The 139,415-nt window shown below is 58.2% G+C and overlaps 3 protein-coding genes and 1 long non-coding RNA gene across 12 annotated transcripts in view; 2 read left to right on the top strand and 2 right to left on the bottom strand.

Annotated features, from left to right (window-relative positions):
• Positions 1–8,039: 8,039 nt before the first annotated feature.
• HTRA3 (HtrA serine peptidase 3) lies at positions 8,040–38,923 on the bottom strand. 2 transcript variants are annotated; one of them, XM_077875443.1, is made up of 9 exons: positions 38,539–38,923; positions 28,301–28,400; positions 25,158–25,380; positions 22,206–22,400; positions 21,541–21,573; positions 20,056–20,170; positions 12,453–12,501; positions 10,563–10,658; positions 8,040–9,173 (listed from the first exon to the last, which is right to left on the bottom strand). In XM_077875443.1, the coding sequence occupies exons 1-9, from the start codon at positions 38,921–38,923 to the stop codon at positions 9,008–9,010; spliced, it is 1,362 nt and encodes a 453-aa protein (XP_077731569.1). In that variant the 3' UTR covers positions 8,040–9,007. The 2 variants fall into 2 exon arrangements, with proteins under 2 accessions (XP_077731569.1, XP_077731579.1); XM_077875453.1 differs by lacking the exons at positions 8,040–9,173; positions 10,563–10,658; positions 12,453–12,501 and adding an exon at positions 18,461–19,249.
• Positions 38,924–48,662: 9,739 nt separating this feature from the next.
• LOC144290780 (uncharacterized) lies at positions 48,663–59,043 on the top strand. Its single transcript, XR_013358316.1, has 4 exons — positions 48,663–49,150; positions 49,652–49,762; positions 50,866–51,072; positions 57,256–59,043. It is a non-coding gene; the product is annotated as an uncharacterized LOC144290780 (long non-coding RNA).
• Positions 59,044–71,581: 12,538 nt separating this feature from the next.
• Positions 71,582–120,500, bottom strand: SH3TC1 (SH3 domain and tetratricopeptide repeats 1). 8 transcript variants are annotated; one of them, XM_077875382.1, is made up of 18 exons: positions 120,369–120,500; positions 100,378–100,595; positions 97,668–97,742; positions 95,708–95,835; positions 94,129–94,234; positions 93,207–93,353; positions 92,415–92,625; positions 91,593–91,669; positions 90,598–90,793; positions 87,401–87,534; positions 85,767–85,805; positions 81,972–83,636; positions 79,851–80,031; positions 78,722–78,872; positions 77,414–77,536; positions 76,633–76,783; positions 75,585–75,781; positions 71,582–72,750 (listed from the first exon to the last, which is right to left on the bottom strand). In XM_077875382.1, exons 2-18 carry the CDS (start codon positions 100,547–100,549, stop codon positions 72,493–72,495), a joined length of 4,011 nt encoding a protein of 1,336 aa, XP_077731508.1. In that variant the 5' UTR covers positions 100,550–100,595; positions 120,369–120,500; the 3' UTR covers positions 71,582–72,492. The 8 variants fall into 8 exon arrangements, with proteins under 8 accessions (XP_077731508.1, XP_077731489.1, XP_077731518.1 ...); XM_077875363.1 differs by having other exon boundaries at positions 120,225–120,467; XM_077875392.1 differs by having other exon boundaries at positions 81,972–83,609; positions 120,225–120,467.
• Positions 120,501–138,703: 18,203 nt separating this feature from the next.
• The window catches only part of ABLIM2 (actin binding LIM protein family member 2), a 142,469-nt gene continuing 141,757 nt past the window's right edge, over positions 138,704–139,415 (top strand). The window contains exon 1 of the transcript XR_013366367.1: positions 138,704–138,843. The gene's annotated coding sequence lies outside the window, so the exon portion shown is untranslated. The remainder of the gene's footprint in view (positions 138,844–139,415) is intronic.

Raw genomic sequence — 139,415 nt, 5'->3', positions numbered from 1 at the left:
AGTCACTTGTTCTGGCAGACAAACAAGGACGAGCTAATATTAGAGGAGAAGCAGCAGCAGCCAGAGGAAGGAATGAGGTGGAGAAGCAGAGCTGACTTCCAAGAAAATGGAGCTCATTCTGTTTTCAGACAGGTTGACTTAAAAATATAGGAATTACTATCCTGGAGAGATTTGGCATCCATAGAACAAGAATTGGTTACTATAGAAAAATAAAAGAGGCAATCTGAGAACAAGAAAGAATTTATGGAAAAGTTACAGAGAATAAATTGAAGGGAAAAGTCAAGGAAATCTTCCTGAATTTAGAAATGGAGAACAGGGGTAATAAGAGAGGTAACAACTAATAATTTATTTTGAGTGCCAGGCACTGTGTAAAGTGTTTTAATTATTTAATCCCCAGGTGGGAATTATGATTATCTCCCCTTTACAATGAGAAAACTGAGGAATGAGAAGTCACCTGGCCATGGCAGCCCAGCTAGAAAGTTGTAAAGTGAAAATTCAGATGCAGGTTGTCTGGTTCCAGAGTCTGCACTCCACAGTGTGCAGTATCACTTAAAAGGAGTTCCAGGAAAAACAACTTGGGTGATCCCGCGAAAGCTGTGTCACAAGGAAGTTATACCTTTTTCAGGAGGAAGAAAAAAAAGGAGGAAGGTCGATTAAACCCAACAAGGAAAGTGGAAGAAATAATAAGGGTAAGAGCAGAAATGAATGAAATAGGAAACAAAACAAGTACACAACGGAAAGGATCAACAAAACCAAATGGTGGTTTGTTTGTTTGTTTGTTTTTTGAGTAATAAAATTTATAACCTCCTGGCAAGACTAAGTAAGTAAGAAAGAAAGAAGACACAAATAGTGATGTCAAGAGTAAAAATGGAGTGAGGGGGCACCTGGGTGGCACAGTGGGTTAAGCATCTGTCTTTGGCTCAGGTCATGATCTCATCATGGTCCTGGGATCAAGTCCTGCATTAGGCTTCCTGCTCAGCAGGGAGTCTGGCTCTCTCTCTCTCTCTCTCTCTCTCTCTCTCTCCCTCTGCCTTCTCCATTGCTCCTTCTCTCTCTCTCTCTCTCAAATAAATAAATAAAATCTTTTTAAAAGTGGGGACATAAGTGTAGAAACTGAAGACATTCAAAAAATAAAAAGAGGAGGAGCGCCTGGCTGGATCAGTTGGTGAAGTGTGCAATTCTTGATCTCAGGGTTGTGAGTTTGAGCCCCATGTTTGGGAGATTACTAAAATAAATAAATAAATAAAACTTAAAAAATAAATAAAAAGAGGAAATTATGAATATTTTAGGCTAATATTCTGAAAATTTGGATGAAATGAACACATTCCCAGGGAAATACAACTTATCTAAGCTGATACATGAAGAAATAGAAAATCAAACTAGTTTTGTAGCTATTAAAGAAATTGAACCCATTTTTTAAGCCTTCCCACAAACAAAACTCCAAGAATAGATGCCTATTCTTAAATTCTATCACCATTTAGGAGAGAAATGCCAATCTTACACCAGTTTTCCCAGAGAGGAGAAAAGGAGTAGAAATTGCCCAAGTCATATTATTATGAGGCTGTTTTAGGAGCAAAATCCTATGTGAACCCTTGGAAAAAGGGAGATTGCAAACCTGGTGCACTTATGAACACAAAAGTCTCAAGCAAAATATTAGCAAGAATATAAAAAAGGGTAAGACATCATAATAAAATTAGATTTTGTCCGGTAATTCAAAATTGGTAAAATATTTCAAAATCAATGCATTTCCCTATATTAACAGAATAGGGGAGGAATCATTTAATCATGTTAGTAGAAGCAGAAAAGACTTTGTTAACATCAGTATTCATGCATAATAAAATCCCTTAGCGGGATCCCTGGGTGGCGCAGTGGTTTGGCGCCTGCCTTTGGCCCAGGGCGCGATCCTGGAGACCCGGGATCGAGTCCCACGTCGGGCTCCCGGTGCATGGAGCCTGCTTCTCCCTCTGCCTGTGTCTCTGCCTCTCTCTCTCTCTCTGTGTGACTATCATAAATAAATAAAAAAAAATTTAAAAAAATCCCTTAGCAAACTAGGAATAAAAGGGAACTTTCTTAAGCTGACAAAGGGTAACTACAACAAAACTACAGCAAACATTATTCTGAGGGTGAAATGTTGAAAGATTTCCCTTTGAGATCAGGAACGAGATTAAGATGCCCATTCTCATTATTTCTGCATGACATTGAATAAGAGGTTTAGCCAGTGCAGTAGAGCAAGAAGAAGTAAAAGGTATTAGGATTGAAAGGAAAGAAATAAAACTCATTATTTATATGTGATGTGACTAAATATATAGAAAATCCAAAGTAATCAATTGTGAGAATTAACAAGTGATTTTGGCAAGATTGTTGTCTACAGGCCAGTATAAAACATGATGAACAATAAGAAGAAATCTTAAAAAACAGGTTGATATATCAGCAAAGGTTCAGAAATTAAAACAAAAATCAAAGGATACCATTTAAAATATCAAATGTGAACTATTTACACAGAAAACTATACATTACTTGGAGAAATTAATGAAAATGCAAATAAGTGAGCGAACACCCAAGTTCATGTATTCGAAGCCTGAATATCATAAATGTCACCTCCCTCAGAGCTGACCTATAGATTCATCGCCTTTCTAACCAAATTCACAAGGGGTGGAACTTGGTGAATTTATTCTAAAACATATGCAGAAAGACAAAGAATCAAGGATACTTAAGCACTTTTGAAGGACAAGTATAGGAGGGTGGCTTTACTGCACTGGATAACAAACTATGTCATAAAGCTGAAATAACTAGGATAGGGTGGTGTTGGGGCAAGGGCACAGAAAGAGCAATAGGGCAAAAGGGGTCCAGAGACAGACTTACATGCATATGGGAGATTGGTTTATGGCAAAGGAGGAAGAGGATGTATCTTTCCAATAAATGGCTTATGGGACAGTCAGCTCTCCATCTGTCCACATGCAGCAAATGAAACCTGACCTCTCCTGTGCTCCACATACAGAAGTCATCTAGTGTAAAACGTATCAAGTGTCAGGAGCCTAACAGGAAGATAGGGACCTACGGGGCGGGAAGACACTTTCTAGGTCAGACATGAAGACATGAGCTATAAAGGAGAAGATTGGTAAATTGGGCTATTAAAACCAACCTTTTTGTTCATCAAGGGACACCATTTGGAGAGTGAAATGTAAGCCACAGAGAGGAAGAAGGTATTTCCAGTGCATAGAAAACAGAAGAGAGCTCATTTCTGTGGTATGCAAGAGAACTACCCAGCGACGAGGAGAAGGCGGATCAGGAGATTAACTGGCCAGACTTGAAAGCTACACACAAGGAAGGATGCCCAGACAGCCGATGAGTGTTTGAAAAGTCGCCCGACCTCCGAGGGGTCATGGATTTGCGAACTGAAATCAAGAGCCACTGCTCTGTGCCCACAGAACGCCTCCAATTCAAGGCTGGCCACACACCTTGCGACAAATTAGTAAAACCACTTAGGAAAGCTTGTGTTTCTACCAAAACGGAATATGCAGACACCCAGTGACCCGGGAGCTTCACTCGCAGGAACACACCCAACGGAAACGCTCACACAAGTCACTGGAGATGCGCTCAGAGATGTGCACGCCCGCACGGCGGCCACAGCCCCACACCAGAGCCCCCCGAGTGTCTGTAACGGGAGACCGGATGGACACGGGTGGGAGGCTACGCGGGGTGAAAATCAACTCACTACTGCTGCACGCAGCAGCATGGGTGACTCACAAGCATACTGTCAGCCCAGAAGCCGGACCCAGGTGAGCGCGGCTATGAGAGTCCATTTACAGCAGTTAGAGAAGCAGGCAAAGCCCAGCTTGTGCGGAGCGATGCGCGCACAGGTGGTAGAGCCACGGAGGAGCGGGAGGGGTGCTGACCACCAGGGGGTTCTCGGGAGCCTCTGGGGGGGCGAGGCAGCGCGGGGGTCGTCAGCGCTCTGGCTCTCGACTTGGCAGGTGGTGATGTGTTCGCTTTCTGAGAATACAGATGACCCTTGAACTACACGGATTTGAACTACAAGGGTCCGCTTAGACGCGGATTTTCTTCCATAGATACTGTAAACGTGCTTTCTCTTCCTTTTGATTTTCTCAGTAACATTTTTTTCTCTAGCTTATTTTATTATCCAGTACATGACACATGCAATATACAAAATACATGATAATCAGTATTTTTTGTTATTAGTAAGGCTTCTGGTCAACAGTGGACTATTAGTAGTTATGTTTCAGGGAGTCAAAAGTTAAATGTGGATTTTGGCTGTGTAGGGAGTCAGTGCCTCTAATGCCTGTGATGTCCAAGGGCCAACTGTACATTCAAGTGTTAGGTCTGGGCACTTTTCTGTATGTGTGTCACACTTCATGATAAAAATGATTTAGGAAAAAGGAAAACGTTTCAAGCATGTCAGCTCTTCACTCACCACCCACCCCTGTACTTCTTTGTGAAAACATTTACTGGAGAAAACATTTTAACCAAAAGGAAAAACAAATTTATAAAAGAGGAAGAAATTGAATCCAGGAAAAGTAGGTGTAACCCTAATGTGCTGAGTGAAATGTCCACAAGCGTGCATCACGCCAAAAATTGGTGCAATCGAGAGTGGAACAGTTTCACGGATGCTTTTGTGTACACACTCACATTTGTGCAGTGCACATTCATGTGTACCATGCGTACATGTATGTCTGTTCCATGTACACACTTGTGTATGACATGAGTGCACACATATCCGTGCTATGTGCATGCTCACCTGTGCTGTGGGTACAAGTGTGCCCATCTCGTCCTTATTACATTGACCTGGCCAGGGTTGGGAGGGGCTGGGTTGTGGGTCTGGGAGGATTGAGGGAGGTGGGCTGGGGCACCCTACAGCTAGCTGGCCACCCCTGACCGAGTCTCCTCTGGAGCTGAGAAGCTAGAGGGCAGCCATCTGGGGCAGGGGTGCCTGAGGTGTGTGACCACTGTGTGAGGACACCAGAGCCAGTGTCAATGCACTAACGTCAAAGTGTGGGCAGGTGTGGTTTCTCCTGGAGGCTCCAGGGGACAGCTGTTCCCTCCAGCTTCTAGAACCTTCCTGTGGCACAGCCCCTTCTTCACATCCCCCCAGCCTCTGCTTCTATCCCTACATCTTCCACTCTGACCCTCCTGCCTCCTTCTGGTCAGGACCCTGTGACCCCAGGGGCTGCCCAGATCATCCAGGATAACCTTCTGTGTCAGGAGCCTTCACTTGACTATGGCCATGAGGTCTCTTTGGCCATGTGTGTGATGTCCTGATTCCAGGGTTGTGATGCAGATGATTGGAGGGAGCAAGGCAGGCACAAGGGAGCCTGGGCAGCGTTCAGGTGGATGGAGCAGCTTGCACAAGGCAAAGGCTGGAAGAAGCAGGTGGAGCAGAGGGAGAGAGTACAGAGATGGACAAAAAACCTGAAGAATGTGGACTAAGAGCAGGGCAGCGGGGGTCAGGTATGTCCACATTGACCCAGGGCTGGGGCAGGTGTCGGCAGGCAGGCCCCCAGCTCCAGTGTCCCCAGGCACCACTCAAGCCTCAACAGGTGCCCCGCTGTTTTTCCTGGCATCTGACCCTTTCCAGAGCTTACATCTTCGGTGACCTGTGTTCTGGATCCGCTAATCCTCTTGGGTGTGGGGAGGGGCCCTGGAAGGAGGAAGACGCTGTGCCCCCCGGGATCTGCCCCTCCTGGAGAACCTGGCCCAGCCCCACGCGCTCAGGCGGCGGATGTTTGTTCTGCTGCAGCTGTAGCCGCAGCTGTCTGCTCCAACCCATCCCTGGTCCCCCGGAGCCCAGCCGTGAGCTCACGTGTGACCCCAAACCCTATTCTCAAGGCCGAAATTCCCGCCTCTGTCCAATGGGGCGCTTGGAGCCAGGGACCTGCAATGCTCCTCCCGGTCCTGTACTTCCTGGATCCCAGGTGTTTACAAGGGCCCCAGGCTGGAACAGGGTGCTCGTCTCCTAGGGTGCTGCCCTTGTCAGTGCCCCGTTTATAGCTCCCAGGTCAGATAGTGGAGGGGTGGGCTGCAAACCCAGACACTGGGGGTTGCCTCAGGGGCCTGGGGGTTGCGTAATAGCTCTCAGCAGCTGGCAGGCTCTGGAAAAGTTGTTTTTCACCGGGTGCAGCTGGAGGAGCACTGGGGAAGTTAGCTCCTCTCAGCTGAGGGCGGGGGTGGGGCGGGGGTGCAGGCTGGGTGGCTGGCAGACAGAGGGCTTGAACACCACAGAGCCCACTCCCACCGCTGCAGCCCCCCGGGGTCAGGCGAGGGCTCCTTCCTCCCCAGGGAGTGGCAAGCACAGGCCAAGCATAGAGCTGAAGTCCCCAACACGGCTCAGCCAGAAAGGGGCAAAGCCAAGACCACAGCCCAGGCTGGGCTGACTCCCAAGCTCAGAGACCCCCACTTCCCAGCAGGACGACCTGAGGTGGGGGCAGATGGCCCTGGTCATCCCGGGGGCTGGTGGCAGAGAGTGAGAGGATGCCAAGTGACATTCTGGAGCACTGTTGGGGCCAAACCCTGAGTCAGGAGCCTCTACATGACATTTAACTCCATGTTGGCTGCAGCAAAGCAGGTGCCTTCTGGTCGAGCCCCGGGTCTCTCTGGGCAGTGGCCACCCCCTTGCTGTGCCTCTGTCCCCTTCCTTTCACCTTCTCCAGACTCAAGCATTTTGGGGTGCAGTGGTGGGGAAGGGGTGTTGCTGTCTGGCTGCCATGGGTGCTCCTGGAGGCCGTGTTCAGGGAGTTTGGTCTATCCAAGGCCCAGACCTTGGGACAAAGTCCCTGAAATGCTCGAGATCCTCCACCACCTTTGAGGTGTCCTGCAGCTGCAAGGGACAGTCCTGGGCTGGCCGTTGGCGGTCGCTTGAGTGTCCGTGGCTGTCTGCCCTTGGCCTGAGTGTTTTCTCCAGCTCAGCCTCATGCAGGGCAGCCTGGGCACCAGGACCTTGTTTCCCACAGAGCAGACCCAGGGCCCCCGTGTGGCCTGGGTGTGGGGAGCGGTGCTCAGTACACGTGGTAATCAGAGCCCAAGGATTGCAAAACCGGGGTGTTGAAGCAGATCACGGCGTCCTCACTCACAGCTGCTTGCGATAGTTTCTGGTCCTTTCCCAGGGTGGGTGCCAGGTGCTCTTTGGTCTGATTCTCTCCATCTAGCTGGCTGGCCACAGTGCACAGCCAGCTGCATCCAGCATCACCAATGCCTGGTGTGCCTGTCTCATGAGTCCCTTTAGGTACCAAGCAGAATTCCCACGGCGGCCTACGGTCACAGCCACCTGGGGCCATCTTCTAAAAGTGCCCCATGGTGGGCTTATTTAAATCTGGACCTGTCGAGCCTCAGGATCTCAGAGCCTGGAAGGGCTTGAAGTCCTGCAGTTGTTCACTCCTCCCTAGGGAGAAGGTGTCCAGCAGTTACACAGCCGCCCAGAGGCCAGCTGGGCAAGCCCTGCCGCCCTGCAAGGCTGGGACCAGGGGGGTCCAGAACCCAGGCCTGGGCCCCTCCCTCTCAGATCAGCTGGGCACCCAGCTTGCTCACCTCACCTTGGGGCCCTCCGCTTATTACTAGGGGGCCTGCCCTGGGCAACTCATGGCTCTATACCCTGCTCGGAGCCCCCCACCCCCTGCCCCTGCTGCATCCCTGGGCAATCTGCTTTGTCTCTTCCTGCCTTCTTTCCCCATCACTGGCGGGTCTGAAGCAAGGGTGATGTGGAGCAGATACAGAGAAGCTTTAGGACTGGCACACTAGCCTGGCTCAGCTGGGCTCACAGTAAGCCAGGTACCCTTCCAAGTGCTCTGCCCCCTGGCCTCGGGGACAGTGGTATCGGTGTTCCTCCCGCACCTGGGTTGAGGACAAGGCAGGGGCAGGGAGACGTCTTGCCGAGACCACAGACTAGGAGCAAGTGGGGAGCCGGCCCTATGCCCCAGGGCCTGGGGTGGTTCCCAGGCCTTTGGCTGACTGGAAAATCAGCTCCAGATCCAAGAGAAGCTGTGGCTGGCGGGGGTGGGCTACCCTGAGTATCCGCGGGCTGAAGACCATGTGCTTGTAAACTTTAATTTCCATACAGTAGAGAAACATACAGTACAAGCATACGGGGGAATCCACTGTACAGCGAAGCTCACAAATACACCTCGACACATAACGCGCGCTCCCCAGCCGCTCTGGTGGGTGATTCCAGGAGTCGACCGCCCCTTGCTGAACAGCACAGGGGAGGCGAAGCTGGCTCAGTCCTCGTCACCCCTCCCCCTGTCAGGGGGCTTCCTCTGCCCCCTGCCCCATGGGCACCTTCAGGAAGACAGGTGGCCTTCCAGAGGGTGTCAGGCACTCTGCTCCTGGCCAGGCTCTCTCCCGCCTGGGAAGCCACAGGGCTTGGGTGAGAAGCCAGGGTACCCTTGGGACCAATCTGGGCCAGGTCCCCACACTTGACTCCCAAAGGGAGTCAGACACGGCCACCCTCCAGGGCCTCCAGGCTGGCGGAGCAACAGCCCGGGTCATTCAATGTGGTGGACACTGTGGTGTCTGGTGCAGGGGATGAGAGGCCTTTCTCGGGGAGGACAGGCTCGGGAACTGACCTGAGCAGGTGAGTGGGAGGGGAGGTGGGGTAGGAGCAGCCTGGGCATTCAGACAGAGTTGGACAGGTGTAAAGGCAGGGGCATAGAAGGGAGGGTGGGAGCTGTGAGGGAATTCCAGAGGAGTGTTCTGGATATCCTGGGCACTTGGAAGGTGGCCTTCAGGAGCATCTGTACAAGGGAGGCATCCAGCTGTCCCCATGGCACGATCACATAGAAGTCAACCTTCCTGAGGCTGAGGTGGGTCCCTGGCCAAGCCCTGCCTGTGGCTCTGGCCCTGGACGGCCAGGAGGAGGCCACTGGCTCTGCTGAGGACCGTCTGTGGTCCTTCGTCCTGACCCCGTGGGAGGCCGTGGCTCTGGATGGGACCTCTCAGCTGGCACCCGTCCCAGGCTGCAGGCTCTGGCACTCGGCAATGTGGGGAGGGGGCCCCACCCTCACAGAACCACCTCCGGAGAGATGCTGAACAGGATGTCATCATTCCCCCGCCGCACCTCCAGCAGCAGAGGGGACTCCGTCAGGACAGCCTCCTGCAGCTCACTTGAGTCCGCCAGAGGGCGCCCGTTGACCTTGACGATGATGTCGCCATCTTGGATGCCCCCTCTGCCAATGGAGAGACACCCAGTTACTGCATGTTCCCCCCACCCCCGGGGCCCAGACCCTGCTTGGGGGACAATCAGGTGAACAGAAGCAGTTTAAGAAAAATCATTTCAACCAGTAAGAACAGTGTCCTGACTCCAAGGTTCCTACACCAGGTGGAAACCAATGTCCTACAATGGCTTGTGTTTTGTGAGCTGGCTTCTTCTCTATATCACGAGGGCCTGGGTTCAAGTTCTGGGTGCAGTTCTTTTAGCTGGGCTGCCACATGTCAGACTCTTGGCCCCTTTGAGCCTCAGTTTGCACATCTGCAGTCCTATGTGGGAACACACCTGCAGATTTCGAGGTCCAGGCTGCAGTGAGGGCTAACAGATTAGGTAGCCTCGGTCAGCAGCAGCCACCCTTGCTACTGATCCCATCACTCTGGCTCTTGAGGCGGCCTGCCTGTGGCCACTCCTGGTAACTGCTGAAACCCTCAGTTTGGTGGTAATTCTTTGGTTTCATGGGTCTATGTTCCAACAACTTCTATTGCAGGCCAACTGTGGACTGAGCCCATGTGCTACAGGGTCCACAACTTCCTGCATAGCCGCTGAAGCAGCACAGCACAGAAAACAGGAAGAGAGGTCCTCTTTGGCTGAAGGGGCCCTGTCGGGCTGGAGGCCTGCCTGTCTGGCTCCCCTCCATTCCATACCTTGCCCTCGTCCCTCACAGACCCCATGTGCATGACCTCCAGCTCCAGGGATTACCATTTAGACCACTGACTGGATGCAGCCCACCCACCATACTGACTGGTGACCTGTGGCAAAGGAGGGAAGAGGCTTGCTCAGATCCCTTCTGGGCCCTACATGGGCCATACAAGCATGTGGTACCTGCACTACACTAGTTGCCTTGGCTCCTGGTGTTGCAGATAGTCAATATTTTTCTGGTACTTAGAGGTTTCAAAGAAAATAATGCTTTGTCTCATTTGGTCTGGACAAGGTCTCCTCAGAGGAGAAAGAGTAGGCCCAATTGTGTCCATTTTGTAGATGAGGAAATAGGCCTAGGAAGACCCAGGTGGGTCCAGCGGGCTGGTGGGAGGTAGGCTGGATTGGGGTTTGAGCTTTGAGGGGTCTCCACTACTCTGTCTCTCCTGACCCAAAGGAAAGGACATGCCCAGCCATGGAAGGGCAGTGCCAATGCTCTACGGGGTACTTAATCTCTCCAGCCCCCCCCTGGCTTAGATGATAGGCTAGAATGCCACCTGCCACTTCCATGCCATGTCATATGCCAGGAGCTCAAGGTTATGCAAGGTCACTGAAGTGGGCCCACCCTAGGCCTCGTGCCCACCCAACTCCACCCTCCAGGATGTCTGCTTCCCTCCAGTCTGGCTTCCCTGCTTCCCGTAGTACAGCCTACCTCTGAGAAGGTGAGTTTGGAACAACCTCTTGCACATAAATTCCACTGCTGACTGATGGGAAGTCTGGATTGCTGGCCTTTAGTTCTTCCACCAAACTGAAAAGGTAGTTCCACCATTAATGCATTTCTTCTGAGCCTCTAAACTGACTCCTTGGCAGAAAGCTACTCCCACCATTCCCCACCACCTGGGCCAGAAGAGGCATCTCCTTTAAATCTCGGCACTGTTCTGTCCCACCACTGACCACTCCGGGTTGTCACTGGTTCTTCTTAGTGTCCCCCACTTGACATGGGCTCCTCAAGAGAAAGTTTACTGAAGATGGATGGTTAGAAGTGTAGACAGGGGAAGGTGATGGATAGTTGGGAGGGTGGGCAGGACGAGGTATGAGAGGAAGGAAGGAAAGGTAGAAGGATGGATGAGAAAATGGATGGATGGAAGGAATGATGAATAAACAGATAGATGAAGGATGAGCAATGAGTGAGTCATGGACTGGATAGACAGAAGACTGGACAGGTGTGATAGATGGATGGAAGGATGGTATGATGGAGGGATGTGTGATGGATAGATGGAGGGATGGTGTGATGGATGGATGGACGGTGTGAAAGATTGATGGAATGATGATGGATGGATGAATTCTGGATGGATAGATGGATGGATGGATGGATGAATGGATGGATGGATGTGTGATGGATGAATAGACAGATGGGTAGTGTGACAGACTGATCAAAGGATGATGTGATGGATGGACAAATGGTGTGATGGATGGGTGGATGAAAGAGAGAAAGAAAGAACACATTTAGATAAATTGGTATATTGGTCTTGAATACAAATGGCTTCCAGATTTAATCCCTAGATTAACAGTTGATGAACTGGGAAGAATGATCATTTTAGAGGCTGCATAGGTTTGAGGGTATAGTCAGTTGAGCATGCTTTAGTTCTCCCCAGAGCCCTCAATGCAGTGACCTCCTTCTTCAAATTCTTGGACTTGACTTTGTATATTTTTCTCTCTCTGCTTCCCTTCTTTCCCTCCCTCTCTCCTTTTCCTTACCCACCGCACCCTTTATTTCACTATCAGTGTTTTAGCCACCTACTCTGCTGCATATGTGGTACTGATGATTGGAACACAGTTCTCACTCCCAAGGAGCTCAGGTTCAAAGTTGAGGGGACAGGGCAACTCCAGCCCATGAGACCAGTGTAATGCTTGGAAGGGAAAAACTTGTGCTTTTGCAGGGAGTAGAGGTGGTACTCCTCCCACTTGAGTGGCATGTGGAATAGAACAGTGCCTCCAAAAAATTCATGCCCACTCAGAACCTTAGAATGTGACTTTGTTTAGAAATAGGGTCTCTAAAGATCTCATTGGTTAAGGATCTCTAGATAGGGTCACCTTGACTTAGGATGGGACCTAAATCCAAGGACTGGTGCTTTTATAAGAGAAAGAAGGGGGATATTTGGACACAGATACACAGAGGAGGCCACATGAGGATAGAGGTAGAGATTGGGGTAATGTGGCTGCAACCTAAGAAACACCTGGAGCCCTGAGAAGCAGGGGAGGACTCTCTCCACAGAACCTTCAGTGGGAGCACAGACTTGCTGACACCCTGATTTTGGACTACTGGCATTCAGAATTGCCAAAGAATGGATTCCTATTGTCTTAAGCCACCAAGTTTGTGGTAATTTGTGAGTCCTCAGGGGGCTGAAGGAACCCATTAGACAAAGGAGGAAAAGGCATTGCAGGCAGAGGGTTGGCCTAAGCAAAGACTTGCGAGTCTGACTCTGTCTGGCCCGGTGGAACACTTGCAGGTGGCTGAGCACACCTGGGCAAGGTCTGGGAGGAGAGCTGAGGTGAGGGATGAAGATGGAGGGACAGCAGGGCTGCATCCTCAGACACTCACCTAGGTGTGATGGTCCGCATCCGTATGCCAATGAAACGCTTCTTCCAGTCTGAGAACAAAACATTATAGGACTCTGTTAGAGCTGTTATGAAAGACTCTGCCCTCCCTGAGGCACCAGGTGGGAGCCAAATTCCTCCCAGGAGCAGAAAGCAACAGGATCCATCCCATTTGCTCACAGGCCTAGAGTTGCCTCTCTCCTCCAGGCTGCCATTGAGGTGTTGGGAGATGTCCTGTCTAGTCTGGTGACTTCATGCCCATCCTTGCCCTCAGGTCCCATGCAACCACATCAGCCCCCACAGCTTCTCTGCTGCTGAGCCCCACACCCAAACCCCAGTGGCCAATGGGGCTCTCCTCTCCAGCCTCCATCTTGCAGGTTCCCCAAACTTTCCTGTTCAGATCTGAACTTGTTACCATCTCCTGTTTTCCCCATAAAATATAACATTAGCCAGTAATGCCTAGTGAGCACTAGCCATGTGCCAGGCCCTCCAGTTGAAGACTTAAACACACAACTTGTTAAGGCAGCAGCTCTATCTATCCCCTTGGCTGTGCCAACCTGTGACTTAGAAGTTCAGGTTAGCCCTAGAAGTAACATTTACTTATTTTGAATCACAAAACAAGTCTCAATACAATCAAAATGTTTTATCATAAAAACATGCTCTCTGACAACAATGAAATTAAAGTAGAAATCGCTAATAGGAGATTATCTAGAAGATTTCCAATAATTTTTTAAAAGATTTTATTTATTAATTCATGAGAGACACACAGAGAGAGGCAGACATAGGCAGAGGCAGAAAGAGGCTCCTTGCAGGGAGCCTAATGCAGGACTCCACCCCGGACCCCAGAATCATGCCCTGAGCTGAAGGCAGACACTCAACCACTGAGTCACCCGGGCATCCCAATTTCCAATAATTTAAAAACTAAACAACACACTTCTGAATAACCCATCTTTAAAGTAGAAATCAAAAGGAAATTAGAAAGTATTTAAAACTATATAAAAAAGGGAAAATGACCTATTGACATTTGTGAGGTACAGGTGAAGTAGTACATGGAGGAAATTAATAATACCAGAGTGCGAATATCACAGAATAAGAAAGGTCTCACATCACTGATCTCAGCTTTTACCTTAAGAACCAGAAAGAGAAGAGCAAATGAAACCCAATGTAAGCAGAAGAAAGGGAATAATAAAGACTAGAAATTAGTGTGATAGAAAACCCAAATTTAATAGAGAATACATGAGCTACAGCTTATTCTTGGAGATCAATAAAATTGATAAGCTTTAAGCTAGACTGATCAGTCAAAAGAAGAAAAAAGAAAAAGACAAGACAATTATCCATATCCGGATCAGGCATGGGAGAGGTGACATCACCACAGATCCTACAGTATTGAAAAGGTAGTAAGATGTAATTAATGAATAACTGGATGTCAACCCATCTGACAACTCAGATACAATGCACACATTTCTTAAAGTTTCTAAACTACTTGATCCCACTCAAGAAGAAGCAGATAACCATAGTAGCCCCCCCTCTATTTTGAAATTAAAAATCTTCCCACAAAGAAAACTTCAGGCCCAGATGGTCCCACAGGAGAATTCTACCTAATGTTTAGGAAAGAAATAGTATCCTCTCTGTACAAACTCTTCTAGAACATTGAAAATGAGTGAATACTTCTGTGATGTTGTGATTTTATAATAAGAAATACATGTTTCCATTTCCGTTTATGGTTCCCAGAACATGGCCCTTAAAACTTCTGTAATTCCCAGTGACAAGGGCTCTTTTGCTGCCAGCCCCTGAAGCCTCACAGTGATAAATGTGAGATTGGTATCTTCTGTAACTCACACCATAAACCCCTTTCAGCCACTCCTGAGTGTATGTTATGGAGGTGATTTTGAGAAGCCCCTAAGGATGGGGCTGGTTGCTAGGAAATCTATGATGTAATCAGGTGGTCAAACTTTCAACCCCAACCTCCACTCCACCTCTGGGGAGAGGTGAAGAGCTGGAAGTGGAAATAATTGGCAGTGGCTGAACCAATCATGGTTCATAGCTTTACTACATAGTAAAGGCTCCCTACAACCCCAAGAGGGCAGGTCAGAGAGCTTTTAGGTTGGTGAATGTGTAGGTGCTCTGCATCCTTTCCCAGACCTGTCTCGTGTATCTCTCCTATTGTTGTTCTTGAATTAATCTTCTTTATTTACACACAAACTGGTCATCTAGTAAGTAAACTGTTTTCCTGAGCTCTGTGAGTTCCTCCAGCAAATGATTAAACCCAACGAGGGAGCCAGCCAGTGGGTCAGAAGCACAGGTGACATCTTGGACTTGTGATTGGCATCTGAAATCGGGGACAGTCTTGTGCGACCTTAACCATGGCTTCTGACACTATCTTCAGGTAGCCAGTGTCAGACTTGGGTGAAATGGTAGGACAGCCAACTGGTACAGGGAGGCCCCTAACATTTGGTCAACAGGTGTCAAAAGTAAAGCAGTCTTGGGATCCCTGGGTGGCTCAGCGGTTTGGCGCCTGCCTTTGGCCCAGGGCGTGATCCTGGAGTCCCGGGATCGAGTCCCACGTTGGGCTCCCGGCATGGAGCCTGCTTCTCCCTCTGCCTGTGTCTCTGCCTCTCTCTCTATGTCTATCACGAATAAATAAATAAATAAATCTTTAAAAAAGTAAAGCAGTCTTGTAGCAGAGAAATAAAGACAAAAAAGTGTTCTTCCTAAACAACTTCCCAACTATCATCCTGATACCAAAATCGGGAGGGAGAAAACTAGACCAACATCCCTCATGAAGACAGCTGCAAAAAACCTTTAGACATTTCCAACAAATGAAATCCAACAATATATACAAAGAATAATAATACATCACAATGGAAGGAGCTTTATGCCAGGAATGTAAGGATGGTATGACATTCAAAAATCAACCAATGCAATTTACCACATTAACAGACTAAGGGAAACCGTCATCTCAAAAGGTGCAGAAAAAGTGTTTGACAAAATCTTCTAACATCTGTTCCTAATAGAAACTACAAATAGAAGGGAACTTTTTCCATCCAATGAAGGACACCTACAAGCACATCCTACTTGCTGGTGAGAGACTAGAGACTTCTCCCCAAGGGCAGAAACAACGAATGCCAGGACATCCATTCTCAACACTTATATTCAATATCGTATGGAGACTCCAGCTAGGCAAGAACAAAAGAAAAAGCATCCAGGCTGGAAAGAAAGAAGCAAAACCATCTCTGTGCACAGACTACAGAATCATCTGTGATGGAGCCCACAAAAATTCCTACCAGCACAAGCTGTCAAGGTCACGGGATCTCTTACGATGAAACAACATACGAAAATCAACTTTATTTGTATATTGTAGTAACAAGCAATCGGAAATTGAAATTTAAAACAATTGCAATAATTGAAATTGGAATCAGGGGTTGGCAAGCTGATTCTAAAATCCATATGGAAATGCAAAGGATATGGAAAAACCAGGATGGCTTTGGAGATGGGACACAGTGGGACGGCTGGTGTCACCTGACCTGAAGACACTGCAGAGTTGCAATAATCAGGACAGAGTGAAGCTGGCATAGATGGACAGACAGACAGATAAGCCAGAGAGGATGGGCTCATTTTATTTTCAACAAAGGAGCAAATGCAGTTCAGTGGGGAAAAAGACAGTGCTAGAAAAACTGACTATCCAAAGCAGAAAGAAAAAAAAGAACTTTGATTCATACTCGGTACTCTTTAAACAAATTAACTCAAAATGCATCATTGTCCTAACTTGAAGGCCTCAGAAAGTAAACTACTGGGAGATGTAGAAGTAAATTTTCCTGACTTTGGTGAGCCCAGATTTTTTGGATACAACTTCACATGCATGGTCCATTTAAAAAAAAACTGGTAAATGAGACTTCATAAAAATTTATAAAACATCCGCTCTTTGAAGGTGAAGTCAGGAAAATGAAAAGTTAAGCAGCAGGAAGAGACATTGGCAGCTCGTTTCCCCAACAAAGACTCCCATCCAGGATGCATCCAGACTCCTCTCAAAACCTAGTAAGAACATAAAATAACCCAACTTTTTAAAGTGGGCAAAATACCTAAACTGACATTTCTGCACAGAGGATGGATGGTTGGGAATGGGTGGCTCTGAGTGATGTGAGGCCAGGACGGTGAGGAGAGGCTCACAGCTCTGCAGGGCCCATGGCTTTGGTCTTTACCTCTAGCAGGTGCAGCCTGGGGACGCTTTCCAACAGAGGGGCCCATGGTCTGCCCTATGTTTTGAAAGGACCTCTGGGTTTGGAAGGGTCTGTGGGGACAAGGGCAGCTGAGCATCCCAGTATGGCACTCTGAGATGGGGCCAAGCTGGCTATGGGAATCTGGGAATCACTCCCTAGATGGCATTACAATCCATAGATGGGGCCAGGTCTTCAGAGGACAGGAGGGAAGCCCTAGCAGAGGCCTTGGCCCTGCGTCCTGCTCCTGCACGGAGCCGGCTCTCTGTCAGCTGCTCAGAACCCCAAGGTCATGCTTCAAAACAGGAAGGGGACTGAGCTTCCCGTGCTTGTGCGTGAGCAGTGCCTTGGCCGGGCAGATGTGCAGCCCTGCCACCCACAAGGCAGGGGCCTGCTCGTTAGAGTCCTTGGTTGGAAGCCCACTGCCCACCCCCCAGAGCCAGCAGGCCCAGCCCAATGTGGGGCTGGTGCAGGGGGGACGCACTGAGTCTCTAGGTCAGCAGACACCCTTGTGTCTCCTCCTTCACAGGGAGGTCACCCAGATGCGGAGGGTCCCATGCGCTGGGAACAAGGAGGTCGGCTGGAGGTCCTGCCCGAGTGCTCCTTCAAAGCCGGGCAGCTCCCCCTAAACTGCATGCACACTAACGCCACTGGACCGGGTTTGCTGTGTGGAACAGGAATTTCACAACAAAACCCCAAACCAAGGCAGAAAGCAGCTCACACTGGCAGTTTCTTGGGCATCAGGGCTGATCCCTGATCTGCCCCTGAACCCCATCCCAGGAAATGCCCCTCTGCCTTGCTCACACTTTGTACCCCGCCTTCCAAGCCTCACTGGCTCCAAGTTCAAAACTGACCAAGACCCAACCACTCCTCATCCTGCAGCTGCCGCCCTCCTTCCCCAGGCTGCCAGGAGCATTTCCTGTGGTGGACTCCCTACTGGCCCCTTCAGCGGCCCACCTGCCCCAGGCCCCCTCTGTATCCCCTCTCCTGCCCCCCACGGGCCTCCCTACTCTGCCCTCATAGGACATACTGGAGCTCCTGTGGCCCAGTGTCCCGGCTGGAATGAAAGCTCAGGGCTGCACGCTTGTTTGGCTCCCGACCCACGGGACCCCAGGCTCCGCGCAGGAATGACGTTCACTGTGGTTCCCTCTGCTCCCAGACCCGCTCTGCAGCCCTGACGCCGCTGAGTCCTGGTCCTAGCCGCTGCACTGGCAGAGAGCCGAGCTCAGGCTTCGGGGACACTACAGCCTCGGGCATCTTGAAGGAGGGACAGTGGGCTCCCCAGCACGGGTCCTGCCCGCCTCTCCTCTGCCTCCCGCTGCCGCCTCCTGCTCTACTGGGGAAGCACTCCAGCACGCAGGTGTCCCCGGTCTGCCTGGGACCTCGTGACCAGGGAACGTGCATTCTAGGGTCTTCTTGCCAGAACCTCTGGCACCTCCCTGCAGCACAGGGCCACAGAGACACCCCCCACCCCCGGGGGCAGGAGAGGAGTGACAAGTCCACGCCCCAGGCTGGATGTGACCACTGGCTCCCATAGTTCAGAGAGGGGCAGATATCCATAACCACCTGGCCCCACTGACCCAAACACTCCTGGGTACACTCTAGTGCTAAGGCTGGCTGAACCCCAAAACTCCTGGGGCCTGACACTGAGGCTCCCTTGGACCAGCATGGTGGCTCCTCTTCCCCTAAGAGACCCCAGAGGCCTCTGTGCCCCACACCCTAGACAGGAACAAGAAACGCACCTTCACATCTCCTTGGTTCAAGGATGGTCTGTTTTAAAGAACTTTGGATTAACTGGTTAAGTATTTTGATAATTTTATTAAGAAAAAAAAAAGCAGGAGTGAACACCAATCAATTTCAGAAGGGCTTTAAATTATAGATTCGGTCATCCAGCTAGGATTGATTGGGCTCTTTGATTCATCCACGTGTCCTGAGGGAGGTGACAGCTCTGGGGACAGGGAATGAGTGTTTCCCAGGGGGTCTGGGGTGAGGTGAGCACTGACAGGGACAGTCTCTGTACAATAAAGGAATGAACCCTGGTGGCCCCTGCTGGTTCTCATCTGAGAGAGGAGAGGAAGAGAGAAGCAAGAAGCAAGAGGACGCTATCATCCGCTTCCCAACAGTCACCTAACAGCTCAACCTGTGCAAAATGCAGATCCATCGACTTCCAGGAAGGTAGCCAAAGTCCAAGGCACCCTTGGAGCAGGAGGGAGGGTAATTATACTAGAAAAGCTCAGTTATTAGAGAAAGCATCAAGACTATGAAGGCGCAACCCTGGCTTGAGTTCTGAGCTTCCTGGCAGGCAAGGAGAAAAGATGTGGTGTTAAATGGTCCCCAACCCATCCAACAGAAGAAGCCTTCAGCTTCTTTAGGGAAGACTGGCTCTGCCCTGGCTCCTGGCCATCTTCACATGAGGGACACCGATGAACCCAATGGAGTCCTTCCTCAACAGTGGTTCTTCGTGTGACCAGTCCTCATGGCACTGGTCTCGGCCACACGGGGCTCCATGTGCTTGTCTGATGGGATCGTGGAGGACAGGGCCAGCATGAAGAAGCCCCATGCTCTCAATGAACTGCTGGTGAGGGGGCTGGGAGGAGACATGGAAGCAATTTGAAGGTGTGAGTGGTGGGGCTGAGGCAGATCTGGGCGTCGGCCAGGTGGGCACAGAAGACAAAATGGCAGGAGGGAGACATTCACTGGTTCACTGGGCTAAATGCAAGGCAGGAAGGTGGAGGCCACCAGGAAGCTCCCGAGATCAGGAGCCATATGACCCTCCCTCAGAAAGCAGCTGTGACCAACTTTAAGAGAGTGATGGGCAGGCCCTCACTGGGGAGAGTCACCCGTGGCTGGCCAAGGCCTCCACCAGGTGGATGCTCATGGCCATCCAGCAGTGGGAGAAGGCCTGGGCACCCCTGTGTGGGGTGCTGAGAGGAAGATGCCTTCCAGGGATCAGGGGCTTGGGCTCTGCTCCCCAGGGTACAGGCTCCCCTCTGGGACAGTCTGCATGACCTCAGGCTAGAAGCAGGAGTGCTCAGGGATGAGCACATGGGAGGGAGGGAGGATGGGGGAGAAAGGGTGGATAGGTAGGCAGAGGGGTAGATAAAAGGGCAGATGGGTAGATGGGGGGTGGGTGGATGAGTGGATGGAAGGGTGGGTGGGTGGATGGAAAGGAGGAGGGAAGGGAAGAGGAAGGATGGGGCGGGGGGAGGAAGGGAGGGAAGGACACACTACCAGTTCTGTCTGCAGCCACCCAGAGAAGTGGAGCCTGGAGGGCAGAAGCTGCTGGAGGTGGGAGGTGAGTGGGGGACCCCCAGCCAGAAGGGGAGCGCGTGCAGGAAAGCAGGGGGCCCCCTGCCCGTCCCCTCCCTCAGCAGCCCCGGGGCAGCGCCGCACCTTTGACGTGCTTGTCCTGGAACTCCGTGAGGAAGCGCGTGATGCGGTCCGAGGGGATGGCGAAGGAGATGCCGGCTGCCACCTTAAGCGTGTTGATGCCGATGACCTCGCCGTCCTGGGCAGGGCAGTCAGAGGGGCATCACTCGGGAGGGGGGCCCCAGCATCCTGTCTGCACCTGCCCCGAACCTGGCTTCCAGGGCCCACCTGGCCGGCACTGCCTCTTGCTGGGAGGCTCCTGGGGCATCCAGAAGCCATCCTGGGAGGCCCTTCGGGGTTCGCCTCCCACTCCTCCCTCCACACCTGGTCCCCTCTCTCCCTCTGCTCCTCAGGCGGTGCCCACTGAGGAGGAGCACACCTCCACCTCCACAGCATCCCAAGAGGCTGGAGCCCGGACAGGGGGCAGTGATGCCTATGGGCCTGGGGTCTCTCTCCTTTCCTCCTAGAAGTGGGGCTAGGGGTGTGAGGCCAGGGCAGCTTCCCATGCCCCCCCTCCATCCCCTGGAACTTGGCCTCCCGCCCTGCCCCTGCCCTGCACCCCTTCAAGGCTACAGCATGGATCAGCAGACACCTTGTTCTTGACACCCTTGAGAAGGTGCTCCTCCCTGCAGCCCAGCACGCACCCCTGCTTTTCTGGCCTCCAGCATAAAGCCCACCTGCACAGCTTTTATGAACACCCATGCTGTGGCCTCCCGTCCTGCTGAACACCTGCAGGGCTGCTCAGGGGGTGAGGGGGCAGGGTGAAGCTTCCTCTGACCCCTCCTGCTCATGTGGCGCCTTCTCCCTGGACTTTCTCCTGCGTGTCTCCTAAGCCCCAAACCCTTAGTCTCCACAGCCCAGATTAGACACTCCCGCCTCCAGGCAGCCCTCCCTGCCTGTATTTCTCCAGCGTCCCCTCACTGTTCCTCACATCACACTTGGGCGTGCTCGGGTCTGACACACTGTGGCATGGATGGGAGCTCCCTGGGGTGGGGATGGCAGCCGGTAATTCAGGGCCCAGGAGCTGAACTGATTTCTGAACTGAACTCCTGGTTTATTCTATAAATTTCACCTGGTATGAGAAGGAGTCCCACTCTGGGGCCCAGGACAGATGTGAGGGAGTGGTGACTGAGAGAACTGGGACAGAACGAGGATGCCCCCTCTCCTCGCATGTAAATGCAAGGATGGGGGCCCGGAGCAGTGACCAGCCCTGACCTGTGTCTCCCCTACCCCCCCCCCCCCCCCCCCCCGTCCTCGCTGGGCATGTGGTCCCTGTCTGGCTGCTGTTCTGGGTCATCCTTATTCCTCTGACAATGCAGTATCTCTAGGGGGGATGGAGGCCCAGGGCAGCTGGTGCCTGGGGCCATGTCCTCCTTCCGGGCCTTCAGCCCAGCTATTGCGTGTGAAGCTTCAAGGTCCATCTTTGGGGTTGTATCCCGCCTCCAGGCTGTATGGCCACGGGAGCAGAGCCCCAGAGCACTAGAGGGCCCTACACTTGGGGACACTTACCAGGTTCACCAGGGGTCCCCCGGAGTTCCCGTACTGCAAGCAGAGGACACGCGACGTTAGGGGAGCCCTGAGCCCTGCCAGAGGGCTCCTGAAGCTCTGTCTTCCCACCCTCGTTCCAACCAGCACAGAAATGGATAATCAAATCTCACTCCCAACAGCATCTCGAAAGGCCTCACTGCACCCATTCCACAGGTGAGAGAGCTGAGGCCCCAGAGGCCAAGCGCACGGCTGTTTGGTGACCAATGCTCCCCGCACAGACCTCACAGGCTCCCCCCAACCTGACCCACGGCTCGGTTCTATCCCACCCGCCTCCAGGGCTCTCTACAAAGGCTAACACTTCCAGAAGAGTCCAGGTCATGGCAAACCCAGAGAGGTGGGCATGCTGGGCCGGGGCAGAGTGCTCTGTAAGCGGAAAAGGTGCCGCGTGCTACAGTGATGAAACCAACAGTGCCCAGAAGAGGGGGTGACTCGGGCAGAGACTCTCTGCATCTCTGAAGAGCTGTCCCAGGTCAAGGCAGCAGCTTCTAACCCCCAGGGAGGTCCTGGCACCCAGGTGCAGAAGTCACAGGGATCCCGAGCTCTATTTAGCATAAAGAAGGAACCTTCTAGCAAGGGGATGTGTTGAGTGATGGGGTGAGCCCGCCTGAGGCCCCACGAGCACTCACGTTGATGATGGCATCCGTCTGGATGTAGTCCATGTCCGAGTCCCGGAGGCCCAGCTCCTTGCCGTCCCGCTGGGCCGTACTGACGATGCCCGTGGTCACCGTGTTCTGTAGGGCGAAGGGGCTGCCGATGGCCACCACAAACTCGCCGGGCCGCAGGTCTGCCGAGCGTCCCAGCAGCAGCGCCGGCAGCTTTTTCTGGAGAGGGGACAAGGAAAGGGAGGCTCAGCTGTCTGCCTTTGGTGGGACGGGAGCCAGATGGAGGCCAGCCCCCAGCAGGGTAGTCCCAGCAAGGCAGGAGCAGCTGGATAGAGCCGTCAGGGGTCAAGGCCAAGGCAAGTCGCCAACTCAGACAGAGGCCAGGCCGGCCTCCAGCTGACCCACAGTAGGAGAGACTCAGGCTGGAGTCCTCAGAACAGGGGCTCAGCTGCCCTGTGACTGACCACAGGGTTCCCCAGGCGGCTGCAGGGGCTGCACACAGGGAGGATGCTTGGAGGATCCAGCCGAGCACGGCCTCTGAGGCCATGAGTTCCATGGTCACAGGTCCCTCTGAAATCTGCTGGAGCTCTGAATACCTTCCAAAATGCATCACACACAAGGTGATGCATGTGACCTAGAGACCTGCGGGAAGCCTGGAGCCCAGGTGAAGACCCTGGAACTCTTGATCCAGCTCAACCTCACCTCTCAGTAGAGACACAGGGAAACTGAGAGCAACAGAGTGACTTAGCCAAGCTCTGCCATCACCCCTCACGCACTGAGACACCTGCCCACGCTATTTCCACGTGACGCTAGACTTCATGTCGACTTGGCAGCTAGACTGGGAGCTCTGGGAGCTGGCTGTGTTGGGTTTGCCTCCATGTTCCGGAAGCTGCAGGGAGCATGCTCAGAGCAGGTGTTCCTGAGCGCTGGCTAGGGTGCTGAGTGCACATGCCAGCATCCACAAAATTGAGGGGAGTCGAGCCTCTCTCACCAGCACCCCCATGAATTTGGGGATTTGGTGTCATATGACTTGTGTCAGATGCCACCCCTGGGGTGGCCAGATGAGGCTGCACTTCCTCTGCAGGCTCCTGGGGGTCCACCATGACCCACAGACACAAAGCTCTAGAAGAAGGTGCTGGTGACCGTCATGCTCCGATCACACAAGCTTCCCTCTAGCTCTGACAAGGACTCCACACCTCCCACCCTGACTGCCGATGCCATCTGGTGGGACGGCGGGGGGGCCTGGCACAGAGGGTCCCAGGTGGAGGAGCTGGGCCCACGCACCTGGACGTGAGGACCCACAGGAATGACGCTTACATCCCTGGCTGGTCACAGAGGGAGGGATAACACCACCTGGCCTCGGGGACGCTCTTCCTCACCATGCCCCAGCCACTCGGGGCAGCAGCCTCTCCCCAAAGCTGGGGGAGCTGCCACACGCAGGACTCAGGGGCTCAGAGGCAGCGCCTGCGTCAAGGAGAAGCTGTGGGTGCCAATCCGGCCAGCAGGCACTAAAGCCTGGGCACCAGGGCACCAGGGCCTTACTAACTCCACCAGCATCTGTGGCCACCGATGGCTGCCAGGGTGTGCCCCATCCTAGGGTTTTGCCACAGGTCCTGGAATGGGAGAGACCCAGTGGCAGCCAGGCCTGGGGTCCAGTCTGGGTCCACATTGCCCTGTGGGTGTCATCGGCGGGGGCTGCACACTGGTCCTACGGCCACATCCACCTGCTGCCTGTTCTATAAATAAAGTTTTATTGCAACACAGCCATGCGTTCTTATCCCCTGTGGCTGCTGCAGAGCTGAGAGGTGTCCACAGCGCTCACAGGCCCACAAACCTGGAAGCATTTACTTCCTGGAGCCTCACCACCAAAGCTGCCAACCCCTGCCCTTGAGCACACCCCCGGCGCTCCCAGCCTGAGCAGCCTCATCTTTGGGATGGAGGTGACACCCCGGGCTCGGTAACTACCATCAATGAGTCAAACATGGGGAGGGAGGCAGACCGGGTGGCTGAGCGGTTTAGCGCTGACTTTGGCCCATGGTGTTACCCTGGGGACCTGGGATCAAGTCCTGAGTCGGGCTCCCTGCATGGAGCCTGCTTCTCCCTTTGCCTGTGTCTCTGCCTCTCTCTCTCTGTGTCTCTCATGAATAAATAAATAAAATCTTAAAAAAAAAAAAACGTGGGAAGGGTCCACACTAGGGTAACTCTCTTCTCCCTTGATCGTGTAGGAAGGAGCCTCCTCACATAGACTCATGATCACCAAAACTATTCAACTTATATTGAGACAGAGCAGAACCAGATTCAGAGTCACCAGGCCAAGCCAGACTCACCAGCACAGACAGCCCCAGGGTCACTGACCTCACGGTAGGGGTGGCCAGCAGCGGCCCTCACCGAGCCTCGTAACCATGACAGTGGATAAGCCCTGCCCCGGGTCTGCAGGATACTGGGCAGTGGCCTCACTTCTCTTAGCCTGTGTCCCCTTGGACGCTGACACCCTGTCTGCCAAGGTCTGTGGGGCACAGACGGTACCAGCCTGTGGCAGGCCCCCTGGACACGGCCACTAGCAGTGATGGGGAATGACACGGCCTCGCTGTGGGCTCCAAGGCCAGCTTATAGTGGGGACTGGATGTGGAGGGACGAGGGCATATGTCCCAATGCTCCCACAGCCCTGTCAGCTCCACAGGGACGGTTGCATGTCCTGGAGTGGGCCTGGGAGGGACACTGGGAGTGTCCCTGGGCCGTGAAGGACCTCCATGCAGGCCCGGCTGGTGGATGGCTGCCCAGCTCTGCTTGCAGCTGGCAGCTCGAGGAAGCACAGGGCAGGGGTCTGGAGAACCCAGTTCTAGTCCGACCTGACCTGTGACCGACTGGGAGCAAACTGCTGGGCGCCCCAGGCCTTAGTTCCTCCAAATGCCCCACAGGGAGGTTGGGCTAATGCTGTTCCGACCCCCACCCCCCACCCCTCCCTCGGCCACTCACTTTGGGGTGGATCTTGATGGTGGCGATGTCCGACTTCTTGTCGATGTCCTTGATGGTGGCCTCATAGGTGTCACCATTCTGCAGCTGCACCTTGAGCTGCTGCCGGCCTGAGACGGCGTTGGTGCTGGACACCACGTGAGCGTTGGTGACGATCAGGCCAGCCTCTGACATGATGAAGCCCGAGCCGCTGGACAGGGGCACGTTACGGCCAAACAGCGGGTGTCTGCAGGGAGGGGAGCACAGGAGGGCGGTCAGGATGGGCAGGGGCCTGGGTGTGGGGGCCTGGACACGGGGCTTGGATGCAGAGCCGGCCACAGCCATGCACCAGCTGGCGAGAAGCAGAGCCCAGCGTGGGGTTCGGAGTCCCCCGGGCCTGGGGCCAACCCCAGCTCTGCCACCTTCAGCTGTGGCCTTGGCCAGGTCACTTACGCCTGGACCCGTTTCACAGCCAGATCGAGGGGACGACCATCTGTGACCTGCAACCTTCCGGGAAGAGACGGGAGGCCCATGCACGTCAGGCCTGCCAGGACCAGCGGACGCTCGCTGCCAGACAGCTCAGCGCTGGAGCCAGACAGGCCGGGACTCTAATCTCAGGCCTGTCCCACTTATTATCTGCCTGGCTGTGGGCGGGCCTCAGTCTCCCCAGCTAGGAAATGGGATCCCTGCCCTGCTGAGTGTGATGCCTGGTATCTAACGCGCCTGGAGGCAGGAAGTCACTCAATAAACCTGGCTGCTGTCAGCATGAGGGACAACACATTAATGTGCATGTAGTGTCCGCTGGGGCTGACCCACAGCTGGCCCTCAGGGGGGCTGGCTTCCCTAAGGGGGGCAGATCTGACTACTCAGGGAGATCATAGCCTGGGGGCAGGGGTGTGCTCCCCCCTCCCCCCTCAGGTCCCTCCCCTCTGGCAGCTGCCCAGAGCCCCGGATGGTGTGACAGGCAGGGCCGGTGGCAGGCTCTGCTCCACAAATTCTGCACCAGGTGCCGTCCTTCCAAGGACTCAGGGCTGGGAGCACTGGACAGTGCCGGGCGGCATGCACGCTCAGACACGGGCAGACCCTGGGCCTCAGTGCCCACCTCCGTAAATGGGATCAAACGGCCAGAGGTCAGAATTCACTGATGTAAGAAAAAGCCCAAGCCTCAGCAGAGCCCACAGGGCCCATGGCCCATGGCCAGAACGCCGGGGAGGCAGGACACAGCTCAGGACCCTCCCTGGGATCCCGAGGGGTGTGGACGGTGTGAGTACTCAGTGCCTGGGCCGCCCCCAGAGATGAGGGAGAAAGGGTACTGGAAGGGGCCTGGAACCATGCAGGAGGGAAGAGAACAGGAAGGTGGGCTCGTCTCAGGGAAGCGAGAGAGTGCAGAAGGCTGCCTCGCGGGCAGGACCAGGACGAGGGCTAACGAACGTCACGAGCGCTCTGAGCCAGACACGAGGTGATGTGATGCCCACAACCACCGCACACAGTAGTAGTAGCAGTAGTTAACAGGCATAGACAGTGGTCCAGGATGTGAACTGCTCGTCTGGGTCAGGCAGCCTGGCCACTCGGCCCCAAGGGTGACCGCAGCCTCCGCTTCCACCCCCGCCAGCACCCATTGTGGGATCTGGTGCGTGTCCGCAGGAGGGGCCCAAGGCAGCCGGCGGCCTCCTCCCTCAGGTCAGGGGTCACAGTGGAGGCTCTCAGGCTTGATGAGCATCTCATCTGTGTCTGAGATCTCGCCCGCCTGGCCTCGCCCACCCGCCCACTAGGACATCGGTCTCCAAGGGCACTGCAGCCTGCCCAGCCTGGGCTGCAGTCAACAATTAGCTGGCCGAGAGCCTGATGCCTGGAGCCCTCTAGAAAGACATTGGCCAGTCTGAGCCACCGGCAAGGCCAGGGACCTGCCACTTAGTGTGTCCAGTTGTAATTTCCTCAATGACATGTCTCAGGGTCTGGAGCCTACAGAAAGGGCAGTAAGGGGTCATCTTTGGGGCCTGAGGACCTGGGGTCAAAGCCCGACTCAGTGGCTTTGTGAGCTTGGAGAAGCTCCCTGGCCTCTGCTCCAACCCAGGAAATGAGAATATCAGAGCCTAGCATGTGGGGTTCGGCCCTGAGTGTGGGCAGAAAGGGCCTCGGGAGCAGCGTGCCAGCCAGTGCTGAGGGGTGGGCCACCCGGTCCTGACTCAGGGTGAGTCCTGCGGCGGCCAGCCCCCAACTCCACGAGGTGGGCACTCACCAGGGCTGTTTAGAGGAATGCAGCCAAAGCAGCCAACATGGCTCAGAGTGCACAGTGGGTCCAAGGGTCCTGCTCATCTGATGGGGAGCTTGAGCCAGTGGTTGCTGGTCCCATGGAGCGCCGTCAGGGGTGAACACTGCCCCTGTCCTCCAGAGATGGGCATGACCATGACCCATGGGCATGTCATGACCCCATGACAAGGGCTCCCACTGGGCAAGCTCCACGCCTGTGAACAGGGAGCGTGACGCTGGGGCTGGGAATTGGCGTGAGCAATTCTGCCACAGGCCACCTGGTACCCTGGGGCTCGGGGTTGGCATACTTGTGCTGGCCGGCCTCCACACCCCTAGGGAACACACTGTGCAGACGAGCAAGACCCAGCGCCCTGGCCCCAGGCCTTGCGCGGAGCATCCACTCCGTCGCCCGTGGGCCTGGCTCTCTCTGTTCTCCAGCAGCGTGGAGTGGGGGTTCAGACCCTGCGTGCCTCATCTGGGCAGCTCGGTGGCCCCCTCCACACACAGTGGCCGAGAGGTTAAGTCAGACTTTTAACTTAAGACATCATGCTGCCAACATCTTCTCTTTGGGGTGTATGGGTCAACCTGGGAGAAGACCCCAGGGTTCTGCTGACAATCAGCCTTCGAGGCAGCGGTGCTTCCCAGAACCAGCTCGGGCAGCCCCCGTGATACCAGAGTTGCCCCCGACCTCACCCCGGGCACACCTGCTTAGCAAACCTGCAGCCCAGCTGGTGCAACTGGGTGCCCACTCCCCTCGGCGAGGAAACCAGAGGCAGAGAGGGGATGCCCCCCCACCCAAGGGCACATGTGGTGGAGGTGTCTGGGGGGGTCTATCTGACCCCATGTGCGCTTACTTGGCTTCTCCTGCCCCACCCCCCTACTAGAATGGGGGGGAAGCCTGGCAGGGGCTCACGCACCTCAAGAAGAGCTCTATGTGGACCACGGCTGGCGCGATCTTCTCCACCACATCCGCGATGAAGTTGAACTTGTACCGCGGGCTGGTCAGCTGGTGGAGACCTACACTGGCAGGAAGAACCAGGTGCATCAGGAGGAGCCAGACATGGCCCGTGGCACCCCAATCCCCCACCCAGGAGGAAGCCCCACCAGGGAGGGACCCCACCGGGCCCTGAGCCCTGCAGGGATGCTCCACACTCAGCAATAGGGTGACACCCGGACATCTGTGAGGGGGCTGCCTCACCCCAAGAACGGCTAAGGCGGAGCTTCCTCACGTTACTTCATTGGACGCCACCAGGAAGGCCAGGAGGTCAGAGGAGGTTAGGACACCTGCCCTCAGCTGCAAGCAGCAACCTGACATTTAAGAGAGATCTGGGCCAGCCTCCCAGACCTTGCTCTTTCTCGTATATACATCTGTGCCCTGGCATGAGGTGACCGTCCCTGCCCCTGCCAGCTCTGGCCTGTCCCTCCAGCCCCTGGGCTAGAGCAGTGACTGGGCAAGAGACCAGCGAAGCTCCTGGCTGGCCTGCCCAAGCTGCCCCATTTGGCCATAGTGTGACCCCCTCCTGGGCCTCGCGGGACTCCGGATGTCTGAGTCGCCAGGGCCCCCCATCCTACTTGGCCAAGCCCCAGTCTGACTTGCCAGGCGGTTCACGAACTCCCCTGGAACCTTCGCCGGCTCGGATTTCTGCTGCTGTCAGCAGTGGGGGCTGCCGCCTGCCAGGACCGCAGGCCTGAGGGATGTGGGTGGCACGGGGCCCACACCCCTTTGGTCTCCCTGCTCGGGCATGTGCCGAGGTCGCCCAGGTCCCCGCCAGAGACTGGGGCTACCTGGAACTGATGCTGCCCCCATGCTGCTTGTAAGCCGTCCCGAATAAGGAATAAGCGTAGGGTTGGGAGTGACGCATGCTGCCTGGCAGGGCACTTCCAGCTGTGTGGCTTTAGGCAAATCACTCGCCCTCACTGGGCCTCGACTCCTAGTCTGAAAATGAGACTGAAGATGTCCCCTGACCTGTGGGAACTGGGCGTGGATGTGACTTGCAGATGCGAAGCTCCCTGCCCAGGGGAGCCCACCACGCACCCCAGCACCTGCTGTTGGTGAGCAAATAGGGCTCGGCCTGCAAAGCCTAGTTTTGCAGCTGAGATTCCTCTGGATCTGAGAGGTGACGGAGCATCAGGATCTGGTGAAAATCTGGTTTTCCATTTAGTCCAGAGGGACAGGAGGCATCATGGTGAGTGCAGCCACCATGGGTGCCCCAAAAACATCTGTGGGCAAATCAGGCCCCACCCACATTCCCAACTAATCTCCCCACATTCAGGAGGCCACCAGGGTGGGGGTCATGGCCTCCCTCTCAAAGGCAGGGAGAGCGTGTGGCTCAGAGATGAATCCTCCTGCCCGAAGGTGCTTACCTAGTTGGAGAAGGCACATTCTGAGCTCAGGCTGGGGACTCTCATCCTTAGGGGCTGCTCACCTAACCCCAGTGGCTCCCTAATGCCCCGACTGTCTGACTGTCCAATACTCCTGAGCTGGGACGCAGGGTTGGGGGAGAGGCTCCAAGGTCAGGTGTGGAGAGGAGACTCCACCCATCAATTCTGTGATTGGTGGTTGCCTCCCAGCCAGGCAGCCGGCGCTGGACCCGGGGGGCCCAGGCCACTGTGGTCAGCTCGAATCAAAGGCGGCCTGTCTGGAGTGGCCAGAGCCTGGCTGGAGACGTGGCCTATTGCTGGGCACCGCAAGGCCTCTCTCCCATCAAACTGCAGGTGGCCAGGGGCTACCCTGCCTGGGAGCCCTCCTCCCGGTGGCAACACCCTTGGCAGCCTGGGGTTTAGAGCTCGCAAAACAAGGGCCCCGGGGCCGGGCCCACTCGGCCTTCACGCATCTACTTCCATGCAGGATTGCTAACCGTCCCCAAACTCTGCAGGTAAAACTGCCAGTCAGCTGTGGGGGCTAAGCCCAGCTCTGTCCTCCCCAGCCCAAGGCCCCTGGGAACCCATATCCCCGGGCATAACTCAAATCCCACCTCTTCTAGGCAGACACCCCCACCCCCCTGAAAGGCTTCTTCCAGCCGGAATGCTTCTCTCCCTCCTGGGGGTTCCCAGCATAACGTCTTGCCCATGGTACTCGCTCTCATGCGGGCTGTATTCAATCCATGCATGCTGAGTGCCTCTGCGTGCACCCTTTGCCACGTATAGGCAAGTGACCAGCCACGCACAGCACAGGGTGACAGGGGATAGGGCAGAGGGAAGTCCAGGGAGGCCTCCACCCAGGTCCCAAGGACGTCAGAGCCTGAGTCCTTCTGGACCCAGGGCCTGGGGCACCCCCTGGACCCTGCCAGGCCCTGTCCCTTTAAGCAGACCATCCGTGGTGGGTGGTGGGGAGGGGGTGGCGGGGCGGGGCAGGGCCTGTTTCCTGGTCCTCCTCCCCACACACCGATGAATCACCCCATGAATCAGTGGGAAGGGAGGACTCGGTTCCCACCGCTTCTTTCCACATGAAAACCTCGGGCCCCACGGCTGGAAAGCAGATTCTGTTTATTTGGGGTTTTGACAACCCCCGCCCCCACCCGGTCCTCCAGCCAAAGTTCTGAAGTCAACAGTCAATCCCGACCAGATTCAGCTGTTAGCGTTTTGTTGTGTTTTGTTTTCAAAAATAAACTGTAACCCACAGGCCTTGGAAGTCTGAGTCGGGAGGAATGTGACACAGAGCCAAGCAATCAAGGCCAGGTGTCCCGCGGCGCCTCTCAGGAGACGAAGGGGTATGGCCAGGACGGGAGCAACCGGGACCAGCGTCCCTCCATCCGCAGGGTCAGAGCCTGGGCTTCCGGGCTCCGCCCCAACATCCTCGAGTGGCAGAGCTTCCAGGAGGGCTCAGGGACGGTGGCAGAGCCTGAGAGAGGACTCATGATGCGCCAGCTTGGGTGGTCATAACACCATGGAACAGATGGGGATACCGAGGCCCAGAGTGGGGAAGCGACCACCCCGGACTGCTGCTACACAGGTTGTAGACTGCACAAGTCCATTATCAACAAAGATCACACTGTGACTGGCCTCCCTTGGAGTTGTGCAGTACGCAGCCTGTCCAACCGTGTGCATTACCCCTCCAGCACATAATGGGCAGTCAGGACTGAGACCCAGTTCTGTTCCTCTGAGGTCATTGCCTTTATTTTTTCCAAAGAAGCCCCCATCTGTCACCAAGCGGTTAGCTATGAGCCGGGATGAAAGGGCCATCAGCAGATGACCACAAAGCCCCAGGCTGTGCCCATCTGTCCATAACGCTAAACACAGCCTGCAGAGCATTTGAGGATGGGGTGTCCGGGTTCCACCCACACCTTCAGGTTCACCGACTGTCCCTCTTCCCCCAGTACCCCCAGCTCCCATACCCTCTGGCACGAATGCCCCTTCCCTCATCCTTAAAGCCCAGGCCAGCACACTTCCTCTGGGGAGCCTGCCCTGACTCAGCAGGCTCAGTGACCACTCTCACCCCTCTGGGTCCCCTTACGGCCCCTCATAACCCCTCCCAAGGCACATCCCCCTGACGGCCACCATGGCCTGGGCTCTCCCAGTCCACAGCATGGAGCAGGGAGAGAATGGTTGGATGAGCAAGGGTGTGTGTGAATGCTCTGCAGGGACAAATGCACCGTCTGGGGGCCCCTGCATGGCCCCCAGGCCCCACTCACTCTTCAGGGGCAGGTTTTGAAGCCCCAGGAGCTGCCCCCCAGGTCTAATTAGATTCCAGAACATTTCCCTGTGTTTCTCTTGCTCTTAAAAACTTGCCTGTCCCCAAGTGACTGTCTCACCCAGAGCCAGGAACAGGGGCTTCCCAGGGGCACGTCGGTGCTGCTGTCTGTGGCCCTCAGGCTCCAGGCTCCTGTCAGGGGAGCACAGGGCCCGTCCGCCATGGGTCCTGCCCAGAAGCCATCATACGTTGGGCTCCGGGTATTTATGAGCCTTATGACCTCTCAAAGCCGTCCTATGAAGCTGGATCTGTGCCCATTTCACAGGCCAGGAGAACGCCCACCCACGGCCCAGAGCCAGGGATGCTGACTCCAGGCACTTCCTCAGCTCCGGGCTGGTCCTCAGCCCGTGACTGGCTGTCCTGCCCGGGGGCGCCCAGCTTGGCCAGTCTTCGGCCTGGGGTCACTGTGGCTCCTCTACTGAGCCAGCCTCAGGAGGAGGAGGCTCTGACACAGCTTGTCCGTCCTTTGTCAGAGGGGCACCGCAGGCAGGCAGGACTTTGGGTGGCCACGGAAGCCAAGGTATGGTCAGCGGAACTCCCTTGGGCACATGGCAGCCTGTCCACAAACACGGCCTTCCAGCACCTTCCCTTCCTCCACTACCTCTCCTTCTCTCTCCAAATTCCATCTATTCCAGAAACACCCACTGGGTGGTACTTAGGTCTGTTTACACTGAAGCCCGTTAGCCTTTACACCGTGCAAAGCACATTAAATTCCTCACCTCACTGCCTGTCCAGTGGCCCAGCGAGAAGGGTACCATTTCGCAGATGAAGCTGCAGTGCAGAGAGCTTAGGAGGCTTGCAGGTGGGGTAGCTGCGGCTCACCCCTGAGCGGCTGGACGTGGAGAACAGAACTCAGTTTCAGTTCTGTTTCTGCCCATCATGTGCCACAGGGGCTAAAGCATACGGTTGCGCAGGTTGTGCGCTGCAGATTTCCAAGGGTTCACACCCACCCCCACCCCGCACTAGACCTGGTGTTCGGTTTAGGGCACCCATACATACGTCCTGGTCACATCTTCGCGGCGCTGAGGACAAGGGATCTGTGACTTTATTCTCTTTCTTACCTGCTTATGTAACATACTTATCAAAATCAAGCAGGAAAGCCACTTCCTCAAAGCACTGGAGGTGTGTCCAGCGTGCAGAGCAGCAGATGCAAAATCAGGGGACCTGGGCTCGGGTAGAACTGTCCCTCCTCACCTGGGGTAGGTCCCTGCCCCTGCTAGCTTTTTCTCATAAAGGGCCTAATGTGTGTGTAAGGCTGTGGCAGCCTGAAGCACAAGCCTGATGTCTCACCTGGACCCTGGTAAGTCTGGTGGCTTTTCTCCCTCAAGTGAGGCCCAGGAGGCAATCAGACCCTCGGGCAGGACACGCCGCTCACTTAGCCAGGTGCCCGCCATGGACACGCAGTTGCCGTAGCTCATCAGCCAGTCTCTTGCCACAGAACTCACACCCTCGACGCCAGGGTGCCCCCCATACCTAACCTGAACTCACCACCTTGCTTCTCCAAACCTGCTTCTCCAGGCGCCCTGCCTCCAGGAAAGACCCTGCCATCCCTCCGCCCTGACAGCCCCCTGACACCCTGCCCCCGTCAGAGATCCTCAGGCCCTCAGCTGTCACCCTAGCTCAGGCCTCATCAGCTCTCCCCACCCAGGACACTGGCCTCCCACTAGCTGGGCCCCTGCAGCCACTCTGCACACCTGCTACCCATAAACTTTTGGTGGTTCTCCACCTCCTGACGATGGGTCACCTCCCGGCTCCTCCGTCTGACACCAGCCTATGCTCAGTGATTCCCATCAGACTTCTCTGCACTGGGGCTCTGCGTCCACCTCTAAATGGCTGTCTATATGCCACCTCCTCCAGGAAGCCCTCCTTAATCTACTCCTTTCCCCATTCTGGTGGTGGCGTCTCCCTCACCTGGGTGCCACACATAGTCCTCTGTCCCTCACAATGTGGGATCGGGGATTTCACAGGGGCCTGCTAACGGCGGCGAAGCCGGGCAGGAAGAGGACGCCAGGTCACACCAACCCTGCAGGCGGCATTAGAAGTCCGTGCTTGCTTGGTCTTGAAGGCAGTGGGAGCCATGGCTGGGCTTTCAGCAGGGAGATCCAGTCTTACAACACCCCCTCGGGCCGCCCTGTGGGGGTTCACGGCAAGGGGAGGAGTCTGAGTAGGCGGCCCCCAGGGGTTGCTGTGGGACCCCCGCCACACCTCCAGGCTAAGGTCAGGAGCAGAGGGTGGGGGCGCCCCCGAGGCCCCGGCCTGGTCCGGAAGGACAGCTGCACAGCACCCCGGTCTCTGCTCCCCTCTTGAGACTGGCCAGAGGCCGCAGCTGGCCTCCGCTGTCCAGCGTGTGGGCAGGGGGTGGACGGGAAACGTCATCCCGCCCGGGCCCCGGGGCCGAGTTCCAAGACATGCGCAGGAAGCCGCTGAGGGGATTAAAACTCAAACACCGACCAAAGCCCTTAAATAAATAAAACAGGAAGAGACACTGTCGGAACCTGCACCCCGCTTGCGCAATCAACGCGGATTATTAAATGCCACGTTGTAACCTGCCCTTGGGCTCTAAGTTTTGAATTAATTGTGTGTGCACAGGCCTATTTGTCTGCAGTTGCGGGCAGAGAAGTTTGGGGGGTCGCGGGGCTCTGGTTGGGTGAAAGCAGAAGCCTCCTCTCCCTACAGACATGATGATTACCTTCATCGCCGTGTCTACTATCCCACGGACGGGCACTTATCCGCACCAGGCGGTGGGCAGATGGGCAGATGCAAAGCTCCTGGAAAGGTAGTAAGCTCCCTTCACTGGGGGTGTGCAAGCAGGGTCGGGGTGCTTATGGGGGATTCACAGATGATCTGTCCATTCCACAATATCTACTACATGCCGGGTGATGGAGCAGGCCTGGCAGGGAATCGGGGCCAGACCCCTGCCCCGTGAGGCTCAGAGCCAGTAAGATGGAGAAACGGCAGATAAGGCTGATCACACAGGTGAAGGGAGGGGTTCTGGAGGGCCCTTGGTGTGTGCTCATGAGGCTGAGCAAGGGGTGGCCTAGGTGTCGTGGTCAGGGAAGGCAGCTCGGGGAGGGGGGTGGCACAACCAGGCCCAGACAGATGAGGACATGGTTACATGAAGGTGAGGGAATGGGCACCTGGGGCAGCCGGCACAGCATGTGCAAAGGCCCTGAGGTGGGGAAGAGAAGAGTGGGCTGCAGCACAGAGGATGAGGTGGCGCTACGGGGTGGGAGGGGACCAGGTGGGCCCAGTGGGTCAAAGTGCTGGGGGGCTGCTGAGGGAGGTCCCGCCAGTGACGGGCACCATGGATTTATCAAGGTTACTGTGACCGCTGCATAGAGAAGTGATCTGAGGGAGGATGAGGGAGGTGGAGGCCAGTGGTGCTGGGACAAGTAGGAACAATGGTGGCTCAGGGGCAGGTTCTAGGTGGAGCTGAGGACCCATCCATGGGTGGGAGGACAAGGTGACATGAGGACCATGACCAGCAGAAACACAGAGCTCCAGCCCAGGGAAGAGCCAGGCACTGAAGACTGGACCTGGTCGCCAGCACCTGGCATCTGAAGGCTGGTTAAGGTGAGGGCAGAGCTGGCAGGAATTGTGTGCAGGAAAGCCCGGGATGGGCAGCACCTCGCCTGCTGCTATGTGTGGACATCACCCAGCCCAGTGGAGCCAGGGACCCTGGTCTGACCCAGACGCCAGACCTCGAGGACCCTGCTGTCCCTGCCTGCAGAAGAAGCCTGGGGCCCTGACATCGCAGCTTTCAAAGCCAGCCAGGGCGGGGCGGGGCGGGTGAGGGGACAGGGGGCGGGGGCTGGCCTGATTCGGTCACTTCCTGGCCAAGTGACCTCAGACCAATGCCTTGACCGCTCCCTGCCTCACCGAGCGCATCTGTGGTGTAAGAAGGAGCAGACGCGCAGAGGCAGATGAGAGCGCTAGCCAGAGACCCTGGCTCAGCAAGTATTCTGTAGGGACTGGATTTTGCAGGTGGAACTGGCCGGAGCCTGGATGTTTGAGGTCCCTGTGCATGGGGTGATGATGATGGCACAGGGCCCAGGAGCAAGGGCGGGGCCACACAGATTAATGTGCACAGCGTGCTGGACCCCAGCCCCGTGCACCCTCCCCGCGGCACGGAGGCCGCGCCCGCAGCCCCCTTTATGGTCCCTGCTCCCTCCCAAGGCCTCTGCCCCTTGGGCTCTGGGATCCTGTGCCTGCGAGGCTGCTCCTCCAGCCTCTGCTTTGCCCCCGTCCCTCCTGACCACCCCATCCTTTGCCGGGAGAGCTCCGGCTCACCTTCCGCAGCTCAGCACCGAGGCTGACCTGGCCAGATAAAACAGAAGTGGTGCCAGTGGTCCTCACGGGGACAGCAACCCGTGAACTAATACATGGTCTACCGACGGCTCAGGGGGCCACGTGCCCGCACGCCCTGGCCCATCAATCCCTGCCACGGTTCTCCCGGCAGCTGCTACTGTCAGCCCCACGCTTGTTACAGAAGAGGAAACCGGGTCAGCAGCTCGTTGAAGCCCTAGCCCGGGACCCCCACGCTGCAGCCCCCGCCTGCCTGCTGAGTGCCCTCTGCACCTGTCTGTCAGGCTCCTCCCCTCTTCTCCCCCCCCACTTGTCTCCCTGACCAACTGTGGAGTCTCTCCAGGGCATAGGCAGGGTGTGGCCCATCACAGTGCCCTTGTCACAGGCCCAGGGCCAGCTGGACACACAGGGAAGGTACCGAACGTGGACTCCCTCAGTCAAGAAATGAGGGTTTCAAAATGCTTGGACTGCCCCGGACCCTGGAGCCTTAGTCTAATAGTGTCCCCCACGTGGCAGAGTCAGGATTGGGGGGCCCCCATGGACATAGCCAAAATATAATGGGCGGGTGCCAGCGTCACCCCAGCCCGCTGTCTCTGGGGGCCATTGGCATGGCTTGCGGAGGGCCCGTCAATGCCAATGTCCATGTCCAAGAATCCGTGTGGCACTGTGCTCTCATCCCTCGCTCTTCTGGGCACAACCTAAACAAGCCTGACCGAATCACCCTCCCCTCCCTTAAAGCCCTTCACTGGCTCCCCTAAATAATCATATCGAATCCTACATGGTCTTCCCAGACTGGGCTCCCCAGAACCCCGAGGTGCCAGGGAGGAGGTCATACATGTTTTGCCAGGAAAGAAGAGGTCTCTGCTGAAATTCTCTTGGAAAATCCTGGGATTTATGATTTTGTGTGGGTTTTTTTTTTTTTTTCCTCTCTCTCTCTGCAGGTTTCTCAGAATGTCTGATAGACTCAAAGGTAGTGTGAATCACCACTGCATGGACACTGTTTATTTTCCTAAGCTTTTTGGGCCATGAGATACTTATTTTCAGAATACCAGATGCAACCTGGGAAGTCTGGCCTGCAGGATGAAGTCTAAGCCATTGGCCAGACACTTATGGCCACTTGTGACCCATGCCTGCCAGCCCACCCAGTCCTGGGTGTCACACACACATATACACCCACATCCCACTACACGCCAGCTGCTCCCGGCTACGTGCTCTCGCCGGTGCAGCTCATCCTATGCAGTTGGGCCTCCATGTGGTGGCTCCTGCCATCTGCTCTTCCCAGAGAACCATTCCTGACCACTACCTAGAAGACTTGTCCTCCCTCCTCCGTTGAGACTCCTCATCCCCAAAGGCTTCCCAGCAGCCCAGGCAGTTATGCTCCTTGGTGCTCCCGGGGCCCGCCAAGCCTGGCTTGGTGGTCAGCGTCTCCCCCCAGCGGCTGTAAACTGAGGGCACACGCAGGGCTTGACTCGTCTCTGTGAAATTGGGGCTCAGCGCCCAGCACATGGTGACTGCAAGCACCTACTGAACCGATGCCCGAGGCTGCCTTCCTAAGAAGCACCCTAAACAGATAAAGGGGTGGCAGGGTTTCCTAGCATTTTCTTCCATGCACAGGGTCAAGTTGTGTGGCAAGAAGCAGTCCTGGGCCAGCTCTGGTTGCGGGGAGGCTGTCCTAGGGTTTGGAGGGACAAAGGAATTCCCTGTCTCAGCAGCCTGTCCCAGGAGGCCCCATGCCCGCAGAGACCCCACATGCTTGCTCACCATTCCCAAACAGCCCTCTGGAGACATGCACTCTAAGTGCAGCTAAGAAGAAAGAAACCTGGGTTTCACTCAAGAGAACATCCGTTCTGGGTGAGTTTTATGGCCAGGAAAGATTGCACCCGGGCAGAGCCGAAATACAGGAGCAGCAGAATGATACACGAGACAGGTATGCTTTGGTGAGGCCAGATAGAGAAGCGAAGAGCTAGTGGGCCCGTTTCACCTTGAACTACTTCCGTGGCTTTGCGCCTCAGTTTCCCCACCCAGAAGACCAGGGGTCCGGTTAGATGACTTCTAAGAGGCCTGCCCACCTGCCCGGCCAGCGTGGCCTTGGAAGCCCCTCTCCGGCCCTGCGCCCCCACGTCGCGGGAGGTGCCTTCCCTCCCCAGGCCGAGCGCTTACCCGATGGGCAGGCGCCCTTCTGCAGCTGGCGCACCGGCGTCCCCGAGAGCTCCAGCGCGCGCCGGCTGGCCGCCTGCAGCGCACACACGTTGGCGTAGGTGTGCCCGTCGGTGCCGCACACGGCGTGCGCCCAGCGGCAGCGGCACACGCCCCGCGCGCACTCCAGGCTCTCCCCGCAGGGCGAGTCCAGCGGCCGGCCGCACGGCTCCCCCTCGCCGGCCGCGCACACCAGGCAGCAGTTGCACAGGTCGGGCACGTAGCCGCCGGGGCAGCGTGGGCTCGGGCACCGGGACACGTCGCAGCGCGCGGGGCACGGCGCGGCCGGGGGCTCTCGGGCCAGCGCCAGGGCGGCCAGCGCGGCCAGCAGCAGCGCGCGCGCCGGCATAGCGGCGGGGAGGGCGGCGGGGCGGGCGGCGGGCGGCGGCGCGGGGGGCCGGCGGGGGAGCCGCGGGGACGCCGAGGCCGGGCGGGGGCCGGGCGGCGGCCGCCTGCGCAGGGCACGGGGCTGGGCGCGCGGCCACATGCGCCGGTGGCTCAGGCGGGCGGGCCGCGGGGCCGCGGGGGCATGCCGCGCTCGGGCTCGGAGCCGAGAGGCGCCCGCTCCTCCTGGGCCGACGCTCGGCGCGCCTGGGCCCCGCCGCACTTAAAGGCGCGCGCGGCCCGCCCTCCCTGGAAGGGGCGGCCCGGCCCCGCAGCCAGCCCCGCCCCCGCTGCCGCCCGCCCCCCCGCCCGCCCGGCCTTCCGGCGGGACCCAGCCCGAGCCGCGCCGCCGACCGGCCTGCCGGCTTGCCTGGGCTGGGAGACGGCGCGGGGATCCCGGACGGGGATCCTGCTCCTCCTCCGCGGCGCATCCCCCTGCTCCTCCTCCCCAGCGCACCCTGCCGCTCCTCCTCCCCAGCGCATCCCCCTGCTCCTCCTCCCCAGCGCATCTCCCTGCTCCTCCCCAGCACACCCTGCCGCTCCTCCTCCCCAGCGCATCCCCCTGCTTCTCCTCCCCAGCGCACCCTGCCGTTCCTCCTCCCCGGCGCATCCCCCTGTTCCTCCTCCCCAGCACACCCTGCTGCTCCTCCTCCCCAGCGCATCCCCCTGCTCCTCCTCCCCAGCGCACCCTGCCGCTCCTCCTCCCCGGTGCATCCCCCTGTTCCTCCTCCCCAGCACACCCTGCTGCTCCTCCTCCCCAGCGCATCCCCCTGCTCCTCCTCCCCGGCACATCCCCCTGCTCTTCCTCCCCAGCACACCCTCCCGCTCCTCCTCCCCAGCACACCCTGCCACTCCTCCTACCCATCACATCCCCTCCTCCTCCCCAGCACATTCCCCCCTGCTCCTCCTCCCCATCACATACCCCTCCTCCTCCTCCCTATCACATACCCCTGCTCCTCCTTCTCCCCATCACATACCCCTGCTCCTCCTCCCCAGCACATCCCCCCTGCTCCTCCTCCCCATCACACCCTCCCACTCCTTCCCATCACATACCCCTACTCCTCCTCCCCAGTGAGCTGCCCTAGCTGCCCTTCCCCAGCCCAGGATTCAAAAGGAACCCACACCGGGATCCCCACCTCTACTGGAGACAGACCTTCAGGAAGCACCTGCCTATGACCGGAATTCCCTCCTCTGTCTTTATAGCTTGGAGGTGTGATGGTCTGTCTGAGGTGTCTGACACAGTTCTGTCCCCCTGGGGGTCCCAGTCCCTAGGGACCCTGGGAGTCATCTACAACTCTGTGACTCAGTTTCCCCTGCACAGAAGGGCAATGAAGAGCCACTTTGCTCCCTCACAGGATTGCTGGGAGGACCCCACAGAGGAGATGGGCTATGCAGCAAAGGGACTGGGGCCTGGGAGAGGACACACCAGGAGCTGGTCACCACCTGGTCAGAGGCTCTGGAAGCAAAAATAAATCAGAGTGGTGACTCATTGGGCAGGAGAAAACACACGTGTGCAAACCCTGGGACTGGAGATCCTTGTCCTGTTTGTGTGGTGAGCCCCTCTGGCCACCTGGTGAAGTCAGGGAAGGCTGGCTTGCAGAATGATGCTTTTTAAAAATGCATGAAACAAACTGCACAGCGTATACAGTGCTACTGGAATACAGGTATTAAGTCTATAGAAAAACAAATCCGTGTCTGTGATCTATACACAGGCTTCTTTGTGAGTGTGTTAAATAACATCATCTGGCCAGTGGCAGGGTCATCAGCCAAGATTTCCAAGCAGCTGAGCAGAAGGGTACTTGGGGTGCCTGCAGCAGCCAGCAGGGCGTGGAAATGCCCGTGACTTCTCTTGAGCCCACTTCCCCACTGAAGGAAACACTGCCCTTCGGGGGAGGCGTTGGTGAAAATAAGGATGCTTGTTCCCATGCAGGTTATGGACACCCAGTTCAGGAACTTCCACCCGCAGCTGGGAGAGGCAGCAGGGAGAAGAGGGTGGGTCCCATCCCTGAGGCCCTGGGGTCCTGGGAGGACTGGGCACTACTGATGGATCAGAAGGGGGGTGGCCATGCCAGACAGGTATGTTGGAGAAAGTGGCTCCGACTGAGAAGGACGCAGGGCCAAGATTCTGGGGGACCCTGGACATGAGCATCCATGGAATCTGGGAGAGACAGTGGCCATGAACATGTGAAGGACCACAAGGCAGTGGGCTGTGAAGGGAGGTTGGGCTTTCCCTTCTAAAAGAACAATACGACATATATTTCTACCTCAGAAAAACTGGGAATGTGTTTTGTCTAAGATGTGGAGCATTCCAGGGGTTGGGGGCCCCAGGGCTAGACTGGGCTGGGCTGTCCCCATCCCTGGTCGGTCTCCTGGTTTGCATGTCCTGCAGGGTGGACTCACACCTCAGGGGTAGAAGGCTGACCCTCGTGATGGGGGCATCACGACCCAGAGTGCACCCTCTGGGGGCCCACGTCCCACCGCAGACGCCCATGTCTCGGGGCAGTGTGTTCGTGTGCCTGCATTCCGCAGGGTCCAGGGAGCAGAGACCTCAGGGAGGGAGGGCCAAGAGCTCATTTCATCTCACCCTTTTGTCTACAGATGGGGAAACTGAGTCTCAGAGAGGTTCCCCATCTGCACCCTGAAGGCGGGGTGGCTGCCGCTGCAGAGGAGAGCTGTGCAGCAACCCTCTGTAGCTTTCGAGTGACAGCAAATGTGGCTCCTGGGGCCCCGCGATGCTGCCCCACATACAGCATTTGGCTCAGTGTTCAGGGCGCCTAGGAGGCGGGGATTATGTTCCTTAGGGGAGGCTCGAGGTCACAGCTTGTGGCAGGCTGGGACTCCGCTGGCTTGGGCCCTTCCGCCAGTCAGGTCCAGGCTCTTCCCCGGAGGCCACACTGCCCCCAATGGCCACCTGTGACCTTTACAGCCGCTTCCACAGGGGATCTCTATCTATGCCTTGTGCAGACGGGGAAACAGGCCCAGAGCAAAAGGACGCATACAAGCTTCTCTGCCGCACTTGGACGCAGGGGTGTGGTCCCTGGGGTCGTCTGGTTCCCCGCTGCCGTGGGCGGGCTGGGCTCCTGAGGCTGCGGAGAGCGCGGGCTGGCCGGAGCCCAGAGTGCTGGGCAGGCCAACAGGGAGTGCATTTCAGAGATGTCAGGGGCAACCTGGGGGGGCGGGGGGGGGGGACACGGCGGGAGCAGCACCCCCTGCTGCCCTGCTGCTGCCGCTCCTTCCTGCTTCCGCAGGCTCCACAGACCAGCACACCCCCAGCAGCGTCCCCGCGCCTCTTTGCCCAGGATCTGAGTCTGTCCCAGAGCCCTGCCCTTCTGTAGGTGCCTGTGCCTTGGAAGAGGGGGCACGTTGAGGAGCGGTGGGAAGGGGGTCCTGCTGCCATCAGGACCTATGGGGGTCGGGGGACGGGAGGCTCGTCACCCTCAGCCGGGGCTTCTGGCCTGGGCTCTGGGGCATGCCCGGGCACCCTGCCAGGCCTCCCTGCTACACTCTCACCGGCCACTAGGACATGTCCCGCAAGTGCTGGGGGGCGATTTTGTCTGGGTAAATGTATCATTCATTCATGTATATTTACTCCCCGTACCTGCCCCCACCGTGTTTAAGACTCTTTACAAACAGAACAGATAAAAAGGAGAAGAGAGAAACAGAGCAAAGCAAAAAAAAGGGGGGGGGTGTAGAAAAATAATGGAAAGCCAGAGGTGAGGTTGATAGATGAATTCCTACCATGAGATGATATTTTTTAGTGCTTGTCTGTAAATGTGGCTCTGGGCTTCCCAGTACTGAGGGCAAATAGGGAAACATTGACGTCCATATGATGAGACGTTGAGCAATGAGCCCATTGCTCCACAGCAGCCTGGCTTTTCTCACCACTGAGAGGAGGGGAGGCTTCCCCAGGGGGCCTCAGAAAGAAGATGCAGCCGGTGTCCTGACAGCACCCTCCACAGCGCGTCCTAGATGGCTCCCCATAAGATATTCCTTGGTGGGGACCAGGGGTAAGAGGGCCCAGGCTTCCACAAGAAGCTCCAGTGGTCAGCAGGTGTGACTTGGACTTTCTGGGGGGGCAGGGGGCAGGGAAGCAGCTGCTTCGGTGGTAGTGCTCGAGCTTGGCAGAAAGTCCCGGAAGCTCCTCGGGAGCAGGGGCTCAGATGCCGAAGTTGGTGAGAGTCTCCCCACCCACTCACTCATGAGCACGCCCGCTGCACACCTGGCCTCCCCGGGTGACCCACGACCACAGGCGAAGAACTCCATGAACAAATGGGCTGGGGTCAGCCCATGTGACATGGGGCACACAGCACAGCAGGGCAAGAAGGTTCTAGAAGAAGGGAGAGGATCTGTGGGGAACCATATACCGAAGGCCCCAGATGCCACCATGGGACCCTCTAACAGATGGAGCCCAAAGACTGAGGTGGGTCAGCACCCGCCGGGGAGCTTGGGCATCACAGGCCAGCCCAGAGCAGCTGGTGGCAGGTGCCCCTGGCCCGCCCTCTGCCTTATGTGTGCGCTTATGGCAAGTGCCTTCTGGGGGACACCCCAACATCCTCTGGCAGAGGAGATGCTCTCCAAGTGACTCTGGGCCTTGCGCCCGTTGAGGGGCGGCTCTGGCTGTGAACAGTGACCTTGCTCCGGGTTATGATATGACCACCATCTAGGTCATGCCTGAGCTGGCTCCAGATGGCAGCCCCGGGCCCAGAGGGGACAGTGTCTCATTTCCCCAGGGCTGGTGCACGCTGGGCGTCGGACAGAGTTATCTACACGGATCGGAATGGAATTGAGTGCATCGAGGCTGGACCTGGGCTAGGTGGGGGTCGGCCTCCCCCTGGGGCACCCGCGTCCCTCACCTCTACCTCTGTGTAGAGGTGGACGGCGGCACTGGGCCCTGGTTCTCGGGCCGAGCCATCCAAACTCCGGACAGGCTTTACCTTGTCACCTGACCCTTGTCCAGGCCCAGGCTTCACATCGGATGAGGTCATGGTTATGTCACTTGGGGACCTCGAGGACCATCCCTGGCCACACCTCGGCCTGCGATAAGACTCAGCAGCTCACATCAGTGGGTGACTCAGAGGGTGGGGTGGCGAGGGGGCAGTGACGTGGTCACATCTGTCTGCAGCCCCCTCCCCTTGTCACTCACCGCACTTGCAGGCAGTGGGTCCTCTGGGAGAGACACTTCCCTCCTGACCCCTGCCTGGCTTTCTTCTTCCAGCTGTCCCACGCGGGGCCCCGGCCTCAACGGGGAGAGGGAGCGAGAGCCACAGCGGCCAGCACCTGGTACTGCTTTCGGGAACCCTGAGACATCAGTGCCATCATGGTCCTGTTTGGTGGGTGCGGCAGCCAAGGCACAGAGAGGTGGAGTAACGTGTTCAAGGTCACACAGCCGGCCTGAGCAGGGCCAAGATCCGGACCCAGGCTGTCTGGCTCCAGAGCACATGCCCTCAGCCATGCGCTGTGCTGTCAGGGCAGCTGTGCCCTGACGTGTGGATGATGCTGGGACAGAAGGATGCTTGGGGGCTTGGCAGGGGCTGCTCCAGCACCCGGGGGGATGGGAGACCTTCCTGTGAGTGCCATTCGACAGGTGCTCTGACAGCTAGACGGGGGTTTATGATCAGGCATCAGGGCTGGCCTGATCTAGGGGCTCCTGATGTCCTGCGGCCCGTGTAGACTGTGCTCCCGTGGTGCTGGTTGATGCAGGACCAGGCGCCCTCCTCTGGGGTGGGGGTGGGGGGCTTTCCCCAGCAGCCCGGTGAAAGGCTCAGTGTATCTTCTTGGCTCCAGTCGGTGGTTGTCACATCCACCCCTGACCCCGTCACGGAGGCAGTGGAGTCGGGAGCGGCGTCCAGTCCAGCTCTGATCACCTGCTGGGCTCCTTTTCCAGCAGGACGACGGTCCCCACTGGCAGGAAGGTAGGTCTCAGAGACTGACTGGAAGAAGCTGCATGGTGACTGGCACCAGCTCGTGGGCATCCCGACAGGGCCAGCCAGCCTCTGCTCAGACACCTCTGATGATGGGGAGCTCACTACCCATCAAAGCAGTGCCTTCAGTTGCTAGAATGTTCTTCCTTTGAGATAAATTCTGCTCCTGTAATTCTCGTCTTTGGACTCTGCTTAGACCCAGAAGGCTGTAGAGGATACATCAGTCCCCTCGTCTACAAAAGAAGGCTGTACGCATCTGGGGCTGGTGCCCGGTTGTTTCTTCTCTAGGCATTTGCTGTGTGACCAGGGGCTCCAGTTTGCTATCTACCAGAAGTGAGAAGGCTTCCTCCTGGGGCTCCCAAGGGCCAAAGGAGGAGGTGGGCCGGATGCTAGGATGTTCCCCCCAAATTCCTACCCCACCCCCCGGTATGCACACTCTGTATAATTCCCTTCCTCTTGAGTGTGGGTGGGCCTGACCTAATCAGGAGAGCCCTTAATAGGGACTGAGCCCTTCCTCCTTGAAGTGTGGAGAGAGCATGGATGTGTGGGGGGCCTCGAGGGGGCCACAGGGCCAGGACCTGGGGCGATGTCTTGGAGCTGAGCATCCCGCAGCTGACAGCCAGCCAGGAAATGGGAACCTCAGTCCTATACCCACAAGGAAGTGAGTTCTGCCAATGCCCCGAAGGACCTGAAGATACCCCCTGGCTGAGCCTCCTGTCAGGGGAGCTGTTGGCCAACACCCCATGAGACCCTGCATGAGGACCAGCCAGAATGTGCCACCTCGGCCCAGAGACATGAGATGCTCAGTGGGTGTTGTTTTAAGCCAGTGGGTTTATGATAATTTGTGACACAGCACAGAAAACAAATACAAATAATAGTGAAAGGGAATAGAAGGGAAGGGAGAAGAAATGGGTAGGAAATATCAGAAAGGGAGACAGAACATGAAGACTCCTAACTCTGGGAAACGAACTAGGGGTGGTGGAAGGGGAGGAGGGCGGGGGGTGGGGGTGAATGGGTGACGGGCACTGAGGGGGCACTTGACGGGATAAGCACTGGGTGTTATTCTGTATGTTGGCAAATTGAACACCAATAAAAAATAAATTTATTATTTAAAAAAAAGAAACATGGGGCACGGGGTGCGGGTGAGTGGGTGTCTGGTAACCCCGAGGGCATGGGGGGCAATGCCCCGGCAAGGGTGGGGCGAGGCCTGGAGAGGGGGAGGGACCCCACTGCTGTCAGGCTGGTCGGCTGCCCCCGGCTCTGCTCTCTCTCAGGCGTTTCCTTAAATTCTGGGAACAGTGCCACAGGGGGTGCCAGTTATACCTGTTACTTAGGTGCAGAAAACTCAGCTCAGAGAGTTCAAGTGGCTTTCCCAAGGCCACTAAGCCCCTGGATGATGGACTTGGGTCTAGAAACCAGGTGGGTCTGACCCCAAAATCCATGCACTTCTCAGCACTACACTTCTGCTCATACTCATTTTACAGAAGGAGAACCGAGGCCCAGGAAGGGCAGGTGGTTTGCTAAGACAGCCGGGCTCACGGACAGGGCCCCTTGACCGAGTTCCATGTAGCAGCCTCACCCAAACCCTCACCCAAATCTCCAACGGAGCTGCTACTACTGATATGCTCATTTCACCCTTTAAGAGAGCTGGGCACAGAGAGGTTCCGTGACTTGCCCAAGGTCACACAGCAACGAGCCACAGAATCAGGATTAGAACCCAGGCAGTGGGGCTTGGGCCTCTTGTGCAAAAGCTGGTTTGGGACTAGCTGACGCAGAGGCTCAGTCACGAGAGCTGAGCAAGACGGGCAGGGGAGGGGTCTGGCCCACTGAAATGATGGTGAGCTCAGCCTGCCCGGACAGCAGGGCTTGGTCTCCTCCTAAGACAACAGGCCTCAGCTTTGACCGCCTGCAGCCTGGGCTCTTCTTGGAAACTGCCCCGCCCCGGACCGGCCCGACGGAGGAGCTGGACGTGACCCCTCTCCTGGGAGGGTGCGTCCTGTCTGCTCCTTCTCAGGACGGCCAGCCCCACCCACTCAGCTGGCGGCCCGTGCAGCTGTCCTGGAGGCTGCTGGCCTCCGCCGCCCTCAGAGGAGCTGCCAGCCCTCCAGCCCCTGAGGCCCTTCCCGTCCTCGTAGGAGCTGGGGAGGCCGGGCCCTGCTCTGAAACGGTCACTCTGGCTCCCCAAGGCCTGGGCCACCTTGTCAGGAAGGATGGACAGGGGTCTGGAGTCCCCTTCCCCTTGTCCCTGGGCCAAGCTGCTCTTCCTGTCCCCTGGGCTTTGTCCTCAGGGTCCCAGGGCCTGCTGTGCCTCAGATCCGAGGGCAAGGAGGGTGCTGATGCCCATGTGGGGCACCCCTCAAAACTTTCACCCTGGGGCGGGACATAGGCACCCTCCAGGACACCTCCACCCCAGTGGTCCTAGGACCAACCATTTCTGGGCATCTACCATGTTCCCATATGTCCCTGTGGAGGGTCTCCTACCATTCCCATGTCACAGGGAAGAGGTTCAGAAAAGTTAAGTGACTCGCCCAAGGTCACACAGTGGGCCCTGCTTTGGGGGGTGGCGTGGGCTGGACTATGGAAGGTGTCCAGTTGGGGGCTGGGGTCATGTGGTCTCAGAGAGCCAGCACTGGAGGCCGACCAAGTGTCGTCCCAGTGGGCTTGCTCACGTCCAGGGATGGGACCCCTCTCACACACCTGCCAGGGCAGCCCTGCCTGCGTTGTTGCGCCAACCTCTCCTCTGTTCAGAGCACCCCACACCCCATGGTGCCCTTGCTGGCTGGGCTCCTCACAGCAACCTGGCTTCTCAGCCTTGACCATGGGCAGACCCCCCAGTGCCCACCCTGCCCTGGTGTCAGGCTCTGGATGCAGATCTGGTGTCTTTCTAGAACTCCCCATTTTTCCAATGGACAGGCACCAAGTTTCTGAGTTTCCTGAAACTCAGTCCCATTTGAGGGTAAGCCCCGATTGGCCCAACCCATTGGCATGTCCCACCCCATTCCACAGTGATTGATTCAGGGGTGGGCCCTCTTACCATTGAGAGTCAATTCCTCTCAAGGAGCTGGTTGATGGAGCTGTGGGGAGGAGCCTACTTTCCTTGATTCTGGTCTTTTTCTTTCCTTGGTTGGGAGAATCAGACCAGTGGCATCTGATGACCTCGAGGGGAATGTCTGCCTTGGAATGAAAACTCATGAGAAGTGGAACTGAGAGAAAGAGAGAAGACAAGCAGGTCGGGAGCCTGGATCATGCCATGCCTGAAGCTGCACTCTGTTCTCAGTCAACTGAGCCAGTAAAGTCCTATGACATTGAAATCAGCAGAGTTGGGTTTCCTGTGGTTACCTGCAACTGAGATTGTCGTGCAGAAGCTGTGCCCACTCAGAGTATGTTTACCCAACAGTAAACATAGATGGGGAGCACTCAGCCGAGTGCCTACACAAGGTCTCCACTTTACAGGAGGACCTGAGGCTCAGAGCAGGGAGCAGCTCCCCCAAGGCCCAGGGCTAGGGATGAAACTCTGGTTTGTCCCACCTGGAGGCTGTGTGGTTCCCCCTCCCCGGGCGGCCCCTCCCCAGCACTGTGTGTGCCTGGAGCCCAGAGCCTGGCCTCGCCGGCCACCTGGAACTGGGAGCGTGGGGCTGCAGGCGAGAGGCCGGTGGGAGGCCTGGGCATGGCTGACGCCTGGTTGTCGGGCGGGGTGGGTGTTTTCCTCTAGGAGCTTTATGACTTCAGTGCCTCCCTTGGGATCTGCGGCCCCTTCTGGGGGATTTCTGTGTGTGGCGTGAGGGAGGGATCTGGCTGTACTCACCTGCACTGGGATGTCCCGTTGTCCCAGCACCACCTGCCAAAGGGCCTGTCCTCTTCCCCTTGAATGAATGGTCTCGGCGACCTACCCTCTCCCCAGGCGGGTTTGTGCTCCAACCCTCCACCAGCCTGCTCACACATCCCTCTGCCCCAGTCCTGATACTGACTCGACTTTCTGGGTGGCAGTCCTCACCCACTCTGCCCACCCTTCTGCAGGCAGCTCAGATCCTAGCGATCAAGAAGTCTTTGCAATTAAGCTCCTCTTCTCCCATTTCTTTGTCTGTCTGCCTCTGTCATGGTCATTTGGTAAACACAACCCCTTGCTGTCTCACCCCATGGCTGTGGGCTGAGGACTACCCCGGGATGGTCGCCCTGCTGCATCACCCCAGTGTGCTCATCCCCTGGACTCTGCTCTCTCAGGAGACGACCCTGCCGCCCTCTCATTCACGACACAGGGACTCACGCCGAAGGTGACCTCATTATACCTCCAGCTTTCCTTGCTGTGCTAGAACTTTCCTTTCATTTTTAAAAAATATTTTATTTATTTATTCATGAAAGACACAGAGAGAGGCAGAGACACAGGCAGAGGGAGAAGCAGGCTCCATGCAGGGAGCCCAATGCGGCACTTGATCCCAGGACTCTGAGACCATGCCCTGAGCTAAAGGCAGATGCTCAACCACTGAGCCACCCAGGCATCCCTAGAATTTTCCTTTTAGACACCAATCCTGCCTGACACCCCCCTGCAAACATTCTCTACATCTGACTTCCCACCAGCTTTGCACAGCTTGGCACTGTCCTTGGATCACTCCACACCCTGGCCCTGCTGTGCACCTGCACTGCCGCTTCCCCCCAACCCAACCACAAAGCGAGGGTCCCCAGCTCCTAGCCAAGGCCCTCCTCCCACTGCATTTCTCCCCAGCAATGCCACCTTCTTCCATGTTTATGGGATTCTTATTTTGAGATTATTATAGACTTCAAGAAAAGTTGCAAGAATAATTCAAAGAATACCATACACCTGCTCCTGATTCCCCAAAAGCTTCTGCCTCTCTCCATCACACACATTTTCTTCTGGACCGTCAAGGGTGAGTTGCAGACACGTTGTCCCTTTACCTCTAAATTCCTCTCTGGGCAGGTCCCAAGAACACCCTGCCTACAGATCCATGGCACAATGACCAGAGTCAGACTCGGTCTGCTTGAGGGGAACCAGACCAAGACAGGGTGAGGCGCACTGAGCCCCTTCTGAGAGCCTGAGGTCAGACTGGAAGCCAGCCCAGGAAGGACGTAGGGATCCAGGAAGAGTCCAGCCTTTCTGCGACTGCGGCCACCACGGAGGAGGCCCACTCATTATCGGCTCTGCATTCAAGGCTTACAGAGGCAGACGGAGGTGCTGCCCCGGACAGGATACAGGTCCAGAGTGGGATTCCCTTCCCAGGCCCAGGCAGAGGACTGCCCCACCCACCAGCACTTGGTGTAGTTCCAGTGTCCCACCCCTGCAAGGGGCAGATGGATGGGCCAGGAGGGAACAGCCAGAGGTGACTCTGTGGCTGGAGTGTAGACGGGGGGCTCGGATCAAGGATGCCAGGCCCTGGTGGGAGCTCTGATTTGATTCTAAGTGCAATGGGGCCACTGTGGGGTTGGCGAGCAAGCTGTGCGTCCATGAGGTCGGCACTGGCTGCAGGTAGGGGACGGCAAGGCCAGAGCCAGGATAGGATCGTGTCCACAGTGGACACAGCGCCTCTGCGGCCCTTGGGGTGGCCGGTAAGAGGCCCCTTAAGCCTTCACTGCTCCCGTGTGGCTGTGTTCCACGGAAACCCCTCCAGACAAATCACACATGCAGCACAGGCACCAAGGGGCCCGCGGCATGCTCCCCCACCCCCGCCCCTGCATGCGGCCGGGACCCTGTAATTATCCTGCGCCGCGGGCAGGAAGGTTCAGCCACTAGCCGCCGCGGTTCCCTGCCCCAGGGAGGCCTGGCAGTGTCACCCCTGGCCCAGCCCTGGCTTTGGGCAGACGCAGGGTTCCCACCGCTGCCCTGGGCTACAGCCAGCTCGGTGACCTCACCCTGGAGGCATGTCCCCTTCTGCACCCCTGCCAGTGGGCCTGTGCAAGGCTACCCCCCACCCCGTCTCTGCCCCCAGAAGATGGAATGGACGTGTCCATCTTCTCCTGTGTTTTTCCACTGCAGCCGGAACCGAGAACTGGCCCCACTGTGAACCTGAAGGCTTATTTTGCTGACGCTCACTGGAAGGAAGTGTCTGGAGGCCTGAGAGCTGATGCCCTGTCTCCCTGTCTCCCCTGAGGCCTCAGGACAAAGTGAGACCGAAGCCCAGGGTGGGGGGTCTGTGTGGTCGCCTCACTCCTGGAGGAATGAGTGGCTGTCGCAGAGATGAGGGTGAGCAGAAGGAGCGAGGGGGAGTCCGCCTCCCTCGTGACACAGTTGCTGCTCCTTTCCTGTGTGTGTGTGTGTGTGTGGCGAGGACACTCAGATTCGCTCTCTGCCACCTACAAGTGTAGGACCCTGTGGTCATCTCAGCCACCGTGCTGTGCTTTGGGGCCCCAGGGTGCATCCAGCTCTGCACCAAGGTTCCCGCTCTTGGACCGGCATCTCCCCACACACCCCCTTCCAGCCTGGGCAGCCTCTGCTCTGGACTCTCTTTCCATGAGCTCCGGGTTTTTAGATTCCACGCGTGAGTGAGGAATCTTTATGCACCGTGACTCCATCCAGGCCCCTTCGTGGTGTTGCAAGCGGCAGGATTTTGTTCTTTCTCGTGGCTGAATGACACTCCTTCCTCTGCACGCACGTGTCGTCAGCCACTCAGCCCTCCATGGACACCTGGGCCGTTTCTGTGCGTTGGCTGCTGTGACTGGTGCCACCGTGAATGTGGGGGAGCAGACGACTCCTCCGTATCCTGTCTGCCTTCCCCTTGGATCTATACCCGGAAGAGGGAACACAGGGTAGCTCTATTTTTAGCTCTCGGAGGAGCCCGCATCCTGTGCTCAGTGGGGGCTGCAGGGGTTTGTGCTCCCACCAGCCGTGCAGGAGGCACCTGTTGCGTCTCGTCTTTGATGCCAGCCCTTCTGACAGTTGTGACATAAGAGCTCACCATGGTTCTGACTTGCACTTCCTGGGGAATAATGATGTCGAGCATCTTTTCATGTGCCAGTGTGCCGGTCACTTGTTTGTATTTTTTGGGAGTCGTATGAGTTCCTTTTATATTTTGGGTATAAATGTCCTATCAGGTAAACGGCTGGCAAATCTCTTCTCCCACGCTGTAGGCTGCCTTTCGTTCTGTTGATGGTTTCCACGTTTTCCCCTTTGTGTCATCTCATCAGGGGGAAGACAGTGGCTTTGTTGTCATATAGAGGCTTGAGTGTGCGTGGATGCCCAGCAGCCACGAGCGTGGCCTGTGCTGGTTGGTAAATAATTCTCTGCTCTGTGAGGTTGGACCGGGGCTCCACATATGGGGCTCTGAGGTTCTGAATCTCAGGAGGCAATGGGACAATGTGTGGAATTTTGTTAATTTTTAAATTTTTTAGTAGAGAGAGAGGGGTGGGGAGGGGCAAAGGGAGGGAATTTCAAGCAGACTCCACGGCCAGCGTGGTGCCTGACGCAGGGCTCTATCTCGTGACCCTGAGATTGTGAGCTGAGCTGAAATCAAGAGTCGGGCGCTTAACCATCTGAGCCACCCAGGTGTCCCATCGACTGTGGAATTTTGAAGGAAAAGCATCGCCTCCCCCAAGAATTTCATCCCAAGCAAGTGTCTCTTAGTGTGTGAAGGAAGCACGCAGGTGTTTCTAAATCTTTGAGAGGTCAGGAAATGTTCCCCTGTCTCCTCCCCCCTAGAAAGGCCACGTAGAGATGAACTCCTGTTGCCTCAGAGGTGATTCACATCATCTGTTTAACAATCGGGGGGTTGTGGCGTGAAGGCCAGGCAGCAGGTTCGAAGGTGGTGAATCACGGAGTCGGGCAAAGTAATTAGGCATTGCTTACAGAATAATAACAAGTGTCAACATTATTCCTAAGGGCAAAGATCTATAATTCATTCATTCAGCAAAGAATAAACATCACAGAGCTGCAGTGGGCGGTGGTGGGCCTTGGGTGGGTGGACAGAGCCAAGTCCCTGCTCTGTGGGGCAAGGAATAAATGGGTGAGCATAACAGGTGTCTGGCGGTATGACAGGGCTGGGGGACATGAGCCAGCTGGGCGGGGTGGGGCGGGGTGGGGTGGGGTTGGGGGGTGGGGGGCAGTGCCGCAATTGCTCTGATGTTGAGACAGCCAGGAAGGCCTCACCGGGAGGGGACATTCAGCACTGACCCGAGGGAGGTGAGGGAGAGAGGGGCCCTGTGGGTGTGGACAGGAGGGCTCCAGACAGTGGGAAGAGCATGTGCAAAGACCCTGAGGCAGAGCACTGTCTGGGGTGCTCTAGAACCCAGCAAGTGAGGGGAGAGCTATTGGAATGAGATGAATGAAGGGAGGTGGTGGGGTCACAGGGGTCTCAGGGCTGTGAGGGAGTTGAGAGTCTCCGAGGGGTCTGAGCAGGGGACTGACACCATCCGGCTTCTATGGAAGAGGTTGAGGCAGAGGCCAGGAGGCCAGTTAAGAGTGGTCACAGTGACACAGGGCTCAGGCAGGTGCAAGTGGCCTCGAGGTGGTGGGCTCTGGATCTGCTCTGAAGCCATGGGTGATGGAGAATGTGGGGAGCCCAGGCTGACCATGAGATTCTGTGCCCGAGCGCTGGAAGCCTCGAGGAGCCGTTCCTGAGAGAGAGAGGAACACCCCTGCAGGAGGGGCTCGGTGGGGCTCCGTGGGGCTCGGTGCGAAGCTCAGGCGTCTGGCTGCAGAAGTCTGTTGCCATCCAGGTGGAGGGGCCGAGTCAGGCAGGTGGCAGGTGGATCTAGGGTGGAGGGTATGTTGGGGCAGGCGTGCCACCAGGAATCCTGGGTGCAGAGGTGCTGTTGGAGTCCATGGGACTGGAGGAGCTTGCCCAGTGAGGCAGTGTAGGCGGAGACCACAGGATGCCCACGGAATGTGTAGGGGTGGAGAGAAGAAACTTTCCTGCAGTTTTCCTCTAAAAAGGAGCGGCAGCAGGGGGGACGGGTGCAGAATTAGGAGAAGAGTAAACCAATTGCACACTTGAGCCTGAACCTCCAGGTTATGTTAAGATGCAGGGAGGGAGTCGGGTGAGTGGAGGGAGGTGTGCAGGAGTCGCTGTGGGCTCTTGGGGAGCAGGAACGGGCCTGGAGGGCACAGAGCTGAGGAGGTGCATGGAAGCCCACACCAGACACCGCAGGGAAAGATGAAGATTTGGAAATGACACACGTGCTATGCATCCAGTGTTGCACATAGGCACATGGTTTCTGAAAAGTAACGTTTGAAGTTTCCACTTCTCGGGAGATGATTTGTGATTTTAATGTTCTTTTTTTTTTTTAAGCAGTTTTCTGTACAAGAAATATTTACCGACGACTTCTGTAGTCAGCATATATATTTTAAATTTCCTTTTAAAAAAGTCCTTACATCCTCATGCGAGGAAATGAGTTGGGCCTAGACCTCACACCATACCCAAACATTAGCTCAAAATGGATCAAAGGTCTAAAGATAAGACTCTAACACTTTTGGAAGAACAATTAGGGAAACGCTCCATGATGTTAGATTTGGTGACGATTTGTCAGACACGGCATCAAGGACACAGGCCTGCATCAAAATGAAAACTCGTGTGCAAGGCACAGTCAGCTGAGCGGAGAGGCGACCGTAGCTCGCGAGGAAGCACCTGCCCGGAGTATGTCTGTCAAGGCGCCAATGTCCAGAGTGCACGGAAAGCTTGACAGTTCAACAACAACCAGAAACAATTTTAAAGTGAGCAGAGGACCGGAGTGGAAATGTCTCCGAGGAAGACAGACAGATGGCCAACGACACGTGAAGCGATGTTCCACATCCCTCATCCTCCGGGAAGCGCAAATTGAAACCATGATGAGATGTCACCTGGGCCCTTTGGATGGCTGCTATTTATAATAGATAAATAACAGAGAACAAGCCTCGGTGAGGACGTGAGGGGTCGGAACCCCGCGCTGCGGGCGGGAGCTGGGAGCGCACAACGGTGCTGCCGCTGCTGGGAGACGGTGTGGCGCGTCCTCACAACCTTGGACAGGATTGCCGTACATTTCGGCAATTCCACTTCTGGGGTAAACATCCCGAAGAAGTGAAAGCAGAGCCTCAGACGGAAATGCTCACAGCAGCCAAAACGTGGAAGCAACCCAAGGGACGACGGAATGCAGCGTGGCCCATCCGCACACTGGGACATCATGCAGCCTGAAACAGGAAGGACGTTCTGACACGGGCCACCACGCGGATGAACCTGGGGGACGTTCTGCTGGGCGAAGCAAGCTGGGCACGGAAGGATGGCTACTGCATGGCTCCACCTGCACGGGCTTCCTCGGGGGGTCAGATTCGTGGGGTCAGCGGGTGGGAGGCGGGGGTGGGGAGTTAGTGTCTCATGGGCACAGAGCGGTAGTTTGGGACAATGAAACAGCTCTGGGGTTGCTGTTGGTGATGGCGGCACGGTGGCACTGTAAACGCCACAGAACCACACACCTGAAAATGGTTCAAGGGTAAATTTTATGTCATATGCATTTTGCCATGATTTTAAGGACTCACAGCTCAGAGCGCAGGACTAAGTGGTCCCAGGCTGTGACCACGGTCAGCCTCTGTCACCCCATTTCTGTGGCGTCCCCCTCCCCCAAAGGTTTTGGGAGGCCAGGTCCCACCTCGGGGCCCTCCCCACACTGTTCCTTCCATGTGGGACAACTTCCTTGTACTGGACACTGTTCCTACAGGCACAGTGCAACGTCCCGCCCTCCACCCACAGCTCCACCTTGGGGAGCCCAGGCAGGGAAATGTCCCTTCTTGGTTAGTGCGCAGGGTAGGGCCCGATACCAGCCTCCCTGGCCCTCCCTCTGGTGCTTGCTCTTGGGCATGCGCACCTGTTCCTGGAAGGGGTGCCCCCAGGAGGGTCTCAACTTTGCCAGGTGCCCAGAGCCGTGTTCTGTGTTCATCTGCGGCCACAGAGTCCACTGGAAGGATGGTGTTTTAAGCCGACGTTTCCATGAATGTGGCCCTCAGGGGGCTGCTCCCCAGCACAGCCCTTGACACCTGGGTATAGACACATGCTTCAAACAAGGCGATGGTGGTTTAGGGGCAGACACTGTGTAAGGAAAGCCATATGCAGGGGGTATTGTGCAAGGAGAGCCGTGTGGCCTCTTGAACCAAACCAAGTGAGCCTTCAGGGAAAGATCCCTGCCCATACACCCCTGGACGCAGCATGCTTGGGGTGTGCCCCTGTGCTGGGCGCCTTTCAGGGTGGGGGTGGGGAGAGCTGCACAGACAGACAGGGACAGATTCTCCTGCAAAGAAAGGCTGCTCACCACTGGCCCCGCAGCTCCCAGGTGCTAATCCCAAGGAAAGAGTCAAGCCGTGGACATTTCCCATGGTGCTTTCAGGATGTGGAACAATCAGGATGCCTTTCATGCTGCCGCCCGGTGGGCTGTCTGAGGAAGCAGCGTCCCTCGGGGCTCCTCCCAGGTCTACATGAAAGGGGACCACGTGCCTCCTAGAATGGAGAGAGGTGACCACCCAGAAGGGCCGTATGATGCCATTGTTGTAAGAATTAGAAAGGATATGGGACTCCTGGGTGGTGCAGTGGTTGAGCATCTGTCTTTGGCTCAGGGCATGATCCCGGGGTCCAGGATCAAGTCCCACATTGGGCTTCCCCGTAGGGAGCCTGCTTCTCCCTCTGCCTGTGTCTCTGTCTCTTTATGTTTCTCATGAATAAATAAATAAAATCTTTAAAAAAAAGAATTAGAAAGGATGTATGTCTGCCTGTCTCTTCTCTCGAGGTCTGGAAGGAAATTCTCCAAAATGTGCACTTCACGGGTGGGTCTCTGGGTGATTCTTCCTTTAAGGATTGCCTTTCTCTGCATAGACACGTATGAAGGGTAGAACTGTTAATAGTTACTTGAGAGCAATGTGTGTGTGTGCATTTGTGTGCATGTATGTATGCATGTGCAATGCAGGCATGAGTGTGTGTGTACCTGTGTATACTCGTGTGCACATGTGTATGCATGTACAACACAGATGTGAGTGTGCATGCATACCTGTGTGCACTCGTGTGTACATACATAATGCATGTGCAATGCAGGTGTGAGTACCTGTGTGCACGTGTATGTGAATGTGCAGTCCAGGCATAAGTGTGCATGCATGCCTGTGTGCATGTATGTGTGCATTGTGCGAATGTTGCACTGTCTGGGTGTGTGTCAGTGTCTACACTGCAGGCACTGTCTTTCCAGCAGACAGTCCTGGTCCCCAGGGCCATTCCCAGGGCCAGGCTGAGAGTTCTTCCCAGAGTTGCGGTCCTGGGATTCTTTCCAGAGGACGGAAGGGGGACTGGCCACCTCCAGCTGGGCACAGGCGGGGGCCTGGGATGCTCAGAGGTCAGCAGTGACCTGCTTCCTGGAAGGCGGGAGGCCAGGGCCACCAACCAGCCTCGGGGAAGGAAACTTACTTTCCCATTTGTCTCCACAGACCACTGTCGCAGAGCTTGCGGGGCCTGAGAAGCATCACCTCTATCGTATAGATGGGAAAACTGAGGCCTAGGGCAAGTGTGACACAAGCCCGAATCACAGAGCAGAGGAGCAGCACCATGGAGCACAGATTCCTGGACTCAGAGGGTCGCCACCACCCCACCCGGCCTCTGGGGGCCTGCCCCCAGTCCCAGCTTTTCAGTCAAAGCCCCAAGGGGTCCCACGTCCTTGGGACTGAATGCTGGTCACACAGAAGCAGGTAGACATGAGCTCTGCCCTCAGGGAGACGGGGTCCAGGAACACTGAGTGAGCACCACTGCATACAGCCAGGACACCAAAGAGATGTCATTTCCAGTCCACATTCAGCCAAGTGTCTCCAAGTGTTGGAAGGTGTCCTGGAGACCACATGCCCCGTCGGAGCCACACTCCATCATGCACCAGCTGTGAGCCTTGAGCAAATGATCCACCTGAGATGCCATTTCCTCACCCGTAAAGTGGAGGTGACAGTGCCAATCTTACCAGTGAGGCCCAGAGTGACCGGCAAGGGGTCTGTGCCGTGCTGCCCACCCAGGGTCCAGTGAACAGCAGCACAGCCTCCTGTCGGCTGCTCCCCAGAAGCCCCACCACTCCGTCCCAGTGCCCATCTTCTTTGGGCCACAGGACCCCCAGGCCCATCCCCCACCCTGGGGACATGCCTGTGTGATGATGACACCATGACTCCAGCCCAGCCCCCGGCTCTCAGGGCCAGGACGGGGGTTGGGGGAGGAGGGTCAGGCACCTCCCCACAACTAGAGAGGCTCCAGCCCACTCTGTCAACCTGCTTGTCAACCGTCTCTCTTGTCCTGTTTCTGGCTCTCTTTCAAGGTGGGAGAAATAACTATTATTTTTAGGCAACCCACTATTATTATTGTTGATTGCATCTAATTATAAAAGCTATACATTCTCATTGTGGATAATTCAGAAAGTCGCAAAGAGTACACAGAAATTTCTTTAAAGTCATCCCCTCAAGGTAGGTTAATTGGTTTGTGCACCTCCTGACCACCAGAACTTGTGGAGGTGAACTTATTTTGAAAATGTTTCTTTGCAGGTGTGATTAAGTTAAAGATCTCAACGTGCCCTCATCCTGGATTACCTGGGTGGGCCCTAAACCCGACGACAAGTGTCCTTATAAAAGACACACAGAGAAGGAGGCAGAGGCCGCATGACCACAGAGGTCAGATGGAGGGATGCCTAGGAGCTGGGAGAGGCCGGAAGGAGCCTCCCCTGGTGCCCCCGGAGGGACCCCCACCCCCACCTCGGTTTGGATTCCAGCCTCCAGTCTGAGAGAATGAGTTTCTCTGTTTTCAGCCACCCTGTTTGCGGTGATTTGTTACAGTGACCCGGGGAACTGACCAATCCTGACCCCGACCCCAGCAGTCAGGGGAGTCCTGTGGATGATGGGGTTATTGTCCTCTGGTTGTGAGTCCTGGAGTGCGTGGGTGCATGTGCATGCATGTGAGTGTGCCAGAGTGTGGGTGTGTTCACGGTACTGCTACACCTTACAGCATCTTCACTTTAAAAAATGATTTTGGGGCACCTCCATCACTTAATCATTTAAGTGTCCGACTCCTGATATCAGCTCAGGTCAGGGTCGTGGGATTGGGCCCTGAGTCTGGCTCTGTGCTCAGCAGGGCGTCTGCTTGAGATTCTCTCTCTGTCTCCCCTTCCCTCTGCTCCTGCCCCTGCTCATGAGCACACATTCTCTCTCTAAATAAATAATCTTTTAAAACAATCTTAAAAATAAGAACATGGTGGGGCATCTGGGGGGCTCAGTGGTCAAGCATCTGCTTTCAGCTCAGGTCATAATCCCGGGGTCCAGGGATCAAGTCCTGCATTGGGTTCCCTGCATGGAGCCTGCTTCTCCCTCTGCCTGTGTCTCTGCCTCTCTCTCTCTCTCTCTCTGTGTGTCTCTCATGAATAAAAAAATAGAATCTTAAAAAAAAAATAAAAACATGGTTTCATGAGAATTTTCTCACTTTATCAAATAATCTTTATGGAACTGATTCTCTGATCCCAAAGTATGTATTATAAAATTCCGTGAAGTTGGGAAGATACAAGAATGGGCACAGAAGGAAGAATGATCATATTGGACCCTGCCGGCAAGGCCAGCCATCATGGGTGTCCTGGGTGCGTGCCTGTGTCAGTGACGATGCTGTCAGGACACACACAACAGTGCGGACACTCCAGGACGTGATCTGGCACTTTCTGTAAAAAACTGAACCAAACATAAGCATATGATGCACCTGTGGAGGTCCTGGGCATTCATCCCAGAGCAGCGAAGACCGCGTCCCCACAGCAATCTATATGTTAATCATTCATAGCAGCTTTTTCCATAATAGCCCTGACTGGGAGCAGCCAAGTGCGCGAGGTGAGAGGTCAGAGCCACCCCCGAGTCCCCAGGGCCATCCCATCCGAAGTGTGGAGACCACTTGCAACAAAGAGGGAGAAACTCTTGGTAAAGCACAGCAGCCTGGATCCCAGGGACATGTGGCGGAATCACGTCCCACATGATGCCACTTACACAACCTTCTGGGGGGTGACAGCATCATGGAGATGAGCATGGGTCCGTGGCTGCGGCCTCTGGGGCGGCGAGGAGGGTGTGACTCGTCTCGGGGTGATGTCTTCACTGCAGCCATGCTCTCGTGAGTCCACACACGGCATACGATGACGGGATGGCTGAGCTTTGAGCCAGAGGGTGTCAGAGTTTGGGGGGCAGGCACCAAACACGTGCGCACCTCTGAGTTCCAGATGCACTTCAACTTCAGACTCTTGGCCTCCTCCGCACCCGGCGTGTGGTCGTTTCCCTTCCGACTTGCTTGACTGGTAAACTGAGGCTGGGAGCAGGGAAGAGCCTCCCGCCCCGCCATGGCTGCTGTGAAGTCAGGGCCCGAGAGCCCCTGGTTGACAAGCAGGAGCGGGTGAAACACAGGGATGTGGGAGGCACCTTTTACAAGTGTCTCTCCAGGGAAGTAGGGTGTGCTGCGGCCCGGGGCACGCACCCTCGCTGTGTGGCCAGATGACCGCCGTGTCACCCAGGAGGTCAGGAAGCAGGGGGGGACCGTGGTGAGGCTGCCATGCTCCAACATGTAAGGCCTTAAGCTCCTCTGAAAGGGCGATGGCAATATGCCAACGTACGCAGTGGTTCCTGCGGCCTCCTCGACGCCCACGCCCCAGGCCGATGAGCAGGAGGCGCGGGAAGCAAACCCAGGAGGACCTCCCAGGAGGACTGCCCAGGCGGGGCTGGACCAGCCTGCGTCATTCCTGCTGCAGGATGGGCCCCTGCTCACCGCCGCCTCCTCTACTGAAGCTGGCGAGGGGCTCCCTGGCCTGAGGGTCCCCATGGCGTGGACACAGCCATTGTCCTGGATGGCTCTCCTGGGGCTGCCCCGAGCAGATTCCCACAAACTGGGTGCTCACGACTACAGGAACGTGTGCTCTCCCAGTCTGGGAGCTGGGAGTCTTCCTCAAGGGCCTCCCTGCCATTGGAGCCCCGGGGGGCTGGGCTTGAGGGGCGGTCCTTCCCTGCCTCTGCCAACTCTCGGGGCTGCAGGTGTCCACCTGTCCTCCGTCCCAACCCCTCTGCTTTCTCTCTGTGTCTCCTCTTCTGTCTCTCTGGGGACCAGTCTCTGGATTTAGAGCCCCCCTAGATGACCCAGGAGGATCTCACCTCCAGACCTGTACTAATAACATTGGCAAGCATCCTATTTCTAATAAGGTCACATTCTGAGGCTCTAGGCGGGTATGGTTTGGGGGGATGTTGTTCACCCCATTACCTGTCCTCCTGCACTTCCCAGCCTCCTGGAGTCCCAAGCTAGATTTTCAGCCTGCTGGCAAATAGCACCTGCTGTGATTTCCTTGACCCCACATCCCACTGCAGGCCGAGGGCTCTCTCGACAACCGAAGAGATAAACCATTAGTGAGCAAGCGAAGCGTCAAAACAGACACAGGTGATGGGGAGCTGGGGATCCGTGACTCAAAGCATTCCCATTGGACGCTGTCACCATATCCTAGGGAGTGCGAGCCCCCTCCGCCAGCCTGCAGACCACCCCCAGGGTTACCATGGAAATGTCACCCCAGGGAGGGGGTGTTGGGAGCCTGGGAGGGCAGGCAGGAGGGGTCTGAGTTCTGCTCTTCTTTTCCCTTAGCCATGCAAAGGGGCTGTGGTCACACATGGTCTCTGCACATAATTTGTCCTGAAACAAAGAGCCAGGACCGCCCACCCCGAACGTGAGTGGGGTTCAGAGCAGGGATTTGAAGATGTGCATCTGTGCAGCACGCAGTTGACAAAAGCAGCCTGGGTAAGTTCTCTGTAGCAAAAATCCAACAAATACTCACTTGGCTCATCCTCAGTGGAAAAGATACACAACAATAACTCACGGCAAATAATATGACCCCAGAAAGAGGAGCCTAAGGGGTTTTTGAGAAAAAGAACGTTTGTTTCAGTGCAGAAATGGTTCCTTCACATGGCTTCTAAGCTCTTCCCCAACCTCAAGGGACAGACCTGCCCCTCCACATTCCAGGGAAGCTAGGACCCTCCCCACCCCCAGCCCCTGGCCGGACTTCTGGCTGCGTCTGCATCTTCAGGGAGGGCTACTCCCTGCTCTGGAGCCACCTTCGTTCTTGAGGTCTCACACACCCGCCCTCAGGCACTCATTCACTCCACAGACACCTGCTGAGCTTCTGAGCCCAGCACTGATCATGGCACAGACGGTGGATGTGGGCTCACAGGGGCTCACAGTGAGCCAGGGGGTGGGGAGAGTCCCAGCAGGTAAACAGTTGGCAACGACCTAGTATGATGTGAGCTGCCTGGGGAGGTATAGAATGCCCAGTGAGGGGGAGGCCTTGTGGCCAGGGAAGGCTTCACAGAAGGGGCCTTTGACAGTGGGTCCTGCCAGCTGAATAGGAGCCTGCCAGGCAGAGGAGGGAGCACGTGCAAGGAGGCCGTGGGAGATAGATTTTTGCCCTGTGCATGTAGGTCATCCCCATCAAGACCTTCCCCAGTAAAAAGATAACAACAACAGCACCATTTACTGAGGGTGTGTACTTTAAACACACACTCTCACAAAGCAGCAGCGACAACCCCATTTTACAGATGGGGAAACCCAGACTCCAAGGAGTTGATGCCCATGACCAGGAGCTCTCACCTTCCAGGCCAAATGGCCTTGGACACATCCCATCATGGCCCCGGGTCCCTCAAGTGCCCAGTGGGATTGTCAGAAGTGTCAGACAGGGGTACCTGGGGGGCTCAGTCAGTCGAGTGTCCGGTTCTTGGTTTCTGCTCAGGTCATGATCTCAGGCTCATGAGATCATTCCCCGCATCAGGTCCTACATTCAGCATGGAGTCTGCTTGTCCCTCTCCCTCTGCCCCTCCTCCAGCCTCAAACAAACAAACATAAATAATTATTTAAATTGCCAGACTGGTGTCAAGTGAGCTCTGGTGGCTTTACAGAAGGGCCACTCACCCCGGACGCCCCTGAACAGCTCCCGTCCCCTCACTCCTCCACAAAGGGAAGGACACCCAGGTCTCAGAACCCAGGCCCCGAACGAAGGAGCCGTGAGGACAGAGGGAGTCACACACACACCGTGGAGATACTGAGCCTCTAGCCTTCCCGGACGAAACAGCCAGTTCCTGCCTGGGATCCCACATCCTGCAGGACCAGCCTCCCCAGGAAGTCAGTCTCCTTCCCAGGCTCCAGGCTACCCCCGTCCCTCTCTCTGGGGGACCCCAGCTGCTGGTGTGGAGGGCTCCCCCCACCGCCCACCTCCATCTGGTGCCTGGTGGCGGGGGGGGGAGGGGGGCGGGCACACAGCCACGGGTCTGTCTAAAATTACACCTGCAGCCCCATCTCCCTCACGCTGCTCTCTGTAGGGCTACGGGTAGGGTTTGAATCACCCTTGATGGGTGTGATCGGGCTGATGAGGACCCCCCAAAATATCCATGCCCTAACCTTGGATCCTGTGAATGTGACCTTGTAAGGCAGAAGAAGGATTTGGGTCGAGGATGAAGTTACATTCAGGACATTGAGGTGGGGAGTTAACCTGGGTTACCTGGGGCCCCCGACCTGCTGCGTTCTGGGAGGGAGGCAGAGGAGCGTCCACACACACACACACACACACGGGGGGGGGGCAGGGGGTGAGATGGGGGGTTCCAGGACGCACGTGGCCTTGAAGATAGCAGCCTCTGGAGCTGGAAAAGCAAGGAGGCCGTTCTCCCTGGAGACCGGAGGGAGGAGGCCCTGCTGACACCTTGATTTCAGACCTCTGGCCTCCAGACTGCGAGGGGGTACTTTCTGCCCTCACCAGCCCGCCCCCCGCCCCTGTGTGTGTTACGGCTGCCACAGGAAGCTGGTACAGCCTGAAGTACCGACTCACACACGGCTCGGAACCCCGACATCCACCTGCTGTGTTTCTCTCACCCTTGCTCTTTTCCAGAAGGATCCACCTAGCACCTGGATGCTTGCAGAAGATCCGCCTGGGCACCTGTGGAGAGGAGGCGTGTGCAAGGACCGAGCCCTGAGGAGTCTGTAAGTGCTGGAAAAGCTGGGTGGCCGAAATGGCCGGACGTTTCTGAGCCCCCATCGGGTGGGGGACATTGCCCCAGATCCCCCACAAGATTGAGGTCCCCAGATGACTCCGAGAACTTTCAAAAACTCGGACGCCAGGTCCCTGCCTCAGACCAATCAACAAGAAACTTGGAGCTCCAGTGATCGCAGAAACCTGTGCTTTCCGTTCATAGCAACTCAGTTATTTGGGTTTTAAACGTGGCCACCTTAGGATTTGAACTCGGCCAATGTGAGATGCTGGCGGCAGGGTCTCCCGTCACGAGGGCCATCTGTTCGCACCCTCTTCTAGGAGACCCCATGCCTTGGGCCTCCCAGAGGCCTCTCAACACTTGCTCGCCCCCACCCTGGGTGCAGGGACCCTCCCGCTGCCCATCGCCTCAGCCTCAGCTGCTCTACGGCCGGAGCCACGACAGATGACATTCTTCTCTCTGTCCTGACCTAGTTCCCTAAGGGAGTTTGCTGGTCCCAGTGCAGAAGGTTCCTTTCTAGGCTAGGTTCTCGGCTGTCATGCACGGCCTCCCCCATCACCGCCATCCTGCACCAGAGGGTACCTTTGTTAAACTCGATGAACTTGTGGGTACGCAGTCACCCAGAGTTCACAGCTCAGTTCCAGGTCCCTGTCGGTGTTGTGTGGCTGTTGGCTTAGACCACTGCGGAATGACAGGTGTCCACCCCTGTAGTATCACACAGAGGAGCTTTGCTGCCCTAAACACCCTCGTGCTCCCCCGGGGTCCTCCTCCCCAACCCCAGCCCCTGGCACCCACTGGTCTCCTGCCTGTACCCATCGTCGCTCTGTTTTTCCAGAATGTGCGGCAGAGGGACTCCTACAGCACACAGCCTTGCAGGCTGGCTTCTTCCTCTTTGTGACGTGCACCTGAGGCTCCTCCAGGCCCTTTTGTGCCTTGATAGTTTGTTTCTGTTTAACGCTGAATAATCCACCATCTAGATGGACACAGCTTATTCCTTCATCACCAGCTAAGGACATCTTGGTTCCTTCTGAGTTTGGGGAATTATGAACAAAGCTGCTGTTAACATCTGTGTGTAGGGTTTTGTGTGGACGAGTTTTCAGCTCCTTTGGGTAAATGCCAAGCAGCTTCATTGCTGGATCAGATGGTAAATGTTTAGTTTGTAAGAAACTGACAGACCATCTCCCAGAGCGTCTGCACCGGTGATTCCGCGTCCCCAGCGTGGTGAGCAGGAGCTCCTGTGGCTCTGTGTCCTCGCCAGCACGTGCTGTGGTGGGAGGCCCAGATTTGGCCGCTCGTACGTCTGTAGTACTCATGCCCTTTTCTTAGTATTCCATGCTCACCACGGTCAGAGTGGTTGCCATCTGCCACCAGACAAGGTTATTACCACACTGTCGACCGTATTCCCTCTGCTATACGTTTCATCCCTGTGACTTACTTATTTTATAACTTTAGGTTCTTTTACAACCACATCCATTTTTAGTAGGGAACTGTCTTGGGGCACTGTGCCCCGTCTATTAAACTGAGGTTCATAACCGTAGACGGTTCTCAGCCTTGCTCTGAGCCATGTGAGCCCAGCCCTCCTGGAACTAAAAACAAAGCCAAGGGCTGCAGATTGGTGTGGGGGCCAGAGGGGAGAAGGGGTAAGGGGGTGCCGTGGGGGCTGGTACAGGCCCAGGACAGCTGGACAACCGCATCCCCTCCCTGCGCCGACCTCGGGACCTTGGGGTGGGAGGGGCAGCCCAAGACTCGCCAGGCTGGGAGGGTTCACACCGCTGGCATCAGCCTCAAGATAGCAGGCCTCCCACCAGCCGTGTCAGACTGTGTGCCATCTTGTGTAGCTTGCTGTTTGCATCTAACTGATGTTTGCTGGATTCCCCTGTGACGTTTCATCCACTGTTGCAGTTGGATGGCATTTCCCTAATGGACACGATGCATTTGTTCCTGCCGTTGGCCCTGGAGGAGATTGTCAGGGCTTCCTATCTGTCAGCTCCTGCTGCAAGCAAACCACGCTAATACTTAGGGAGGCTAAGCAACAGTCATTTTATTTTATTTTATTTTATTTTATTTTATTTTATTTTATTTATTGTCTTTTTAAAAAGATTTTCTTTATTTATTCATGAGAGACACAGAGAGAGAGGCAGAGACACAGGCAGAGGGAGAAACAGGCTCCCTGCAGGGAACCTGATGTGGGACTCGATCTCAGGTCTCTAGGATCACGCCCTGAGCCCAAAGCAGACGCTCAACCTTTGAGCCACCCAGGCATCCCCGCAACAGCCATTTTATGAAACTCACCAGTGTCTGGGCCAGTCTGGCCGGTGGCCACTAAGCCGTCTGTGTGCAGGCACCTGGCTGGTGGCTGGTGTCTGAGCGACCGTGTGACCTCATGACCTAGGATGGCTGCACTCATGTGGATGGCAGCCATCAGGGGCACCTCACATCTCCTCCTGGAGGCCTCGTGTTCTCCAGAAGGCGCAGCTGGCTCTGGCGGAGGCTCAGGGCTCCCTCCCCACACATGGTAGGCAGCCCATTCCCACGTGGCCAGGCTTTCTAGGCCTCCCCTGTGTCCCGGGCACTAATATCCACCAGCCAGAGCCACGCACGGGGGGAGGGGACGCCCTCTCTCCAGGGAAGAAATGTGCCCGTTCCCCTCCTGGCACAGCTGCCGTCACCACGGGTGCTTCAGTGCGATCCTGCACGTCTCCTGGGGCTCACGTGCGGGGCCCGCTGTGCACTGACGCCTGTGCACGTCGGGCAGCAGGTGGACTCCACTTCTGGGCTTTCTAGCTCACACCACAAGGCGCCAGATGATTGCTCTCCGGGGAGGTGCCCGTCCTGCCTCACAGCACGGAGCTCCCGTGTCCGTGTCCCCGCCGGTGCCCCCGGTGCACAGGGATGGCCTGGCATCTCGCCAGGGTGGGACCTTTGGCCGTTTTGCTTTCCGCTTCCATAACTTGTCTGCTGCCATGTTTGCCCCTTTATTTTAAATAATTCACCAACTCTGTGTGCGTGCGGGCGTGCGGTTATATCCTATGCACATGCGTGTACGTACTGTGTGTATTACATGCAGGAAACACACACACACACAGTGACGCCACTGGAATACGCAGGTGTCTCCTCCGAGCCCATGGCTCGTCCTTCCATTGCGTCCAAGTGGTGCCTTTTGTGTGGGTGATGGTTTATGACCCAAATGCGGTCAAGCTCACGCTGTGCTGCTTTCACATCCGTCGTCCTTTCTCTCTGGTGCTGCTCGCCGCGTGGGAGACATTCTTCCCCACTCGACCACATGAAAAGATGCTCCTTATTTTTGAGGAGGTCACACCTCTTCTGCTTTCCACATCTTTGGGATTTAATCTGACAGGGCTCGGGGGTTTGAGGAGCCCGGTGGCGTGGTGACCACCTCACACGTGGACCGGCCAGGGTGCCCACAGTGGCCGCGAGGGGCCTGGCTGCAGGTCGACGTGCTGTGTGCCTTGTCCACACGTCTGCTAGCTCAATTCTAGGTGGTCTGTCTTTTCATATTCATTTATTTACCCGTCCTACATTCAAGAAGGAACGTAGGATAGTGCCCTATATTCAGGAAGTAATTTTAGAATAAACCATCAGATCCAATGGGGGACGTGCCCCCTCCGCAACTCTGTCCTCTTTAGGAGTTCTGTGGTCAGCTAACCCTGACCTTTGGTTCTTTGGTACAAATTCTAGAGCCTCTCTCTTTCCAAAGTTTTACATGGGTTTTTCTTTCTTTCTTTCTTTCTTTCTTTTTCTTTCTTTCTTTTTTTTATTCTTCTTTTTTTTTTTCTTTGCAATTGCTGCATAGCTACCGACATCTTTACCATGTTGCCATTCCCCACTCATGCACGCAGTAAATATTTGGTTAGTCTTATTCCCAGATATTTGTATACATTCTTGATACCCTGAACAGTGTAGTTTTTAAAACTGTATTTCCCGGGACACCTGGGCTGCTCAGCGGTTGAGCATCTGCACCTGCATTTGGTTCAGGGTGTGATCCCGGGATTTCGGGATCGAGTCCCACATCAGGCTCCCCGCAAGGAACCTGCTTCTCCCTCTGCCTGTGTCTCTGCCTCTCTTTCTGTGTGTCTCTCATGAATAAATAAATAAAATCTTTAAAAATACAAACTGCATTTCCCAACTCAGAGCTGTGGGTCTGTAGGAGCGGAGCTGCCTTTGTTCGCTGGGAAACCTTCTTGTTCATCCCAGAGGCTGTCGGAGATGCAGGTTTTCCGTGCAAGCGATTGTACCATCTGTGGATGGTGTCCACTTGTTTTTTCTTTATCAACCCTTGTGAACCTATTTCTTGTCCTTGGTTTGCTGGTTTTCTGGGACCTTCAGTATCATGTGGACTAGAAGTGGGGGGTGCCACCTGGCCCCCTCCTCAGCTCACACGGAACCTGCTTAGACTCCACGGTGGGCAGAAAGCCCTTGTCCGCTAAGGCAGGCCTGTTCCCCACTTGCTGAGAGTATCTATCCCACGTGGGGATGGGAGGACACGGAATGCCTCCCTGCATCTACGGAGTGAGCCCTGGGGTGGTCTTTGGGTCTGCCCTACAGTGTTGGCTGAGGTCGGGGTGCAGCAAGGTGAGCAGCTGAGCTCCCAGCAGGTCACTTCCTGCCCAGCAATTGCTGTCCCCCACGACTGGCAGAGGTGAGAGATGACCCTGTCCCCAGGCAGGGCCCTCTGGGGCGTTCCCCAGAAAGCAGATGTCCCTTCAGTCAGGGCCCACCCAACCTTGCACTCGGCCCCAGGATCCAGGCCCAGTCGGGGATGGGTGTGTCTGTGGTGCTAGATAGAGAAGCCTGGGCTGAACCAGGCGTGACCACACTCCATGGGGTCCTCCCTGCTGGCCCGCGGGCCGTGAGCCTGGGTAGGAGCCGCTGCAGAGCGTGCTGCACACAGGAGCTGCCCCACGGGGATGGGAGGGCAGGTGCCTGCTGCCAACCTGTCCAGTCCCGGTGAGGGATTTGCCACCCCTGCCCTCCCCCGGGGTGGGGCCTGCTCCGGAGCCCAACACAGCTGCGTCGCCCTCCCTGAACTTCCCTGAAAACCCAGCCCTACCCTTCCCCTAGCCTCACCACCTCCCCACATTAATAGGTCCCCAGAGGGGTCCCCCCACCCTGCAGACAGCCTCAGCAGAGCCGTCACAGACGCAGAGCCCACCCTGTGTGTCTGGGGGACGCCCCGTTTCTCGGTCACACCCCTAGTCCTACGTTCCCTCTTCCTGGGATGCCGTGCGAACGCCGCCCAAAGCCACAGAGGTTGTGAAATGTTTTTGGTTCTGGCTGGAGGTGAGGGCTGGCCTGGTGAGCACAGCATGGGCGGATAAGGGTCGTGCTTGCAGTTACAGACGGCTGCCCTGGGGAGGGAACGAGGCTCTGTAGAGCTCCCCGAGCCCAAGGATGCAGGCCCAGTCCAGAGCTTGCCCTCTGCTTGGGGAAGGAAGACGGTAAAGCCCAGACTGTCTGGGTCCCACGCCAGCTGGGGGGTGGCTGAGATCCTGGGCTTCCCTCCCTGCTCCTTCCTGGCCTCCTGGTGCAGGACCAGGAGCCGTACCCCAAGGCCTCACATGTGGACTAGTGGAGCTTGGAGAGCATGGCCAGGGCGGCAGGTGCACAGGTGTCTTTGCCTTCTTTCCCTTTTTCTCATCAACCTGGTGACCTTAGTAAACTCTGGTTTGTTAAAATGCTAGCTTCATGTGCTGCTGCTAATCTAACAGCTCAGTCAGGACATCTCCTTACGCCCTCCACACAGCCGGAAACCAAGCTCTCACAGGGGCGAGGCCCCCTGGCACATGAAGGGGGCCTTCGCGGGGTGCTCCAGGTCACATGGGATCAGAGGGAGGCAGAGCCCTGCCGTGCACAGACAGGGTCCCCCAGTCGTGAAGCTGGTGGCCGGCAGCCCCCTGCCCAGGCCGGGCCAGCCCCAGAGGCCGGGAAGCACAGGCTGACTTCCCCCAAACACAGGACGGAGATGCAGCCTGGAGTCGAAGGGGCACAGAGCTGGGCCCAGCAGACCCTCAGGGCCGCCTAGACCTGCCTTCCCCTTCACAAGGGAGGTCCTCTGCTCGTGGGGTGGGGCGGGGGTCCAGCTCTCCCTGCGATGGGCTCTTGTGTCCCCAGATGCCTGGCCTGGGAGAGTCCAGCTTGGTGCCAGGTACACCCACCCTCCACGGCCCCTGCCCGCCCCTCGTTTGGAGGCAACGGGGGCTGCTGTCGCTCCATGGTGGGGATGAGGACAGACGCTGTGCGTCCTTGGGACGATCATTATCCATCACTCAGTGTTGCCTCGCCCAAAGCTGGAGGCCAACCTGGATTTGGCTTAACATTTGTCCTCACATGACCTGCGGGAGTTCACGGAGCTTGTGTGCAGGAGGTGCCTGCTGAACCTGCATGGCCGGGGGCCCCGAAGGACCGGGTGGGGACGCCTTCTTCTACAGTGGGGGCAGCAGGCTTCTGGGCCGGGTGCTCACTTGGTGCACAGGTGCCAGCCACGGGCCCATCCCACACTCACTCTGCCGACAGATGGGTCAGGGGGCTGCTGCCCAGGCCCTGCTCCCTGAAGGGGCAGAGCAACACTGGAGTCCTGGCCTCTGTCCACCTCCTGGCTTCGGCTGAAAAGAAGGGACCGGCTGCCCGGTTCCACGAGCCGCTTTGTGCCGGGCACGTCTTCACTCTTCCTTCTCAGGACCCTGACGTAGGGTTTGTCTCTGGTTACAAAAGAAGCGACCGAGGGTCTAAGAAGCTACGGGACTTGACCAGATGACTCAGCCTGTGGTTGTTGGTGCTCTTCCCACAGTGTTAAGTATCATCGAGAACAAACAGGCGACCTCAGCCCTGGATCTGGCACCAAGCACCCTGCTCTGTGAATCCTCCCTCGACTCCCAGTACTGGGGTCACCAGCCTCAGCTTGGCTTTGACCAAACTGGGGCTCAGGGAAATGAACTCACCCCAAGTCCCCAGCCTCTAAGTGGGGGGGCTGGGATGGGAACCTAGGGGCTATGCGACCGAAGTCCCCCTTGGGACCACCAGGTCTGCTACCCTGGGGTATCAGGGTTCCGGCAGGTGGGGGGCGTGGGACCCTGGATGCGGGGGGTGGGAGCGACAGCTCTGGGAAGGTCAGGGGGTGGGGCGCAGATTCCCAGGCAGGTGGTGGGGCCCCTGAGTGACCCTGCCCTCTGGCCCCGTCCGCTGCGGGGTGGCTGCAGGCCCAGGCCCGGGCGCCGCCCAGAAGTCAGTGACCCGAGATCTGTCCTGGGGTTACTGTGCCCGCCACTGCCTGCTGCACCAGCAGGTCATCAGGTCGTCCTGTTTTCAATTACAGCGAGGCCGCCTCCTGCTTTCCACGCCCTCCCTCCCTCCTCTAGAAGGCATTTTGGGGTCAAGTTTGGGAGGTTCGGCAGCCTCTCTGCGCCAGCTTCTGGAAGGCTCTCTGCTGCTCCCTGGCGGGAGAGGCCTAGGGGAGACCTGCAGGCCACCTCTGAGCGGGCAGGGCCCAGGGGCTCCGCCGACCCCAATCCCTTGCCCCCTTCCCGGGGGCCCCCGGGGCCTGCAACCTCTCCCGGGCTCAGGTCCAGACCCAGACTTCTGGCCCACCATCCAGTCCCTCTGCCGGCCTCAGCTTCCCCTCTTGCTCAAGGAGGCTCTTGAAGGAGGGGGAAGGAGAAGTGACTTTTCTAGGGACAGGTTTCCATGGGGCAATGAAAACATGTTTGTCACTGTAAATACACAAAATGCCATTGAACTGTCCATGTTAAATGGTTAATTTTATGTAAATTTCACCTTACTTAACAAAATAAATTAAAAAGAGGAGAGTGACATGATGCCGTGTGGGGGAGATCGACCCGGGAGACCCACGGCCTCTCTGAGACTATTTCCCTGCCTGTAAATCGAGGCTCCCTGGTGCTTGGCGGTGCAGATGGGCCTTTAGACAAGCTCAGCAGCAGACCATGCAGGGCCAGCAGGGCTGCAGGTGACGGGCCAGGCTGGGCCAGAGGATGCTCAGGTCGGAGAGCGCTGGGGCCACCTTCCCTTGCCCCGTCTCTGTTGCCTTTGGGACACAGATAAGGGGTGGAGAGACAGCGAGGCGCTGACACCCTCTTCCAGGACCTGCCCTTAGGTTCTAATGCAGACACATCCCTTGAGGCAGGCGGGCAGGTGGTATACACCCTGCCCCACCTACCTGCTGTGTGACGGTGGGCCAGGCACCTAACCTCTCTGTGCCTCCATCTCCTCAACTGGAAATGGAGACAATAACAGTCCCAACTGGGCTGGCTCTGGAGGTCAGTCTGAGGGCTGAAGGCAGAGCTAGAGCCAGACACACTGTGAGGGGATGGGTGGGGGAGAAGATGCCCAGGAAAGCCTGCAGCTGTCTTACGTTTTGACACCAGGAACTGGGGTGTGCGAGGCTGGCAGAGGGACCCGGCCCGGGTCTGTCCTTCCAGCTCACAGCTGAGGACGGGATGCAGACCAGGGGGGTCCCCAGTGATGGGGCCTGGTCCCTGACACTCCCCCAGAGGCAGACCAGGGGAGGGGTCCTGCAGGCTGCGGCAGGTCACCACAAAATCATTGGTTGCTGTCTGACCCCCGTCTCCCAGGAAACAAGCCCCGCAGAGACCCCAGGAGAGGTGGGGACTCCACTTCCGTGGGCCGGGGTCTTCAGGGCGGGGGGCTGGGGGCCAGCCAGGGCGCCCGCCCCCAGCACCGCTCGGGGACCAGGTTGACCTTGCGGATGTTAAGCTCCGTGGCGAAGGTCCGGGCTTTCTGGTAGAAGAAGAGGGACTTCTCGCGGTCCAGGAGGAAGTTGTGGTAGATGGTGGCCAGGCGCGTGTAGATCTTCATCTGGGCTTTCTTGCTGCCCAGGTCCACGGCCGCCGCCAGCGCCAGCTGGTAGTACCCGGCCGCGTCGAAGGGGTCCTGGGGGAGAGACGGTGGCTCAGCCAGATTTGACCCTAACGCGGCCCTGGGTGCAGGCGGGGGCTCGCGAGCCTGTCTCTCCGGAGGCTGCTGCCCTGCCCGGGCTCCCCGTCGTGTCCGCCCCAGCCCCTCCCGAGAGACCACTCTAAAACCCAGACCCGGCCCTTCCCTCTGCTGCCTGGGACAGCTCCCAGGACACCGTCGGCAGCCCTGGCTCCTCACTGCCCTTGCACAGAGCGCGGGCTCAGGAGAACAGAACAGCAGGGACTCAGAGCTGCTCTGAGCCCCTCCGGATACTGGGCCCAGTGTGAGGCGGGAGCCACGGCCCATTCCAGGACCGCATTGACCACAGGGGTGAGCAGCAGCCTGCGGGATTCCCAGGTGGCACCTGAGTCAGCCTGGTATAGGATGGGAGGGCTTCCTGGAGGAGGGGACATCCCAACTAGGGAACTGGCCACTGTGGGTGGTAGGGAAGTGGTGTGTATCCATGTACGTGTGTGTGCACATGTACCTGCAGCAGCCAGTGGGGGCACATGCAGGATTCACACCCAAATCTGTCCTATTCAAGTCATGCTCATTCAGCCCTGATGCCCCCATGTGCAGGTAACAGGGGGTGCTGTACAGTGGCAGAGATGCCCACGGCCCCCATGCCTGTCCATGCAGGGGGCGCACAGAGGAGCCTCCGTCTCTCCTGGGCTGTGCTGCAGGGTATGAAGTTGGCTGTAACCCCTGATGATAGATGTGGAGCTGATGGCAGCCACGGCACAGCTGGGAAGCCACTGGACCCCAGCCTCCCAAGCCCAGGGACCTTGCCTTCCTGCCCCGTGAGACCATGGAGAGATAAGTTCCCATCCCCAGGGCCTGGTGTCAGGTTGAGTACCTCTGAGCCCAGCTCCCTGACTCCTGTCTTGAGCACATTTGTTCACCTTCCAGCCTCAGTTTCCCCTTCTTATGCAGAGCTGCTTAGTAACCAATCACATAGACTCTGGGGTTATAACCTCTGTGCGGCTGTGTTCCTCAGTGGCCCAGGGGTCAGGGACACACGCCACAGATGACAGAGCTCAGGTGAGGTTGGCCACAGCCCTGCCCCACTGCCAGGCTCTGCACGCCTACACGGGGGAGGCCCAGCCCAGAGCCTAGCCTGGGACAGCAGGCACACATGAAGCATGCAGGCTCACTGGGTCAGAGGGTGGTGGGTCCCAGGGTCCCTGGCACTGGAGCTCCACCATGCTGCTCCTAGTCCTACCCTGACTAGCTGACCATGCCGGCCTCTGTCTCTGCCTTGTCCTGTGGGGGCACCACTCCTCTAGAACAGTAAAGCATGAGAAGAGCCAACCACACAGAGCCTGGATCACACAGAGCCTAGATCACACAGCCTGGATGTCATAGAGCCTGAATCACAGAGCCTAGATCACACAGAAGCTGGATCACAGAGCCTGGATCACACAGAGCCTCCATCACACAGTCTGGATGTCATAGAGCCTGGATCACACAGTGTGGATGTCGTAGGGTCTGGATCACAGAGCCTAGACCACACAGATCCTGGATCACACAGATCCTGGATCACACAGAGCCTGGATCACACAGAGCCTGGATCACACAGACTGGAACACAGTGAGGCTAAGTTGCAGTACCCACCACTGCCCACAGGCTCCCCAAAGAACGGTCGGGCTCTGACATAGCAGGAGGCCGCAGTGACCACCTCTGACCACCAGGTGTCACCAGTGCACAGCCAAGGCTGCCCCGGGCAGGGAGTTGGTGGCTGCTAACTGGGTGGGGGGCTTCCAGCGCTGCCCCAGGCCCTGGGTGCCATGGGGGGGGGGTGGAGACGTCAGCCCCTGCTCCCCTCTTCAGCCAACACGGAGCACGGACACTGCAGTGCGGTGCTACCACACCCAGGGTGGGCGATGGGGGCACCTGCACGTAGGGCAGCATGCAGATGTCTCCAGGCTCTGGTCTGTGTCCACTGCGGGGCTGGCAGACGGGTAGAGCCCCAGCTCCAGCTCCCCCAGCTCCAGCAGGGCAGGATCTAGCCAGGCTGCCTGCAGGGGTGTCCTTGCTACAAACCTCGGGGTAGGCCACAACCCATCCCTAGCCCGTTTCCCTCTGTGACTCAGGATTCCAGGAAAGAATCCCTCTGCCCACAGTGGCAGGCTTCCTGGAGGAGGTGCCAGGACTTGGGTAGCACCTTACAACGTGGTATCTGGGGGCAGTGGTGACTCCTCCCCCACACCCCGGAGAATGACCTCATCCCCCCGACTCTTTTGGTGGCGAAGGTCCGCTTGACTGTTAAGACTCAGGAATGCTTGGGTGGCTCAGTGGTTAAGCGTCTGCCTTCGGCCCAGGGCGTGATCCTGGAGCCCCAGGGTTAAGTCCCACATCGGGCTCCCTGCATGGAGCCTGCTTGTCCCTCTGCCTGTGTCTCTGCCTCTCTCTCTCTCTCTCTCTCTCTGCCTGTCATGAATAAACAAATAAAATCTTAAAAAAAAAAAAAAAGACTCAGCTTTGCAGTTACCTCCTCCAGGAGGCTGCCCTGACTACACACTTTTTTGTTTGTTTTTACCCAGTGGTGGCCAACGTCTGTTCACATGTCAGCCTGTTCCCTGGACGTGGAGCTCTCGAGGGCAGGGCCCAGCCTGTGTGGGACTCGGACCACGTCCACTGACCTGGCCTGCTCCTCACGGCCTGGCCTGGAGCTCCGGGCGGAGGCCGAGACCATGCGGCAGGAGGGCCGGGGCCAGGCCTGGATCTGCGATCTGCGATCCCACTCCAAGCGGGGCCGGCTCCCCCACCCACCACGTGCCCTGAGCCCTGCCTCCCCCGCCCGCACTCACCTTCAGGTCATAGAAGATGATGTCACCGAGCACCAGGTACACCTTCACATAGTACAGGGTCTCCTCATCGAACTGCAGGGGCGAGTTGCAAAGCGACAGAGCCTTGAGGTAGAAGTGCTCGGCCAGCTCTCCGTGGCCCAGACGGTGGTGCAGGGCGGCCAGCCGGTGGTAGGCCACGCGCTCGTTCAGCCGGTCCCCTGGAGGCACAGGGATGGGGGCACGCGTGAGGATACGGCTGTGGGGGTGGTGGGGGCACAGACCAGCCCTGGACCCCCATGCCGACACCGTCTCCAAAGCTCCAGCCGGTCCCAGGACTCAGTCTCCCCACCTGCACAGTGGGCCTAATATTGTCTGCTCCCTGTCCACCGAGGGAGGTGGACGTTCCAGCTCTGTGCCTGCACATGGCCCCGGAGGGGGCAGCGGGAGGTCCCAGAGTCAGGCCGGCTGTGCACGGCATGTGCCAGGACTCTGGGCAGCCTCCCCACAGGAGAGGGATCCTTCCTGCTATATTTGCAGCTCCTCCGCCGCCCCCGGGGAGTCACCAGCTCCCTCCAATTTCCAGCCCACCTCCATGGGCTGTGCACACAAACCCTGCTGCACACTGTGTGCCTCTCTCTGGGGGAAGGGGGTGTCAGGCACTGAGGGGACTGGGACATCGCCAGACAGAACAGTGGGGCTGGCTGAGTGCGGGGACAGACACCGGGAAGGGGCGGCATATGGAACAGCATGACTGACCCAGCTCGGCCTGTGTGCAAGGGCCAGAGAGAAGCCTGAGGTGTCTAGAACACAGGGCACACTGGCTGGCCCTCGTGGTCAGCAGGGAAAGAGGCAGAGGAAGCCACAGAACTGATGAGGAGAGCCCAGCCACCCAGTGAGTGGGACACTTCCGACAGGCCCCGCACCATCCAGGGGCAGATTTGGGACCTGCAGAAGAGAGGGTGACCTGCAGCCCCGCAGGTGCCCTGGGCCCCCCCTGTCTTTTGTCTTCTGCGCCGACCCTGCAGGAGTCAGAGGTGGAGGCCCTGGGGGGCCGGGGTGCAGGGCTCACCCAGGGTGATGCTGAGCGCCAGGGCCATGTGGGCAAACTCCAGGCCCTCTTGGGGCGACTCCAGTTCAGCCAGCAGCGCCACCAGTTTGTTGCACAGCCGCAGCTCTGCCTCTTGGTTCCCTGTGGTCACAGCCAGGGGCAGTGCCCGATCCTGCCACACAAGCAGGCAGGTCAGGCCTGGTATCCCTCAAAGCCCCAAATGTACCCCGTTATCCCGTGGCGTCTCTGTTCAGCTCTGTCCCCCAGGAGGAAAGTCAGCTTGGAGAGGCTCTGACACCCACAGGGCCGCTGGGCCATGAGCAAGCTGGGGTATGACCTGCAGCCCATCTCAGTAACCTCAGACCAGTGCCCCCAACCCCCGGCTGATGAGAGCCTGACAAGTAGGACCCAACACCCTCCTGCTCTAAAAGTGGGTGTTTCTCTGTCCCCAGGGCTGGGCTGCAGGCTGTGGGCTGGCCGGGCAGGGAGCAGCTGCTCTACTTGGAGATGCATGCAGTCCTGGCCCTGGTGCTGGTCCCCCATGGTCAGGCTGTGTATCCTGTGCTGTGCCCCTATGCATCTCTGGGCCTCAGTTTCCTATCTGCCAGATGGAGTAGGACTGGCCTCCCAGGAGTTTGAGGTCCTGTAAGCCCAGAGTGGCCTCTATCCCTCCAATGGTCCCTCCCAGGTTGGGGCTGGGGGTCAGGATCATCCTGGGTGAAGCCACCCAGGAATGAAGCAAGTGAGTGCATGGGGCGGCCCTCCCTCTAGGCAGCAGGCCCGCCCTCATCAGCCAGCTCACCCGGTAGAAGGACACAGCTTTCTCCCGCTCCCAGGTCCCGTTGAAGAAGATGTCCCCGGCCGCCTCGAACAGCTCCAGTCCCAGGTTGGGGTCCCCCGTGTATAGGGCTGCATTCTGTGCCACCTGTGGGCCCGCAGAAACTCTCATGAGGCCCACAGTGCTCCGGCGGAGACTCTCAGCATCCCCAGCTGCCCCTAGACCCTCGAGGCGGCCCTGAGGATGTGCAACAGGAGTGCGGCTGCCTTTCCCCTCGCCCACACCTTCGTCCTTCAGGGGGGACAGCGGTTCCTGCTATGTGCCATGGGGAACTCTGTCTGGCCAGGGCCCTGGGAGCTAGCAAGTGTGGGCTGGTGAGGAGTTTGGGACGTAGCTCAGAGATGGGGGCCCCTGAATCCCTGCAACCAGTCCCAGACCCTGGCGGGGCTTTACTATCTGGCTTCCCCTCTACTATCTTCCTCCGTGGTCCCTGGCAACACCTGACAGCACACACCTGCCTGTCCCTCCCACCAGGTGGCTAAGGCTGTTTCTTCTCTGCCATATCCAGAGCCCAGCAAGGTGCCTGGTGCATACTAGGTGCTCAACGAACAGCAAATGAATGGACAAGAGTAGACCAGCCCCCACGGGCAATCCAGAACCGGCCACACATGCACATCTGGCCTCTGCCCCTGAGAATCCTACTGTCCAGAGCCCTCCTTGAAGGTGGGCCCCACCCGCCTGCTGCTCAATCCAGCCTCCCCGGACCAACTGGAGCTCACCCTCCTGGCTCCTTCCTCCACCATGTCCCTGCCTACAGCCCCAAGGCAGCCCCGTGGGAAAACTGTTTACTGACGTGTCTGCTCCCCTTCTCAGCCATAAGCTCCCGAACTGGGATCCTCAGCCCCTGGCCCAGGGAAGTACACAGCAGGTGCTCAAAAATGAAAACATAACCCTCATGAGCTTCTCAATTTACTTCAAATCACGTCATGTTTGGGAATGCAACTGGAAATGGAGCTTGTGATTAATGCATTTTTAAGGAGACACGCCACATGCCGCGGAAGCAAGTTCTCCCGTGTGTTAATAGAGCGAACGCATCATTTGCATGTTTACTGAGCACTTGCTGTGTACCAGCCCAGGTGGGCGCAGTGAGGGGCACCCGCCTCTGGCCCCCGGGGGCTTGCTCGGGTCATTGCGTAAGATGCTGGAAGTGGGAGTCCAGGGGTGGGGGTGGCGTAGGCAGCCAGCACGTAGCAGGTGCCCGCCGTGCTCTGGGGACGAAGGAGAGAGTGAGCGGGGCAGCGAGTGTGGTGCACGCGCTCCACGCCCTTGCACCTGTATGTACAGATCCACCAGCTCGTTCTGATGCAGGATGTAGTAGATTTTCCCTGCTTGCAGCCAGGCATGTGCCTCCTTATCCTTCTTCTGGAGGTCGATGAATATCCCCAGACTGCGCTTGGTGTAGTCCAGCGCGGACCTGTAGGCCCTGGAATTAGAGCCAGCTGGTCAGAGCAGGTGCTCCCAGGCCAGCTGCCCGCGTGGGGGCAGACTGGGCTCTTCCCAGTGCCCGTCTGGTTACGTCTGCTCAGCTGGAAAAAGTCAAGGAGGCTCTTGGGAGGGAGCGGAGAGGGGGAGCAGGCCCCTCTGTCTCTACCCCGCCTCCCCAGACACGGACATGTGACCTCTGGCCGCAGCAGGGAGCATCTGCACTGGGCAGAAATGTAGAGATAACCTGCGCCAGGGGTTCTCAAACTCGGGTTGTAGGGCTGTGCTCCCAGAGTTTGGGACTTGGCAGGTCTGGGGTGGGACCCGGGAATGTGCCTTCTCAGTAGGCTCCCAGGTGATGTGGATGCTGCAGCTCTGGGGACCCCACTTTGAGAAGCATTTGTCAAGGTCACTCTCCATTAGTCCTGCGGTGAAACTGAGGCCCTGGAGTGTGGAGGGGAGGCTGAGGCTGGCCTGTGGCTCCCTCCCTGCCTCTCAGAGAGTCTCCCGCTGGAGAGGGTGTCCTCAGTGATCTTCCCAGGCTGTTCCTTACCAACCTGATTGGGATGCACAGGGTAGGCATTACATAGGACAGGCGACCCCGAAACTCTGCCCACGGGAAGCAGGTGGGACAGCCAGCTATCACTCTATGGACAAGAATCCTCTAGTCCTTACATCTGAGGGGACAGTCAGGGACACGCTGCTGGGCCCAGAGCTGGGCTGGCTGAAGGAGACTCGAGGAACGCAGAGGTCAGTTTCCAAAAGTTACCATGAACTGAAGAGTGACCCAGAAATGCACACTCTGCCTCCGCTGGAAGGCTGTGAGGTGTGTGGGCAGAGGACAGCTGTCCTGGGACCCACATGCCCCAAGTACAGGTCGGGATGCTCCCCAGGCCTGCAGGCTCAGAGCCTGTCTGACACTAGGAATGAAACTGTCCCTGCAGAGAGGCTTCCCCAGGATCAAGGCCGGCATCCTCACCGCTCGGTGCCCAGGGACAGGTAGAGCTGGCTGATGGTCTCCAGGAGCTGACCCTCCAGCACCTTGTCGGCCACCCTGCGGGCCAGCGAGAGCTGGAACTCGTGGTAGACGACGCACTGGGCCTCGCTGGGCATGACGGTGCTATAGAAGTGACAGAGACACTGGACGGCACGCAGCTGGCCTGGGCGGGGGAGACAAAAGGAGGGCATCACCGTCATGCACCGCAGGGACATTTGCAAGGTCCAAAGGCCCCTGCTGTGTGCCAGCCCCTGGGGCATCGCAGGTGTGGAAACTGAGCCCAGACAGGCTAGGCCACCTGCTCAAGGCTGCATAGCCGATGAGCACATGGTGATGAGCCCAGGTAGGGCAGGTCACAGATACGGTGCTGACCTCTTCCACAATTCCCAGGCCTGGGGGCGTCCTGGCCGGCCTCTCCCACCATGCCGCGCTGCCTTCCTACCACGCCGACCAGGCGGGAGCACCGGCTTCCCCACGCTGCAGGCACGCACGCGGAGTCCCGAACAGAGTCCTGGGTCTGGAGCACTCAGCGCACAGTGGGGCTGGGATTCAAACTGGCTTCCAGCTCCTTCACGAGGCCAGGCTCCAAACCGCAAATAGTTGCCTCGCCTGAACCTGGGGACTGAGATCGGTCGAGCTCTTTCCCCACTCAGCTGACCCGGACATCAGCAAGGACACAGATGATTGGAACAAGCCCGCGACCCACGAGACCTCTCAGTCATGTTTCCTGAGAGGGACCACACGTCGAATCACAGAGCAACTCCCAGTAATTGTGAAGGGCCTGATGTCTTACAGAGTGTGTCCTCCAGAGACAAATGAAACACGACCAGAAGTCAGGAGGAAGGAAATTCAGGAAATCCCGGAATATGTGGGCGCAAAGAGTGTGCTCCTAAACAGCCAGCGGCTTGTGGGAGACATCACAACGGGAACGAGGACATATTTTGAAATGAGTGGAGATACAAGTGCAACGTACCCAGCCCCACGGGACGCAGGACAGCAGTGTTTAGAGGGACGCCTACATTAACAAAGAAACATTTCAGAAAAAAACATTTAAACTTCCCTCCCTAAGGCAGGAGGAAAAGAGCAGGTAACTAGACCCAGAGCAAGCAAAAGGAAGGAACAGCAAAGGTTCAAGAGCCAAGATAAAATAGTAATGTTGAGAAGAGAGAAAATTCATGAAAGCCGATGACGAGTCTTTGGGAAGATGAACAAAGTGGACTCATCTTTAGCCAGACCAGAAGAAAAGGTGTCAAGTGTTGGAATCGGCAGCGGAAGAGAGGCCATCGGCATGAGTCTTACGGAAATGAAAGGATCACAGAAGAGGATGAGGGATTTGGGCCGACAGAGGTGGAGCCTCGAGCCTCAGGAGACAAACTACCCAAACCAGCTCAGAGACGACGGCGGCTGTCGTTCTCCTGCAGGCTCAGCACAGGGGCAGAACCTCTGAGCGCAGCCAGGACCTGCCCGAGGCTGCAGGGCGCATCCGGGCACCCAGCTCTGGGCTCCTCCCGGAGGTCCAGACGGCCCCCTTCCAGGCCTGGTGAGTGTCCTATATCCTATATCCCTCAGTGGCTCCCTAGTGCTCTCGGGAACAATGTCAAACCACAGCCTGTGTTCCCTGGCCTCTGCCCTAGCCCCCCAGCCAAGGTTCTCACCCCCCACCCCCCAACACACCCATCCCCTGCATGGCCCAGCCTGCTCACCCCGGGGCCTTGGCACAGGTGGCACCTTCTGCCTACCCTCCATCCCATGCTTGGGCTAGACCCTCTCCACCCTATGAGCCGGGGCCAGGAGCCCCCCATCATCGTGATGAGCACCCCATGTCGTGGCTCTTGTGACCCGGGCGTCTGTGCCCGACTCTTGGCCACCCCCCGCACAGAGCCTGGCATACTGCCGCGAGAGCCGCCCCCCAGCCAGCCTCCAGGGCACCCGCAAATAGTCAACACTCTCACTGGTGGAAGAACAACCGCTTGCCCCGAAGCGGCAACCCCCGGGTGTGCTCTGGACAGAAGTGAGAGGAAAACATTTCCCTCCAGGAAGCCAGCGCGCCCGACCCAGGGCCCGGGGGAGAGTGGGGCCGCGAAGGGCAGGGCTGGCACTTACCCTCCAAGTGGTCCGTCTCCACGGCGACCAGAAAGGCCCACTCGTAGTAGCACTTGCCCTGCCGGGCGAGGGCCCTGCGGGTGAGCAGGTGGCCGAGCCGCAGGAGCACCCACGTGAAGTCCTGGCCGCAGTCGCCGCTGGGCAGCCGCGAGAAGAGCTTCACGGCCTCCAGGTGGTAGTGCTGGGCCAGGCCCCCGGCCCCCGCCTGCAGGCACAGCGCCCCGAAATTGGCCAGCACCACCGCTTGGTTCCTCAGGTGGCCCCGGCTCCTGGCGACACGCAGGGCGCGGTAGTAGCCCTCGGCTGCCTGCCGGGTCCGGCCCGTCCTCTTGAGGGCGATCGCTGCCACGTTGGCGATGACGCCCTCCTGGTCCTCGCTGGCCACGGCCACGTCCAGGACAGACTCGAGGATGTCCAGGGCCAGCGGGCTCCGGCCGTGAAGCACGTAGAGCCAGGCGAGCGCCACCACGTAGTCTACTGCCAGGCGGCGGCCGGTGCCCGCGGCCGCCTCCGCCGCCTGCGCCATGAAGGAGATGGCCCTGTCCTGCTGCCCGTGGCGGCTGTGCAGCCGGGCCAGGCTGGCACAGAGGGGGCCGCGCAGCGCCCGCCCCGGGCCCGAGGCCAGGGAGGCCAGCGCCCGCCGGAGGTGGTGCGCCGTCTGGGCGGGCGGGTGGTGCAGCCGCGGGCAGTTCCGGAGGACCAGGTCCGCGCTTCGGAGCGCGCTGCCCGGCGAGCCCCGGGCCCGCAGCGAGGCCGCCCGGACGCAGCTCAGCGCCAGGTGCGGCAGGCACTGCCGGCTGTAGATGTCCGCCAGGAGCAGGTAGCCGTCCATGGGCCACGAGGCCTCTGGGGAGCCCCAGGCCCCGTGCAGAAGCAGCAGCCTCTCCAGGAAGGGCAGGGCCTCCTCGGGCTGCTTGAGGCGAGTGTGGTGCCTGGCCAGCAGGAAGCAGGCCCGGGCCTCGGCCTGGGGGCTCCGGCAGGCGATGGCCTGCCGCAGGGCATGCTTCAGGAGCTCCGACTCGGCCTCGGTGCTGCAGACGTGGCTGGGCGTCCCCAGCAGCAGGGCCGAGGCTTTGGGCACCACCTGCACACACCTGTCCCTGTTCTTCTGCTTCAGGTGAACGGTGGCCAGGTTGGCGTACACAGCCACCGCCAGGAAGAGGTCGCCAAAGTGGCCCCCCAGGGCCCCCAGGGCCTCCTCGAAGTACACCCGGGCCTGGGACAGCTTGAGCCTGCGCACGCACAGCCGCCCCAGGAGGAAGCAGAGCCTGGCGAGGGCCATGGGGAAGCCGGCCTTCTTGGCTGCCCCTCGGGCCTGGGCCAGGTGCCCGGCTAGCTCCTCCTCGTCGGTGAAGCCACAAAACAGCGTGCTCAGCCCCGGCAGGGAGAGGTCATACAGGCCACGGAAGCAGGCCTTGTACTCAGGCGCATCCAGGAACAGCAGCAGTGAGCCCAGGGCCTCCGGGTGGGTCCAGTCGGCCTCTGAGTCCAAGCAGAAGGAGGGCTCCTCACTGTCCGGTGAGCTTGCACCACTGGACGCCGAGCACAGACCCCAGGATGCTGGCTCTTCCGGGCAGTCCTGGCAGGACTTGCATTGTTCTAGAACATTCTTCACCTTCTGTAGGGTCTCACGCGGCTCTGGGGTCAGGGAAGGCAGAGGCATTGCTGCAAGTCACCAAAACCCCCAAGATAGATGAGCACCTGATCTGGGTCCAGGCTGGGGTAAGGACGTCCCTGTCAGGTCCTGCCTGAGCCTCCCCTACCTGAGCATCAAAACTGACATGAAACGCGGAGCCCAGCACCCAGCACCCAGCACTCAGTGGGAACTCAGTCATGGTTACGAGACTAGGAATCACTTTGGCCAAGATTTTTACCCAGGAATGCCCTCCTATGCTTCCTGTTTAAAAGCACTGCTCAGCGATCATTTAAAGTCCTTTTCCCTCCGGGGTGTCTGGGTGTCTCAGTGGGTGAGCATCTGCCTTAGGCTCAGGTTGTGATGCCATTAAATAAATAATCTTGGGATCCCTGGGTGGCGCAGCGGTTTGGCGCCTGCCTTTGACCCAGGGTGTGATCCTGGAGACCCGGGATCGAATCCCACATCAGGCTTCCGGTGCATGAAGCCTGCTTCTCCCTCTGCCTGTGTCTCTGCCTCTCTCTCTCTCTCTGTGACTATCATAATAAATAAATAAATAAATAAATAAATAAATAAATAAATAAATATTAAAAAATAAATAAATAAATAAATAATCTTAAAAAAAATTCTCTCCAGAAAGAGTTAAAGCCACTTAATGGACAGACATGTCCACATTCCTGGTACTGCTGCCTCCGTGGGATTTCCTCAGCCCTTGGGGGGTCTCCTGTCAGGTACAGCCCCCACCCCACTCCCATGAAATCCTCACAAGCCGATCAGAGCTATGGGTCGGCACATGCTCAAAAGCCACCCACAGAACTGAGGACAGTGAAGTCTGTGTCCCTCTGTCCAGCCCGGGGCTATGTCTGGCAGGAAAGATGAGGAATGGCTCCCAGACCCCCGGGTCTCCACCTTCGTCCTGGCTGGTTTGGGAATCTGAGGCCCACAGCTAAAGGTGCTGGGGAATCTGGGAACCCCGCTGCCCAAGGGAGCTCGCTCGCTGGACTGCTGGCTTTGCTTGGCCCTCGAAGGCACAGCCAGCGCCCAGGAGCATGCGGCTATGCTTCCTGTTGGGAAAACGGGAGCTTAAAGGGGAATTTGTCTGCAAGGAAAGAACCAGGATCTAAAGGTTCATCTGTTTCGAGTTCACTCGCACAAAATATGTTCAAAACAAACTCTCTTTGTTAGTCTGTGAAGTCCAGGAATAAATGAGAATTCAGTGCGGTTCAGGGGCAAATGTCTGACCTGACGACCTCATTGGGGGTGTGAATCGGCCGCCCACCCCCTCTGATGCTGGCAAGTCCTGCTGCTCCCCATGCAGCAGAGCGCAGGGGTGAGGGGAGGCCCCACAGCAGCCCTGGGATATCTGGAGCCTTCCTTGTCCAGAACCCCAGGTGGCCCTTCCCTGTTTGCATCCAGGTGGACTCCATGCCCGGGAAACCCCAAAGGGTCCTCAGGCGTTCAAGTGCCCAGGATCTCCCCAGTGCAGATCCTCTGTGGGGGGACGAGATGGAGGTGTGGAGGGAGGAGGGAGATCCCTTAACCAGCTCACCCGGGAAGAAGAGACAGATCCCAAAGGGGCTGCTCCAGCACAAAGCTCCAAATCCAGGCCCTGCACCCCCTTCACCCTCTCAAAGCAGAGAATTTCAGCTGGTCTAGGTTTCAACCCATGGCCAGGCATGGCTCAGACTATGGAGGGGAGGCCCCTTTCTGCTGGGGACAGAGCAGAGGCCAGGCATGGCTCAGACTATGGAGGGGAGGCCTCTCTCTGCTGGAGACAGAGCAGGGGGCCAGGCATGGCTCAGACTATGGAGGGGACGCCCCTTTCTGCTAGAGACAGAGCAGGGGGCCAGGCATGGCTCAGACTATGGAGGGGACGCCCCTCTCTGCTGGGGACAGAGCGGAGGCCAGGCATGGCTCAGACTATGGAGGGGACACCCTGCTCTGCGGGAGGCCTGGCGTGTTCATGGGGGACCCACCATGGCAGCAGGGGGAGCTTACCTTCACCTCATCCAGCTCCCCATCAGGGCTGATGCCCCGCCCACCTGCCTTCCCCCAGGGAGGCATGAGGTCCCCACCCCGCCCCCCATCCATGCTGTGCAGCCTGGCATCACCCCAGCCCCAGCCTGGATCCCATAGGAGAGGATCCTGTGAGAGGAGCCTACCTGGTTCTGGCTGTTCACACTCAGCTTCTTCTAATCTGTCTGAAATGGGGAGAAAAAAAGCATCACTCTTGGGCCAGCACCTCCGGGAGGGGCCATGTCAGGAGGGGGTATGGGCTGGAGCAGCCTGAGGGACTGTGGGGCTGAGGATCCCCCGGTGAGGGGGCTGAGGATCCCCTGTCCACAGGCTCTGTCCTGCCGCCAGCCCCCAGAGGCCGTGGGCTTCTGCTGCCACCGCTCTGGGGACAGGGGTGCACTCCCTACCCTGGGCAGCTCGCAGTCTCACCCACTGTCCCGGAGTTCAGGGCGACAGCTCCACCTGCACCCCACCCTCCTCGTGACGGGGCTTTCCCTAAGCCTTGGTTTCTGCCTCCCGAAAATGGGCTGACATGAGCAGCTGGCTGGGAAAGGTCGTCTGAAGTCAGCTAGGACAACTGTGCAGGCTCGCAGGAAGCTAGGCGGCCCCCGGGGGAGGGGACCCCAGAACGTCCCCCGGCTGAGGGGTGCCCACAGCCTTCCTAATGAAGACAAGAGCGTATGCCGGGCTGGTTTAAGCCCGACTTGCAAAGCTGAGATCCAAGTTTGCCTGTTTTAGGAAGAGAGACCAATGTGTGGGAACCTAGAAACTTGAACTCCGTTGTTGGAGAAGCTGTTCCTGGCATGCTCATCGGTAAGCGCAGGTGCGAGCAGCAAGTGTGGATGTGCATGTGTGCATGCGTGTGTCTGCGTGACGTGTAGGTGTGTGTGCATGTGTGTGCATGCACATGTACGTATTGCACTACATGTAAGTGTGTGTGTGTCCACACGTGCATTCCCCTGCATCTCTGGGATGAAGGAACCCGGCTTTCCTGTCCTGCCCGTGACAGTCGACCGGCAAATTTGTTGGGGCCCCACTCCCTCGGCTGTGGCTGACACGTGTCCTACCTCTGCGCGTGGCGCTGCCTTCCCTGAGCACAGGGCGGTGCGGTGAAAGGGAGCAGCATTGTCTGTAGGAGGTGGCAGCCCTGGGGTCCAGCCCCGGCCCCCCAGCACTCAGGCAACCCGGCCAGACCACAGCCACACGGGTCCAGGCCCCTCATCTTGTGACAGCAGGATGGTCACTCTCTCACGGACTCTCGGCGAAGCGGCAGGTGGGCAGCGGGAACCTCAGGGGACTGTGGGCACCTCCCTGCCTCTCTTTCCATCCCCCTCTCTGCACCTGGCCTGTCTGCTACCCCTACAAGTCCTGGGGGCAGCAACAGCATATGTCTGGTCACTTTTAAGTGCCCAGGGGTTTGCATTCCTTCACTTCCTGATGGAGGAAGTCGGGCTTTCAGGAGAGGAAATGTCAGAGGGCAGGGGTGTCTTGAGCAGTGCACGGAAGCCAAAACAATCACGGCCCACCGAGGGGACAGTAGCCTGTCCAGGCCGATGCTGTTGAGCAGGAGCTCAGTGCCTCCTGGGGCTGCTGGTCACCAGCTGGTGCAACCCTGTAGGAAAGCTCCAGACCCTCCCCAGTACCTCTGGGAATCTGCCCACAAAAACCGTCCTGAGCACCGGGCTGGAGGGGGTGACCAGTTTTAGGTCCCGTGATGTCCCCGAAGCCAGTGGGAGGCACGAGGGGAGCAGCGCCCCACCACCAGCACCCGCACACCTACCCAAGCTGTACACGGTGCACACGTCGGCGCCAGACGCCCTCCTCAGTAGCTGCCTGGCGTCCTCCTCTGAAAAACGCCCTTCATTGCTGAAGAATGACCTTTCTTCCTCATTGAGAAAAATCACATTTTCCAGCCTGGAAAAAAAAAGGTGCTTTATTTAAGATAGTACATCTCCTAAGCAAGACCCATTTCCACTCATTTGACAGACCCCTCACACCTGCTATGTCTTCACCACTGGGACAAAAACAAAATAGATCCTGCCCTCCTGGATGGTGCCTCACCAGCCGAGACAGGTGCCAGGAGCAGGAGAGGCTGCTACAGACCCCGTGGGTCATGGTAACCTGGGGAAGGTGAGCTCCTAGGCAGCCTACAAAGCCCCACTTCATAGTTCCCTCCCCTGTGAGGAGGGGGCTGACAGCTGCAAGCAGGTTCAGTCCCTTCGCATCCTGTGCTCCCACGGCTCTGCCTACAGCCTCTGCGGGTGCTCCCCACAGTGTGCCACGCAAACACAGGGCACATGTCTGCGCCAAGTCAGGGAGATGAAAACCAGGATGGAGAGCAGAGAGAGAAGGCACAGGCGATTTGTGCTTGTACGACTAAACTGGCAGCATAATATGAAATTTTGGAAAGTGCTTTGAAACTAGGAGCTATTTTGAGAAGTTAAAGAAAATCTTGGGGCAGAATCTGGAACATTCAGCAGAATAACAGGCCTGTATTCTTCAGAGACGTCCTGAAGGACAAGGAGATGAAGGAACTGTTTCGGATTAAGAAGGCGAGGCTGGCGCCACGGGGTCTGGAACTTTCTCTGGGTTTGGAGGGCATGACTGGGATCCTCGCGAGACCTGTGTGTGGTCCGCAGAGAGCGACTTTGCACCAGGTTGTCTCCCGATTGTGGCAGCTGTGCCATGGGGATGCAGGTGGACGTCCTGGCTTCAGGGAACGCGCCGCCCAGCTCGCCGGGAGTGGGGCCACGTGCTTGTAGCCAACTCGCCACAGGGTTCAAACACGAGGGCAAAGCAGGAAACAAGCATCACAACACGCTCACATCTGGGCGATCAGGATGAGGGGAGATGATGGGAATCCTGTGCTCTCCTTGCAACTTTTCCCTAAGTCTGAAATCATGTCAAAGTAAGAGGAGAAAAGGCCTGGCCACCAGGTTCATCACACGAAGGATGAAAGCGCAGGCTCTGGCATAGACCGATGTTCAGTCAACACGTGCTGAGCAAACGAGGAGCTTCTGCTGCAGCCCCGTCACCCTAGCGTCAGGGAGCGGACGGACGAGCGCACCCAGCAGCCATCCCAGCTCAGACCCTGGGCGAGGTCAGGGCAGGCGTAAGTCACACGGACCCCAGCTGTCCACGCAGAAGCCGTGGTCTCCCCTGCATACGTGATGGGACTCTAGATGGAGGGTTCCCCAGACAGGGTTCCACGGAACGCCGCCGCTGGGGCTGAGAGAGAGGGTCCTGACGGTGAAGTCAGTGTGGGCAACGCGTTCCGACAGGGAAAGCAGGTCAGACTTCGCGTTGCCTTCCCGGTGCTGGGCATCGCTGCGGACTGCCAGCCAGGCACGTGGAGGGCGTCCCCACCTCGCGTGAGCTCCACCGGGTCTGTGACGGAAAGCTGTGGGGAACCCACTTCGGGAGACGCTGGTCTAGCGGCGGCTCTCGGCTCCGGGCCGGCCAGCTTCCAGCTCCCTCCTGACCAGCAGGTGCAACAGACACTTTGAATTTGTGAAGCCAAAGTGGCCTTTGAGGTTCCATCTGGGAGGGGCCGGTCCCTGAATGACCCGGGATGTCAGGGCCAGAGGGTCCCCCGCAGACATGTGTGGGAGGCCAGGCCCGGGGGCCCCGGGCAGACTCAGTAAAGGCCTTCCGCACACCCACCTCCCGCGGGCTCCCTGCCTGAGGTCTTTCTGATGGAAGCTCAAGCTCAGGGAGCAGAACGGCCGCCAACGGATGGCCTAGCTGTGCGCGCTGACCGCTCACCCGGGACGCTCCTGCTGCTGCCCACGGCCACACAGCGGGGACGCTCAGAATCCCCCAGACAGGGCAGGCATGTCACCAGCAGGCTGTGGGGGTCCTGTAGGGGGAGAAGCGCATCCCCAGGGATGAGCTGTTGGACATGGGACTTGGGGGCCAGCGAGACTCCCCAGGAAAACGGGCAGGCCGGGATGGAGGGGATGTCCCATGTAGGGGCACACGTGTCCACACAGAGTTGTTCTTGAGGAGGCGAACACACCTGCTCTGATGGCAGGGGGCAGCCTTTGACATTGGTGGTCACCAGGGTCTGGGTCACAGGGGGTGGGGTGAGGGCGAAGGCCAGGCCCAGAGTCGTCGAAGGGCTTTATGAAAAGGAGCAACGTGGTGCACAGGGGTGAACTGTCCCTCAAAATTCATTTATCTCCACCTAGAACCTCAGAAGGTGACCTTACTTGGTAAAGGGGCTTTGCAGATGTAATCAGTTAGGATGAGGTCACACTGGAGTGGGGGGACCCTGATCCATGACCAATGTCCTTCTAGGAAGAGGGAAACACAGGGACGCCCGGGTGGCTCAGCGGTTTAGCGCTGCCTTCAGCCCAGGGCGTGATTCTAGAGACCAGGGATCGAGTCCCACATCGGGCTCCCTGCAGGGAGCCTGCTTCTCCCTCTGCCTGTGTCTCTGCCTCTCTCTGTGTGTCTCTCATGAATAAATAAATAAAATCTTTAAAAAAAAAAAAAAAAGGAAGAGGGACACACAGACGCGTGGGGGCAGGGCTGGGGTGCAGGTGAAGATGGAGGCAGAGACTGGGGTGACGCAAGCCAGGCTCGCTGCAGCCAGCAAGAACTGGAAGAATGTGGAAGCAATCCTCCCCTGGCACCTCCAGGACACCTTGATTTTGGACTTGTGTCCCCTAGAACTGGGACAGAATTGCCGTCTGCTGTTCTTGGCCCCCAGTGTGGTGCTTTGTCATAGCATCCGCAGGACAACGCTGGATTTCAGAGAACAGCCCCTGCCCTGGTGAAGGACAGGGCATGCCGGACGGGAAGGACGCCAGCCCGGGGACCAGGGAACGAATGATGCCTGGACGCTGGCGAGGGCGGGAGGCCCAGGCCCAGGTCCAGGATTGTCACCTAGGAGTCAGCCCAGGGCGGGGGCACCAGGACTTCCCACAGGGGTGGAAGGGCAGGTCAGGAGAGGGCAGGGCCTCGGCCACTCACTCAGACGCTTGGCCCTGCACACTGATGAGACTCGTCCGCACAAACCCGACCTGGCCCGAGGCCACGTGCCGGCCCAGGCACCAGGGCAGGCCGGGCACCTGGGCGCCCAGGATCTCGATGGCATCGCCGCCCCTGAAGGTCATCTCTTCAGGCCCAGATCCCTGGTAGTCCGCCACTGCCGAGGCCAGGCCTGTGGCTGTAGGAAGGAGGCCACACGGTCAGTGCTGGGGGCACACCCGGGGCGGGGGGCTCGGTTAGGAACAGGTGGTTGGGGTTGCGATGGAGCATGGCCACTGCACCCAAGGGGCCGGGTATCTAGTGATCCCTGGAGGGGGCACCTTATCTCCATACTGAGGATGAGAAACTGAGACCCAGAGCTGTCAGCCTCCAAGGCCAGGGATCTCTCCTCTGTCCCACCCCGGCCAGGCAGGCCAGGCCAGCGTCCACCCAGGACAGGTGCCTCTGTAAACATAGGTGCCTCTCCCATGAGGCCTTATAGTCCCTGAATGGGTACACAAGGCCATCCTTGCACCAGCCAGCATGGGCAGAGCAGAGAGCACTGGACCAGGAGCCCACACTGAAGGCCCATGCTGTTTTTGCAAGAGAAGACCTAAGATCTAAGCCTCAGGAGCCTCCATTAGTGCACATGGCAAATGCAGCTGGAGCCGAGGCCACCTGTGTGAGGGCCCTCGGCGTGTCAAATGTGCTGCCAGGGAGAAAGTCGTGCGTGTGGATGGTCTGTGAGTGCAATGCTCGGGCTCCCTGGAGGCGGGGACCAGCACCCGGGCCGTCCTGGTCTCACTGTGTAAAATGAATTTGGACCAACCGGTGGACCTCTTAGCTTTGGTTGTCACAACATGAACTGGAGAGGATTCTCACTACCTCCTCTGGCTTGGGGAGGATTCAAGGTGAGCGCAGAAGCCTCCTGAATGCTGGTACCTGTCTCTCCTTGCCCACCCCTTCCCCAGGGGAGAAAGGCCAGTGGAAGAATTTACCCATCAATGGGGTGTCTGATGTCACAGGTCGGCTCATGGAGTTGTCGATGGGGTCCCAGGGGACCCTGAGAGCCCACCTGCAGTGGGACAAGAGAGGATCTCAGATGTGTGGCAAGCTGAAACTGAGTAGGCTGGACAGGTCAGTAGAACCCAGGGACCCAGGCGAATTCCAGCACTTGCCCCCACTACACACACACACACACACACACACACACACACAGGCCCAGGTGTGTGGCACTGCCAGCAGGGAGCCCCATGCTGCCCAGCCCAGGTGCCTCCTGCCTCAGGCTGGCATCCTGGGACACCTCCCTCCATTAGCCTAAGACACAAGCTGAGCCATTGCCTGTTATTTCCCAGATTCTAAACATCAGGGCATCGAGTTTCTCTCTTTGCTTTGGCTGCCAGGAAGCTCCAAGCCAAGTTAATGCCCCACATTGGACACACGAGCAGGAGCTTACATGCCACCCGTTCTTGCCTTCCCCAGGCTTTATCTGCCTCATACCTCCCTACTATGGGCACACATTATGCAGCTAGTGCCCTCAAAAGCATTTCAGAACAAGCCAGAGCATGAAGCAAGAGCTCCAAGCTGCACACTCCTGCCAGGACGGCCCTGCCACAGAATGTCAGTGTCCTCAGGCAGGTGGCAGCCCTGAGGTCCAGGCCTGGCCTGGTTTGCCATGGCCACAGGCTGGAAGCGGCAGGATAGGGATGCAAGCAGTTCTGCGGGGCCCTGTCCACCTCCTCTGGCCTGCAGACGAACTCCATGTGGCCCGACAACACGTGAGACTGACAGGAAGCAGAGAAACAAAGGTCGGTACCTACTGATGAAATGGAATCAACGTTTCTGGAGCGACCACCGCTGCCACCTCCTCGGAGGACGTGCCAGGGCTGGGAGCAGAAGAGTCCACTGCGGAGGCTGCCTCTCCCTGGGGACCCCTCGAGGCTCGCCTGAGGGGCTGGGGGCCGCCCCCTGCACCCCGGGGGCTGGTGGTCAGTCGCACATGGTGGTCAGGACACAGGACAAAGAAAGGACCTTTAAAGGGACAGAGACCATCCTTCAGTGTGGCTGGCCGCAGGTGGCTGGATCTTTGCCAGGCGGGCTCCACATGTTCCCTGCCAGGGGACACGCGTAAAGGCCACCGCCCTGCAGGGTCTCCCAGCCCCAGGCTCTGCATCCACAGAAATAGCTGACACCAGCCTGGAGTCCCAGCTCCACTCTGTGAGCGCAGAGCCTCAGTTTCCCTGTCTGAGGGGACCACTGCTGGGAGCCTGGCCACCTCTCTTCTTCTCGGGGACCAGGGGAAGGCAGGCAGCTTTGTGGTCTGTTTGCGGCTGACTTGTGCCCAATTACTGAGGTCCCCTCCGCACCCTAGCGATACGGGTGCCGCTTGCGGAACCCCTTTGACTGTTATTTCCTGGGGGCCTGACCAGGTCTTTACAGCTAAGCAACAGGGCCCAGGCATTTCCCGGCCAGAGTCCCCCCATGTGCTCCTTCCTGCATGAGGCCCCCGTTAATGTCCCTGCACAGGCCAGAGCCTCCCGGGCCCTCCTCCCCAGGGCGTCCCCAGCACGGCATGGAGCCGGCCGACGTCACCGTCACCGTGCAGCGCTCACCCTCCTGGGTGAGGAGGCTCTCATGCGTCAGCGTCAAGGCCTCCTGGTCCACGTGGACTTGGACGACTGTCTCCTCATCCTCATTGGGCGAAAGCAGCCAGAAGGCCTGGTCGACGAGCAGGTTTTCCAGGCAGTGATGAGTGAAGCCTGGGGACCAGACAGGCCAGGTCACCAGCAGGCTCCAAAAGGAGGCAGGGAAGCCTTGCGGCCCTGGCGCTGGGGGAGCCCTGCCCTATCTTGGGGACTCGCGGGACCGTCTGAAACCCAGAGAGGCGCCAGGTCTGACCATCTGGGCTGTGAGTGGACTGGCGGTGACCATGGGAGACGCCCTGGACTTCCCTGTGTCCTGGTGAGTTTGGGCAAGGACAAGCCACTTGTCTGACCCTCAGTCTCCACATCCGTGAGATGGGATGAGAATGTTCAAGGGGAGCGTGTGTGCTGGGGGGTTGGCACAGGCCCTGTGCCAGGTGCCCAAGACACTGTCGCTCTTATTTTCCATGCTCTCAGCCCTTGGACCGAGGTGGTGGAGCACCGTTCCCCAGAGGATGCAGCCGGACCCCACATGTGCCTCCTAACAGATTGGGGTGCTTTAGAAAGAGAGCTCTTGGGCTGGGCTGCAGACAGCCTGGTGTGAACTCAGCCTCCCTCGAGGTCTGGCCTCGCAAAGCTTCTCCCACGGCGCAGGGCAGGAAGGAACATGGAAGGCAGCCCGTGTCTGGGGACAGACCCTGCGCCTCTGCACCCATCCCGTCCATCCTTTCTCCCTGAGAGCGGGTGAGCGCTAACTCCCAAGTCCCACCACACTGGCGGTTGTGAACCAGCCTATTCTGAAGCCCAATTTATGACATTAAATGCTCAGTGTGTGACAAGTGTCCTCTGGGGGGAGTCCCCACAACCAGTTCTGGGAGGGCCACCACTTTACCAAGAGCGTGGTAGGTGGAGAACTTCCAGATTTCCTCGAAAGTCTTAAAGGTCACCACGATCCGATCCTGGTCACTGTGGATAGACAGCAGCCTGGCCGATAACTCCTATGGGGAAGAAGCGGTCCCGGGGGAGGCGGGGGGCTTTCGGCATCTGGCCACCGGGACAGAGCCGTTCAGCACAAACACTTCGCAGAAGTGACCCAGGCAGGGGTGGAGGCTCAGAGCTGGGTCCTTTACAGCCCAAGGCGGGGGCTCTCAAGCCAGCCGTGGCTCCTCGTGCCTGGGCCAAGCCCTGCTCCTTCCCAGAGCCCCTGTGCGCCCCAGGCTCAGCCTCCACCCTCTGCAAACCAGGTCCTCCCTGTAGGCCGTGCACTCGGCCCTGTGCACCCCAACCAAGCCCCTCGGGCAGCACGACGCAGGCATCCGCCCTAAGTCTGGTACCCCCTCTCCCCTGACTCCCATCCATGAACACTCTTGGTGGTGGTCAGGCTTGGACATAACACCAGCACTTCCGAGGTACCATGTATGTGTGCTGTGGATGGGTGCTTCTCTGGGCTCCAGTTAAGAGCCTGAGAATGGGGGCACCTGCGTGGCTCACTGGTTGAGCATCTGCCTTTGGCTCAGGGCATGATCCCAGGGTCCTGGGATTGAGTCCTGCATCAGGGAGCCTGCATCTCCCTCTGCCTGTGTCTCTGCCTCTCTCTGTGTGTTGCTCATGAATAAATAAATAAAATCTTTTTAATAAAAGAAAAAGAAGAAGAGCCTGAGAACGGAGGCTGCGTGTCTTATTCGAGGCCTGCCCCTCAGCACATGGCACAGCTGGGATTCTGCCCCTTGCTTGCATCACCCAGGGCTGGTACTCCCATGCTGTTTGCTGGACCTGCACCTCAGCTCCGTAGGGTAACAAGTTTAAGCATCCCTGACTGGTGCCTCAGAAGCTGGGTTCTGGCCAAGGTCAGGCTAGGCTGGCTGCAAGGTCACATGGTGACTGCCCAGCCCTAAGCCCAGGACATGGTGACTGCCCAGCCCTAAGCTCCACCACAGGGACATCGCCCGGCCCGGCCCCCTCCTTGGCCACCATCCTGCCAGAGCGTCCACTGTGCAGAGGTCTACAGGGGTCTGGCTCCATCAAAAGCTAAGAATAAGATCCACACACACCGTCCTTTTCACTCCCCATGACAGAGACTTTAAGAATCTCTGGCAGGGTGGGGGGCATGCTGACCGGAATGGGACACTGGGTGTACAGTGGGCCACGTGTGGTGGGAACTGCAGGGTGTGATTGGTGGCCCAGTCATCCAGGAGAACCGACAGGGACAAGGTACAGTGCCACTATGAGGTGTGTTCCAGGGACGTCCTCCCCTCCTGTGGCCTTGACTCCTTAGGGACTCCAAGGTCTGGACATCAAGCATTCTCCTCCTAGATCCACCCCTATCCTCTGTCCCTGCTCTTGGGCTTGGAACCCTTGTACCTGCCCATGGCCCCCAGAGAAGCCAGGCTGGCCCCCAGGACATGGGCCACCTCCCAGGGGCCCCTAGCATATGGGCCACCTCTCCAGGCCCCCAGAGAAGCCAGGCTCACCCCCAGTGCATGGGCCACCTCTCGGCTGTCATTTTCCAGCAGACGGAGCCGGCGCCTCACGGTCTGCTGCAAGCTGGGGTCCGGCAGCCCAGTCTTCCTCCGCACGGCCAGTAGCTGCAAGGTCAGGTCTGGAAGGGGCAGCACAGAGTAAACAATTGGCAAGGTGACCAGCATCACCCTGACCTCCAGTCCCGACCTCTCCTATCACCTGAGCACCAGACAGGGGCATTCAAGCTACAGCAGACACCCACAGGCATCCCAGGACTCACCACCCTGTCCCCCAAACTAACCCCTCTTCCTTTCTCCCATTTTCCAAAGAGCTCCCAGGCCCCACCCTGCTCAGACCAAGAACACCTCCCTGTACCACACAGCACACAGGTCCACCAGGGAACTGCCAAACTGAGCCAAACCCACCACAGTCCCCCTCCCTGTGCCCCGGGCCTATAGGTCTGCCCTGGACCCTGCTCTCCCTCCAGTCCCCAGGCCCACGGACAGCCAGAGGGTCCCCTTATGATGAGCTCTGGCTTGCCGCACACCCCAGGGCTCAACCCTCTCAGTAAGTGCCATCCACTGTCCTGAACAGCCACCGCCTGCCACATGGAGCCCTTGAGCTCTCGAAATACAGCCAGTGTAACTGTGTGAACCAGATTTTTCATTTTATTAAAGATAAATTTAAACATGAATTTTGTGTCTCCTGTATTGGCTAGCATGGCTCCAGGGCTTTTTCTTCTTGGGTAGAGTAAGATGCAAACCCTTCCCACCTTCCCCCCAGCACAGCCTCGAGCCTCTGGCCCTGGTTCTCCCACCACCTCTTCTCTGGCCTGTGGCCTCCCTGCTGCCCTAGGACATCAAAGCATCCCCCCCTACCCTGCCCCAGGGCCTTTGCACTCACTACACCTTCCACCTGGAGCAATTGCTCCCAGACCAAATACTGGCCTGCCTGACAGGCGGCCCTACAGTTCAGATCCCAGCTGAACCGTCTCTCTGCCCACCCCCACCCCTACCCAGCTAAGAGACCTCCCAACGGTGCTACTGAGATCCCCAGAGCATGTGCTGCTCCCCAGGGGTGGAGGGGAAATGAGAGAAGGAGGGATGAAGAAGGAGGAGAAGAGAAAGAGGGAGGGGAGAGGAGGGCAACATGGAGACTTCTGGAATCAGGACTCAGTCTCTCCCCCCCCCCCCACCCGCCTGCCTAATGGGAACATGCCCAACATTTCACAACTGGTTCTGGGATGGGACGCCTCCGACTCCCGTTAGAGGGCGGGTGGCATTGTCAGACTCAAAATAATCTGCCGCTTGCTCAACACTCCCTGGCCATCGTGAGTGACCACAGCAGCGCCGGCCACCCGGAAGGCAAGTCGGGGGACGGGCGGGTGTCGAGGCAAAGGGGAACTGCCAGCAATGCTGGGGATTTTGTGTCACCATAGCCGGGAGCTTGGAGTGGGGTCTCAGGGGTAAGGGGCTCCTTCTCACCTCATCTCCCTCCACTGCCCAGTTCTTCCTCCCCTCGTCTGTGCCCTGCAGAAATCCCACCAGTCCTTGGAGCCCCCACCCCAGAAGCCAGGCCCTGCCCCTCCCTCTGTGTCCCCCACTGCACATCCCACCTGTGGCCCCTCCCAGAGTCTCACTGCCCCCACGCCTGGGCCAGCCTCCTGGCCCGGCCACTCCTGCCCTCAGGCCCTGCGTGGAAATGCAGCATCCTGGGCCCTCCCCTGGCGGGGCCGAAGCAGAACCTGGGCGCAGGACCGGGCCATCCGCACCTACCAGCCTCCCCATCCCCACAGCCATCTGGGAGGGGAGTCTGGGGACGAGACTTTCCTGAACCCGCAGGCCATGGCACAGTTGGGGCTGGAGGGAAGAGGGGATGCCCAGGGATCCCACATTGACGGTCCTACCCAGACTACCTACCCAGACGGTCCTACCCCTCCTGCTGCATGATGTGGGGCCCAAGGATGTCTACCTGTGGGGTATGTGCCCATCTGGCCAGGAGGGGTCCCAGCAGCAGGCCCAGAGCCGCCAGCAGGAGGAGTGGCATCTGTAACAGAGAAAGGTTGTGGGATCAAGGTCAAAACAGGTGACGCGTAGCTATGCCAGCACAAAGCCCCCAATATTTCTGGAAGAGATGTATCCATGCCCCTGCAAACCACTGACCCCTGGTGTCCCCTTTGTCCAGGTCACAAAAGCCCGAGGAGGATGGAGGGGTAGGAGGTTCTCCATGTCCTAGAACAGGTAACCGCAGGCTTGTGGCCTCTGACAATGACACGAGTGTATTGTCCAGCTGTGCTGGAGTCTGGAAAGGTCTTACTGGCAAAAAGGTGTCTGCAGAGCCAGTTCTTCCTGGAGGCTCCATAGGGGGAGCCTGTCTCCAGCTCCTAGGGGCGCCCACCCGTGCCCTCAGACAGTGGCTTGTCCTCGATCTTTGGAGCCAGAAGATTCTGACCCAGGCTTCTCTTTCCCTCTCTGGATTCCTAACTCCATCTGCAAAATCACCTCTGCTATATGATCTGGGGCCCAGGATGTGCACTTGTCTGGGGGCCACGGCTCTACTGACCACAGAGGGCAGGTGGCAGCCCAGGAGGAACCCCAGGTCTGGGACAGCCAGGGCTGATCCTGGTCTGTCTGCACCATCACTCCCCGAGGGTGACATATGCCCTCTCGGCCTCGTGAGGAGGGTTGGGTGTGGCTCACAGCCTGGCAGGACTGACGAGACACCCCAAAGTGCAGGCCAGCAGAGGGGGTGCCCAGCGGGCTCTGGAACTGAGTGATGCCAGGACCCCTCCCTGTGGTGAGTCCACACCAGCAGGGTCACCCTGGCCCTTCCCAGCTCCTCACGGCCAGGGGAACCGAGGAAACAGGTGTAAAGATGCCTCAGGCTGCCGCCATGTACCTCGTGAGGCTTTATTTGTGTTCTCCCCACACATCCATCATTCACTGGCCATTCAGATCTCTACTGAGCATCTCTGAGCTCCAGCCCGGGCCCTGGGCACGTGACCCGGAGGAGGGTGGGCAGGTGAGGCAGGGAACCCTGGGGGGACGCAGGAGAAACGGACTGTCCTCAGCTCAGGGAGGGTCCTCCCCCTGCAGCTTGTCCCCAGGGCCCAGGATGTAGAAACAGGGGTCCTGGAGATCACACAGGCGCTTCCCAGGTATCCAAGCAGGAAACAGGCCCAAGTCCAGCTGGGCAGTGACAGTCAGGATGCTCCCGGGTCCCCCTGCACAGTCAGGATCCCCCCTGGTCCCCCTGCACAGTCAGGATGCTCCCGGGTCCCCCTGCACAGTCAGGATGCTCCTGGGTCCCCCTGCACAGTCAGGATGCCCCCAGGTCCCCCTGCACAGTCAGGATGCTCCCGGGTCCCCCTGCACAGTCAGGATCCCCCCAGGTCCCTTGCACAGTCAGGATGCTCCCGGGTCCCCCTGCACAGTCAGGATCCTCCCAGGTCCCCCAGGAAAGTCAGGATGCCCCCGGGTCCCCCTGCACAGTCAGGATCCTCCCGGGTCCCCCTGCACAGTCAGGATGCCCCCAGGTCCCCCTGCACAGTCAGGATGCTCCCGGGTCCCCCTGCACAGTCAGGATCCCCCCAGGTCCCTTGCACAGTCAGGATGCTCCCGGGTCCCCCTGCACAGTCAGGATCCTCCCAGGTCCCCCAGGAAAGTCAGGATGCCCCCGGGTCCCCCTGCACAGTCAGGATCCTCCCGGGTCCCCCTGCACAGTCAGGATGCTCCCGGGTCCCCCTGCACAGTCAGGATGCTCCCGGGTCCCCCTGCACAGTCAGGATGCCCCCAGGTCCCCCTGCACAGTCGGGATCCTCCCGGGTCCCCCTGCACAGTCAGGATGCCCCCGGGTCCCCCTGCACAGTCAGGATGCTCCCGGGTCCCCCTGCACAGTCAGGATGCTCCCAGGTCCCCCAGGAAAGTCAGGATGCTCCCGGGTCCCCCTGCAGTCAGGATCCCCCCAGGTCCCTTGCACAGTCAGGATGCTCCCGGGTCCCCCTGCACAGTCAGGATCCTCCCAGGTCCCCCAGGAAAGTCAGGATGCTCCCGGGTCCCCCTGCAGTCAGGATCCCCCCAGGTCCCTTGCACAGTCAGGATGCCCCCGGGTCCCCCTGCACAGTCAGGATGCTCCCAGGTCCCCCTGCACAGTCAGGATCTCCCCGGGTCCCCCTGCACAGTCAGGATGCCCCCGGGGTCCCCCAGGACAGTCCGGATGATCCCATCCCTGGCAGTTCCCTGCTTCCTTTCCTCGCTTGGCCTCAGGTGCCCACGTCTCTGGCACATCTTCTCCCCCAGGGGGAGGCCCCGGCTTGGTCCTGGGTGGCCCCGGATCCCCTCTTGGACAACCTTCGTTTGCCCCCTAGAGGAATGAGGGCTGCCCCGTTCTGAGCAGTCCCAGGGGCTTCAGTCCTAAGGACACAGCAGGACCAGGAGCGCCAAGGTTACTCCAGAGCCGTAAGTTCCCCGGGGGCAGCTGTTCCAGAGCTTCCCGGCCCTCCCCTCAGCACACCAGGGTTGTTATCAGACACACACGGCCATCTGGAGAAACACCAGCGGGGCCCTCGTGTGTCACAATGTCTCACTGGGCACAGGGCGGTCTCCACACGCACCCTGACCGTGTGGACGCCGCTCCAATCCCGGGCGGCTGGCCAGTGGGGTGGACGGCGCGCTGTACTCACCGCCTCCGCCCAGAACCTCGGCCTCCTCGGGCCCTGCTCGCGCCCAGATGACCGAGGAGCTTACGGCCGCTCTCTGGACCTTGTGGCCGCCACCACCGCCTCCCGAGGGCGCTGTGGGCCCCCTCCCCCTGGTGGCCGGCTCCTCCCAGGCCGCCTCCGCTGGGCCCTCCATGTCCGCTGCAGCCTCAGGGCCGGGGGCTCCGCATGCCAGCTGGCCACTGTGGGCAGAGGAGGGGGCTGGTCAGCAGCGAGGCCTCCCCAGGGACACAGGCGCCCGTGGGTGCCGCGCGGGGTGGGGTCAGGAGGGGAGATCGCCTCCCCTTCGCCTGGTGGGCCTCTGCACATCCTTCCAGAGCTCTGCTCCTGAGTCGGGGGGCCTCTGCTTCTCCACTACGACAAACCCCTGCCGCAGGCTCTTTCTGAGACCTGGGCCCCTCTCACCAGCTGGGCTGGAAGTCTCTGCGGGCAGGTGGGGGTCCCACTCCAGCTCATCAGTAGACCTCTAGGAAGTAGCTCAGAGCCCGACAGGTCATGGCTGCTCAAACATTCCTGCAAGCGCCAGACGGACGTGGGGCACAGAGAAGTCCTCTTGGGACACACTGGCACCTTGGACGTGAGCAAGACCCCACACATCCTGTCCAGTGGGGCCGGAGCAGACTCCCACAGAGACACCATCGAGTTCCATTTCCCACAACCAGCAGCGCTGTGATTCTGGCCTCGGGTTCCCAAGGGACCCTGTGGCTCCTTACAACACCACAGCCCCACCCCGCCCCAGGCTCCGGGGATTCTGCCTCCGACACTGGAAGAGGCCTGGGCTCTAGCAGGGGCCCCGGAACACCGTCCCATCCCAGGGGCCAGGAAGTGAGCCAGCTTCCAGGCTGCTTGTGGAGGGAAGGAAGCAGGTGGCAGATGGCAGGGAAGGAGGAAGTGGCCGAGGCAGAACGAGGACAGAATGGGCGACTGCTCCCCCCCCAGGAGCAGTCATTAAGCCTCCCTCCTTACTGGGGTCAGAGATGAGAGATGGATCAGAGATGTCCAGAGATGAACACACCCTGCTCCTGGGTTTGGGGCTTTGTCACCAGTGAGGACACAGAAGAACACAGAGTCCCCTCTCAGATGGAACACCTGGGGTGGCAGGGGTGCTGAGTGGTCAGGGCTGGGGCTGGGGAAGACCCCCAGCTGGGCCCCAGGGACGGGAAAAGCCAGCTCTTTGCTCAGCTTCCGCCTCGGGGACAGTGGAGACGAGGAATGGTCCTGCCAGCTCATGCGCAAGGTCGGCAAGAGCACAAGCAAGAGAACCCCTCATTTCGGGACCCCCTGACCCTTGATGATGACCTATGAGATTTCACCCCAAACCTAGGACTGGCCAGCGGGAGCTCCGTCTGCATGCAGGGACAGGAAAGCACCATCTCACCCCTTCCCTGGAGGATGTTGGGGAGCAAGTCCCCAGCAGCGGGCAGAGTACGGGGGTGGCCATGCAGAACTGAGCCTGGATGGCAACCACCGGCCCTGGTCCTGTCCCGCAGCTGCACCCTGATGCCCTTGGCAGAGACAGGAAGCACCTGGGCAGCCTTAGAGATGCTGGGGTGCAGGACACAGGACATGGGGCACAGGTCGTGATAGATGAGGTGAGGGCTCCCAAAGCATCGAGCATCCCATGAAAGCAGAGGAGCCCCCAAAGCCTGTGAGGCCCAGAGTGGGGGGTTTGGTTCTGTACCCTGGGAAGTCCCCTTCAGTCCTAGAAGACAAAAGAGGGGAGCTGGACCCATGCTGGGCCTTGGGTTTATTTCCCTTCCTCATGTTGTCACCAAAACCAAGAGGCCGCTGGATCTTTATCAGACACAACATGGAATATACAGGACCCTTCCCTTCAAGGCCTGTTCCCACCTCCCTCCAGACCCCCTGAACCCAAGGATTGGGCCTGGACCCAGGTTCCCAGGGAGCCTTGGACACGAGTGTTTGTCACCACCTGCATGTGCCAGGGCTAGTTAGTTCAGGGGTAATTCCCAACACTGGGGGGTGGAGGGAGGGAAGGGGGTTGGGGAGTCAGCGAGGCCCCCGGGGGAGGTGGGGACCATGTACAGAGGGGCTGACAGGTGGGCCCAACAGCACGGTGGGGCAGAGCCCAGAGACAGCCATACGCCCAAGGTCACTTCTTGGCCACAACCGTCCAAAGGGCTCAGGACTGACCAGGCAAAGCACGGAAGGCCCGAGTCACCACATAGCTGGGCAGCCGCAGAGCAATGACGGAGTCCCAGACCCCCGGGTTCCCAGGGAAGTGGGCCAATCCCTCTGGCCATCTGCTCCTCCCAAGCTGGACAGGACTCACGGGGTCAGTGGCAAGGCCTCCTGCCCGCCTTCTTTCCTGGCCCTTGGCGATTTGAGGCCAGGGCTCCCGTGGGAGCTACTGCCCATCACCCAACACACCCAGTTCAGCCACATGTGACCTGTCCCCAAAGCCTCCATGCACTGGACACCAGCAGGACCCAGGGACACTGCTCAGCCAGTGGCACAGGCAGCTGGCTCCCCTCCCAGGTTCCCTGGATGGTCACGTGGGGGAGTCTCAGCCCACAGGGGGGCTTCACAAGGCCTGCTGCCCCTTCCTTGGACCCTCCCCTAAAAGGTCTAGAGTGATCTCCACTGGGGATTGGCAAGGGCTGCTTTTCAGCCCATTATAAGCCAGGATTGCTCCCATAATCCAAAAGAAAAAGATAAAAAAAAAAAAAAGAAAAAAGAAAAAAGTAAAGAAAGAAAGAAAGGTAGTAATGGCCATGGAGGCTGCAGAAGCAAGTCACCGTGTTTCTGGCAGGAATTACTCTGGTGCCCCTCCTGTGGCCTTGGTCCCAAACAGCCCATCTGCTCCAGCACCAGAACCAACAAGCCCCCAACAGCCTGAGGCCGGCAAGGTTTGCAGGAGCGAAGCTTCCAGGGGCCCCTACCCCCACCCCCAATGGGGACCTGACTCCAAGGAGCACCCAGGGGATGACACATACAGCTAGGCTATCTCCATCCTTGTAAAGCATGAAGACCCCTCTCTGTCCTTCCGGATCCAGCTCCATGTACTGGCTGTGGTCCCCAGGCCCCAGCCAAGCCCAAGCCTGGGCTGTTTCTTTCCCTCCTCCTGGCTTCACCTGCTGGCTTGCAGCTCCCACACCCCAGCTGACCATGGGGGTGCTGGGACCAGGATGCCTGAGGTCTGCAAGGCCAGCCTGCCGTCCCTCCCCTCTGACCTGCTGAAGCCCATGTTGGGGTCCAAGCCTCCCACACCCCTGCCCGGCCACATTACCCTTCAGGAGGCACATCCTAGCCCCCACCCTGGGCTCAGCAGGGGACCCTGCGGCCGGGCATCTCGCAGGACTGTGCCGGGTCCCGTGGCAGCCTCCTATCCTGTTCGCCTCGGCCCCGGGGTCAGGACCGGCCCTTCCGTGTGTGTGTCTGGGGGCACCAGGGGCCTGCTCCCGGCTGCCTCAGGGACAGCTTCCAGAGCAAAGGGAAGGCTTCCTGGGCTCAGAGACCCTCCCACCTGCCCCGTGACGGATGTGCCTGGGCAGGCGGGGCCATGGGTGATAGTCGTCAGTGCGGGGGCGGGGGGGGGGGGGGGGGTTCCTAGTCACAGCTGGAGATGAGGAAGTGGGCCCAATCTGTGCAGGAAGGTTCCCTCCCCGCTTCCTATAATGGCCTCGCTCCTCCTCACAGGCCGGGGCTCTCCAGTGGATGCAGCTCCCAGACCACAGCCCTGGCAGCTGACCTGGGCTCCTGGGGGGCCGCTCTCTGGTCACCATCACAGGGAGACCCTCCCTTCTGGCCTTCACCCTCTTTGCTCAGTCTGTCTGGGACAAAAACCCCGGGGGGTGGGTGCCTGGTGGGTCAGCAGCAGGCCGCAGGCCCTGGCCAGCACCCGGCCCAGGGGAGGAGACACGGGGTCGGTGGGCTGGGAGAGCTCTCCACGCCTCACTCTGCCCACCCAGACGGGGAGAGCCGATGCACCTGCCTCACAAGGAACACTCCAGGGTTACAGCTGGTGTTGAATAAAAGTGGGTTCCACAGAGGGAGAGGTGGTACCTTTTCAGTCCTGATTGGGTTGGGGGGTCTGATGGAAGCACTCATGGGGCTCGTCTAGAACCAGTACCTTTTGGTTGCACATAGACCCTGTCCACACCACCAAGAAGCACCTCTTGAGTTGTCTGGTCACCCCTGGACTGGGGTGGTGTCCCCCAAGATCCATCCCCACCCAGCGCCTCAGCAGGTGGCCTTACTTGGGAAGAGGGTCTTTGCAGATCTGACTTGTTAGGATGAGGTCATGCTGCAGGGGGCGGGGGGGCCTAACCCAGGGATGGTGTCTTATAAAAGGAGGGATGTGGATGGGCATGGGGCAGAGGCCATGTGACCACAAAGGCCAGAGGGAGGGACGTGGCTAGGAGCCCCGGGAGCTGGAGGAGGCGGGAAGCAGGAGGTGAGAGGGACCCTCCCCTGGTGCCTCCTGAGAACCCTGTGATTTCGGACTTGTGGCCTCCAGATGGTGAGAGTAGGTTCCCGCTGTTGGGAGCCCCCCAGGGACAGATGTTGTGTCACGGCCTCCCCGGGGACACTGGTTCTCCTGTAATACGCATGCCTTCTCGCTTTCTCTGCCGGGAGGTAGGGTCGACCTCACCTGCATCAGACATTTTGTGAGAATCAAGTGCACAATGCCCCCGATAGGATGTGTCATCGTCACCAACTGCAGTGTGACCGTCCCTGAGCACCCACCACCCTGAGGTGCTGACCACACACACCCATCTAATCTCCCTGATGACCTGGGGGAGGGGACGCCACGGTGCCCATTTCACAGGCTCAGCCAGCTGCTGCAGGGACTCAGCTGGCCAGGGGGCACTGACGGGATTCGAACTCAGAGGGGCCGAGTCCAGCACTGGAGCGCCTGCCCTTAACCTGCACGCACTCCATCTCAGCCCCCACCCTGCCTCCCCCTGGGTGGGAGGCCACAGCTCCCAGCACCAGCCAGCTCCACTAACTGCCAAGGTTGCTTTGTGAGGGACAGAGCTGGGGGTCTGGTGCTCCTGGGGAGGTCATTGGAAGCCAGGAGGGGGTCTCAGTGGCTTGCTGGGAGCACCCACCTAGGGCAGGACCTGACATTAGAAGTCCTGGGTCTGTGTCCTCCCCTACAACTATCTGGTTGGTGCCTCTGGTCAGGGCACTCATCTCTATCCAGATGATGTTAAAGAGGTCCAGAGATGGTGACCTCAGAGTGACCAGGCACAGCTGCAAAGCCACCCTGGGCTGTCTTGTGGTGTCTGCCCAATGTGGCACCTGCCTAGGGCAGGGGCCCACCGGAGACCCCGACACCCGGACTCCGTCCTGCTGGCTGGGCTCTGCGCCTTGCCCAGACCCTGGCACACGCTTGCTGGGTGCCCACATGAAGGGAGGGTCCAGCGAGATCACAGCAGCGAGGCGCTTCATTGGCTGCCCCCGGCGCTCAGGACTCCTGGCTGCGGTCTCCTAACCGGCCCACAGCCTTCCAGACTCCCCAGACTGCAGCTCTCTGCTCCCCACAGTCCCAAGATGCCAGAGGACTCTTCAAGAAAGTGAAAGTCCACAGACTATTTTCAGATTGCACCGTGGGTGGTGAGCCCCAGCTCCGGGGATGATACCCGCTCACCGGTCCTCGTCCCGCCCGTCCCGGTGTCCCCCGTACCTGCGTCCCAGCTCCTCAGAGGCAGCTCCCGGGCGGTGGTGGGCAGGCACCAGGTGGCGGCTCCCGGCTCCCTGCCAGCTGGCCCTGCGGGCCGTCTCAGCCAGCCAGGACAGGCAGCGGCCACCCACGGCCCGGCTGACTGCACGGCGGCCGCCACCACCCCCTGCTTCCTGCCACACTTCCTCCCTGCGCCGGGGCCGGTGGGAGAGGCAGGCCCAGGGCGCCTCACGTTGATTGTTAGCTCCTCCCTGGACCAGCTCCAGGCCCTGTCCTGCCTGCCGACTGCCCAGCACCCCCAGCTCTGAGATCGACACCAGGGAACACCCGGGCTCCCGCCTCGGCCCCCAGGATTAGGGAAGTGCACCAGCTGCCCACCCCACGGCTGTGCCAACCTCGGCTCTGCTCTGTTCCTCCTCTGCTTAGTGCACACACGCCCACATGGCACACATGACACACACACACAACATTCACACGTGACACACATACACATACGTGCATGCACATGAAGGTATGCACACACATGATACACACGTGCACTCACACGCAGACACATGTGCACCACTTCCCTCGGGGCCGGGTGCTGCCTTCTGCCTGCCCACTGGCCCACCAGGGACAGATGGAGGTTGGACCACAGGTACCCCACTTTGTTCTCTGACTTCCCACGCACGGGTTTTGGGACCCAGCAGGGCCCCAGGATCAAGGGCAGGACAGAGACCTTCTCTGTCTTGTGCACATAGCCAGGAAACACCTCTGACTCGGTGGTAGCGGTAACGGTGGCAACGTGACTGTTTTACGGACAGTGAAGCTGAGGTCAGAGAGGTCGTGGGATATGCCCAAGATCAGTGACAACCAGAGGAGCCCAGAACTGGGTTTGACAGACACTGAGGCCCCTAGGCCAGGATTTCTAAGGGTACCACCACTGACACTTGGGGTGATGGCTCTCTGTCACGGGGAGGGGTTGCTGTGCACACTTAGGATTACAGCTGCATCCCTGGCCTTGGCTCACTAGAGGCCAGTTACCCCCTCCACCCTGCAGACCCCAGCTGTGACAACCAGACACCTCCAGACATTAGTCACCTTGGGGCAACGTCCGGCAGAACCGCTGCTCCAGGCCAAGTTGCCTCCAGGTGACACAACTTTCTCTTACCAGCTCCTGGTGTCATGTGCTGCCACCCCAAAGTCACAAGTTCCCCTCCCTCCCCACGGGGCTGGAGCCTAGGCATGAGGGCCAGCACGAGGCCAGGGCACCTTGCTGGGCAGAGCAGGTCACTGAGGCCCAGAGCAGGCAAGCCATTTGCCTCGGGGGCCCTAGCAGTTCACCGAAAGAGCCAGGCCTGACACTCGGGCCCCCAGCACGCCCAGACCAGCCAGGTCCCACTGCATGGACACCACACAGAGGGAGCCAAGGGTCGGGGAGGACGTTTTCACAGGCAGAGTCACGGGGGCGAATCTGAAGCTACTGTGTGGGTCCCAGGGTACCGGGAGCCCTGAGAGCAAAGGGGCAGCCGATTCACAGGCCGCCCCTCCTTCCCACTGGGACATGTGGCCTCTCCAAGCCTGGCTGTCCCCTCAGTGTCTCTTGGAAGGACAGCTGTGATGGCCTCGGTACCCATGTCCTGGGACTGCTGTGACAAAGCTCCATGGACTGGGTACCATCAAGTGACGGAGGTCTATTCCCTCCGGGTCTGGAGGCCAGAAGGCTAAATCAATGTGGGCAGGGCCGCGCTCCCTCTGGAGGCTCCAGGAGGGTCTTTCCCGCCTCTTCCAGCCTCCAGGGTCCTGGGGCGCTCCTGGGCTCCCGGCCACATGCTCCTCCATCAGCACTCGGCCACCCTCTGTGTGGCTCCTCTTCTCTTCCGTAAAAGGACACTCCCATTGCATTTGGAGTCCCTCTCCTCTCGAGATCCTCACCATAATTGTATCCATACAGACCCTTTTCCTAAACAAGATTGTGTTCGGAGGCTCCCGTGGACGCGCCTGTGGGGCCAGCATCCTGCCCTGTACACCTAGACTCCGGCCAGGGCAGTCGGTGAACGCTGATGCCTGCCTGCCTGCCTGACCGCAGTGCCTCCCGCCGCGGCTCCCCTCGGCCTCAGCATCCTGCAGACCCCACCTCTGGGCCCCAGGGGAGCCTAAACGAGGTCCGGATGCCCCGTCCTGAAGCTCCTCCTAGGGCAAGTCCTCACCACCCCTTCCTCGAGGACACCTGCTGCTCCATCTCCCCACCCTCCCATCTGCTCCAGCTCCACCCCCAACCTTGCCCAGCTCCCCATACTTCTGCCTTCACAGCCCTGGAACCGAGGATGCCCTGCCTCTTGCAAAGGACTCACTGGACCTCAGAAGTTGGCCTCCTCGAACCTGCTCTGGAGGACGGGTTCCCCTGCTGTGGCCACTCTCCTGGGCTAGCCTGCCTCCCCCATCCAGACACAGGTACCCAAGGCCCTTGGAAGTGGCATCTGGGACCTGTGGAGGACCGCAGATGCTCGCAGATGGGCCTTTGTTCTTCCCCTCAGGCCTCACAGGAGGGTAGAGCTCAGGCTGCCACACGGGGTAGGACGTAGGCACCTGCGTCCAAGGTCAGCGCTGCTGGCGGCCACACGGCCTTGGTGTTTTGGATACTCAGAGAAGCCCCGGGGGGGTGGGGGGTCAGATGCTCTTCTGTGGTTTTGCTCTGGATCCTCATGAGGATTAAATGAGATGCAGGACATCTCTAGCAGGCCAAGTCCAGCCTGTTACCACAGCTGCCCTTAAAAGTCTGTTCATTGTACAAGTGCTCAGTGTCCGGGCGTCTCTCAAGGCCAAGGCGTGTGAGAGCAGGGGGCAGGGTTGTCCAGGCCCTCTAAGGGTGACCTCCCTGGCCCTGTCGCCCACTCTGCAGCCAAGAGCTGGCCTGTGCCACTGCTTGGGGAGGCCCGGGGGCTGCAGACAGAAGCCTGGCACAGGCATTGAACCCTCCCTGTCCAGCCCACTGCAGCCCCTGCCCCTCCCAGACTGTGGCCCGTATCTGTATGGTGGGACCCCGAACCTTTCAGTCTGCCCATGTTCCAGAACCCCACAATGTGCAGAACACGAGATGCTTGGCTCCTTCTCCCTTTGTTTTTCTGGAAATGGTACTGAAAGCTGCCCCAGATGGGCTCCACATCCATAAAAGGGACTGGACACGTTTCCTCTCCTGGGCATTGTCCCCTGCTGTGGCCCGACACCCCATATCCTGTTTGTCTCTGCAGCTGTGCTCTTGGCCCAAGGCCTCAGGGAGTTTCCAAGGGCTTCCCCAACTGTCCCCAGTGCTCTGATTCTGCACACTGCACCCTGACTGCACAGAATGCACCCCAGTTCCACACAGCACACCCCAATCCAGAGCTTCAACTCTGCACAGAGCACCCAAGTCTGCTTGTTGCACCAACTGCACAGAATGCATCCCTGCCCAGAGTGCCCAACTCTGCTCAGTGCTCCCCAACTCCAGAGTGCACCCCAATTCTGCAGGCACACCCGAATAACCTTCCAGAGGAAGAGCATGAGCTTTCTAGTTTGGGGGACTTTTCAAATAGGGGTCCTTCCCACAGGCTGGGCACGGGGCAGGCCCACACAGCCCAGCCTCGAGTCCCACCAGGATAGCCTGTCACTCCCCAGGTCTCACTCTTTCCTGGACAGATGGTGGAGTCGGACTTGGAGGTCTCGAAGTGCCCCCACCCCCCACACACACACCTGCAACAGCTCTGATGTCTGACACGGCTGCTCTAATACATTCCAATCCTCACTTGCCAAGAAGATGCTAGATCCAGGCAGGGGTTATAGCACTCCTGGAGTGACTATTACCGCCATCTCATCCGCTGGACCGAGAGGCAGATGGGCGTGGAGGCGGCTCCTGCCCAGGGTCACACAGCCCAAGGGCAGGGCCGCCAGCTGGGGTCTCAGGTCCACCTGGTGCCAAAGCAGATGCCCTGACCCTCTAAGGTGTGAGACAAGCAGCCAGAGAAAACACACCCGAGCCTGGGGCTTTCTCAGTAATCAGATCCTTGTATCTTCCAGCACCAAACCCTGATTCTAATTCTTCCAGGTGGCAATTCAGAGAGCCATCCCTTGCCTCTGTCGCTTTTCCCATCACAGGGGCCAATGGGTGTTTCACTAAATTGTAAGGTGTGGTGAACATGTCTGGGTGCTGCCCAGGTGTCGACAGCCAGACTCAGTGTCCTCAGAGCCTTCCCCTCACCTCCCCTTCGCCACCTTTCCCTCCCTCTAAGCTGCTGAGGCTAAGAAGCCCCACAGCAGGCCTAAGGGCAGGTGCTGCACACAAAGCATACCTGCGCCCCCAATCCCCGCCCCATCCCCAGCCAGGGAGGAGGCACTTTCCCTGGCAGAGGAGCTGGTACATTTTGGGAGAAGGGATGGCTTCCTGCCCTGCATTTGTCTGCTCAGAACAAATGCAAGAGGCACGTTTTCTAGCCAGTGTGGAAGCTGTGGGCATGGTGAGCGTCACCCAGGAAAGCACGTGTGTCTGCAGAAGGCCAAGGCCCGACCACCACGTCCTGGGAGCTAGAGCCCACACTCAGGGTGCGGCGCTAACCTAGCCGATGCCTTCCTGAAGCCTCAAGGGTCATGCAAGGAAACGGAGGTTTGGAGAAGGGACAGGGACAAGGATCCCCTGGCAGGGCCTACTCTGGGGGACCTTAAACATGCACTGCCCCTCGGTCCCTGTCTCCCCAGTGTCCTCTGCATGGAAGACAGTCAAAGGGTTCCTTCAAGACGAATGTCGTTCCAGGTTGCACGGGGAAGCACCCAAACCGGTTCTCTGCCCTTCCCTCGGGAAAGTCTGCAGCACCAGAGGGGACCAGCTCCTGCCAGACCCTAGGACCACAGACATGGATCCTGACCCTGGCTCAGTGAGGTCAGAGCCTGACATGACCCAAGCCTCCCCTACACTCAGTTGGGGTCCCCCAACAGCCTCCCTGGCACGTGGCTTACCCTCTTGATGGATCTCCTACTCCACCTGGGGCTCGGAGCTACCCCTACCACCCACGTGATCTTGGTCTCATTCGTCTCAGCCCTACCTGCCAGGTCCCCACCCACATGGGGCTCACAGACAAGCTGGAGAGGCAGGCTTGGAAATAGACTGGGATGATGTAGCACAAACTTTGCAGTGGTAAAGGGAGGCCTGGGATGGAAAGGAGGGCAGGATGGAATCAAGGAAGGCTTCCTGGAGGTGGAGGCCTCTGGGCAGAGTCTTAGAGGAAGAAGACCCAGGCAAAGAGGAGGTGCAGAGGCCTTCCCAGCGCCAGGCAAACCGAGCCTCCACCTGGACAACCCTGCTTCAGGCACGTGGCTTTATGGAAGGAGAGGCCAGGTCACACTCTTGCCCCAGAGTTAATCCACAACAGGCCATAACGCTGAATCTCAGGAATGCACAGGCCCTTAGGGTGGGTGGGTGGGTGTAGGCTGTGTGGCTACTCCCCACCTCACTCCCCAGCTCTGGTTCTCACCAGCAGCCCCTGGGCAGTAGAAACAAGACAGGCCAGGCCCACAGGGGTCATTCAAGAGCTGGGGTGGTGATGCTTCCTGTAAAGGGCCATCGGGTGGGTCAGGGCAGGGGCGGATGAACAGATGACACACAGCGGGTGGTGGTCGCAAGAATGGTCAACAAGCAGGTCCACTCTGCGCTGGTGGAACCTTCTTTACAAGACAGGGGCTGGATCTGGCCCTCCAGTGGGTCCTGCTCTAGAGGACGGGTAGGGTGGGGATTCGTGGAAAAACATCTCAGGATTCCCCCACCAGAGCAAGAAGGCGTTCCCTGCTGCGCTGGAATTAGGACAGATGAAGGTTCAAGCGGAGGAGGAGGAGAAGGAGGGTGGAGGCCGGCCTGGTTAGACAGTCACTGCACATACAGATAGTTAAACTGTCACATATTAGCAAGACCCAGCACTTAGAGTCCAGGAGGACATGAGCACCAGATAAAGCAGGTGATTGAGTAACAGGCTTACAAGTCGCAGGAAGGGAAGGCACCTCTCCCAGGGTCACAGGAAAGAGGGCCCCGGTGTTCATTGGTCCACACTAAGCGACACCCCATCGTCTGTCCTGGTCTCTGGTTCCACATCTGTAGGATGTAGATGTGACGGGGACTCATGCAATTTCTCAGACAGGCAAATGGACGAAGGGCCACTGCACACCTTCTAGGTGCACGCACACTTTCCTGAGTGCTGGCTGGGTTTGCAGAACCGGGAAGGCCAGGCTGGAGACATCTGTCCTCAGCATGCCCGGGTCTGAGGAGAGATGCACGGGGGGCGCGGGGACATGACAGAGATGGATGCCACCAGCCCGGGTCCTGGCACCCAGCTGTCCCTGGACATACAGAAAGGACTTGTAAAGGCTCGGCCTGTGTTTGTTATTTTTGGCCTCAGCGGCTGAAACCACCCCAATCAAAGATGAGCAAAGCTCTACTCCCCGAGATTTCAGGAACTGCTCTTTGCAAAACAAGGATATTGAGACCAAACAGGCTTATGATGACAGACAGCCACTCCGGGCTGGGTCACAGGCCTGCAGGAAGCTGTCAGCACTTCCTGAGCTCCGCCGGGACTGAAGACGCCAGCCCCCAGCCGCGGCCTGGGTCATGGTCATCCTGCCCTGGGCAGGCGTCACCCTCAAGCCAGGGGCCCGCTGACTCGGCCATCCAGCAGCTCCTCCTCAGCCGGGCGGGGCGGTCCCAGAGCTGGCCAGGTGCCTGGGCGTATTTGCTGGGCCCTCCTCCAAATGGTGCTCCTTCATCTGACCGGGCCAGGGAGGCCCGGTATTCCCAGAAACAGAGCTTTCAGAAGAGGGGTGCCACTTCTCAGCATCCTGAGTAATGCCCCTTGGGTTCTCAGAGGAAGCTGGTGGGAAAAGCATAAAGGCTGTTTCCACGGCCCACCTGGGGAGTGAGGCCCGGCCGGCATGATGTCCTGTCACCCCTCAGAGGGACCCAGCAGGACCTGCCAGCTCTAAGTAGCCCCCTCCCCTACAAAAGGAAGGATGGGGTCCCCAGGGGCCACACAGCTGGGAGCGGCCAGTCTCAGGAGCACCCCGATTTTTTCCTTCGCAGGACAGGCATGTCCTACTCTCTGGACCGTCTGGCTGTGAGTCATGAGGTGACCCAGAGAGGGTTGCAGAGAGGAGACAGGAGCAGAGAGGTCTCTATCTGGGCCTCACGGCACGTTCTTGGGGCTATTTTCTCTGGGAGCCTGGAAAGTCGCCGCGGCTTATAGATGAGACCCCAGGAACGCCCCAGATCCCACTGAATCTCACTCCCCAGAGCACATTCCGACTCTGGGTGGAACCCCGCTGGAATTCTGGACATTCTCTGCAGCCCAGTCACCAGGGGGTGGATCTGGACCCAAGCTTATGCAAACATTAACCCAACCCCAGCCTCCCAGCCAAGACCCATCTCCCTGGAAACCAGGCCCAGGTCAGGGCAGCGGTGGGTGGAGATGCTGAGGTGGGAATTTCCGCCAGACGCCCTGAAGTCCCCCTTGGGCTGTGCGGGGACCTGAGGGCCAAGGTGGCCCTATCAGCCTCCAAGTCCCTGAGGGCATGCAAGAGTGGATTTGTTTGACTACTTCCCATCTCTCTGCTCCCTTCCCAGCAACACCTCCTCATTCCCTCCTCCGCCTGGCCTCACCCACCCACCGCCCCTCAGAGCAGCCTTGTCCCCTCCACCAGCTCCCTCTCTGTTGCCGCCTCCAGTCGCCTTTTCTTCCCTGGCCCCTCAACCTAGCTGACCACAGGCCCCTTCTGAACACCACCTCCTGCTTCCTGGGGGTCCTCTCCCTGCACCTGCTACACCTCTCTGTCTATACCCACAGGCCAGGGACTTTTAGAACCTCTGTCTGCGCTGACAAGTCCAGGGTGCCATTGATCTCAAACCTGGGGCAGAGCTGGAGCTGCAGGGCAGTCCCCTTGGGGGGAATTGGACATGTGCCCCCCAGTGCCCACTCCTCCCCCACCTTCCCCGGAGCAGCAGGAACCGGCTCAACACCGCCCCCCCCTTCCTGTTGACAATGAAGCCTCTGGCCTCAGCCCGCCTTTGCACGTCTCTACGCACCTTCTCCACTGGGGTCTGACCCCATCCCCGCAGCCTCCCTCAGGCACTGCCTCCTTCCAGCCTCCCCCCAGCCGCACACCGGCGCTGTAACAGGGGTCTCCGTGTAAGCCGTCATGTGGCCAGCACATGAGGACCCCACGATGGGCCCCACGTGCGTGTGTCACATGACAGAGACTCAGCACCAGCAGAGGGGGCAGGGGGTGGCCCAAGCCCCTCAGGACACTGAACACCAGCCCGGGGGTGGGGGGGGGCAGAGGGGCAGAGCCCTGAGCAACACGCCTCTGGTGCGCTGAGTCACACAACACTGCCCTGCCCCGCTGCCCACCCCCAGCGGCTCGCCTTCTTCCCGGCTCTCCGGGGAGGTCGCTGGGCCTGAGGGAAGCCCACAGGCCTCGAGTGGGGCGAGGGCACCTGTGAGCCCCTGGGCCTCGGCTGCTGAGACCCCATGCGCACGTGTGGCACCTGGCAGGGCCGGGCCGCAGCACGCCTGCCCCTCGTCGTCGGCCAACGTCCGCACCTGCGCCCTTCCCATGCCAGCCGCCCAGCTGCAAGGAGTCACAGGCTGCGACACGGCCGTGGCAGCAGCCCAGGTGCCAGCCCTGGGGTCCCCCTCACCCATTGTGGGATGGGCAAGTCCTCCGCCTCTCTCTCCTGGGCAGAGCCTTCCTGTGCTCACAGAGGGGAGCTCGGGGACCCAGCCATGCCACACACCTGTCCCTCGGACTCCCACGCTGGCCTGACACAGTACGTGCTACAGTGCAGGGGTGCTGAAGAGCGCAGTCCGGGGGCTCAGGGGGTCACATAAAGCAGAGTAATTGCTGTCATGACTGTTCAGTGACAGTGGGCTTGGGGAGCTGGTGGCCCTGCTCTGCGCCTGGCCCAGTGCTGGGCACCCAGGCACGGATGCATTGGATGGCCCTGCCCTCCAGAGTGCTCAGCCTCCTGGTAACAACAGCCCAGGAAATGGATGGAAACCAGATAGCGCAGCTGGAGCCATCCTGACAGAGGATGCGCAGAGAGGCCGCAGCCACCTGACAGCCAGGATCCTGCCTGGAGACAGCTGGGGAGGCTGCCTGGAGGAGGGGCTCGGAGCTGGGCCCCAGCATGCGAAATACACTCCCTTCACTGAGATAAACGTCTGGTTCGGAGCATTGTGTAGCACCAAAGAGTAGGAAGTGGGAGGGAGGGAGGGAGGCAGGGCGGGAGGGAAGGGTGGATTAATGACAGAGGGATACATGAGACTTTGTCAAAGGGACAGAGGAGCCAGTGAAGGGCTCCCAATGGCCGAAGCTAGACTACTCGGAGCAACAAAATAAAGTAGTATTAGGTATAACCTGAAATACGCAATAAATACTCAGAAGCCCATATTAGCGTAAACAAGTAATTGAATAGAAGTGCCTGGGGGGCTCAGTTGGTCTGCCTTCAGCTCAAGTCATGATCCCGGAGTCCTGGGATCAAGTCCTGCGTCAGGATCCCTACTCAGCGGGGAGTCTGCTTCTCCCTCTGCCTCTGCCCCTCCCCCTACTTGTGCGCACGCTCTCTCTCTCTCCCTCATAAATAAAACCTTAAAAAATAATAAGTGATTGACAGTGGCTGAGGTTGAGCATCTCCCCTCAGCTCAGGTCGTGATCCCACAGTCCTGGAATTGAGTCCCACGTTGGGCTCCTTGCATGGAGCCTGCTTCTCCCTCTGCCTGTGTCTCTGCCTCTCTCTCTGTGTCTCTCATGAATAAATAAACAAAATCTTTAAAAAATATAAGTGATTGAATAACTGAGTAACTACCAACTAAAGCGTGTAGCTCCTCTGACCTCTGGCGGGGAGCACAAGTCCCCCCCGCCCCGGGTGTGGAACTGAGCGCAGGAGTGTCGTGTGGAAATGCAGGGAATGCATGGTTCTCTCTGCGGTGGGGGGGTGGGGTCTGACAAACGCCACCTCAGCCCAGGGACCAGCCAGTAGTGACAGGTCCTGTGGATAACATGTGCCCCTGATGGACGTGATGACTGTGGCACGTCACCTCTGTGCTCTTCCTCCCCAAACTAGAACCCAGTGGCACCATGAGAAAGGCAGCGGACAAACACAAACCAAGTGTGTAATGGGGCGGGAAGGGTGGCAGGGGTGGCGATTAGCGAGTCACATCCCTGTGGCACGTCTGTCCCTCTCAAGTGAGCCAACACCGACCCACCATTTGTCACCAAGGTTTACACCTCGTGCAACTGTGTCCATGTGTCCCCAGAGCCACCAAGGGCACCACCATACTTGAGGGGCCTTGTTTCTCATGACCTTACTTTTTAAGGAGGATTTGCCAGGTGTTTTTCCCAGCTCCTTCTACTGCTAATTTTCAACAAAGTGTGCCACTGGATTTGGCTCAGGGCTGGGCTGGGCCTGGGCCCACCTACCAGCAGCTGTTTTTAGCAGAAGGGCACCTGAGCAGCTGGCCCCAGTCAACACTGCCCATACTCTGTGCCAGAGGAGGGGACCAAGCACTCTACAGAAAAGTAGTGGGGACCCAGAGCAGGCAGGTCCTATTGGCCTGACATCTTTTTTTTCCTAAGAATTTATTTATTTATTCATGAGAGACACACAGAGAGAGACACACAGAGGCACAGGCAGAGGGAGAAGCAGGCTCCCCGCAGGGAGCCCAATATGGGACTCGATCCCAGGACCCTGGGATGACAACCTGAGCCAAAGGCAGATGCTCAACCGTTGACCCACCCAGGCATCCCTATCAGCCTATTGTCTTCAAATAGGTGAAATGACGCTCATCTCCCGCCCACCCCAGCCAGAAGTGCAGAGTGACCCCAGAGTGTCTGTCACTCCTGGGGCAGCCACACCTGGCCTCTGTCAGCATACCCAAGGCAGGCCGGTTCAGGGGTGGCAGGTGAGTCACCAGCACCTATGAAACCACGTCCTCGACCAGCAGCCCCGCCTCCAGAACCCACGACCACCCACCTACAAGGGTGTCCATGCTCCTCATAAGAGCACTTTGGAAAGAAGCCACCTATTGAATTAATCCCACTCCCTCCAGCACCCAGGGGTGCGCGGCTATGGTACAGAGCAATGAGGTTCCCTGTTGGCCAACAGGGCAGAGCCCTGACACAGTGAGCAGGGAGGAGGGGAGGTGCAGGGACGGTGTGTCGTGCTGCGCCTTGGGCTCTGCAGGGGGCCAGAGTACGGCCACAGTTTGCTGGCCTTTGTGGAGGGGGATAAACGAGCAGTGGGACTGAGGAGGTGAAGCACAGGCACTTTGCAGGGTGGCGAACTGGCTGTAGGATGCCCTGGCAGCAGATGCACGACATCACACATTTGTCAAAGACCATGAGAGTGTGCAGCACACGGCATGAAGCTTCGTGGGTGCAGGTAAGGACGGGGCAGGAGGCCGGGGGACCCCAGGTGGAGGCAGAGTGACATGACAGGAGACTGTATCACGCATGCACCAACCAGCCTAGTGAGGGTGGCAGTTGGTGCGCCAGACGGAAGCCAAAAGGAACCACGTGTTTGCACTGGGCTCCAGCTGGTAACACTGCTCCCCATGGGGCAGAGGCAACAAATTCTTATACTTCTGCATGTGGGCGGAGCAGCAGGTGTTTGAACATTCAGGTAAACGGCTGGTAGTTGGTGAAAGCCAGGTTTCTTACTCTTGGAGTGAATGAAGGAGGGGCAGGATGGTCCAGGTGGGGACAGATTAGAGGCAGAGAAGGGAGGTCTCAGTTAATGCAGACACAGTTTACATACGGAAGTACTTAGACCCACGTACGTACCCGGCTGGACGCACGCACAGTCACAGTCCAACTTACAGATCCGTGTACGTAGCTCGGTTACATGCACACATGCACTAACTTATAGATACACATATACACACAGGTTAGTGTACTCACACTTGCTGATGTGTGTACAAAAGTCAGGACCAAGTAGCAACAAGCACACTCAGAGTGCAGGTAGATCCTGCTTTCTAAGACTACTCTCCAGCTAAAGGAATCAAGACCTTGAAGAAATGGCTGATGCCAGGACTCGGCCAGCAAAGGTACAGAATGTGCCCGGCTTGTGGCGCCAGCAGGTAAGGAAGAGAATGAATGAATGAGTGAGTGAATGAATGAATGAAATCCAACATGACAGGACGAATCAAAGGACACAGGAGCCAAGTGAAAGAGCTCCCAATGGCTAATGTTAGAAAACTTTGAGCAACAAAATTAATTAGTATTAGACTATAACCCAAAGTATAAAATAAGTATCCATGAGTCTATCCAACATAAATAAATGAGCAAATAAATAAGTGAGGGAGAGGGACAAATCTCCCATGTGGAAGAATTCCCAGTGGTGTATGTATATACACCACGCTTGACAAGGGAGCCCCATCTCAGTCCCTGGGGGTGCACTCTGCACGTTGACCTCTCCACTAAGGGCACAGCGAGGGAGGGTCAGGAGGGGGACTGCGCAGTGGGGAAGCCTGGCGAACCTCACCTCGACCAGGGCATCATGGCCATCGCAGTGACCAGTCACGTCCATGCAGGTGCCCTGGACATGATGTGACAGGAGGGCACCGCACTCCCAGGGTCTTCCTCCTGAGAACCCATGATCCCTGTCCAATCACGAGAAATAATCAGACCCATCCTCAGTGAGGGACATCACCCAGAATCCTCGATCAGGGCTCCTCACAAAAATCATCAGAAACCAGGAAAGTCTGAGAAACCATCACAGCCCAGAGGAGTCTGGGGAGATGGATGACGACAGGCCACGTGGTGTCCCGGACGGGCGCCAGTCTGGGGAAAGGGACATTAGGTGAGGACTAAGGAAATCTGAGCCAAAGATAGACTTCACTTAAGAGAGGGGTCCATATCGGGTCCTCGGTTGTGAGGAATGTACCGATCTAATGAGAAATGTCAGTGGTCAAGGAGACTGGGTGGGAGGGGTTATGAGAACTCTGTGCTACCTTGGCAATTGTTTTGTAAATCTTAACCTGTTCTAAAAAAAATCACAAAGTCCCAGCAAGGCGGAACATGCACACCGTGTGTGGAGAGAGCCGTGATGGCCCAGAGAAACGGCAGGTGCACCTGGGCCTAGAGCCGACTGCCTGGGGTGAAGTCCCAGGTCCACTGGCTGTGGCCTTAGGCCAGCCCGGGAGCCTACCTTGGCCCCTACCTGGGACGACACGTGAGGCAGAGCCAAAGCACCGGGGCCACCGAGGCAGGTCTCGGGAAGACAGCTCTAGTCCAGCCGCTACCCGCGGGCAAGCTGTGCCACCCAGAGCCTCAGGCCTCTCTGTAAATGAAGGAGGAGGACCCTCCACGGGTCCCTAAGAATCCTGTGACCTCTGGGCAGGGGGGTGGTCATGGGGCACCGAGAGGAGCAGCTCCTAGCCTGGGCTCACAGAGAGCCCCCCGGTCAGCTGCGGTCAGCCTGCGCGAAGCCCCTGGCGGGGTCACAGGATCACGGGGGCAGAGCCTTCCCCGTCGCTCCCCTGTTGGGCCCCATCCCTTTCCATTGCCCCTTCCCTGCTCCCTGAAAGAAGGAGCGGTCATCCTCAGGGCTGCAGGGACTCTGGCCCCTGGGGGCCAGGATGGGGGCTGGAGGAAGTGGGGAGCGGAGGGCCCAGTATTGAAGTCCAGGCAGGGCAAGGCAGTGTTGAGCGGGGGAAGAGCCAGGGCTGTGGCCCCTACCTCCAGTCCAGGGCTCCTGCTCCTCCCCACAACCCCCACCGTCATCGGCCCTGGAGAGCAGCCACTGACTGGGGGTGGCCCCCCTCTGGGGCCCGGGAATGCTCTCACCCTACAGACAGGGGACCTGAGGTCCAGAGAGGCAGAGCCACTTGCTCCCAGGTGCTCAGCCAGGATCAGAACCCTGGGGCCCCTGCCTCCTGAGCCCTCCAGAGGCCCCACTTGTGGGGAAGCATATCCCCACCTCTCACAGTGGCCACCATGTGGACATCCAGCTTCACCTGCCGGCGCTCCGCCCTTTCTCAGACATAGGGACACCAGGCTGGCCCTTTCTTGGCCACCTGAACCCCAGCCTGACGTGTCACTCCCTCACCCTGATGTTCCCTGACCAGGCCGGTTTCAGGGTGCACACCCCATGCACACCCTCCCCTGGCCTCACCTGTCACGACCGTGAGCACTGTGGGGAGGTTGCAGTGTAGGATGGCTCCTCCTGGGGCAGGTCCAGCCCAGTGGCCTAGAACTTACCCCGCCACTGCTAAGGGAGGGAGGCGGAGGAGGGAGGGGGCTCTTTGGGGCCCCTCACCTGCGGCCAACAAGGCTGCTGCTGTCCTGGCCCCTCAGACGGTCTGCCACTGGGCGCGCCAGCCAGGACAGGAAGGCGCACGTTTGCAGCCAGCCAGGCCCTCCAGGCTCCAGTCAGGTGGCTTGAGCAGTCAGCCCAGGTCATTGGTCGCCCCACAGTGGCCCGCCCTGCCTGGAAGGGGCCCAGTCTCCTCCCTGACCTTCCTCCTCCTTATCTATATCGGAAGTCCCGGGTCAGCATTCCCAAGCTGGGAGGGGAGGAGCTGCCTGCAGGGAAGTGTGGGATCCCAGGGGGTCTCAGGCGGGGCCTGGTGTGCAGGGGGCCCCCTGGGGAGCAGGGGGCGCGGTGTGTCGGGGCTTCGTGGTGGGCGCCTCAGGGAGGAGGGAGGCTGGGAGAGCCACCCCTTCACCGGGCTGAGGAGAGCACCCCAGTCACTGGGGCCTGGTTTCTGTAGCTGGGCCTGGGGGCAACTGGCCAGTGAGCTCAGCAATCACTTATTGAGCACCTACTGTGTGCCGGGTGCGGTGTGAGGCCAGTGGTGGGTCTGTGAAGATGAGCAGGGCCTCCCGTGCGCTGTCCAGAGACTCATATTTGCTCATGATAAGTCACCCGGGCTGTCCTTAAAATTATATTCCAGACTCCAAACTGTTCACGTGAGGGTCTCCCAGGTCAGGCCTAGGAATCTGGATTTGTAACAGGTTCCCAGGCGACCTTTGTCCTCAGGCAAGTCTGAGTAGCACCCCTGTCCCAAAGGTCACATCTTCCTGCAAATAATCAGGTAGGTGGGCAGAGTCACTTCCCGGCCCCTCCTCAACCAGCAAGTTTCTGTGCCTCTTGTTCCCTGTCTTTGAAACTGGAGGACAGAAGACTCGGCCTTGGCTCATCAGTGTTTATGAGGATAAACGGGTGGGCGAGTGCTGGGGTCCCAGCCAGTGCCCACAAACACCCCTAATGTGTATTTTTACATCCCGGTGACTGACCCTCAGCCACAGGGGGTGATTCGTGTGGTCTGCAGGGGTCAGGGCGGGGACTGGTGGCTCAGGCCGGAGGCAGGACATGCTGGGCAGCAGGGCTGGGCCCCAGTTCTTCCCACACATGTGGAGGGGCTTCTGTACTGCCCTCCTGGCGGAGCTGCCCCAACACTGTCCCTCGAGTCTAGAGACCTGGGCTTGCTTTCTGCAGAGCCTCACGTGCTCACCTATGGGCCCCACACTGTCCTGTCCCAGGACGAGGCTTCTTCCAGGGAGGAGGTCCGGCCTCAGAGCTCCCATTCCCATGAGCAGCGTCACCCACTGCCAGCTACCCTCAGCAGCACAGCTTAAAGACTCTTCTGGGGGTGCCTGGGGGGCTCAGTGGGTGAAGTGACTGCCTTCGCAAAGGTCATGATATCAGGTCCTGGGATCAAGTTCCGTGTCGGACTCCCTGCTCCACAGGGAGCCTGCTTCTCCCTCTCCTCCCTGTGATGCTCTCTCTCACTGTCTCTGTCTCTCAAATAAATAAAGAAAATCTTTTTTTTTTTTTTTTAAAGACTTTTCTGAATTCCTTTCAACAATTTAAGGGGTAGAGATTACATAGGCAAGCCAGGCTTCTGGCTGTTCTGGAAAATCCAGGAGCCTGGCTACAGGGGGCAGCATTACCCCCTGGCCCACGTGGTGGGGGGGCGGGGAGGGCTCTCCATTGCCCATGGCCACACGGGGACTCCACAGGTTCACCAGTTGGTACCCTGCAGGGACGGAGCTGGGACCCCGTGTCCCCGGGCCCCATGGGGACCCAGTCGCCCAGCCCTGTGGCCCGGTCCCCAGGAACCTGCCCAGCGTCCTGGGGCTCCTGGGGACTCTCCAAGGTCTTGGACAGCCATGGGCCTGGGCTGACCTGCAGGGCCCCACCCCGTGCCCTGGGGGAGTATGCTTGTCGCCAGCCTGGGGCTCAGAGGTAGTTAGGCCAAGGGCCAACAGGAGGCCAGCATCTCACTCTGGCTTCCCCTGCACCTTCGATTTCAAAGGCTTGGACCAGCCCCCCAGGTCTGCAGTGGACCTGCTTCCAGAGGCCCTGGGCTACACAGCAGTGTGGACACGGTCTGATCCCAACAGTCCCCAGGCTGGGGTCCTACTATGGGATTTCCCACCACTGGAGCCTTGAGGTCTAGAAGCTCTGCTCCTCCAGCCTGGCAGGTTCTCTCAAGGATCAAGCTGGGTCACAGTTTCCATCCCAGCTCCACTGTGGACGATACACACCTATCTTGGGGCCACAGTTTCCGTTTGCAAGCCAGAAGTGGCTGTGCTGGGAGCTCTGTGGATCATGGTTTTATGGAGCATGGCTTCACCAGCTGCCAGGCCAGAGGGATCATGGCTCCCTGGCATCCCTGTGCACATGGTCTGGAGAATTCTCTCCATGATACAGCACTCCCACGACGTCGCCTCTAACCTAATTGATGGGCTAAGAATGTGTACAAAGAGCGCCAGGGCTTCCTTGACGTGGTTGAGATGGTAAGTAGCCTCACCATGGAGCCCAAAATTCACGTAAAAACAAGTCCCTGATCCTAAATTTATGGTCTTAAACTTTTAGAGACCATATCAGAAATCTTGCTTCAAAAAAATAAAGCCACGTGTACCTTCCTTTCAGTAGTCGTGAACCTAAATGACTGGCCTGGACACCTGTCACCCGAGGAGACATGGACTGGACCCCACTGCTTCCAAGACAAGTTACCTGCTGTGGAGGAGCCCCGAGGGCACACTTGGCCATGTCTGAGTGAAGAGGACCCACAGAACCTAGGAGATCCCAGGATGTGAGCATGTGTGTGGAGAAAGGGCCATTGGATCGGTTTCCTTCTGGGATACACAGAGCTGCTTGGGGCCAGAGCAAGATGTGAATGAGATGGGGATGAGGGACAATGGGGTGACTCCAGCAGCGGCAATCCCAGCTCTGAACATGAAAGGGGGTCACACACCCCCACAAGGCCACGGGCTTGAGCTTGCTTCTCCTGATTGGGCCACAGGGCTGTCCTCTCTATACTCCTTCGAGGTGGCCAGGACTCCCTCCAGGGGCTCAGGTGGCCCCAGTGGTGAGAGGTGTTGGGTCCCGATGGGACCCTTACTGAGCACCTGAAGATATTCTCAATGTACCCTCCAGGGTGGGGCAGGGAGCCAATACACCACGGACCACTGGGCCCATTCTGGCTTTTGAAAATGTTCCTTAGAGAAGCAAAATCAAACTGGCAACATTCACTGTGGTCATCAAAGTGACGGGGTTAGCGATGAACCATTTACGGTGCTCATGGGTTCCACATGGATCACTCTCATAACCCAAAGGTGATATTTCTGTAATTAGAAAAAAATGCAGTGTGGTAATAAAACAATCTTTTGGATTCAAATTTATGAATGAAGGCTTTTCGGATCAACTGTATGAGCCTGGGGATGGGCAACAGGCCCTTGACATTCAGACCTCTGGAGTTGGTGACCCCGGTGGCCCCAGGATGGAGACCCTCTGATACCCCCTCTCCCCAGATTTTGGCTCCTTACGCTGTCGCCTGCCTCTGGTGTGTCTGTCCACATGCCCCCATTATGGAAAAGCCCACAGATGAGCCCAGGGAATCTGGAGGCGGGGGGCGAGTCTCTCTGTGAGTGACTTTGAGCACCTGGGCTTCAGTTACCCCCCAACCACACGGAGACATCAGGCTGCCCCCTGCAGGTCCCAAGTCCCCACACCCATGCAAACCTGCTGGGCAGCTCTCGCCTGCCACTGCCCTCTAGTGGGAAGCCAGAAGACAGCTTGAAGGCCCTGTGATGAGCAGCTCTGGGTCCCCTGTGGGCCTCCCCCGTGGGGGTGCCCAAGACCTGTTATAATTACCCCTCCACAGATGAGAGCAGTGGCTCACCGGGGAAGTGGTGAGCTGGGGTTCACCTGGCTCTCCCTGTATTGGATCCCCAACTCTTAATCATGCAACAGCATTACTAACTTAACAATGGATGAGGATCTGGCTCGCTTGTGGTGACCCAGACTGCACCCACTGTAGTTCCTGCTCATGCGGGTCACCTCATCTGACCACACAGTTCCCCTGGAGGTGGGCTTCTGGCATCACAATCCTAAGAGTGAGGGGTGGAGAGGGGATGCAGCAAGCCCGAGCCCACACAGCTGGTGCATGGAGCCAGCACCCATATGGCCAGGGGCTCCGGCCCCATCACAGGACTTGGGGCCAGCCACAGAATGGCTTGTGCCCGTGAAGTGCTTTTCAGGAAGACAGGGTCACCGGCTGACTGCATCAAGGTGAGGGCCCTGTGCTAGCTCTCAGCTGCTTGAGACAGGCAGGGGAGTGATAGAGAAGAGAGAGTATGAGTTTTCGACTGGCAGACCTAGCTTGAGTCCCATCTGCATCAGACCCGGGGCCAATGTCCCCTCCTGGCCTAAGGGGCACCTGTGAAGTCAGGGCAGGAGCTGGCCATGCCAGCCGTGCTAGGATTCAGTGCAGCAACATCTAGGTGGTGGTGGCAATTGCCATCGGAGACAGAGTAGGTGTCCTTCCCCGGGAAATTGCAAGTTCCATTCCCACCTGGACAGGCATGAGCTCCCTGGCTGCGCCCCCCCTGCAGAGGAGGCTGGGTGGGGGTGGGGGAGGAGAAGGCACCTGGCTCTGCCACTCTAGGCTGTATTTTCTTGAGTCAGACCCTTAAACCCACTAACCTTCTGATTTTGTATCTCAAAACTGGGGCTCGTGAGTGAGCCCATTCCGAAGTGATCTCCCCTGGCAAACCTCAGAGGGGACCACAGCCCCACAAGAGCCCTTGAACCGGGCTGTGTGAAAAATGTGTGTTTCATGAGCCACTAAAAATCACAACCCTGCCCCCTGGAAGGGTGCTTAAATGAGGGGAGGCACAGAGGTGGTTCAGACCGCTGCGGTGGCACCAAGCACACTTGGAGTCTGTTCATCTATTGACCCTGCCATTTGCCGGCTCCCTGTTGAGCCTGGGGAGGGCACACCTTCCCCGCACCGTGGTTTTTTCCTCTGTGAAGTGGAGTCAGCAGTCTCAAGGCTGCGACAGGGCTGAACAGGGCAGAGAGCAGATAGTGCCCACCGTGATGGTGGCGCATGGGGCTCTGGGGCCTCATTACCATTCGTTTTCTTCCCACGCCGCCTGGAAACTCAGCTCCTCCTTTGAAGAAAGAAACACAAAAGTGCCGCGGGTCTGTTTGCACCAGCGTAGAGCAAATAATACATGGGACCTGATTTTCTGGAAGGATGAGGAAGAGAGTGATCTCATAAATGCTCTGGCAGGCCCCCCTGGTGCTTACATGTCACTAAAAAACACCTGAGATTAGAAATCCCTTGATTTTGGTGGTGTTCCTGGCTCTGCTGATGGCTGGCTGTGTGACCTCGGACAGGGTGCTCACCCTTTCTGAGCCTGGGTCTCCCCAGCCATGAGGTGAATTGTCTGTGGACCAGATGACACAGTCATGGCTCTTCCCTGGTTCTCTCCTCGCCATCCCCGCCAGCTGGGAGCCCTCGGACCCATGCCTGTTCATCTGAGTCTCAGACTTTTTAAATCAATCAATTATATACAATCCATAGTCTGAGTGGCCATGTCTGGCCAGAGGGCTCATCAACCTCCTGCAGATTTCCCTTCTTCTATCTTATTCCCCCATGACCACACTGTTATCTTCCCCATTTAATGGATGAGTAAACTGAGGCTCTGAAGGATGGGGGCTGGTCTGGGTCACACGGCACAGTTGGAACCCTGCCAGGGCTGAATCCCAGTCTCTGGAGTTCCCGAGTGCTGCCTCTTCCAGGGACTCAGGACACTCAGCACAGAAAGGCCACAGGTGGGGTGGGGGCCCAGGAAGCCCCGAGAAAGACACAGTGAAAGAGAGGGGAACTCCCTGGGGTGTACTGACTGCTCTCCCTTGCACCGGTCTGAATGCCTGAACAACCTTGGCCAGGCCACCTGGGACCTGTGCTCTGGGCCTTAGGCTCCCTGGGGTCAGGCGCGGTCACCTCGGCTCCGGGCAGCTGTGGGTGGCTCCAGTCCCAGCGGGTAAGCTCTGCAGCAGAAGCCCCTGGTCAATGAGCCACCGGGGGTGATTCCTGAGGAGGAACGGGCGCAGGCAGGCTGGCGCTGCCCGCTCTCTGCTGACCACCGCGCGGTGCAAGGACAGGACAGGCTCTGGCCAACATTCCAGGTCCCAGACGCCCGTGCGTCTCCCACAGGCCAGGCTCCGCAGAGCACCAGTGGGGGCCTAGGTCTCCAGAGGTGCCTCCCTGGGAAGGCCCCGCCTCCACCAGCTCGTTCACTCACCTGAGCCCAGGGATCATCATGCAGAGTCCGTGGAGGGATATACATCACGTATGTGCACCCAGCACAGGGAGTGTGCCCGTTTGCTGTTATTTTTACTGTTTTTACAAACTTTACACACAGGAAACATTGCCTTTGCTTTGCTGTACAGTCCTGTGAATGTTCACGCTCATATAACTACCCCATGACATCTGAAGCAACTCCATCACATCTCCAAACCAGATCCTTCAGCCATGACCTCAGTGTCTGTGCGGAGAGTGGGCAGCTGTGTCCTTGTCTGCAGTGTCGGGCAGCTCCATGTCACCCTCGTGGCCCATAGCCCCCACTGTTTGGACCCGACCCCTGAGTGCGTGATGAAGACCCTCTTTCACCAAACTATAGCTGGGCCCATCATGTCCTTTCTCAACCTGTCCCATGCTAGGGCCATGTCCTCAAGAGCCAGAGCCCCGCTAAGTCAAATTCCCCATCCTCCCGGCCCCCAGGTGATGTCTGACCTGCACCTGTCTCCAGCCGGGAGCCTGGCAGGTGTCTTCCCACCCACCCCGGCCCCCTGCATTTGCCCTCAGTACCTGCCCACCGCAGACCCACCCGCTGCAAGGACCTGAACAAGGTGCTACTCTGTCTCTGTCTCTCTCTCTCCCCCACTGAGGGCAAGAAAGCAGATGGCTTGCTGTTTAGAGGGTAGGCTGGGTTACTCAGTATCAGCAACAGTCCCCGAGCCTTTCCCATTCCCTCCCATTGCTCCCTCACACAGCCACCCCAGGCTGTTGTGAGGGAGCAATGGGAGGGAAGCACCAATGGCCAAGGTGCAGAATTCAAGTGTCAACGGAGCCCCAATTCAGAAGAGTCTGCACACCTGCCGCCTGCCCGCCACTCCAGGTGCCTGAGGCCACAGAGGGCGTCCATGGCCACTGCGGACTCCATGCACCCTCGGCTCGCCCGGTGAGGGCAGCCCAGGCTCCCCTACAGCCCTACCGCCTGCGCCTACTCATGCCTGCCCTGGGCACGGAAGAACCTTGAGACACCCCAGCGATGCCATCCTTACCCTCCTGCCCTGACTGTGTGGGGCAGCTCCAGCTCCTCAGGACAAGAGCCCATGATGATCCCAATCCCAATCCCAGGAGAGGAACTCTTCTTTGCCTTCTGGTCCGTTGGGCTGAGCTCCTCACTAGCAGTTCATTCCAACTTCACCAGGACTTTAGCTCTGTCCCCTGGTGGAAGGATCCCCATCCCCTCCTCCCATGCTCGACCAGGACCACCAGTCCAGCAGAGGCAGAGACCACAGAGCTGGCAGCGCACACTGTACAAGCAGGTCACAGAGAATGAGTGGCAGGGGCTGGCCACACTTCCGCCCTGGGTTTCGAGCCCCATGTGCTGTCAGTCAGGTCAGGGCACACACTGCGTCCTGGAAAAAAGGGATCATGGTGGGCGGTCTCACACTGAGCCTTGGATGGGCCATTCTATCACACAGCTAACATCCAGGCCAGGAGAGAGGGAGGTCTTCTGGAGCTCTGTCCTTAAGCTCAGGAGCATGTTTTCCACCATTCCTCAGCAAGCCCCTGCTCACGGGCCAGCACTCTGATCTGGGTCATGTGCCATTCCTGGAGAAAGTCCAACAGCTAGGGAGTGCTGGGTGCTGATTGCTGAGGCTGATCTGAGACTATCAGAACCTTCTGAGTCGGGGGCCAGCTGCTGGCAAGTCTGTGGGCTGCATCGGGGGGCAGAGAACAGAAATCAGACACTGTGAGGGAGCAGGAGCAAGGCAGCAGGAGTTAAGTTAGATGAACAGCATTCAGGAGACAGAGACTAAAGAGCTGCCGGGGCCATCCCACTCTCTCCACACTCATAGGCTTCATTAGATCATGATCACAAGCTGTCCAGCCCCCAATCCCCGGACCTCAACTATTAGGAAGGGGTGGGGCCTGGTTAAAGACTGGGTGTGAAACTGTCCCTTCCTTTCTGTCCCTTCGGGTTGACCCAAGGCTGATGTCACCCGGCTGCTCTCTGCTGGGGCATTGTCTATCTCCCTCTGTGGGCAGGCAGGAAAGTGGGGAGGGGAGAAATTCAGGGCTCCTTGCTGCTGTGCCTGCAGTTCCCCAGGAGTGGGGTGGGGAGAAGTGGGAGCATTGAGGGGCAGTGAACAAAGAGACTGATGGGCCTTGAAACAGTAAGGCTTCCCTCAGAACAGTAGTCTGGGAAGTGGATGGCAGGGTGAAAACTAATAAATTGCAAACCCATGGAGAAGAGACAAACCTGGTACCAGAAAGGTTTCCTCCTTCCCCAGCAACAGCCCAGCCAATGAGAGGCTGCCTCAGCTCAGCCAATGAGAAACCACTATGCTTTGAACGCCCAGTTTCATCCAATGGACTCTCTGTTTACAACAGCCCTCCTCCATAAAAGAGCCCCCTCTGCTTTGTTCTGCAGATTCACCTGTGGTTTGTTCCTGTCTTCTTTGTCCTGGGTTGCAGTTCTCTGCTACTCCCAAATAAACCCATTTTTGCTGGTAGAATGACTGGTACTTTTATTTTTTTAAGGTTATCAGTAGCAGATTTTTTTCCATGAAATGATGTGTCACTCTTCTGTTACAAAATATGTGTCTTCTTGGACACAGTAACTTCCTTCTAGGAAGCACTTGCTCATCACCAACCGTGTGCCAGGCCCTCTGTGCATGGCCCCCCAGGGAGGAAGGGATGGTGCGGTTTGCTGTGGGGTGTGGGTGAAACCAGGCTCCTCTCCCCAGGGGAGCAGGAAGGACAGGAGAGCCACACCTTCTCAGTAGCTGTTTTTATCGTGTGGATGCAGAGCGTCATGGAACTGACTGGTTCCTCTCCCTGTTGGGGCCCAGGTGGGGCAGCCGTGGGCTGGTGTCCCACCCAGGGCAGGGGTCAGGGGTGGTGCCTCAGCTCTAAGTTCCTTCCATTCTTCTCTCCTTAGTGTCCGTTCACCCTAGTTTCTTACTCAATGTTTTCAAATCTTTCTTTACTAAGGTTTTCCCTGAAAGATACCCCAAGTACTCTCCAGAATGAGTTAGGGCCCCAGGAATGGTGTTAAAGCAAATCAAACACAGGCCCCTGCCTGGACTGTCTGGCCTCATCCTCGACCTGTCCTTCCTGGTCCTTGAAATCCCAGATTTGCTCTGAGGATCTCACAGCATTCAAAGCTCACCATCTTGTGTGGAACTCAGGGAAACTCATCAACAATCTCATGCGAACAGACCTGTGACCAGGCAGCCCCAGTCCCCTGTGGGAACCCAGCTCAGGGATCAGGGAGGGCTTCATGGAGGCGATGCCCAGACCAGTTCTTAAGGATTGATAGGAGTTAGCCAGACAGAGGAGGAGAGGGAAGCCTTTCAGTGGAACAATGGGACTGAGGTCCAGAGGTGAGAGGCAGTGGGATGGGAAGTGGGAAGCCAGATAAAGTGGGTGGGGAGTGGGGCGTTTGGGGAGCTGTAACTCACTGAGGCCCAAGGCAAAGGGCTGCGCCCCCAGGAGGGATTAGGCATGCCACTCCTCAGGAATGCAGCCAAGCCCTTTCCCTCCCTGCTCTCCGTGACAGCAGACAAAATGTTATTTCCCTGTCACCAGCCTGCCCTGGTGACACTCTGAGCTGTCACAACTCCTCCACCCACATGCTCTCTGCTTTTATAAGCTTTGGCTCCTTGATCACTCGGAAAGTATTTATTGAGCACCAACTATGTGCCAAATGCTGCATTTGGGGCTATGAATGCCACAAACAGGATACACAGTCCCTGTCCTCACAGGGCATGCAGTCTGGTGGAGGAGCAGGGGTTACACACATATGTGCACACGCACGCCCATACACATGCACAAATGCACATGCAAAAATCAAACATATGTGATGTAAGTGGGATTAAGAGGGTAAAGGGCAGGAAGAGGGATTATGATGGGGGGATCTAATTTAGATGGGGGTGTGGGTCCTGCAGAGCTTCTCTGAGTAAAGCAACAATAAACTGAGATCTGAAAGAAAAGGAGACTGCCAGGTGAAGGATGGAGGTCAGAGAATCCAAGCAGGGGAACAGATGTGGGAAGGCTGAGGCAGGAGTGGGTTGACCAAGTTCGAGGGTCTGAAGGAGGCAGAGAGGCTGAGATGAAGGGAGAGCAGAGGGGAGACTGGTGGCTGGGACATGCGGGGCAGCGATCAAGGATGTACTGAGGATGCTACACTAAGACCAATAGGAAGTCACAAGTGGAGGCATCCTCAGATGTCTTGGCTGCAGGGGAAGGAATTAAGGGCTGGGAGTGGGAGTGGAAAGACCAGGAGGGGATGGGTGTGACTGTCCAGGTGAGGGAGGGCTTAGGCCAGGGCCCCACAAGGAGCGGTGTATAAATGGGGGCAGGATGGAAATGTGAAGGGCCAGGGAAGGAGGCCCTCAGAACGATTTGTGAGAGTCAGAGAGAACAACAGAGTAGCTGGAGGCACTATTTCTGGAACTGGGAGGGAGTGGGAGATAGTAAGGATCAGGCTCAGCTTGGGGCCTGTAGTTGAGGTACTTGGGGCCCCAGAGCTGTCACAGAGTCAGAGGTTGTGACACTCTGGCTTCTCCAGAGAGACAGAACAAATAGAGATGGATGGATGGATGGATGGATGGATGGATGGATGGATGGATGGATAGATGGGCGGATGGGCGGATGGGCGGATGGATGGACAGATGGATGGGTCAGTGGGTGGTTGATACTAGGGACCATGGCATGGCTGAGTTGACACATGAAACAAACTATCACAGAAGTGGCTTCCTCCCTATGAGGGTGGGTATGCATTTGCCCGGGGAGGGAGAGAGGGCACAGTGAAGAGAGGGTGTCCTGAGACCCTCCCAGAGGGGGTCAGGAAGGGAGAAGCCAGTGATGGGGACTTGGAGGAATGAGAGCAGGAGACAATGGAGCTTTCCAGAAAGGTGGTTTGTGTGGGACTTGCACAGATAGCACATCAGCTATCAGAAGAGACTTATCCACTGGACAGAACCGCAGGGGGGTCCTCAGTGTGTGGCTGAGAATGGCTGAGTGGGTGTGGGAGGTGGTTTTTGAGTGAAAGGGAAGTGAGGCATTGCAGACAGCAAGTGTAGACACTCCTTCCAAGAAACACGGCTAAGAAGATGATGCGGTGACAGGCAAGGTTAGTCTGGGGGGCACTGTTTTGCTTTTGCTTGTAATAAAGATACCAGAACATGCATCTTTCAGCATTCCCCCAGCCCGTGGTGTTGTCATTGAACCAGCAGTCCTGTGTCTGCTCCCAGCGGCTGGGTCAGAGCCTGAAAAGAATTTTAGTGGCGAGTGTCCTGTGCTGGCCATTGGAGGGACCAGCGTCTGGCCTCAGCCAGGCCTTTCCTCGCTGGCTGACTTCTGTGCATCCTTGGAGACCCAAGGCCCCTCGTGTGTAACACTGTGTGGTGCTCAGATGCCTAGTCACCTTCGAAGCCCAACGTGCCCAGAATTAAGAGGTGATGAGTGTCTTGCTTTGATGGGCCTGGGGGTCAGTGGTGCTGTGGGACGAGAGGCCAGGAGGTGCTGCATGAGGCTTCAGGCAGGAGCTTTCCACTGCCCAGAACAAGAGTGGGTCTCCCGGTCTGGGAAGGCTGTCCCCGCATCCCTTGCACATCCAGGTGCCCATCTTGTCATCAGCAAGCTGGGAACAGCTGTGGCCTCCCGGCCTGCTGGGACCTGGTTCCCGGGGTGACCTTGCTCCTCTGAGTCCATTTACTCCTCTCCCCCTGGGAGGCCTTAGACCTGAGGCTCTCCTCCTAGGCCCTCATGAGGCATGACACTGGGCTGGATTGGGCCCCTCAGAGAGATGCTCAAGTCCCAGCCTTCAGGATCTGTGAGGTGAGCTTCTTTGGAAATAGGGTCTTCATAGGTGTAACTAGTTAAGATGAGGCCATGCTGGAGTATGGTGGGCCATAAATCCCAGGACCGGTGTCCTTCCAGGAGGAGGAGGGACACACAGGGAGGCGAGCTTACAGGGGGGCAGCCACAAGCCCAGGAGCACCAAGGACCGCTGGGAGCTCCCAGGAGCTGGGAAAAGTGCAAGGAAAGACCCTCCCGAGGATTGGGAGTTTTTCTGTGGGGAGCATGGCCATGCCAGCACCTCAGATATCTGGCCTCCAGGATAGTGAGAGGACAAATTCCTATTGTTTTAAAGGGCTGCATTGCGGTGCTTTGTTAACCCCAGCCACAGGACGGGGTGCATTCCACTGGCACACTCCAGTTACTCCCCGGAGGCCCAGCCCAGCTCTTCCTATCTCTGGCCTCCAGCACAGGAGCTGGCATACTGTAGGTGCTCAGCCAGTGCGTCACCCTGCCTCTGAGCTCGCTCCGTCCCTCTCACTCCTGACTCTCCTCGTCTGCTTCTGCTGCCCAGGCAGACGATTTAATTAGAGGAAAGGTTTGTGGATTGGCAGCTCTTGCACAGAATAATTTCCAGAATTAGGACCATGTCTTCTACTTCACTCCATCACCATGACCAGCCAGCTCTCGTGACTTCTCTGTGATGGCAGAGTGCTGTCCGGTCGACCCAAGCACTCAGAGTTCACCGGGCAGTCGAAAGTGTGGAGTGACTGGCTCTGCAGACGAACCGTGCACCTGTGACCCGCGTCAGCACCCTTGCCCTCCTCACCTGCCCGCGGAATGCAGGTGAGCGGCAGGTGTGTGATGGCGGGGCTTGGCTGGCCAGCCCAGGTATATGGATGTGCATTTGGGAAAGCAAGGCTCCAAGATGTGAGTCACATGTTATTTTTACTCTGGGTTTCATATGGCATGCTTTTAAATTATTGAGTAGTTGGAAAGAGCCCACAATGAAATCATATTTCATTTGTTTCTCCACTTGGCTGTGAAGGAAACCCATTCTCGGGCTGTATTTGGAGGTGGGGGAAGGTAGGAGAGCCCTGCAGCTTTGGCGAGAGTGAGCCTGGAGGGGCCCCATGGTCATCCCAGGCCACTGGATGTTGTCCGCTTCCAAGGGCTGTGTGACTTCTACTGGGGGTTCCTGCACAGTTGGGTTTTCAGGGCAACACCTTTCGAGACCAGGCCACAGGTGAGCCCAGCCACTCCGGGCTGCTCTCTGCAGAAGCAACTTGTGGGAAGCCTGGGCAGACCCAGGGCAAGGGCGAGGATGTTGGGAGGGGGCTCAGGGAGTATGACCTCTTTTCCTTTTGGTAGGCTGAGTGAGAGGTGGCAAAAGGGACCACAGTGGGGAGCATGTTGATTCCATAGGTCAGTGGCTGTTCTCTATGCTGGAGACTCCAGGATGTTCTGCAGACCTTGAGATGCTCAGGACACCCTGGATTACTCTGGAGACCCCGGAATGCTCTGGAGACCCTGGGATGACCTAGTCTTGCCTAGGTAGGCCTGACATCTGTTGCAGGAGCCAGATAGAACCCAGATGGCAAGACTGGGGAATGATGTGGCAGTGACAGGCAAGGCCACAGGGAGCAGAGGTGGCCCCTGGCTTAGTCAGGGGGGCTTCTCCAAGGGGGGGACTTTCCATTGAAGTCCAGAGGATGAGCCTGCGCTATCCAGGTAAGGGTGGGAGCATTCCTAGCAGCCCAGGGGGCAGCAGGCCTGGCATGGCTTGGATCTGATGGAGTAGGTCCCTCTGGGCCATGCACCTCATTCGTGCCCCAGGGTGCTCAGCCTGGTCACTTGGCCTCCCCAATGCCTCTTGGCAGTGATGCCAGACCCAGAGAGCACTGTCCCAAAGCCCATAGGCTCCTTGAAAGGGCCTGGGTGTGCCTCCCAGCTATTCCATTTGGGAATGGTTGGCAATTGGGTAAGCTAAGGCCTTAGTTTCCCTATCTACAAAATGGGGATGATGATGGGTTCACTAGCACTGAGGTTTCCAGGTCCTAACTGCTTGCCTCACCTGGCTGAGCTGTGGGCATTCTACTCAGGGGCAGTTTCCACTGGCCCTCCGCTCCCATTCCCTGAGTATGAGGCTGGCTGCACTGGGGGTGAGACAAAACCCCTCCATCCAGGCTCTTTTGCTGATAAGTAGCCCCTGGCCCATGGGTCGCTGGCCCCTCTCCCTCCCTGCCACTCCTGGGCTGGCCTCAAGAAACCCAACCAAAATCTCTACCTGACCCAGACTGCTGAGGTCGGCACTGCCATCCAGCTGTGCCCAGGCCCATCCCACCATTCAGCATTCTGTATTTCCCAAGACCTTCGTGCTCCAGAAAAGGGCAATATACATTTTCAGGACAAATGACCCTAATTTTGAAGTAATTTGTAATCCTGTGGAATAGTGATAGGTGCCTGTGTTTGTCACAGGAGCATTTATCATGAAAAGAAAAGAGCCTTTCCCCGGGGGCTCTTAATGTCCCCTGCTAGTGGCCTCCTGTGCAACCTGGCACCTGCCTATTGGCACCAGGCATGTCTATTGGGGCCCAGGTGCTCTGACATCTTGGCCCAATTACACTGCCATCCTCCTTCAAGCACCACCACAAAGCAGCGTCCACACCCAAGAGCCTTCTGATCCCAAGGTGGCCGTGGCAGCACCAGAGGCAGCATGCCAAGTGCCCGAGGCCCTCCCAGAGGGACAGAGACCGGTGCTCCGACCCAGTCCACAGGAGCCTGGGAAAGCTCAACCCTTTCCGCACTTCCCCCAAGTGAGGCCTGGCCAGGCTCTGTCCCCGTTCCAAGCCTATAGGGTAGAAGACCACGGTCCTGCTTTCAAGTGTTGTGGGAGGAGTAAACCAAATGGACCCTGTGAGTTCTTAGGTGGACAGATGGGCCAAAGGCATATGCAGCAAGAGTGGGCATGGAGCTGGGTGGAGGGGCCAGTGGGGCCACTGCCTGGGGTGTCCTCCTGAGAGGGGGTTGAAGGGACCCCCCCAAATGAAATGTTGAGGTGGGAGGACCCCCAAGGAGCAGGTGAGACCCTACGTTGGCTGCCAGTGGGGCGGGCCATGAGGGTGTCTCTCTTTCTGCAGGAGGTGTGAGCCTGGCAAGAGGAGAGAGAGAGGAGGAGGGCAAGCTCCACCGCCTTATGGCTCCTTCTGCATCTGCACCCACTCAGGCCTAGTCGTCTCTCTGAATGTACATACTTTTAATAAATATCAAAGGGTTTGGTTGGACTGTTTGTCTGGGACCTCCTTGTGTCAAGGAGCCCCCATGAGGGCCCTCTAACACCCTCTGCCTCAGGGCCATAGGTGGCAGCATTTTCTACAATGAATCACATGATTTGAGAAAAAAAAATTCTTGTTTTCATCACTAGAACAGTGCCCAGTACATTAAAGGTATTCAGTAAATGTGGATGGACGAATGGATGGGTGGATGGATGGATGGATGATGACAGATGGATAGATGGATGATGGATGGATGAGTGGATGGATGGATGGGTGGGTGGATGGATGATGGATGAATGGGTGAGTGGATGGATGGATGGATGGATGGACAGATGGATGATGGATGGATGGTTGGATGGGTAGTTGGATCGAAGGATAATGAATGGATGGATGGCTGGTGGGTGGATGGACAGATGGTTGATGGATGGATGGGTGGATGGATGGATGGATGGTGGATGGGTGGATGAGTGGGTGGATGGATGGATGGATATAAGAAATATGCATGAGAAAAGAAAATGGGTCTTTGGGGGAAGTGATGGCATGCACCTCTCCCAGGTCTGTCTTAATAACAATAATGATAATGACTATTTTTTATGGAGCCCTGACTTCTTGCCAGGCTCTTATATTACTCCTTTAACAAGTCCTACTGGGGTTGAGATTGTGCTTTGAAGGATAAAAATATGAAGCACAGAGAGGGCAAGCAAATTGCCCAAGGTCACACCTGGTTCACACCCCCAGGGATGAGAATCAAGTCTGGGTGAACCAGTGTCAGTGAGTGCAGTGCAGGAGAGGACATGCAAGCAGACCTGCCCCAGTGGAGCTCCCCTTGCTCAGGGACCCACTGAACAAGGGCAGAGGGTTGGTGGCACAACTACGGGACCCAGGTCAAGCCCCTCCCTGACTGCTAACTTGCTGGTGACTCTGGGCAGGACTTCCTTGAGTCTTAGGTCCAGTCCTTGTGAGAGAAGAGTGCCAGGATCCCATGACCCTGAGGTCCTTCCAGGCTGATAACTGCTGTGACTCCCCTGTCGCTGCTGCTGTTTGACAGTGGCTGCTCAGAGAAGCGAGGCCACCTCCATGGGGAGGCCAGGGGTAGCCATCCAGCAGGCTGAGCTCTGGGACCAGCCAGGAACCCAGCCACCCACATCCATCCTCTGACTCATGGGACATGGCATCAAGTGCCCGTTCACACCTTGGTTTTCCCATGGCCAGTTGGTGCAACGGTGGCCTCCCTGCCATCGTGATCAGGCTCTGTGGAGGAAATCATGATTCCAGAAGGCTCTTAGGAGCCTTTGGAGACATAGGGATTGGGTGGAGATGGGGCTGATGCTGCTGCCAGGGAGGAAGCAGGACAGGGTGGGGGTGGGGCTTGGCAGAGAGCTTCCTGAGGAGGGTGAGTGGTGGCAGAGGTGCTCCCACCGCTCTCCTTTCTCCATCCTACTCTCCCTTCATTCAACAGGTATGTGTGGAGTGCTCGCTCACTCTGGACCAGGCGGTGTGCAAGGCACCGAGGATCGTAATCAAGGTAGGATAACAGCAAAGACATTCATTGGTCTTCACTTGGCAGCGCATGGCATACGTCAGCAGGTGCAATCCTCACAACTACCCTAAAAGGTGGGAACTATCTACTTCAACAAAGAACGCTGAGGCAAAGCTAGGCCCCCTGCGCTAGCAGGTGAAGCCAGGCTCCCTCTCCCCCAGGACCTCCACCCCTGCTGGCCTGCAGCTGCCCTAGCCAAGACCGAGACCCCCAATGGAATGCTCTCCGCCAATGGCTCCTTCACTCAGCTGCGTCCTGATGCCCACATAGGGGCGGGGTCTTGCTCAAGGTCACACAGAGGGGACGCTGGGTCAGGAGGAAGACATTTGACCCTTTCCTGTGCTCCCCATCAGGGTGCGCTTGAGTTCTGGGATCAAGGCCCCAGTGGGCAGGGACCCAGCCAGGACGGGCGTGTGGCGCCGGCGCCCACTGGCCTGGCCTGGGGCTGGTTCTGCCGGACTCGGGCGTTCCCCGGAGGCCCTGCTGGGGTAGCCCAGGGCCGGATGCTGCTGAGGGCCGGGCTGGAGCCTCCGCCCCTGCATCAGCACTCCAGGCAGAGCCCACGTTTCCTGCGCCGGCCCTCCTCCTCTTGCCGCCAGCATCTCCCAACAGCCTTGGCCCAAGCCAAATGTCCTGGGGCCACCTCGGCTCGCAATGCCAGGTCCCCGAGACTCGGCCTCCTGAACGCTCCCCAGCCCAGCCTGCACCCCAAAGGCCCCCTTTGTCACTACCAGGCACCAGCGGGCTCCGCCGACTCCCCTCAATTTCCTGAGGCCCCGCACCGTCCGGTCCGGTACCGGACCCCGCCCTGTGCGGGGCGCCTGACGTCACAGGCGGCGGGAGCGACGGCAGGGGCTGTGGCCCGAGCCTTCCACGGGTGGGACGCAGCACCGCGGGAGCCGGAGGCACACCCGCGCCACATTCCCAGCCCGCGCCCCGCCGCGCCTCAGTTTCCCTGTCTGCAAACTAGGGAAGGTGGGGGTTGGCCCAGGTGTCCGGGGCCCCTGCAGTTCCACGACTCCAGAGGAGCTGCACCAAGCTCTCGCCCCGGGGCCTCCCTCCGCGCCGCTCGCGGGCTCCCGAAAGCCGCCGCCGGCCTGGACGCCAGCCAGGCGGCGAAGACAGCCCCCGGGACCCACCGGCGGCTGCGGGAGGCCGCAGCGGCGCCGCCGGCCTGCGCGTGCGCGGGGCGCGCTGCCGGCCGGGACTTGTAGTCCGTCCACGCGGCGGCTGGGCCGCAAAGGCGGAGAGGCGGGGGCGCCGAGCCTACACTTCCCAGGGTGCGTCCCGCCCGCGGGGGGGGCGGGCGGGGCGGGGCGGGGAGGGCGGGGCGGCGCGCAGGGGCGGGGCCGGCGGGGGCGGGGCCGGCGGGGGCGGGGCCGGCGGGGCGGGGCGGGGCGGGCGCGCCGGGGGGCTGCGGCGGCGCTGCGGGCGGGCGCCGACCGAGCCCAGGGCCGGCGCACCCGCGGACCGGCGGGCGGGCGGGCGATCGCGCGGGCGCGGCACCTGCGGGCAGGAGCGTCGGGCTGCCGCAGCGCCGGACCGCCCGCCTCCCAGCTGCCGCTGAGATGAGTGCAGGTGAGTGTGCGGATGGAGGGACCAGCGCGTCCCCGAGCCGGATCGCGGCACAGCATTCTAGGGCTGCACCTGCAGCGCGGGGGAAATCACCCAGGGCTCTACCCAACTTTTGCCCCAGGGTCTTGCGGACCCTCGGGGCGGGCCCTCAGCCCCCTGCCCCTGCGCCCGGGCTCGTGCAGGTCTGCAGCGCGGGCTGGGGACCCCTTTCCCACCGCGCCGGCCAGGGTGGCTGCGCCGGGCTGTCTGGAAGGCGCCACTTTTTTGCTTCTCACGGGTCCCAGGTCGCTGCAGGTTGGAGAAGGCGACCCTACGGGCCAGGGGCGCAGGGCCGCAGGGCCGCAGGGCCGCAGACCCTGCTACGGAGAGGTGTGATGGCACTGGGGGCTTTGCGGCAGGGGGCGCCGCCCTTGCGCGGCTCTCGCGCCGCGGGAGCTGGGGGGTGGGCGTCAGGCCGACCCCGGCGCCCCGGGCTCGCCCGCTGCAGAATTGGGGACGCAGAGCCTGCAGGTGTGTGCGAGCCGCCCCATCTCCCTCCAGTAGGCATCTCTCCGGCCCGTCACCCCTGCGCATCC

The sequence above is a fragment of the Canis aureus genome, chromosome 2 (assembly GCF_053574225.1).
Source record: "Canis aureus isolate CA01 chromosome 2, VMU_Caureus_v.1.0, whole genome shotgun sequence".
NCBI classification, from domain to species: domain Eukaryota; kingdom Metazoa; phylum Chordata; class Mammalia; order Carnivora; family Canidae; genus Canis; species Canis aureus.
The sequence above is the reverse complement of the archived record's forward strand: the minus strand, read 5'-3'. Positions and strand labels throughout refer to the sequence as shown.

Excerpts from the sequence above, each read along its gene's own strand:
- HTRA3 (XM_077875443.1), bottom strand. The coding sequence starts at position 38,923 with ATGCCGGCGCGCGCGCTGCTGCTGGCCGCGCTGGCCGCCCTGGCGCTG. Across the intron at positions 25,381-28,300 it reads CACATAGAGCTCTTCTTGAG|ACACCCGCTGTTTGGCCGTA; the intron begins GTGCGTGAGCCC and ends CCCTCCCTGCAG. Across the intron at positions 12,502-20,055 it reads CCAGGACAAGCACGTCAAAG|ACTGGAAGAAGCGTTTCATT; the intron begins GTGCGGCGCTGC and ends TTTTGTTCTCAG.
- SH3TC1 (XM_077875382.1), bottom strand. The coding sequence starts at position 100,549 with ATGGAGGGCCCAGCGGAGGCGGCCTGGGAGGAGCCGGCCACCAGGGGG. Across the intron at positions 94,235-95,707 it reads AGGTGGCCCATGCACTGGGG|GAGTTATCGGCCAGGCTGCT; the intron begins GTGAGCCTGGCT and ends TCTTCCCCATAG. Across the intron at positions 83,637-85,766 it reads GTGTGAACAGCCAGAACCAG|CAATGCCTCTGCCTTCCCTG; the intron begins GTAGGCTCCTCT and ends GGTGACTTGCAG.